This window comes from Neomonachus schauinslandi, chromosome 4, assembly GCF_002201575.2.
Source record: "Neomonachus schauinslandi chromosome 4, ASM220157v2, whole genome shotgun sequence".
Taxonomy (NCBI): Eukaryota; Metazoa; Chordata; class Mammalia; order Carnivora; family Phocidae; genus Neomonachus; species Neomonachus schauinslandi.
The window spans coordinates 47,314,066-47,458,244 of NC_058406.1; the positions used below are offsets into that span (position 1 = coordinate 47,314,066).

Genomic DNA, 144,179 nt, shown 5'->3' on the forward strand with positions numbered 1-144,179 from the left:
AATACACAGATCTTAAGCAGACAGTGTGATGAATTTTGATAAATGTGTATACCCATGTAATTACCACCCTAAACAAGACCTATGTGTGCACGTATGTGAGTAGATAGGTAGGTAGGTATATAGATATATAGATAGAAGTTAAAATTATAAATGAAGGGCAAGTTTTCACATCATGATTAATGATTAAGACTTCTCCCACTCTTTCCTCTCTCTCATCCCTTCTTGCTTCTAAGTTGACATTGTTGTCATCAATGCATGGAGGTTACACAGAATACCAGGTGCAGGTCAAAAGATGACTGTATCAAAAAGCAAAGCAAAACAAAATAAAGAACAACTAGCCGCTTCTTCATGTTTGTTGGAGGAACAAAATCACATTGCTATACTTTGTTTTTCTATGGAGGGGTCATGTGCCTCAGCCCACACATTACCATGTGAACTTGTTTTCCAGTAAATGACTCAGAGTTCGTCAAGAAGGCAGATTCATGTATTCAGAGCTATGTGTCAGCATCTCTGGAAAAAGGTGCAATGTACTGTACGGGCATATTGTACACGTGCGCACACACACACGCACACACACACACACATTTTCACCCAGGGAGTTCACACAATTAATAAGCAGCAGAAATGGGACTTGAACTCAAGCTTAGGGGACTCACTCAGGGCCAGGCTTTCTGTATTACAGGGAGGACAGGAGCATCGAGTCTGAGTGTGGGGTTAAGCAATGGCCTGGAGTCAGAACTGGACTGGAATTCTGGCTCCACTACATATTGGCTTTATGGCTTTGAGCAAATGACTTGTACTTTGTTCCCTTCCTTGATTCCAAGGTTCATATTCCTTGGATAGAGGATGATACCAACATCATAAAGTCGTGTTGAGGATTAAAAAGGTCACATACATAAAGCCATTAGGACAGTGCACAGCATAGAGTAGTAAGCACCCGGGAAATGTTGGCTTGAACCAGTAACCTAGCAATGGCCATGGGAGTTGGCTGCTAAATCAATGGACACCACGCTTTTTGAATCAGTCAAAAAATGTTCAAGCTTGCATCTTCAATACATGGACACTTGTTGATGAAAAGGCATAGTTCTGTTCTACTGTACTTGTAGATTCCATACAGTGTAAGGCAGATGAAATACAGCTTCAGTAAAATATTTCCAATTCTTACCTATTATTATACTTTCATACTAACACTATGTAGTACATCAAGGTATATTATCTATCTATGGCCAGGTGAGTTTCTAATGATTTTTAAAGTTTTTTGATGATTTCCGAATGATTTTGTATGTGCCTGTGTATCTGTCTATATCTCAGCCAGTATTCTAGATAATTTGGATTTCTTCCCAATTCTTGTCTTATCTGACCAGGTCTTCATTGCTTTTGTATTCTAATATGAAGAACTAGTACCAAGTAAAAATGTCACTATTTTCTTATTTACTTGGATCTGAACGATCACCATTACCTTTAATCCATTGACTGAATCTTTTTCAGCTGCTTGTCCATTTTGTGAAGGTTAATGTAAATGAAACTAGGTAATACCTGTAAATCCACTAGCCTGGAACGTGTAAGTGACAACATGGGCACATCGCTGGATACTGGGACCCTGGGCGATCGCCATGCTGTCATCCCCTGTGTGGTGTATAGATCCCATACTTCTTTTAAGAAACCTCACACATGGACATGTCTATCCAGTGTGTGGACCAACTGACCAATCTGGTAACGATCTGTATATTAAATGCTGGTGAAGCTTAACTAATTTCTTGAGATTAGAAATCATATAAATCACACTCTTAGTATTTTCTCCTAGAATCCTGATGGATCATCTTGTGCACTCCCTGGAGTACATGTGCTGTTTCAGAAACACTGGCTTACATGATCTTACATTGCCCTCATGATGAAAGTCCTCACCCTTTCATTCAGCGACTCAGCAAACATTAACCAAGCACCTGTGAGTACCAGGACTGTGCTAGGCTTGACACCTGCAGTAACATGGTTCTTGCCTTTGGGGAATGCACAGTATAGCTCCCACCAGGCTAGGTCCTGATCATTCTTCCCTGTAGACTGTGACTCTGGACACTGCCAAGCTTGCAGGACCCTTTGGTGCCTAGGTTTAGACTACCTGATAGCCTTTCCAAATTCTCAAGGCCATGGTTTCACTTCCCCTGGCTAGGAGAGAAGGTACCAGATACCCCATTCCTCAAATTGCCAATATTAGTGTGTCTGCCACTCATGGGATCCCTATCTTCTCCGTGGGTGTTGAAGAGCCCCTTTCTTCCCTTAACCTAATTTCCCTGGGTAACTCACCCCAGTGTAGCCTTAAAACCCTTTGCTAGCTCCCAAGCCAGGCCATAACCCATGAGAACTGAGTGTTTCCCATGCCCACGCAGGCCTGCCGATTGCTGGTGCTGCGGCCTGTGGAGTGGTGAGCAGTGTGTGCAGACTGGTATCTCAGCCTTGACCCGGCAGGGGAGGGTCAGACCCCATGAATGCAGTCTTTCATGACCATGGTACAGGGCCCCTATTTTTTCCTACAGAAACCCTTCCCTTGCTTTCAGAAGTGACAATCAAATGTGAACTTTCATGGTTTATTTATAGCGCTGCCTTATAGAGAGAAAGAAAAGAAGTGATTAAAATGCGATTTTACAAAATATTTTGTTTGTAAAAAGCTTTCATTGTATGGGCAAAAAGGAAAGAGAAAAGTCACTGTATTCATTGTGCTGTCTAGACTCTCACACAAAGAGGGTAGCGTGCTGCAAATTAAGATTGTCCGGCCCCTGCCTGCTGACAGAAAGTATGAATTTTGAGGCCAACTTCAAACAAACCCTTTTGAACAGAAATATATTGTGGGGGGTGACTATATTTAGCACGTGTCAGCATTCCCATAATAAATTCATATTGTTATGCTGTGGTAATTTCCAGATTTATTGCAGCCAGTGGGTTCCTGAGGTTTTGGCTTTGTGTTAGTGATTTGGAGAAATCAGAAAAGCCAGCAGGGCTGTGTCTGATGACAACAGTGATTCTCCAGGCATCCTCCACATTGGGCCCAGTACCCGTAATGAGCTCTGCCTCCCAGGAGACCGGAGGAACAGGAGTCGTTTTGAGTGCCTATATAAGCATAACTTTTTTTTTTTAGAAGGCAGTATTTTTTTAAATTATCCTTAAATTATCAAATCCACATATGCCACTGCAGAAAATTTAGAAAGGACAAAAAAGAGAGAAAAAAAAAATTGCCACCCACGCTCTTGAACCTGTTAATGTTCCAGTATATTTTCATCCAGTGTTTATTGTGCATATGTAACTTTTGTTGAGGACAAACACGATTCTTGAGATAGCAATGAGAAACGACTGTGTTTGTTACTCCCACCGTCCCCTGAGCAGTTGTGCAGTAGAACAAGTTTTTCTCTGCCCTGGTTAAAAATTCTGGTAGTTCCATTGCTTTCTTAGATTAAGTACAAAGTCTGTCTTAGGTAACACAAGTTTTATGGTGTCCTTAAGTTGTGAGACATGGCCCAAATTCAGAAATTAGATTATCAAGGAATATATAATAATCATCAAATGAGTTTTCATCTAAAGATGAGACCTCTCCCCACTCTCCAGCTGGGGTCTGCTGCAGGTGCGAGGACGAAGCTGTGATCAGTGTTCTCTCCTCCCCACTTACTCCCTCTCCAGCAGATTCAGTTTTTTCTTGTTCCTCTGAGGTAGTTGGAGGGTGTATGGGGAAGAGAGGTCAGGGGTTTAGAAAGTTCTTATCTGAACAGTTCCTTTCGCCTACTAGGTATTTGTAGCTAGGCTCCATCATAGATTTTTTTTTTTTTAAATCCTCTACTTTTGGAAGCCTCCCACGTATCATATCATGTCCTTGTTAATGCTACTCTAGTAGATTGTTTACTCTTCATTCCCAAGACAACAAGTAGGTCATCTCAAGCTTCTTTATGCAGACTCCCTCTGCCTCATGAGGTGGCCATATTGGACGGTATCTGAGACAATCTATGGCAGCTCTCTCATATGTGGGCCACCTAGGGTCCATGGGAACCAGCCATGCGTTTTGGAGTCTGACAGACTCTGGCAGTGCTGGCTGACCCCGGTGCGGGCTCCTTCACTTCTACACTGAAGCTGCCAGCCAGCCCTTCTCTTCCACATGGGCATCCCACTCAGTCCACTGTATCCCACAACCTCAGGGACACATATCAGGTTCCCTGTTGTTCTCAGTGAAGCCCTGCTCTCTTGACTTGTGAAGACTCCTCTCACCCCTCCCCTGGAAGTAGGCCTGATGCACAATAAACCAATAGTCCGCTCCTAAAAAAAAAAAAAACTTCTTTTTCTGTCCTTCCATGTGGATAAAAGGTTTAAGAGTTGTATTTGTAAAAAGGGTCCTCAACCACCCTTTTTACAAATTCTTCAGGGTGGTCTATTTCCAGCTCACTTTGGTATCTTATATCTGTCAACTTTAGATCTCAGCCAAAACTTCCATTTTAGCATTCTGTTACGTGTCTGACCCTTAAGTTCATTCATCCCGTAGACATTCCCAGAGTGCACATGATATACCAGATGCTGAGTTTGGCAGTGGAAATAATTATAACAGTTCCTGTCTTAAGGAGCTCACAGTCTAGTTGGGGAGGCTGGTGTGCTAACAGAAAATTGTGGTGCCATGTCATAAATGCTAGGATAGATGGTAGCTCAAGTTGCTGTGGGAGCAAATAATTCAGTCTAGGTGGGAGGCAGGCAGCAGGGATGAGTCAGAAAAAGCCTCCTCAGTAGAGTCAATACCTGAGCTAAGTTTAATGTTTAAATCTGTATTTTTTTAGGGAACAAAAGAACCGCTTTTTAAACCCTTGAAATCTCCAGTGCCGGTGTTTGTTTCCAGGTAATTTATTAAAAACAAAAAACAAAAAACAGGAGAGGTAACGTGAAGAAAGGAAGAAAGCCCTACCATCTGCCGTATGTCCACACATCTGTTTCAGTGGGAAGGGAAGGGACATTTGTGGAGCACCTTCTACAACACAAGTTTCCTGGGTCCCACCCACGAAAGCAGTCCTGGGATGTTGTCTCAGGGCTGAGGCGTAAGCTCAAACCAGAGGAGTATTTCCCGAGGGCATTTTCAGGAGTCCAAGGAGCGAGAAGAGGCAGAACCCCTCTGGAAATCCTGCAGAGTGCTACTCTGAAAGAAGCAGCAAGGATGGGACAAGAGAATGAGTGGCAGGCAGAGTGCACGCTGGGGATCGCCGAGGCCACCTCCACAAGACGTGGGGCTCACTTGAAGGGAATCAAAACTTAGTCTGTGAAGGAAAACACAGGGTGAGCAGAGCCCTTCAAATATCCTTGTGAAGTGCAATAGCAGCAACCTCAAGATGTGTTTGGCTGTTCATCCCTCCACAAAATGGCCCCAGATTGTCCTTTTTTAGTTCTTTTAACGTGGTTTCCTTTCCAGTAATTTTTCATAATTTAGAAAATCTCCTTTCTTAAGACTGCCGTTTCTTTCTGTTGTCACTGTGCTTGCTAACCTCAGCATCTCTGATTCCTAGTCAGCACTTTTAAATCTGTTGAGAGCTGGGAAACCAGAGAACTCTTTCAGAATGTTCATGCCATCCTTGGGAAAGAGTTGGTAGAATGTCCTAGCCAGAGTGGAAGTATGTGTAAGTGATTAGCAGATGAAACAGTATCAAGTTTCCTAACCCTTGAATAACTACTGAAAAGATATTTATCTGTTTCTAGCAAAGTGTTTATCACCCTCTCTTTTGATCACAGTTAATGTCTCTTCCACTCTATGGTGAGCCCCATGATGAAAGGACCCATGCAATCTTCATCTCTGTTTTTTGTTGAATGCTGCTCTTGACACATACAAGGGGCTTGGTTTATTTTATGAATATCCTAGGTGCTGAGTAAGCAGTAAGTAGACAAAGCTCCTGGCCTCAAGTAGCTTGCATTCTGGGGAGGGCAAGGAGTGAGAGGGAAGATAAGGAACGCATGCACCAGTAAATACGTGGCATACCAGAATCAGTGGTAAATAATATATGGAATATATACATGTATGTAAATATAAATAAATCTATATAAATAATATATAAATTATGTCTTCCCCAGCTACTATGTAAGTTTCCCCAAGACAAAGAGTATGCCTTATGCAAATCTAACATAATGTCTGGTACATAGTGAGTAATTAACAAACATGTTAATTTTAATTAACATATGTACAACCTCTTATTCCGTTAACATGTTTGTTAATTACTCACTAATTTAATTGTCCTTTTTTAGTTCTTTTAATGTGGAAACCACGTTAAAAGAACTAAACCACGAACTAAAAAAGGACAATTAAATTAGTGAGTAATTAACAAACATGTTAATGGAATAAGAGGTTGTACATATGTGACCCCAGGATGACTACATCCTGAACAATAAGAGCTCAATAACCATTCCTAAGGCAGGCCTGTCTGAGAAGCAGGCCATTGCCTGCCCTCTCCCTAGTCAAGTCTGTCAGACTCCAGAGTTTGGGTTCACTTCATTCCCCCTAACTTTTCCATTGCTTTACCAGCTTGGGGAGACTGCCCAAGGAAACCTAGCCCTCTCATTCCTATAACGGAGCCCACGCAAGCTGTGGTTGATCTGGATGCTGCACACATCGGCCATGGCCACGCAGACGCTGCCATTCGCTGTCTGCCCGATTGCCCCGTTGTAAAGACAAGAATGTCCTGAAGTCCACAATTCAACTAAATTAGACTCAGCCCGGAGGCCTCACATCTGTGCTCACAGTTTTAGGAAAAAGAACTTACATTGAACAGAAGAGGTCTTAAAAATGTTATCCTAAAGAGCAGGTGCAAAGTGGGTTCCATTCAGTTATAGTTATCTTGAGTTTAAGTAAACAATGCGCTTAGTGGCTGATTGTGTTGCCTTCTTAAGCCCTCAAGTCCAGGTAATGAGAAGACAAAATAAGTTCCTCCCACCCCTCCCTGCAGATGATCACAATGGTGCTTTGCTGTTGGGGTTGGTTAGGCCCTGGAGCCTTCAATACCGAATCATTTCTTAAGCCCAGGCTGTGTGGTCATAGATGTAACTTTTAATGTTCATTGGGTTTTATTCTTACTACCAAAGAGAATAAGTTGAAAAAAAAAAAATGGACTCACTGAATATCTTCAGGGGAAATGAATTCTTTTTTTTTTAAGATTTTATTTATTTATTTGACAGAGAGAGACACAGCGAGAGAGGGAACACAAGCAGGGGGAGCGGGAGAGGGAGAAGCAGGCTTCCTGCTGAGCAGGGAGCCCGATGTGGGGCTCGATCCCAGGACTGATCCCAGGACCGATCCCAGGACCCTGGGATCATGACCTGAGCCGAAGACAGACGCTTAACGACTGAGCCACCCAGTTGCCCCAAGGGGAAGTGAATTCTAATTAGAATGTTTTTGCCTGTGACAAACCTCACTTTGATCTTAGCTTTCCAACTCAGCTCTTTGTGTTCTGTTTTCCATTCAACAGGAGGCAATGGCAAGAATGAGCAAAGTTGGGAAGGTCGTGCTTCCCAGACTTGAGGATAAAAGGTAAGTTTATATTTTTTATATGTACCGTGCTGAGGAATGAGGACATACAAAGACATGTAACTGGAGAGCTAGAGTAAACCTTGGGAGCCAGGAATCCAGTTCTTTCATTTAATAGTTGATACAACCGAGTCCCAGAGGGGTGATGTCACTTTGTTACCTAAAGTCACAGAGCTAGATAGGGCCAGACCTGGGGGTCAAATACAGACTTCTGACTCCCAGACCAGGGTTCTTTCCCCTAGGTTATTAGCAGTACATCTGGTCTTCTGTTCTGAAATGGGGATCTCATATATCTTCCATCAAAGAACACAGTAGCATCTGTCTGTCTTTCTGCCCTTTGCATCACTTGGCACTGAGAACTACAACATGACCTTGATCAGTATTTTAAGCCCAATTTACAAAAGACTAATTTTTTGAGTTCCTGCTATATTCACAGCATTATGCTAATTTGCCTATAAACAGGGTTTACAGGAGAATGAGACATAATCTTATATGTGCACATAGATCATTTCAGAAGGAAAGGGTAAGTTCTACAATAGGAGTATTACCAGGTAACAAAGTAGCCCAAGGAAGAAAGGAATGTGACCATGTAGGGGTGAGAGAAAACTTTTGAGAGGAGATGAAGTCTACGCTGACTTTAATGCTTAAAAGAAATGGGGAGGGGGGCGCCTGGGTGGCTCAGTCTGTTAAACCGCTGCCTTCGGCTCAGGTCATGATCCCAGAGTCCTGGGATCGAGCCCCGCATCGGGCTCCCTGCTCTGCGGGAGGCCTGCTTCTCCCTCTCCCTCTGCCTGCCTCTCTGCCTACTTGTGCTCTCTATCTCTCTGTCAAATAAATAAATAAAAAATCTTTAAAAAAAAAAAAGAAATGGGGAGGACATCCTCAGTAGAGGGAGTAACAAACGCAAAGCTGTAAAGGTGGGTACAGCATGCCATGTTCAGATAACTGTAAACAACTCCGAATTCTGAAATGCAGGGTATGAGCTGGGGACAGGCAGGAGGTGAAACTCGGGGGAGGGCAGGTGGAAGGGGTCATCTCATAAGGAACTTTGAGGCCTTGCTGAAGACTTCAGACCTCATCCTATGGGCAGATTGGGGATACTGAACTTTAGGCAGTGGTAGGACCTGGCCAGATGCAGATTTTAGAAAGATCCCTCTCAGAGGATGGATTAGAAGGCCCACGGGTAAAAGCAGAGAGGCCACACAGAAGGCTTTTTCAATAACCTAGTGACAGATGAAAAAGACCTATATTAAGCCATTGGTAGTGAGTTTAAAAATGGAAGGATAGGGGTGCCTGGCTGACTCAGTCTAAAGAACATTTGACTTTGATCTCAGGGTCATGAGTTTGAGCCCCACACTGGGCATAGAGATTACTTAAGAAATAAAGTCTTTATAAAAAAAATTTAAAAATAAAAATGGAGAACAGTTGTGCAAGTGACTTTATAATTGTATTTGAAGTTAAGCATAAAAACAAATTCCACCTCCTATAATAGGTAAAAGTGTTGATCCCACCAAAGCATGATTGGTATTTAACAGAGTTGGAAATATCCTTGGATAAAGCAATCTAATTTCTTTTCCTTTTCTTAAAGAAGGTCTCCAAGTGGAGTTGGATTGTTAACCCTCTGCATATAAAACCCTCCCTAAATACTGGGGTCAGAGAGGCAGGCCATTATGTGGGGGGGAACTCATCAGGAACATGGAGAGGTCTGAGCTCCCAGTGGCCTTGGGACCCTAGGCTAGCAGCTTCCTTTTTTTGTAGAAACAGATTATTCTTCTCCATCTCTTTGCTGACCCTCCCAAGACATTTGAGAGAAGTCTGTTTTTAAGTTCCTTCAGTAAATCCACATGTTCTTTTGAAAAGAATGTTTAGCTCCTCAGTCACCAGGAGCCCTCCTCTGTGGAGGCAGCACACGTGGTGCTCTGGCACCATCTACAGGCAGCCCCAAGGTTTACAAGTAGAAAGATGGCATTTCCTTCTGAATGACTCTCTTCAGCATCTTGTTACCTCAAATCACATTATTATCTGTATGAGACATTTACTGAGGTCTGTGCTACACAGAAGCCACTCACTGAGTGTGGGGAGAATTTGGAAGAGAGGGGATTCGGTGGATTTTAAAATTCAGGATCACAGAGAGCATAATCTGGTGACCGTGGTTCAATATGCTTTTTAGGAAGATCCCAAATCTCATCTTATGTCTAGACCGAATTTAGCTGTGCACTCAGAGTAGTCACTGAAAAGTGCCCTGGAGAAAAATTTGTGCTCCAAAAGGCACTATCAACAGAGTAAAAAGGCAGCCTACAGAATTAGAGAAAATATTTGTTTATCATATATCTGATAAAGGATTAATACATAGGATATACAGAGTACTCTTAAGACTCAATAACAACAACAGAAACAACCCAAATCAAAAGTGGGCAAAGGTCTTGACTAGATATTTTTCTAAAGCTTATGTACAAATGGCCAATAAGCCCATGAAAAGATGTTCAACATCACTAATCATTAGGGAAATGCAAGTCAAAAACTGCAATGAAATACCACCTCACACCCATTAGGATGATTACAATAAAAAACCAGAAAATAACAAGGATCAACAAGGATGTGGAGAGATTGGATCCCTTGTCCCACTGTTGGTAGGAATGTAAAACGATACAACCACTGTGGTGGTTCCTCAAAAGTTAAAAATAGAATTACCATATGATGCAGAAATTTCACTTCTGGGTATGTACCCAAAAGAACCAAAATTAGGATCTCAAAGAGATATTTATACACACATGATCATAGCAGCATTATTCACGGTAGCTAAAACATGGAAGCAACCGAGTGGTCATTGGTGGGTGAATGGATAAAGAAAAAGTGGTGTATCCATACAATGGAAGTCATTCTGCCTTAAAAAGGAGGAACATTCTGACAAATGCCACAACATGGACAAACCTTGAGGACATGATGCGAAATGAAAAGAGCCAGTCACAAAAGGACAAATATTATATGATTCCACTCCTATGAGGTACCTAGAGTCAAATTCATAGAGAGAGAAAGTAGACCGGTGGTTGCCAGGGGCTGCGGGAAGAAGAGAAGAGTTACTGTTTACTGGGTGCAGAGTTTTAGTCTTGCAAGATGAAGGGAGTTTGCCGATGGAAGGTGGAGATGGTTGCACAACGGCGTGGATGTACTTAATGTCACTGCAGTGTACACTTAAAAATGGCTAAATTTCATGTTCTGTGTATTTTTTTGTTAAAGATTTTATTTATGGGGTGCCTGGGTGGCTCAGTCCTTAAGCGTCTGCCTTCAGGGAACACAAGCAGGGGGAGTGGGAGAGGGAGAAGCAGGCTTCCCGCCAAGCAGGGAGCCCGATGCAGGGCTCAATCCCAGGACCCTGGGATCATGACCTTAACGAAGGTCAGACGCTTAACGACTGAGCCACCCAGGCGCCCCTATGTTCTGTGTATTTTATGATAAAAAATTTTTTGAAAAAAGAAAAAAGCAGAGGGGGGAAGTGTGCCTTGGACCTCAGCTTTCCATGTGTAAACAACGATAAATGCAGTCTATCCATCTTTTGGTGTTCCAGGATTATAGAAGAATATAAAAACAACCTCAGTCCCTATTTGTGAGCACGTGACAGCTCACAAAGTATTTCGTGTCTAAAATTCAGTCACTCTATGCTGTAAGTATGGTTATCATCCCTCTTACAGCAGGGAAACTGAGACTCCCATCATCTAAAGTAGTTGCCCAAAGTCACCCAGACTTCTTGGCCTGCAAAGCCAATGCTTCTTCACTGTACAAAGAATAAGACCAGTGAACAAAGATTGCTGCAAAATTGTCAGGATTAAAATGGGAAATCTTCAAGTGTATGAGAAAGTTATTGACCCAAGCTTCCTTCAAGCAGTTTTGAGATTCCAGAGTCAGGAAATCCATCTCATATAACGTAAGAAGTATTTAATGTTAAACTGTCATAGAGTATCATTAGAAGGAGAAAATTTCTGCCTCCACAATCATTCTATGATTAATAAATGTCAAGCCCGTAGAGCAGCTTTTACTGGAAACTACTTATTGCAAGATTGATGATATTGTTGGAATATTATTTTTTTTTTTTTAAAGTAGCGACCATAACTGGCACTGATAACGTTCACTAAGATCCAGGCACTGTTCAAAGCACTTTCCATGCATTACCTCATTTAATTCACGTAACAGCTCTATTGAGCTAGGTCCTCTAATTCTCATTTATAGGTGAGGAAGTTTAGACACAGATGGATTGAGTAATATACCCAGTGTCACACAGCTAGTATTGGCCAAGCTGAGATTCAAACCCAGGCTTCAGAGTTCACCTCTTGACTCTGTATTTGTAAGAATGGTTAAGGTAGAACTCATTAATCTGTTTAGCTCTGCATGTTACAAGAAGTCCCTATGTATACCCAGGGTTGCTTTTGCAGTCTCTTTCTTCTGATTCACAAGCTTGCACCAAAACTCCTTCCTGAGGACTCCTTTCCAGAACATTCCAGAATCTACTGAGACATGCTAAACTGGCATCATCAACCCCTCGCCCCACATCAGCTCCTCCCACCCAAGGGGAGTAAGGACAAAGTTGCAAGCATTCACATATAATTTGTTCTAGCTGCTGTTATCCCTTTCAAATTCAGGCTGCTCTGCCCTCTGTCTCAGGGCCCAACTACATTCGAACAGGTGCAGGGATAACAAGTCTACCAGGACCCAGACAGAGAGTAGAGGGAGAGCAAGGTCCACTGTGGGATGCTGGACTGCAGGATACATCTACAGGGAAAACATTAGGGACATTTTCACGGGGTTTTACTTCCAGATAAAGGTGTCTGCAAAGGAAACATAGGTGTGGAATCTACAAAGGGTGATGAAAATGTTCAGTCTCATCCCTGGTCAGGCTGTGGTTTTTAAGCCAGTCATCAGACCTGGGGCTAGTCATATCTGACATATTTATTGAAGCTGGGAGTGATAAAGGGCCTGTGTTGAGCCTGGGCCCTTTTAGTATGTCACAGCAGAAGCTGTGAAGTCAGACAGACCTCAGTTTGCATTCCAGCCTTGCTGGTGTTGAGCTAGACTACTTTAGATATGCCTCTCTGAGCAAATGTCTTTACTTCTACAATGAGGATAATAACACCCCATGTAGGTTACAGATAATAGCTATGAATCATGCCGATCCATTGCTCAGGATGCTATAAGCATTCAGAAAATGGGAGATGTCTGGCCAACCATAAGAGATACATTCCTGTTCTTCTAAATATAAGGGGAAGCTGCATAACGATTTTATCTGAGATCATTCAACATATTCATTTTTCTCCCACAGATACTATGACAAGAAATATCAAGTATTCCTGAAGCTGGTTGAACACCAGAAGGAATATGCAGCAATCATGAAAGGAGACTGAAGAGAGCTTGCAGGTGCCAGTGCCAGAGGGTCCTGCATCACTGCATCAGGGACCTCTGTCCTCTCATCGTATATCCAAGATCCTTTAGGTATCACTTCATCATTTCTGTATCATCTTTTAATAAAGACAAGCGAGACATGTGCAACCAGAACTAGACTCTTCCATTTCAAAATACTACCATTATGTAGTTGGCAGGTTCTGCAGACACCACCAGAAAGACAGAAGTTTCACACAGGGTCAGAGGGTCTCCTTTACCACTAGACCTTGGGGCTCAGTCAGTCCAGGTGAAGCTCACACTTGTTGACTGAGTCAGTGGCAGCCATTAAATGAAAGACTTGTATGGCTGGAGGTAGGAAATCTAATGTTTATTTTATAGGTGGCCGAAAGCTTATTATTAACTTACTATTTGGAAATAATTTCAAACTTACAGATAAGTGGCAAGAATAGGGATAATAACCAGAAACACACCCACGCAACTACCTTTTACTGTTCACCCTGTTTGCTATATCGTTTGTACATTCTTTCCACACACATATACATATACATATATGTATATACACGTATATGTATATTCATGTATAAAAATTCATGTATATGAATTTTTGAGTTGTTTGAGAGTGAATTTCCATAGACTTAACTTTTATAGAGCACTTTAATTTTCTATTCATATTCCAATTTTGCCAATAACTCCCAAGTCCTTCAGGGCAGTTTTTCCCTTCCTGTACAGGATCCAGTCTAGAACCAGATATTGCATTTAATGACAGAATCCTCATCTTGCAATCATCATATTAAAAATAGGTACAGGTAGGAACTGTGAATGGATCCAGGAGGGAATTTTGACAAGTCACAGGATGTACGTATGGTCTTAAAATGTCTCCTCACGGATAGTTTATTAGTTACAAGAGGAGAAATGACATTAACTATACAGGGATGAAATGGGACAGCATCTTGACTGGGTGATCAAAATTAATTTCAGATGGGTAGATGGGCATCATGGGCCCACAGATGTGAGAGCCTGAGGTCACAGCATCAGCCTGGCTGGGAATGCATAGCCTGAATCTAATCATAAAAAAAAAAAAAAATCAGACAAACCAACAATGGGCAGCATTCTATTTTTTAATGGACTATATTCTTCAAAAATATCTATGTCATAAAATCAAAGAAAGGCTATGGAAAGCTTCCAGATTAAAGGAAACTAAAGAAACACAATGGCTAAAAGCTTTTGATGTAGACAAGTATTTGAAGAAAAAAAAAAACAACAACAAAGGATAGTTCCTTCATTGATACCATAACACATGCATGAACACACACAGACATACACATATGTATACACGTACTCACACGCCATCTCAGACCCAAGAGTAACCACTAATGTTGATTCTAGAGCTGTGGGAAGTCAGATGAGTTTGGAGAGAGGACATACAAACTTCAGCAAGTAGGGGGAAAAGGTCACTGTGAGTCAGTCAACAAACATCTTGAAGTACTTACTCTGTGCCAGGTATTGTGCAAAGCACTGGAGCCCAGGGGTTAAATAAAAGCAGGGCCCAGAGGTCCCCATTTAATGAGAGAGAGAGAGAGAGAGAGACAAGTGAAATCCATCAGAGGACATTGTAAGAGACCCTCCCATAAAAGAGGGTCCCTGCTGCTGCAGTGAAGAAGATCCAACACCCAGAAAAGGAGGAAGTAGCAGAGGGTTGACAGGTAGAAGGGATGGCAGCATGATGTAAGGGCTGTGAGCCCAGGCTCAGGACTCAGGGCCTGGCTTTCCCTCTTTCTGGCTGTGTGACTTGAGAAAGACCCTCAACCTTCCTAAGACTCAGCTCCCTCATTTTTAAAATGAAGATATTAATAGTTCCTACTTTACAGGATGATAGTGAGGATTCACAGAGATGATATAAGTAAGGCACTCAGCTCAGCTGCCTGGGCCACGCCTATCTTTTGCAGGGCCTGGTACCTAGACGATGCTCAGAACACTTACCATAAAAATTACTGAATAGGATGACCCCACCCAGTTGCAAAGGCCAGCTCTACAATAGTATTCTATGGTAGCCAAAGGATATCAACATCTTGGACACCGCCCAGGTTGAAGGTGGGTGTGGGTGAGCTCACTCAGCTAGACCTCAGCCAGCACTCAGGCTGGAGATGGAGAAGGACTGGGGAGTCAGACTCAGCACCTCAGAGGAAAAGTCGGGAACAGCAGGACTCAGGCACGAGGTCAGGACCACGGCCAGACAGGCTTCAACTGCTAAAGCTGATGGGCACTGACTCCGACATGGGACAGGCCTGGGCCTGCTCCGGCAAAGCAGGAGTGAACACAGTAGCTGCGTGCGCGGCAGGAGCACAGAGGTCAGGGGAATGAAGAATCGCTACCTGTTTTCCTCTGTGTTCTCTTACTACGGCGCTGAGAGGCAGGCAGCACTAACCTCACATCCCAGCTGAGAAGGTGAGGCTCTGTCCAGAGTCCCCCAGTGGTAGAGATAGTATTCAACTTCAGATTTGCCCTAATGCAGAGCTTCGGGGGTCACCCCCTTGTGGCAGCTGGAGAGGAATTCTGCCCCAGCACCTGCTCTTTAGCTCGTGTGCATGCTGTGGGTTCCCTACGCTCCAGGGCCAACTGCTGTCCCGCCCGGACCTGACCTTGGGTTCCCTCGGCTTTATAGAAAAAGGAAAACATACACAGATAGGCAAAGATTATGGGAACACTAGGAAGCCTCTAGCATCTCAAAAGTGAAGAGCAGCCTGATAGAAGGGCTGAAAGATCTTGGGCAAGATTCTTAACCTCTAGGCCCCAGTCTCCCCGTCCATCGATGGGATAATCCTGCTACCTACCTTGTAGGGTTAGTGGTAAGGAATCAGTGAGAAACCTACATGTCAGGTTCCTAGCACGGTGCCTTGCAGGTAATAGGCACTCCACAAATACCGCTTCTACAGTGTGCTCTTTGGGCCATCTGGCAGGAGGGTTAATTCCTAAGAAAATAATTCTGGTCCCTACTCCAAAGCCAGTGTGTTAGGAAAATGTAAGTGTCTATGTGGATTTCTAGAACCATGTGTAGCTTGAGAACAAAAATTTTAATGACTCCAACACTCACCTTCTTGCACTGGGAAAGGGGGCTTTATTGAATGCACACATGTGAAGGATAAGTATATTTTGCTTTTATGAATAAGAATTACAATGTGGCCAGAGTGGTTTGTGGGATTTTTGTTTTGTTTTGCTGCCTACTGAAAGCTTTTCTTTCAAGTTGAAGCCAGCGTTGCTTAACGAATCCTTCTGCCAAGGAACACATTGTATAGGTTTTTAGTTTTGACCAAAAATACTTGCCATATGTGAAGAACATAAATGTGGCTTTCAAAAGAGCCCAAGAGAACAAAAGCAGGGAAAGGGAAGCAGGGAATAAAAGACAAGAACGGCAGAATGGTCTGACATGGTGCAGAGCTGCTGTAACCCACAGACCCGACACCACAGTTTGCTGGGTCTAGGGTCAAATGAGGCATCTAGATGGGATGCCCTCCCTTAGGGAGACCCAGACTGGGCGCTGGACTTTATATTCAGAGCATCGTCCATGTGGTTGCAGTTGCCCTGGGAAGTAGAGGGATAGAGGGGTAGAAGTTCCAAAGGGAGCAGTAAAAACACGGTAGGACATCCTGGAAACTCCCAGCTGTGAGGAGGTGCCAAATCAGCAGGTGTTGGGAAGAAGCTGAAATGTTAACATGATCCACTATTTCTCCCAGGCCTGAGGATAATCAGGTTCTTTGGGTTTGTTTGTTTGTCCTTCCTGCCACTGACCTGTGAGCTCTTGTGTGGGGCACCGACTCCCTTAGGGTCTATGTCCTCTGCACCTAAACAGTGCCCAGCACACCTGGTGCTCGATAAATGAATAAATACATGAACACAAGATATTTTTTCTGCACAAAGAAGACTAGGAGAACTAGAAATATCTCACATGTACCTTACTTTGGGGCCAATCTATGATGCATTTTAATGTGCCTTCATTTAGGCAATGCCAAAGACTTGAAAATGGGCCATCATCCATTAAGGGTTAAGAAAATCATGCTTTATACCTAGCAAGTTGCTTTTAGGTTTTTACTGCACACACATACGGATAACCACACACCTTCATTCTGGATTGTAGCTCAAGCTCCGAAACGTTTTGCAAATTTTCAGTGTTGTTCCAGACCATTTCCCGTATGGTCCCTTAGGGGAAGCCAATTGCGTCCTAGTTTAGAAATACCCATTGTTGAGCAGAGCCACAGTACACATGCTTTCAAAATTCAAGGGCATAGTTACAAATAATTACCATCAAAGGATTTAAAATGAAGGACATTGTCGCCAAACAAGAAACTAATGACTGAGTGGAGCTGTGTAATGTAATTATACTTAAGATGGGCCTTCTGATGAATCACAGAGGAATCTTTGTGCTGCCTTGTGTCTCCATAAATGCACTTAACTGCTACTGACAGTAATAGGAGGGAGTCAAATATAAAAAGCTTTTTCCCCCCTTTTCCAGTTTCTAGAGGGAGAACTTAAAAAAGAAAAAGTACATTTTTAAAAAGGATGTTTTACCCAGTGCTTCTGGATATTTGACAATTGTACGAAGTCACGAAACAAAAATAACTTAAAATAAAAACAAACGTTACTGCCAATAAATTCAGGTTTCTGTATCATTAACACACCTGGGATCTTACGGTCAATTTCCATTCCTCACCGATCATCACTTAAAATTACATATTAAAATAAGTGTTTCTAAGGACCTTATTTTTATTTACTTAAGTCCTGCCCAAAGCCTCATTAGAAGTGTTTTCTTATTAAAAATCTGGGGTAAGCCTGGCTCCCTGCTGTACAACGTTAACACATCTGAAGTGGAAAATGTTTGATATTTAGACAAAGCTGGTGATGATGCATCCCACTGGAATATGTCTTTGCTGTTTTCATATCGATTGCGCCTACATTACCTCAGCTACTCCTCCTAATAAATTGGTGAAGGAGGCCTGGCAAGGAGTAGGATCCCATCTTACAACAACAAAAACCACGGCTCTGAGAGTTTAAGTGACTGGCCTAAGATTGTGTGGCTGGAACACGGAGGCAGCATGACTCCACTGCCTCTTCCTAAATAAATTCAATTAGCTTATTTGTGCAACAGGGGATGATTCATTAGTTTGCTAATTGCTCTCTCCTCCACGGTTCCCTTCTTTAGCTGATGTATAAATATCTAGGAGGCCCCTTCTGATCTCATTGGTTGATCAAAGTACTATGTTATTTCTCTTGGCAAGCAGAGTGGTAAAGTGAGCGAGCCTTGAGCCATGGAGTCACTGAGTCCTTCTTCTCAGCTTCCCTACTTAGTAATTGACATGGTATGTGAACTCACACAAGCCAGTTAACCTGTGCATCTTTGTTTCTTAGCCTATAACATAGGAGGAAAGAAAATCTGCCTCATGGCTGATGTGAGGAATAAATGGGATGATGTTTCGAAGGGCCTGGCACAGTGCCTCATATAAAACAGAAGTACAACAAATGCCAGTTTTTCTCCTCAACCAATCCATTTTTCTCATTAGCAATTTTCTAGAAGCATTGCTTCAGGTGAAGGTGGACAACTTCATATCCAGTTTCTATGAGTACATCTTCTGTGTTCCATCATCAACAACCAACCAGTTATTGAGCTTTTACAACGTCAAGAGATCTGGAACAAAGGGCGCCTGGGTGGCTCAGTTGGTTAAGCGACTGCCTTCGGCTCAGGTCATGATCCCGGAGTCCCCGGACGAGTCCCGCATCGGGCTCCCTGCTCGGCGGGGAGTCTGCTTCATCCTCTGACCCTATCCCCTCTCATGTGTTCTCTCTCTCTCATTCTCTCTCTGTCAAATAAATAAATAAAATCTTTAAAAAAAAAAAAAAAGATCTGGAACAGTCCCTGTTGATGCACAAAGGGGCCAGCATTAGGCTCAAGGGAGAGGGGACATAACACAGAAAGAGATTTCACAGAAATTTCGAGCTCAGTGCCAATGAGCAGCAGAGTTGATAGGCACTTCAAGAGGCCCAAGGATGCCAGGAACTTAGGTCTGTCTGCAAAGGCTCATCCAGAAATGATGAAAGCCCTGCATGTCCAGCCCTGCCTTTCTGAGATCTGTTCAGCTATAGGTATTGAACGTCTTCTGCTGGAAGATTCAGCTCTGCTCCATCCCTGAGGTAGCCCAGACTGAGGCAGGCCATATGTATCCAGTTCAGACCAGCCCCAACTCTTCCTGCCAGTGGGTCTGGAATTCATCTTTTTGCCATTAGCCCCTGGGCACCTGGAGCCTCACTAAATCATAGACTTCTCCCCTAAAATATAAATATATATTTGTCAAATCCAGCATGACCCCTTAAAATTGTGCCATGATCTTTGCTAGTCACAAAGCAAGAGAAATGGTGAGTCCTCTCACATGGTTCACTACATTATTCCTAAGCCACTCGTCAAAGCCCACACCTCACGTTACATTTCACGTTACACGTTATACCTGCAATCCTCCTGAGCTCATGCTTTGTTTACTTACTCTCTTATTTCTGACCTCACTACTTCCTTCAAGTTTGACTTCTGAAACTCTCCCTGGCTTTCCTTCAACCATAGGTTGGTTAAATTCTCCTTCCTGCTTTTCTGACTTAAAATCATCTCTCCCATCCTACTTGGCCCCAGAAAGGCCTGTCTCAAGTTAAATCATATGGAAGGCTTACTGCCCTGCACTCAGCAAATAGAAACCAAGGGTCAGTGTCTCATTGGCCCTCCAGTTTTCCTCCTAGGGCTAGAATCCTGCCTTGAATTTTAGGCTGCTTAGATGGAATCCTGATACATTATCTAACATTTAGCAAATGCCAAATCCAGTTCCCTATAATTCTCTAGCCGCCAACCTGGGCCTTATTTTTGCCCAGACAAACCTCCCAGAAAGAATCCAAGGTACTCAAGCATACTTTCTGACTAGAAACTTGTATAGCTATGCCAACCATTCTGATGTGAGTGATAGCAGTTGATGGTGGGTGTTCTCTGTTTCCTGTTCCTGGGCCCCTTGTGGTTAAGTGGGATCTTGTAACCAGTTCTGTTTAATGAGCTGTGGGAGATGGTGGGCGTTATTTCTGGACCAAGTCTTTGGTTGTCAGAGCGTGAATCCCCAGAGCTTTCTTTTCTGTTACGGGAACAATTAGCAATGTTCCAAATGGGGCTTCTCCCTCAGCCTGGGTTCCAGAGTGAAGATGACTCAAAGCAGAGTGCCCTGCCAGCCCACAATGAACATGTAGCTTGAGTGAGACATAAACTTCTGTTGTGGAAAACACGGAGATTTTAAGGTTGTTTCTTACCTCTGCATAATCTATTCTCTCTTGACTGATACACCCAATACAGTGTGAGCCACACTGACCCCTATGAGGCCAACTTTGCCATGATCAGAACAACAGGCTTAGTCTTGCATCAGGAAAGACTTGTAGCTAAATTAAGCCCTATGGTCTGAGCCCTGAACAACCCGTCATGTGTCCTTTCCCCACAAGCATGCACCGAATGCTCAACCTCACAGGAAATCAGCAGCATTTCTATGCCAGGATTTCCCAATAGTGGCTTATATGATATTTATTTCCTTTATAAGAAATAGAGACACAAGCCGTCATTAAGTTGACTTGTGGATTCAACCATTCCATCAGAGATCCAAGCTCTTTTATCCTTCAGTTCCCCAGCCTTTGACCTCAAGTTTGTCACTTCCTGACTGAAATATGCTGCAACCTTTAGAGGTGTGCTATTTTTCAGGTAACAGCATCCAAAGCATAATAAAAACTTCTCTCCATGCCACCACTTTTTTTTTTTTTTTTAATCTAAGTGAACTTCTCCTTAGGTCTCCCTGGCCAGACTGTGCATCACTGGCCTGTCACTAGGGACTGCCAAGGCTGGCTTAGAGACCTCATGATGCACTGGGACTGGGCATGCTGCTATTCCAATGAAATCAGGGAGCACAGGGAAGCCAACATGTTTTACCAGAATAATGATAGGTTTTCCTTGGGAAAAAAGAGCCATGGTCAACTAAGTTTGGGAAACAGTGAGTTCAATAGGCTTTGTTCTTACAGAATATCTTAGAATAGTCATGTGCATTGTGAATCTCCAAGAGAGAGGTAAGTTGTGAAGCCTATCCCAGACTTATTCCATCAAAAGTTTGTACAGAGCATCTCATTGTACTCATATAGAACCACCCCAGTAATTTGGACCCTAATTAACCAAGAGGTCATAATGTTTTGACCGGAGTTGTATGAATGTTTTCTTTCATGTTAACTGTGAATAGGAGGTTTACTCAGCAAATTAATGGCTACTAAATGAAATTTGGTTGTTTAACCTAGTTATAGAAACAAAATGCTATTCACTACTTTACTATATCAATTTATATATTCACTGCTTTATCAAATAATGTCTTACAAATGAATGTTACTAATTATCAATGTCTAAGCTAGCCATTAAAAATAGGCTCCAAGAAGACCTCAATTTGGAAATACATTGTAAGAAGTCTTTCAGTTAAATTATCCTTTAAGTTAAATTAAATCATAGCTCTAGAAGCACCATAAATCAAACCATTGGGATAGCAAGTGTCAAATACTAATAATACAATCCTGCATTTCTTTGTGATCTTTTTAAAGTTAGTATTTCCATTTATTCTAACTTTTAAATCTTCTTATCCGTTATATATTCCAGGTAGGAAACTCCCTAGCCACATATGGCAGGCTGAAGACATCTCCCTCATCCCTCTTAACCTCCCCTTCCTGCACACAGACATCACAGATCACCTTAACATAATGTTAAGCCTTTGGCTAAAGGAGTAGAAAGTTCTTTGCATGAGACTAAGCAAATACCAAAGAACAGATCTAACATTGGCTCTTTTGTGACCCATGGAGTTTTTAATACTGAATTCCATGAGTTGCATAAAAACGTGCTGGTTGAAGTCCAATATTGTAGAGAAATTTTAATATCATCCTTTTGACAATATGCTTCTAAGATTTTCAGTTTGTTATACTTTCATGATTTTAGAAGACATTTTGGCATATACTACAAGATAAAAACTTGTTACAATTTAAAAAGATTTGAAGAAACCCTGACAAGTTATGTTAATAGCAAACATGTGTTTATTTTTTGAGCAAATGTGCATTTTCCTTTTTGACATCTACATAGTAATTTTTAAAGTATGATTTCAGAAACATATGGCTTAGCTGTTCTACACAGGTGTTCTACAGTGCTGTGGGACATATTGTGCTTATAGATATTCAAGCATATGCTTCAATCCTACTCCTCTTACAACAAACACTTCATAGACTTCCTGCTATTTATGTCAGGAACATGCATTTGGCCTTGATATCACCTGCTCTTTTTAATACAGGGGCTTACCAGGAAACTTCTGGGAGCTTATAAAATCTACAGGAAATAAATACAATGTTGACTTTGTTATAAAGGTGATTGAGTTGGTAGGGAAGTGGTTAAAAAAAATCCTTTATGACTGAAAATGTAGCATAAGATAACAATGTGTGCCCCTTTTAAGCATTTCCTTATTATTTTACTCTCCCCATAACCCTTTGGCATTTGTATGAAAACTTAACTTGGTGTTTTAAACGTCATTGTTTCTCAGACTCTATTTTAATCACAGCCTTCATTTTCAAGAATATGACAGTCCATGTACCAGTAAGTATAATACTATCATAATAATAATAGTAGTTAATGTTGGATAAGTGCTATCAAAGACTATTAGATCATATTAAAATAATACTAGAACCAACATGAAGGGTTTTGTACTGGCCAAAGATAGGAAAATTTTTGCATCAAAAAAGTAATGACTATAATGGATTAATATACACATATCACAATATGTAAACATCCATGAGTGGTCCCTAAATATAGACATGACTTAATTTATACTCCACTAGATAACGCTGCAACATACTGTACATATGTTTATACAAATATATTTGGCCAAATCCTTCCACCCTGGACCTGAATCTAGGGTGATACCCAACAGTAACTACTGTTTTTAGGGAAATGGAGGTTCATGTTTCTTACCAGAGAAGAAGAATAGGTTGTTTACTCGAATTTGGAGAGCACAAAGGATCATAAGAATGTTATCTGTATTAGGGTTCTTCAGAGAAGCAGGGCCAATAGTATATATAGATGTAGATAAAGATATATTCATATATATATACACATGTATATATACATATATAAATGTATATGTGTATGTAAAGCAATGTATTGTAAGGAATTGGCTGGCATAATTATGGAGGCTGAGAAGTCCCACAATCTGCTCTCTGCAAGTTGGAAACTCAGGAAATCTGGTGGCATACTCTAGCCTGAGGACCAGGAGAGCCAATGGTATAAATCCCAGTGGGAGGGCAAGAGGAAAAATGTCCCAGCTCACTCAGTCCAGGAGAGATCAAATTCTCCTTATGCCCTTTTGTTCTATTCAGGTCCTCAAGAGATTGGATAATAGCCACCCACATTTAGGAGCACAATCTGCTTTACTCAGTCTGCAGATCTAATCTCATCCAAAAACACCCTCACAGACACACCAGGAAATAATGTTAAATCAAATGTCTGGGCATCGCATGGCCCTGTTCAGTTGACACATAAAATTAACCATCACATCATCCAAATTCAGATCCATGGTTCCTCTGGTGTAGTGATCCTCACTCCCAGCTGCATATTAGAATTACCTGCTGAGCTTGAACTCTACTTCCAGAGACTTTCACTGAATTGCTCTGGGATGTGGCCAGTCATTGTTATGTTTGAAAATGCCGAAGTAATTCTAAAGTATGGCTCCAACCTCGTGCTGTCTCTGGGAGGGGGCTCTGTGGAACAGGAATGAGAGAGAAGATCCTTCAGGAAATACGCTTAAAAACACCATCACCAAAAATAACAAGCCACTAAATGCCAGACATACCAGATCAGACAATGTTATTTATTTAATCCTCTAAAAAAACACTGTAAGGGACATACTATTATCTGTATTTTTATAGATGAATAAACTGAAGCACAAACAAGTTAAATAAATGACCAATGGTCACAGAGCCAGTACATAGGGAAGCCAAGACTCAGACCAGGTCTGCATGAATGCAAAACCCATTCTTCACAATATCACGCTTCAGATACATTTTCTTTCTGACTCTTAGCTAAAAACGGTCTGCTGTCTAAGCTGAGCAGATAACAACTCAGTATCAGCCTGTAGTGATAAAGATTTTCATTATTCTTCATCAAATAGCCACCTCTGAGGAAGGGAATAATGCCAGATCTATTTTTACAGGGGATGGAAAGAAGGCATATATGATTTGTGACTTACTTGAGACTACAGCATAAGACTACTGGTTCTTCCAAATCATTGAATGGTATAGTGTTTTAAATACACAGTACCTAATGGTAGCATTTTAAATATATATATATATTTAAGTGCAGTGATCAATATTTGATAGACATAAACTACTACTTTCTAAGATTTTTTATTTTTTTTTTCGAGAGAGGGAGAGAGAGCACGAGCTGGGGCAGGGCGGGGAGCAGGGGGAGAAGAGGGGCCGAGGGAGAAGCAGATGACCTGAGCCAAAGGCCAACACTTAACTGACTGAGCCACCCAGGCACCCAAACTACTACTTTCAAGAGAATCTAGAATTTCTATATAGAAATTTCTTAGGAACTCAATATGGTAGAAAGGAGAACCTAACAGGCTTGTCATAAAACTATTCTTGCAGATCCCTTTCCATAAGAATGAGAAAATGTCAACTGTCCAGATCAAAGAATTAAGGAGGAAAACTGGTGGAAGTTGTAGAGAAGCTAAAGCCCCCTCACCCTAAAAAAAAAAACAAAAAAACAAAAAAAACCTATTGTCGCTGCTCCTGTCCCTCAGACAGATGAGGATGTTTATATAACCATCAGATTGGGGTTAAAAGGGATGAATTAGGTACACTGTAAGCTATAGTGTGTCTTTATAATTAAATATTTTTTACTATAACTATCCTCCTTTAAAAGAAATCTCTTGGATTTCCCATGCATCTTCACCTCTTCCACTCTCAGACTCTAGGTTCTAATCATACCAAACTGCTTCTGAGCCACCTTTTTGTCTCTATCCCTCTTTCCTTTACTGAAGCCTGACTATGGCTGTCAGTCTCACCATCAGCTCTTCTGTCCTTTCATTTGGTTTCCTATTTTCAAGGGTAAAATAAAGTAAAAGGGAGACCATGGTACAGTCTTAAATGGGGTTGTAGCAGTAGAGTCCTTCATCAAAGTGCTGGATATATGAGAAGCTGGAAGACAAATGCCCAAATGATGTCCCAGAAGAGATACCAAGGTCAAGGGTAGGATAGCTGGCCAAGCCAAGTTCTTATTCCCAAGGGCTAAGTGAAAGACAGATGGAAGAGATGAGGCCAAATGAGGGGGACAGAGAGCGAGGGCTCAAGTGAAGAGTGGTCTAAATGAATACCAGAGACAAAATGCTGATGACGGTAGCATCTTTTTGTAGGAAGACCCAGCGAGAGTAAGCCAGATTTTACAGAGGCTAGAATGGTATAGATACCCTGCTCCGGCTCCAGTACTCTGACGTGTTTCTGAGCGGGAGGGGCTCCTCAACCAACATAACCCCTGAAGGACCTGTCACTGGATCTGTTGTTGTGTCTGGGATTCTGAAACTTCCTCCTCGCATCAGATTTGTTAGTTCTGTGTGGGACTGCCCAGAAGGCAGTGGTGTCTGAGTAATCCTAAACAGGCTTTCACTGGCACCTCCTTCTTCTAAACTTCACAATACCCCAAAGCCCAGGCAAGTTCAGGGCACACTGACTGTGTAATTGATACTTAGGAAGCCACAACCAGTGTCTGCCTGTGGTAGTACTGGAAAACCTTCCCCAGAGTTCTGGTCAGTCTGGAAAACAAGGAGTTCCATCATGCCTTTTGTTTCTGTCAGTCTAACCAGGAAATAGAAGCCACTTGAGCATACATAAGAGGGATTTCAAAACCAGGGATAAGTTATACAGGCGATGGACGAACTGAGAGCCAAAGAGGCAGCCCAGAGAATAATTACAGAAGGAAGGCACCAAGACCCTGGACTGGAAGGACAGAGGAAAAGGTGGTGTTACTGGCCCCTGGCCAGAAGTTAAGACCACAGTAGGTCTGTTCATGGAAGAGATGTAGCTGCTGCTGGAATTGCTGTCCAAGACAGAGAAGGAAGGAAAGAAAAACTCTGGCTTCTCCCGTTCCCCTACTCTCCAGTCTCCCACTTGTGTCTCCTATTGACCACATTCAGCCAAAACCAGCTGAATTGGGAGGCTGAGAAATGCAGCGTGCAAGGGTTAGACCCCTGCAAACACAGGGCAAAGCGGCGAAGCATGGAGAAGCCACCTGGGCAATGTACCCCAATGAGGCTAATTGCTCTTCTTGGTCAACTTTCACTACCAATCAAAACACAGGCCCTCAGACATACTTCCATATCAGTATTGCTCCTGGCTTCACCACCCCCCAATTTATCCTTATACTTCTGCCATCCTGATACCAACCCATTACTGTGCCTCATGAAGCCCCCATTCTATTCATCCTACTCTGTCCCCTGAACCTCTTCTCCAGATCCTTTTTGATGTTGATGGAATTGTGACTTGCCCTTAGCCAAAACAAAAACAAAACAGAAAAAGAAAAAAGCCTTGCACCATTCATTCTCATTCAATGTTGATATATTAAATGGGAATTGCATCAATGATAACTTGCACTGCTGTATGTTTTTTACACATAAGGCCTCCAATTCTCACAACCACTTTATATTCCTTTTTTAGATGAGAAACCAGAGATATTTCGATGGAATGCTTACAAAACTTTCTGATAGCATGGTCCACAAGTGACAGAGCCAGGAATCAAACACACAGCCTACTCTAGGCCCCAAAGTTCTATCTAGCATGCACCCCTATTCTAGAAATGGGCATACAGCACTGATCACCAGAGGATGACTCCTGCTAATGGAGTTATAGTTTAATTAGAGAAGATATTTTTAACTTTTTTAAGTTCAATTAGCCAACATATAAGTACATCCTTAGTTTTAGATTTTTAACTTTTCACTTTGCAGTCAGTTTAGAGAAGAGTTGTAAACAACACAGAAAGTTCCCCTTGTATCTCATGTTGACATCTTACACAACCATAACATACTTATCATTAATAACGATCCACATTGCTGCAATACTATTAACTGTGTTGCAATAGACAATATCATGATCACATCTCCTGAGTCTTCTGCAGCCTGTGACAGTTTCTCAGACTTCGTTTCATATGACCTTGACACCTTGGAAAATTATTGGTCAGGTATTTTGTAGGAAGTCCCTCAGTGTGGGTTTGTCTGATATTTTCTCATAAGAGACGGGAGTTATGGATTTTTTGGATGGATAATATAAGGGTGAAGAGCCTTTTTCATCACATCATGTCCAGGACGCATGCTATAAACATGATTTATCACTGGTGATGTTAACCTTAAGCATTTAGTTGAGGTATTGTATGTACCTCACTTCCTTACCGTGAAGTTACTATTTTTATGCTTTCATATTCTGTTAGTTAGAAGTGAGTGACTAAGACTAGCCCACATTCAAGGGAGAGGAATGCAGTTCTACCTCCTGGAGGGAGGGAGCGACTACATTTGCTATCTGTGATTCTTCTGTAAGTAACATCTGCCCCTCCTCCTCTGATTATTTATTCAATCATTTATATCTGTGGATTCATGGACGTTTATTTTATTCTTTAAGTTATAATCCAATACTATCATTATTTATTTTCTGGCTCCAACTATTCCAGCTTTGGTCTGTGTGAGCTCTTGCAGGTTGACTACTGTCTTTTTCACGTGTCACTATTTTTAAAGCACTTCCTTGCTTCCTGTCACTCCAAGATGCTCCAGCTCACCTTGCATTTTCTCTGCCCTAGCCCTAGAATCAACTATTTCTCTAAGGAGCCCTGGCTCCTTTTACTGGATAAAGGTATTAGAAACCCAGTTCTCAGGCTAGATGTACTTCTAGACCCTCAGTGGAAAGAGCTAGAAAATATATGTATGGATGTATACAAACCCATGTATAAACTTTAAGGAGATAAAGGTACAAATATGTTGTTATTAATGCCAGAAGTGAAGAAAAATGCCAGATACCATGTAAAAGAATTAAAGGCATGATTAAGATAAAGGGGGTGAGGTGGAAGTCAATGTGGTCTTCTCTGCAGAAGGGAAACTTAAGCCAAAATCTATTAAATGAATAGAAATTAGCCAGGTGGAAGGGCAAGGAGAAAGCACTTCAGGTAGAAGGAGCAGCACCTGAAGAAGCACTGAGTAGGAGGAGCTCAATGCATTTGAAGAACTGGTAGAGGTCCATCATGGTGTGAGCAGAGTAATCCAGGGAAAATGTGACTGCAAATGAGCAGAAGCTGGGTCATGTAGGGCCTTGAAGACCATGGTGAGAATTTGAATTTTTTTTCATAAATGCGATGGGTTGCCATCAAAGGGTTTTAAATAGGGAAGGGAGATGCATCCTATTTCACTGAGAAATGAAGAGCTTTGTGAAGTAGGAACCTCACCAACTTCCTCAGCTCGCCCACCCCACCTCCTATAAGCTTTTTTCTGCTGGCAATCATCCCCAGGAAGTTTTGCACCTGGCCACACCATAGGCTTACCTTTCTAGGTTTGGGATTTCACTAAGGTCTTATCTATAACATACACTCATATGAGGCACAATGGTTCTCTATCTTATTCAGTTGCTAAAAACTCATGACTATGTTTTGTTTTTTTAAAAAAAGATTTTATTTATTTATTTGTGGGGGAGAGAGAGAAAGAGCACAAACAGGGGAGGTGGTAGAGGGAGAGGGAGAAGCAGACTCCCCATTGAGCAGGGAGCCTGCTGTGGGGCTCGATCCCAGGACCCTAAGATCATGACTGAGCCAAAGGCAGATGCTTAACCAACTGAGCCACCCAGGCACCCCATGACTATGTTTTCTACACAGTTATATTTTCCTGACCTATGAATTCATAATAAAATACGACTCCTCTCCTTCTCCTTCACTGATTAGTTCCCTTAAGTGAATGCTGGGATTGTTGTTGTTTTTTATTATTATAAATAACTGTACTTTCATTGTAAGGAAATTGAAGACCTCTTTTGAAATTAGGACAGTTACACACTTTGTAAAAATTAACAAAGATATAAAGAGGCCCATCCTATTACTTGAAGCAAGAATTTGCTCTTTAGCACCACCACCAGCCTCATCCTGAGGATTCCAGTTACATGGAACTCCTGAGGTGGTTCTGTTTTTCTGAACAGCTCTAATTACTGCAAAGTTATTAGATGTTTATTGATTGTTATGCCAAATGAATAAACAATGGTCTGTTGTTGTTAAATAATGAGGCATTAGTTGTTTAAATATGTTTATAGTGTCTTATGTAAAATCTAAGGGTTTACTAAGTGTAAAACACATGAAGAAAATAATGTGCTTATTAAAAAGCAAAATTCAAAATTGCACGCATCAAATATAACTATAAAAATGAAAAGAGAAGGTTCTACATCATCTATAGAGTAGTGCTGTTAGAATGCAATAGAGAAAAATAATTATCCCCAGGGGAACACTATTACAGCCATTGCTTAATTATGGTTTATTTTTCCTTTCCTCTTGTGATAATTATGCATTCCTTCGGACTAAGAGATGCTGACAGTTCTCTAGCAGGATGGCTGTTTTTGTTCCACACACCCTGTGGTTTCCTCTAATTTTAGTCCTAAGACAATGTATTCAATTACTTTCAGGTCCTAAATTTGTTTTAGTGGTGCCTACATCTGTTTAGATTAATGAGTCTCTAATTTAAGAAATACACCAATTCTATTTTGATATTTAAAAAATATACTGAGCACCAGTTAACATGCTAAGGAATTCTCAGTCCTTCCCCCATACATAAATTTAAGTTTGAAAGTCAAGCCAGGAAGAGTGCTGGGACTTGGAGTCTCAAGACTTGACTTTGAATGGCAACTCCATACATACTAATTGCTACTGAACTTGGACAAATCAATCCCTGGAGGTAGCTTTTTTTTTTTCTTTTTAAGATAGAGTTGGTAAAAAAAAAAAAAAAGAGTTGGTAATCATTCCTATACCTTCTTTACTTGGTTGTTATATGGTTCAAGTGGAATAATGGCTGGAAAACTGTTTGCTTTGTACACCATAAAGTTCTTGTCAAGTATCAATCATATTATATGTATGCATTCATATCAAAAACATCGAACACACACTATGTGCCAGGCCCAATGCTCATGCCAAAAATGTGCAGATGTTTGAAAAGGAGGTTATGATTATAATGATGATGACAATGACAACAACCAAACTTGCATAGAGTTAAAAATATATGTAATAGTTCTTATATCTATGTGACAACTTCAGAATATTATTTTTTATTTTATTGTGTTTAAAATCAATTAATTAACATATACTGTATCATTAGTTTCAGAGGTAGAGTTCAGTGATTCATCAGTTGTATATAACACCCAGTGCTCATTACATCACATGCCCTCCTTAACGCCCATCGCCCAGTTACCCATCCCCCCCATACCCCTTCCCTCCAGCAACCTTCGGTTTGTTTCCTAGAGTTAAAAGTCTCTTATGGTTTGTCTCCCTCTCTGATTTCATCTTATTTTATTTTTCCCTCCCTTCCCCTATGATCCTCTGTTTTGTTTCTTACATTCCACATATGAATTAAATTCATATGATAATTGTCTTTCTCTGATTGACTTATTTCACATAACATAATACCCTCTAGTTCCATCCCGTTGCAAATGGAAGATTTCAAAATTTTTTCGATGGCTGAGTAATATTCTATTGTGTATATAGACCACATCTTCTTTACCCATTCTTCTGTCAATGGATATCTGGGCTCTTTCCATAGTTCAGCTATCATGGACCTTGCTCCTATAAACATTGTGGTGCAGGTGCCCCCTTCGGATCACTACATTTGTATCTTTGGAGTAAATACCTAGTAGTACAATTGCTGGGTCGCAGGGTAGCTCTATTTTGAACTTTTTGAGGAACCTCCAGACTGTTTTCTAGAATGGCTATATCAGCTTTCATTCCCACCAGCTGTGTAAGAGAGTTCCCCTTTTTCCACATTCTCACCAACACTGTTTGTTGCAGAGACTGTCTTTTTTCCATTGGATATTCTTTCCTGCTTTGTCGAAGATTAGTTGACCATAGAGTTGAGGGTCCATTTCTGGGTTCTCTATTCTGTTCCATTGATCTATGTGTCTGTTTTTATGCCAGTACCATACTGTCTAAATGATTATAGCTTTGTAACACAGCTTGAAGTCTGGAATTGTGATGCCTCCAGCCTTGATTTTCTTTTTCAATATTCCTTTGTCTATTCAGGGTCTTTTCTAGTTCCAGACAAATTTTAGGTTTGTTTGTTCCAGCTCTGTGAAAAATGCTGATGGTATTTTGATAGGGATTGCATTGAATGTGTAGGTTGCTTTGGGTAACATAGACATTTTAACAATATTTGCTCTTCTAATCCATGAGCATAGAATGTTTTTCCATTTCTTTGTGTCTTCCTCGATTTCTTTCATAAGTGTTCTATAGTCTATAATTAACCAGTGAGAAACTGGTTAATTGTGTATTTAACTGGTGAATTCTACCAGAGTAGAATCAGATCCTTTACCTTGTTGGTTAGGTTTATTCCTATGTATCATATGGTTTTTGGTGCAATTTTAAATGGGATCAATTCTTTAATTTCTCAGGAATCAAGAAAGCTCAAAAAAATAGAGAGCTTTTTCCCCCTTGAGGGTGATGTTCACTGTGGGTTTTTCAAAAATGGCTTTTATGATATTAAGGTATGTTCCCTCTATCCCTACATGGCAGAGAGCTTTTATCAAGAAAGGATGCTATATTTTTCTGCATCTATTGAGAGGATTATATGGTTCTTGTCCTTTCTCTTATTACTGTAATGTATATCACATTGATTGATTTGGGGATGTTAAACCACCCTTGCTGCCCAGGAATAAATCCCACTTGGTTGTGGTGATTAATCCTTCTAATATACTGTTGGATCCTATTAGCTAGTATCTTGGTGTGAATTTTTGCATCCATGTCTATCAGGGATATTGGTTTATAATTCACCTTTTTAGTGTGGTCTTTGTCTGGTTTTGGGATCGAGGTAATGCTGGCTTCATGGAATGAATTTGGGAGGGTTAGTCATTTAAAGAAATAATTTTATTCTAAATTTGTCATGGATATTATATACTGAATGTCAACAATGTAGTTGAAACTCTGGACTTGTAAACAGGATATGATTTATGATGCTATTATTTCTAGTAAAAAAGTGAGAAACTGGTTAATTGTGTATTTAACTGGTGAATTCTACGAGGTTTTATGTTGAGTTCCCAGTGATTTCTCTGATCAGCTTTTCCATTTCAGACTGACAATGGGCCCAGGCAGAGTTTCAGTACAAATTGTCATGGGGAAATACTTTTGAGTCCTTCTGTATCATCTATTTTTCAGGATTTTATTTGAGAGTCAGAAACATAAATGACAAGAAGGATTCCAGGAGCAAGAGAAATGTGAGCTGTTGCATCGGGGCAGCAAGGAACTGTAATTATTATATGGACAGCAAGAGACATCAAGATTTTATGCCGAGTTCACACATTAGTCAACAAACACTGATGGAGTATTAGCTATGCACAAAGTACTGTGCTGGTGACAGGGAATATACTAGTGAACAGAGCCTGATACCTCTTCATGGAGCTTAGAAAAATCAGGAAGAGTTAAGAAAAGTTAGGAAGAATCTTGTAGACAAAATGGCACTTGGGAAGGCCTGAGTGCAGGAAGAAGTATATTGCCTGTAAGTTACTCCTGGAGAATAGATGACATATTCTAGGTGTTCTATATATCTGTGTATCCCTCACAATGTCTGGTATTGTGTTGTACACACAGAGACACACAACAGATATTTTGGAATCAATAATAAATGATGACTACCAATGACTATGACACCATTGGATCAGTGGGCCCTCCCAGATTTCGTCTAGTTCTGAAGGCTAGAACATGAATATCCTCCCTGGTAAAGTGTGCATCATGATACCTACTACATAGGACGGTATAGAAATATATTGAGATGATATATGAAAAAACAATATTTAAAATGCAAAAACATCATCAACATGCTCATTGTTCATCTTCGAAACAGAGGAGTAGAAAAAGCATGGGAAAGAACATCAAGGAAGATTATCATTAGAAGAGGTTCAGAATCCTGAGCATTTTATTAATTTAATTCTCAAACACATAATGTATCTGAAGCAGAAATAGCCAAACTGTGACAATGTTAAAGTCTCATCAACTTGACTTGCGGGAGAAAGAGAAAATGCTCAGGCTACCAGCTTGAGTAAAGGAATAGTCATTTCTCATGGTCAAAGCTTACAAGTCACTGCACCTGAGTTTCACACAACAGCTAAAAGTTGAACAATTTGGTTAAAGAACATATTAATGATGCCAATCAGTGAATTTGGATAGATTTCCCTGCCGAATCAAACTCTTGTTTTGATTATACATTTATATACACAGAGAGAGTATATATGTGTTAAAAAGAAATTTGTTAAAGTTTTGTTTTGGGGCTATGAGATACTATATATATGAAAACACATTATCATCTACAAATACCTACAGAACTCTAAGAAACTATTACTATCAGTAGTATTTTTACTTTTTGCTCCATGCCATTATAATCTTATGGGCAAGGCTTCTTAATAATGGCCCATTCGGAGCTTTCACTAAATGATCTTGAGTGGAATCCAAGTCTTGAATTGCTTAAATGAATTCCACTCTCTCCTGAATGGTACAGAGCTGCTTCAGGGTGTTAGTTAATGGAATTGTGACCCTACAAGTTTAGCGGAGCTAACTCTATTAATAAGGCCAAATAGGCCTTTATTTAGGATGATAAAAACAAATAGAACAGCACTTTTTAAAAATAACCATTGAGATATCCTTGGAATAATGCCACAAATTTGAGTCTGGAGAAGAAAGATCAATCATTTGGAGAGGGAGTGCATTCACATATTTCTCATCCTGCCTTTTACTAAAGTATTTGAAGTATGAGAAACGGAGTATACTGATGCTCATCACATACAATGAGCCTGAGTAAAAGGCTCGCAGGATGCCTGCTATTAAACGTGGAAGCCACTCTCTCCATAGGGCATATCCATATTAAATATCTTGCGGTCTTATCAGTTAATTTACTGGTCATGTTACACTGCAAATAGGTTTAAGTTCCCCTGCCAATTCTAACTGATTGGTAGTGGCTGTTGGGGGCACTTTGTTGAATTGAACTGTGATGGTAAAATCAAACTCTAAAGCAAAGGTCATGGATGTGTATATTTGAGGGTGGAGGGGAGGGGCTGACAGTCCCTATGCAGTGAGTTATGGCTCTGGATTAAGAAAAAGGCTTAAGCGCAGGCCCATGGCTACACACTCGTTTATTCATTTTCTTATCCCTTCTTTAAAAAAATGGAAGAAAATATTTAATATAAAAAGATGAAATCAGGGAAAAGGAAAGTAAGATCAAATAACAAGATAAGGCCACTGAGAAATGCAATCCATAAAATCCTGCACCCTTAGCAAAGGGGGCTTAAACTTGACTCTGGGGGTGCCTGGTGGCTCAGCCATTGGGCATCTGCCTTCGGCTCAGGCCATGATCTCAGGGTCCTGGGATCGAGCCCCACATGGGTTCCCTGCTCAGTGGGGCATCTACTTCTCCCTACTCCCCCTGCTTGTGTTCCCTCTCTCGCTGCGTCTCTCTCTGTCAGATAAATAAATAAATAAAATCTTTAAAAAATAAATAAATAAAAATAAAACTTGACTCTGAACTTCCTAGTAGCTAAATTAAAAATGGGAGTCACAATCTAGTAGCTAAATTAAAAATGGGAGTCACAATCGTTTACAAGATCACGTTGTCAAATATATAAGGAAGTTCCTATAAGGAAAGTATAAAATAGACATGTTGGTAAAAAAAGAATAGAGTGGAACTCGAAGGCATGAATTTAAATCCTATTTACATTTAGTAGCCATGTGACTTTCAGCAAATTACTTAAACTTGACTACCTCAATGTCTTCATTTGTAAAGTTTGGATACTACCACTTCATGAATTGTTTCAAAGTTAAATTCTAAGGTGAATGTGCTCTTCATTTTTGTTCTGGTGACCTCACTTCTCTGCCCTGCTCCATGCCCTGGGAGGCTGACCCTGCTAACTGCATCCTCCAGGATCCCTTTGCCCTCTGGCTTCCAGTTTTGTTCAGCCAAGAAGAAGTAACCTCTCCCCACTGCATCAATGCTGAGAGTAATGGTAGCCACTCCCTCTATAACTACAGCTTCTGATGGGCAGCAGCCCTCCATAATGCCACCTGTCCCCAAGCTCCAAAAATACTGCTGCCTCCCCCTTGCCTAAGAGTAGTAACAACTTCTAGATGCCTGGTGCCTCTGATCACTTGTTGGTTTCCTCAACTGCATTCATACTTCTGTAATTAGTCCCTTCATTAAGTTCTCATCAGAATCCAATGTGAGCATGCATTCTGTTTCTGGCCAGGGCCCTGACTGATAACAATGAATATTTATAACAAGATGGAAGAGGAAGGGAATAGAGTCCTAGTTTTGAGCCCCTAATCCAGGCCAAGCACAGACACTGTTTATGATAGATATTCAATCAATGCTGATAAGTCTGAACAAAGGGGAATGAGACAGGATAAAAGAAACTGTGGTATCACAAGAATTTGAGACACAGGACAGAGTTCTTTCCATCAGATGGCCCCCTTTCCCCAATTTGGAATGTGAACAGAAGAAAGAAAATCAGGATTGATTTAGTCTGGACAACAATAACAACACGCTAGACTTTTTGAAGATAGAAAATGTCCTCAGTTTTAATACAATTCAAAGAGAAATGATGTGGCAAAGAGCAAGTCACGATATTTCTTTGTGCCATTTTATATACTTGCGTGTAAGGTAGAGGTGGTTGGGCATAATATAGTTAATGGAATGACTAGTATTCTCACATGCTAACCACTTTTTGGAATGATTTACAATGTTCAAATAATGTACCATCAGAAAATAAATATTTTGCCTCCTTTTCACATAAAAAAAGGGGGAGCCAACTTTCAGAATGACTTAAAACGATAGAGAAAGTAACTAGTGCCCTCAAACTGTATTGTTCACAGGGTCTAGCAGAGGTACAACAAAAAGTTTGTGGGCATCCAGCAAATTCTGTTGTTATTCCCAGAAATCACCAAAGTCAGCTCATCCCAAGTGTTTCTCCTAATAAACTATCCTACATGTGACTGTGGTCAGGAGAGGTCCTCTTCCTCAGAACCTCTCTATTAATAGAGACATGTTTTTTTCTCTTTTGATGCATTTTTTTTTACAGGAGAGCAGAGATGTCTTAGATCTTTTGTTTATAAATCATCTCCATAAACAGATCTTGTATAAAATAACCACAGTGTAGGGGAGGACTTAGGAAGAAAAAAAACTCGTAAAGTAAAACACTTTACTTTTCTTTTTGCCATTTTCATCCTGCTTTGATTTTCAACATGTGTAAATCATTCTGTTGCTATAAAACATATTAAATGAGGTAAAAGAGCAAAGACCAAAAATGTAATAATGAAGCGAAGTTTTAATCCTTTACAATTTTTTGGCACGATCAGCTTGATTATATTTGATATACACTTAAGGGTTTTGTGTTTCAGAGGGAACTTTTCTTAAAACTGTTCACGTGTCCCAGATGTGACCTAGTTTCATTCTGGGAAATGGATGCTGAGTGTTGCACTGGCAAGTCAAACAGACGCGGCTATTTTAGGAGCCATAAATGCAGTATACTTACAGGAACCAAATATGAAATCCCAGCTGGCCAGAGAAAACCTTTGTTGAGCATGTACTATGTGCTGAGCACAGAAATGCAAAAACAAAGGACAAGTCCTGATTTTAAGGAGCTCATAGACTAGTAAGAGAGACAACAAACATGTCACACTGTAAAAGAAAACAAACTTAAAAGTAAAACCAAAGCATAATATGTTCAAATATCAGAAGGTGGAAGTAGAGAAGCATTGCATAAAATGTAGCCTTTTTTTTTTTTTTCTGTTTTACGAGAGTTAAGGGGATTCTTCATAGAGGAGGTGGAATTTGAGCAAATTCTGAAGTTTTACTTCTCTTCAATGAAGTCATGACCTGTTTATGGGCAAATGTCCACTTGGATCAGTGAGATAACAGATGGAAAATGACTAGCACAAGGCAGGGCATAAAATAAGAATTATTAAATGTTTCCTCTTTCCTTCTGTATTTTTTAATTGAGATAAAATTCACCTAACATAAATTCACCCTTTTAGTCATTTTAAAGTGTACAATTTGGTGGTGCTTAGTACATTCACAATGTTTTGCAACTCTTACCACTTTCTAATTCCAGAATGCCTTCATCATTCCACAAAGAACACTATGCCCATTGGACAGTCACTGGCCATTCCCTCCTCCCTGTAGCACCTTGCAACCTCTCATCTGCTTTCTGTGTCTGCCTTTTGTGGACATTTCCTATAAATACAGTCATACAGTATGTGGCCTTTTGTGTCTGGCTTCTTTCACATAGCTTACTGTTTTCAAGGTTCATCCATGTTGTAGCATGAATCAGTACTTCCATTCCTTTTTATGGCTGATGAATATCCCATTGAGTGTGTATACTACATTTTATTTATCCGTTCAGTTGTTGATGGACACTGGGTTGTTTCCACATTTTGGCTATTGTGAATAGCGCTGCTATAAACATTTGCATACAAGTTTTTACTTAAAAATGTGCATATATAATATATTCATGTCATCTGTGACTAGAGAGAGTTTGGCCTCTTCCTTTCCAATTTGGATGCATTTTATGTTTCTGGCCTTGTTGCTCTGACTAGAACTTCCAGTACAGTGTTGAATAGAAGTGGCAGAAGTAGACATCCTTGTCTTGTTTCTGATCTTAGGGTAAGCTTTCATTCTTTCACATTGAGTGGGATTGTCATAGATGGCCTTTATCACATTGAGGAAGTTGCCTTGTTTTCCTACTTTTCTAAGTATTTTTATCATGAAAGATTACTGAATTTTATCCAATGCTTTTTTGCATCAATTGTGATGACTGTGAGTGATTTTTCTTTCCTTCTTTTAATATGCTATAATATATTGATTGTTTTTCATATGCTGGACCACGCTTGCATTCCTGGGATAAATCCTACTTGGTCATGGGATATAATGCTTTTAATATGCTGTTGGCTTGGTTTGCTGGCATTTTGTTGGGGACCTTTGCATCTAAATTCATAAGGGGTATTTTTCCTATCATTTTCTTTTTTCATGATGTCTTTGGTGTTGATATCAGGGTAATGCTGGCTTCATAGAATAATGTGTTCCCTCCTCTTCTATTTTTTGGAAGAGTATGAGGAGAATTGGTGTTATTTCTTAAAACATTTGGTAGACTCTACCAGTGAAGCCATCCAGTTCTGAGCTTTTCTTTGTTGGAGGCTTTTGATTATCGATTCAATCTCCTTACTTGTTTTAAGTCTGATCAGATTTTCTATTTCATCTTGAGTAAGTTTTGATAGTTGGTGTTTGTGTAGTTTGTGTGTTTAGAGGAATTATGTTTATTTCATCTAGGTTATCTAATTTGTTGATACACAAATGTTTGATGACTGGTGAATGAATAAAGAAGAGGTGGTATATGTATACAATGGAATATCACTCAAGAATGAAATCTTGCCATTTGCAACAACCTGGATGGTGCTAGGAAGTATTATGCTAAGCGAAAAAAGTCAGAGAAAGACAAATACCATATGATTTCACTCATCTGTGCAAGAAAACAAATAAGCAAAGGGAAAAAGAGAGAGAGGGAGAGATGTAAACCAAGAAACAGCCTTTTAACTATAGAGAACAAACTGATAGTTACCAGAGGGGAGGTAAGTGGTGAAGATGGGTAAAGTAGGTGATGGGGATTAAGGAGTGCACTTGTTGTGATGAGCACCGAGTGTTGTATCGAAGTGTTGAATCAACATATTGTACACCTTAAACTAATATTATATTGTACGTTAACTATACTGGAATATAAATAAAAACTTAAAAAAAAAAAAGAATACACATAGGGCTCTTTGCTGGCAATGGGCCAAGTGTAAAAGAGCATGGTATAACCCCACGTGGCCTGAAATGGACCATGGCTATGTGAAATCAGTACATGTAAGCTGTGTACTGCTGTGCAGCTTTTAGAAGCTGTGTGTGTTTAACAAAATAATGTAAAATATCACATTAAAAATATTCATAGTATTCCCTTATAAATTTTATTTTTATAAAGTCAACAGTAATGTCCCATTTCATTTTTTATTTTAGTAGTTTGAATCTTTCTTTCCCCCTTGATTAGCAGAGCTAAATGTTTGGTAATTTTGTTACTTTTTCAAAGAGCCAACTTTTTATTTCATTTACTCTATTATTTTTCTATTTCATTTATCTCTATTCAAATCTTTATTACTTTCTTCTGCTTGCTTTGGGTTTAGTTAGCTCTTTCTTTGCTAGTTGCTTAGGAAGGTGAGATTATTGATGTAAGATTTTTCTTTTCCTAAAATGTAGGCATTTAGAACCACAAATTTCCCTCTGAGCAATTTTACCTGCATCACATGAGTTTTGGTGTGTTGTGTTTCTTTATTCACTCATCTCACAGTATTTTCTAATTTTCTGTGACTTCCCTTTTGACCCAGTGGTTGTTTAAGAATGTGTGGTCTAATTTCCACATATTTGTGAATTTGCCAGTTCTCCTTCTGTTCTTTCTTTCTTCCTCCCTCCCTCCCTTCCTCTCTCCATTCTTTCCTTCTGAAAGGATTTGTGTGTGTGTGTGTGTGTTTATGTGTGTGTGGTAAGAACATTAAACATGAAATCTACTATCTTAAAAAACTTTAAGTGTACAATATGGTTAACTATAGGCACAATGTTGTAAAGCAGATCTCTAGAACTTATCTTACATAACTGAAACTTTGTACCCATTGAACAGCAACTCCCTATTTTCCCCTTTCTCCAGCCCTTGGCAACCACCATTCTACTCTCTGTGTCTAAGAGTCTATTTTAGATACCTCATATAAGTGGAATCAGGCAGTATTTGTTCTGTGACTGTCTTATTTTACTTACCATAATATCCTCTAGGCTATTCCATGTTGTCACATACAGCAGATTTCCTTCTTTTTAAAAGCTGGGTAATATTCTATTGTATGTATATACGACATTCATCAGTTGATGGACATTTAAGTTATTTCTATATGTTGGCTATTGAAATAATGCTGCAATGAACATGGGAAGTGCATGTATCTCACTGAAATCCTAATTTTAATTTTTTTAGATATATACTTGTTAGACCAGATGGTAGTTCTAATCTTAATTTTTTGAGGAAATCCCATAATGTTTTCCACAAAGGCTGCACCATTTTGTATTTTACATGTACCAACAATGTACAAGGGCTCCAATTTCTCCATATCCTTATGAACACTTATTAACTTATAGATAGATATATAGATAGATACAGATATATATATACAGATAGATATATATAGATATTAGACATCCTGACAGATATTAGTGATATCTCATTGTGGTTTTGATATGCATTTCTCTGATGATTAGTGATGTTGAGCATTTTTTCATATACTTGTTAGCCACTGTATGCCTTCTCTGGAGAAATGTCAACTCAAGTTCGTTGCCTATTTTTTAATTAAGTTATTTGTTTTGGCTGTTGAGCAAAAACATATATTGGATATTAATCCTTTATCCGATATATGATTTTAAAATATTTTTTCCCATTCTTAGTTTGCCTTTTCATTCTGTTGGCCACCTCCTTTGCTGTGCAGAAGATTTTTGGTTCAATTACTTTTGTAACTTTGCTTGTGTTGCTTGTGCTTTTGGAGTTATATGCAAGAAATCATTGCCAAACACAATGTCATGAGCCTTTCCTCTGTTTTTCTTCTAGGAGTTTTACAGTTACTTCTAATTTTATTCCATTGTGGTCAGAGGAAATGCACTGTATGGCTTCAGTCATTTAAAATGTACTGAGATTTACTTTATGGCCTAATGTGTGGTCTTTTCTGGAGAATGTTCTATGTGCACTTGAGAAGAATGTATATTCTGCTATTGGGTAGAGTGTTCTATATAGGTCGCTTAGATCTAGTTGTTTCATAGTGTTGTTCAAGGCTTCTATTTCCTTGTTGATCTTCTGTCTCATTGTTCTATCCATTAGTGAAGGTGGGGTATATAAGTGTCCTACTATTATTGTTGAACTATTTTATCTGTAATTGTCAGTTTTTGCTTCATATATTTTGGGCCTCGGTTTATATGTTTATAATTAGTGTATTTTTTTTGATGGGTTAATTTTTACTCATTATGTAATGTCCTTCTTTGTCCATTGTAACAATTTCTTTCTTAAACTCTATTTTGTCTGATATTAATATAGCCAATCCAGCTATCTTTTGAATAGTATGTGCATGGAATATATTTCATATCCTCTGTCAACTTAGCTTTCTTTGGATCTAAAGTGAGCCTCTTGTAGATAACATGTGGCTGAGTCATGTTTTTTACTCCATTCTCCCATTATTTGCCTTTTGTTTGGAGTCTTTGGTTATGTGTTTGTTTTTTAAGATTTTTATTTATTAGAGAGAGAGAGAGAGGACGAGTGGCAGAGGGAGAGGGAGAAGAGAAGCAGACTCCCCATTGAGCGGGGAGCCCGACGTGGGGCTCGATCCCAGGACCCCGAGATCATGACCTGAGCTGAAGTCAGACGCTTAACCGACTGAGCCACCCAGGCACCCCTTGTTTGTAGTTTTTATTCTATTTACATTTAAGTAATTACTGATAAAGAAGGACTTCTATTTGGCTATGTTTTCTATACGTCCTATATCTTTTTCTCATTTCCTCCGTAACTGCCTTCTTTTGTGTTAAATATATATTTTCTAGTATACCATGGTTTTTTTTCCTACACATTTTTAAGTTATTTTCTTAGTGGTTTGCCATCTAATTAGGGGGATTACAATTAACGATTTAATTTATAGCAATGCACTTTGAATGAGTATCAAGTTAGTTTCAATTTTATATATAAAAGTTTTCTTGTATGCAACTCCTATTTTTCCTATGTGATTTTTTAAAAAACTGCATAAGATAATAATTATAAATCTATGTTGATGAGTACACAATGTATAAAAATGTAATCTGTAGCAATAACAACATAAAGGGAAGGATGGAGTTGCAACTTAAAATACTGACATATATTTACCTATGTAGTTACCTTTACGGCTCCTCCTGTGTTTTCTTTTTTCCTTCCCTTCCCCCCTTCACTTTTCACTCATCCTTTTGTTCCTTTGTTCCTTCCTTTTTCTCTCTTTTCTTTCAAACATTGGTAGGAAAAAAGAGAAAGCTGTACTTTACTATTATCTTAAGTTGGGAAGCTTATAATGTCCTTGGTGATTAATTCTTTCTCTCCTCTTTGACATATGATTTGTTACAACTATGTCTCTGTATTATTTATTTGCCTTTTTGATGTGCGAGTCCAGCATCCTTAATTACGTGGTAAGTATAGTAAGGGTAGAAACTCTGCCTTATAATTCCCCATATTTCCAGAGTCAAAGGAAATGTTCTATTTATAGAATGCACTTAAAATGTGGTTGGTGATGTTATCCTAGATATCTTGCCTTCTTTCTTCAGGCAGGCAAGCTATTATTATCCCCATTTATAGTGAGAAACTGAGAACCAAGAAGGTTCAGGAACTTCACCAAGGTAATAAGAAGAAGGGGAGAAAAACATGTTCTTCTGGGCTCTGTACCCAACATTGTTTTCCAGGCAACTTGTCTCAGTTATCTCTTACAAGCCTGCAACAAGCTTTCCCACCACTAGCACTAACTTCTGGCAATAGGCAATACTTGTAATGAATAATCCAACTGAGACAGCATTCAATTTGAGATGCTTATCTGTTCTTTTTGAATCAACACTGAAAGCAAATGAAATAGAATTGTTTCCCACAGGCTTCCCGAGCAGTAGAGAGAAACACTTGAAGCTATTTTTTTCAACCAAAGGACAAAGTTTGTGAGGGTGGCTGTGCATGCAAGTCACAGTGAGTAACTGCAAGTGAAATAGGAAGGCAGCATGTTCACAGCTTGCGTTTCTCAAATTTAGAAGTGGGTGAACTTTTTCTTCTCAGCCCACAGACCTCCTTGCTTGGCTTGCAGAATGGCGTGGTGTCGTAGAAGGCACAGGCAAGGCTTCTCCAGTTACAAAGGGGGCACATGGGCTGCCTGCCATGTGCATTGTAACTTAACTTCCTCATTTGCAGAAATAAGGATTTACGTGAGGATTAATTTATGTCCTGCATGTGAGGTGCCTGGAAGAGAAGAAATTGACACCCGCCTTCTTTCCTCATCAGGGTCCCTCTCACTTCTCCATTGTCCCTCCCACTTTCACATTGTTCAGTGTCTTCATTCCCTTAGCTTTTTAGCCCTTATAAAATACATGACATGATAAATACTTTCACCCTAAAATGTAATAAATGACTATTAGGTTCAATACTGAATTTTTACAGGAACATTCTCATTTTAACAGGGGACTAAAATCGAATGTCCAATGAATGAAATTATCATTATACAATGGAACCATGTTTGGTTACAGAAATTCAGCCTTACTAAACATCATTCCTCACAAAATGGAGCCAGGGCTTCTTGGAGAAGTGGATGATTCCAGGATAGGGACATGAAAGCACCTGAAACATCTTGTCCCAGAAAGTACAGAAGCATTTAAAAAACAGGAGAGGTATGCAGAAAGGACACAGAGACCAACTTGAAAGGGTTCCCACTGGCTGATCTTGGGAAAATTTGATGATTAAAATGAATAGTGAGGGCGCCTGGGTGGCTCAGTTGGTTAAGCGACTGCCTTCGGCTCAGGTCATGATCCTGGAGTCCCGGGATCGAGTCCCGCATCGGGCTCCCTGCTCGGCAGGGAGTCTGCTTCTCCCTCTGACCCTCCCCCCTCTCATGCTCTATCTCATTCTCTCTCTCAAATAAATAAATAAAATCTTTAAAAAAAAATGAATAGTGACAAGAATGGATTATATCATATTGAATAAAAATACATTTATGAATCCACAATTACACTTAAAAAATTTAAAGGTGGGTATGGACAGAAGAGGAAAAACCCTTTTTTGTAAAAACAGAATAGTGGGGCACCTGGGTGGCTCAGGTTGTGATCTCCAGGTTCTGGGATCAAGCCCCACATCCAGTTCCCAGGTCACCTGGGAGTCTGCTTCTCCCTCTGCCTCTGCTTCTCCCCCTGCTTGTGCTCTCTCTCTCTCAAATGAATAAATAAAATCTTTAAAAAATGTTAAAAAAAATAAAAACAGAATAGTGCCAATTAATGGATATAAGAGGGAATAACAGAAATAGAAAATCACCATTTTATGACCACCATAGTAATAATTAATTCAGACAGTAACATGGATGCTAAAAGCTCTGTGTGATAAACTTTTGAGGAACCATATATCCACACAGTCTCAAGATTTACTAATTGCAGTGGGAAAAGTATCTTTACAATGGAGAAATCTGGTGGACACCATCCTAACTAAATGATAAAATTTAACATCTCCCATAACTGGACAATCCAATACTATGCTCCTGCCAATGTGGTGCACTGAGCTCACAATATAACCTCTGCTAAACATGATCATGAAATAAATCTGATCATGAAGAAACAATCTGACAAATCTTGCTGGACTGGACTATCAAAAATGTTGTTGTCATGAAATATCACAATACATACACACGTCCAGATAGGGAACTGACCTACATTAGAGGAGACAAAAGAGACATGGCCATAAACCCAATGATTCTTGATTCCTTGATTTTGGATTCCAGAGGGAAAAAAAAAGAGAAAAAAATTTGGGGACAATTAGGTAAATTTAAAGAAGTATTTCATATTAAATAATAATATTAAATTTAAATTTCCCAAGTTTGACAATTACATATGGTTATCTTAAGAGAGTGTCCTTATTCTTAGAAGATAGATGCTGAAGTATTTAAGGGCAAAGGATAATTATTTTTGTTACTCTTAAAATATATATATGGAAAAGAAAATGTGGTTGGTTAACTATAACCAAAAAAGAACTTTGTACAGAAAAAAATACACCGTAAAGAATAGGCCAGTTATTTAATCCAAATGGTCAGTTTAGTTATTCTTCAGAAAAATCATGTGAAGTTTATAAGGAGAATTATGTTTGAAGTAAAAGTTCAAGTTTACACTTGTGGTGAGCATAGCATAATGTAGAGAGTTGTCAAATCACGATTTTGTACACCTGAAAATAATGTAACATTTTGTGTAAACTGTACTTCAATTAAAAAAGTGTTAAAATCTCAAAATATGTTTAAATATTGGCCTTTATTTTTAAAATCTGCTTACATGGATTAGAAGGATTTTTTTTTACATAAAAAATAGGGTCACCAATAGAATGATAAGCATGGATCATCTCTTTAACAGAGTGTAAAATGATGACATGTCTTGTGATTCACTTAAACTGAAATATAAAGTATAGGATTTATAGGTTTCAGTGATACTTTAGATTGGTAACACTATCAGTACATTTTACTAAATGTCTTTTTATTACCTATTTTTAAGTTTTTGAAAACAGAGTACATATATCTTTTTATTAATTTTTTTAATCATCTGAGTTACTTTAGGACAAGATGAAATAATTATGTCCAATTTTATTTCACTTAGGACTTTGGGATGAATTTAAATATGCCTAATAAATAAGATGGTTATATTAATTTTAACTCAATAAATGGCAAACTAAACATCCCTTTCCATCAGTTTTAATACAATTTCTAGGGGCGCCTGGGTGGCTCAGTCATTTAAACATCTGACCCATCATGATTTTGGCTCAGATCATAATCTCATGGGTTGTAGTATCCAGCCCCTCGTCAGGCTCTGCACTCAGTGGGGAGTCTGCTTGACATTGTCTCTCTCCCTCTGCCCCACCCCCTCTCTCAAATAAGCAAATAAATCTTTTTAAAAATTCAATTTATAATATTACCCTGGGCTGTGATTTATCTTTTTGTAATTTCTGTTTCCCAACTACTCTAAGGTGGCATCTGTTTAGTGATTTGACACCAAGTCCCTACATGAAATTATAGCTGTGACTACAATCCCCTTCCATTTTGGAGCTTTTTCAATATAAGAGACAATGCCAACATTCTTCCTCTGTGACCATTTTAACTTTGCGGTTATACTATTGCCACCGTTAGAGATACTTTTCCATTTCTGACACCATGCTTTACCATTCTGAATGATGGCATACCACCTCCACCCGGAAGAGGTGTGATGTGATGCCCAGATCCCCAACATTTGGGAATGCTGTTGTGAATTGCCTTGGCTGGCACACCACCTTTTCAGGAGAGCTCACATCCAATGATTGATCAACATGGAGGCATAAAGACTAAGTCACTTTCATCCAAACTCAGACAACCTGGAAGGGCCACTCTAGCTTCAGAGCTCCCCAGGGGTTGGTTGAAACTTTCATTAGGTAACTGCACCACAGCCTGCTTTCTCCCTCTGTGCACGTCTGCTTCCCTTTCTTCTCCTCCACAGCCCTCAATTCCCAAGACCACTTCTTAATAAACCTCCTGCCTGCTAATTTCCATCTGAGAGTCTACTTCCTGCAATTTTTCTGCTTATAGTGTAATTTTAAAATCCCTTGTACTATATAGATGTACATGCCCCAGTAACAGAGATGCCTTCACCCTTAACTTGAATTTCTCCATCAAAATCTTAAAATAGTTTCTCTTTGGGCAGCCCACCAGGTTAGTGATAACATTGCTTGCAAGCACTGAACTGAAATGCATCAAAAGGCAGTTTCACTAAATGATATAGAAGTCTCTTGAACTTAAGTCTATAAAAGCACCAAAAGCAAAATTCTTGGTGTCACCTACAGTCTCCATGTAGCTTTAGTTTCATAACAGGACTCAGTTCCTGGCCAGTGTGAGGAATAGATAAGTATTTCCCTTTTTTTTTTTTTTTTAAAGATTTTATTTATTTATTTAATTGACAGAGAAAGAGAGAGAGAGACAGACAGCGTGAGAGGGAACACAAGCAGGGGGAGCGGGAGAGGGAGAAGCAGGCTTCCTGCTGAGCAGGGAGCCCGATGTGGGGCTCGATCCCAGGACCCTGGGATCATGACCTGAGCCGAAGGCAGTCGCTTAACCAACTGAGCCATCCAGGCGCCCCTAGATAAGTATTTCCTTTTATACAGTGAGAAGTAGTCCACATCCTTGATCCCCTTCCTCTAGTCTCTACCCAAATAGGTACCCCAGCTGGAAGTATCTGTGGAGATGAAGTCTCTCCCAACCCCATCACCTAGAAGTTCAGATCTACTGAGTATCCAAGTCAGTGCCGTCCAAGATTTTCTCTTTATTAGAAAGCCAAAGCTTACCCATGGTTAGTGCCTGGGATTGGTCTTGCTTCCCTAAACCCAGTACAGTAGTTAGTAGATCTAGGCACTAATGCCCACTGGGATCACATGCCTAAGAAGTAGAAGTTTTAAAATGTCAATTTTTGTCACCATTTCTCTTCCCTAGAACTCTGACAAGGGCTTTTAAATCTTTCTCAGAGCCTAGACACCATCATTCCAAAGTATCTCTCAGATTCTGAAAATTATCAGTCTAGAAGTATCTGCTGTTACATTTAACTGCCTGTGGACCTTGATGCTGATTGGACATAACCTGAGTCTGCTATAGTTCTTTGGATAGTGTGGACTGAAGACCAATCCTGTAGGTATCATATAGAAAACCAAGTTAACCCCTATGGTAGATCTTACATCATTCTGGCTTCTTCTCTCTGTTGCTGAGATCTAGCCTATTTTGCATTTTTTTCCCTCCTACCCTCCCTTTCTTTATCCCTTTTCCCTTTCTGTCCTTAAAACATCTGTAGGGTTTCTGGTTGAGGGACTATGCAAGGTACAGCTGCACCTAAACAATGCTGTAAGGATCTTGTATATGGGGCCCAATAGTTTGCTTCAGAAATAAGTGCTTTGCTAATGAGGTCCACCTGGAAGGTTTGCAGCTGGTATGGTCACTCTGCTAGAATGGGTGCTGTGTCTGAACATCTAGATCAGTGCCTGTCCAGGCCAGAGTTTTCCTCTACCTGAGGTCTACTCTCAGCCATTCAGGGTATCTAGATATCAGCAGGGGAAACCTTTGACGTTTCTATCTCTTCTCACCATCACTTGTATGTGCAAGGTACAGATTTCCTCTTTACAAGTAGAGCCTACTACGGTTCTATTTGAGATACCTAATCAGGGATTCTCTTTTATCATTTCTCCTTCCACTTATAGCCCAATTCAGAGTCTAAAACCTCATCCTGATCCTATCTTTCTCTAAGAAAATATTTGTTTTTATTTTTTTAATTTTAATTTAATTTTACTTATCTTTTGTTTTAATTAAAAAGGTGGTATTTGTTCACTTTGATGAAATTGGAAAATAAAAATTAATAATCACAATGAATAACCACTGCTAATATTCTAATATGTTTACTTTGTTTTAAAAAATGAGTGGAAACATAAGCATGCACACACACAGCCCAAGACATATACACAGTGTGTATAATAACGTGTACTGAGCAATGTTCTGTTAAGCATTTTATATTCATTTGATCTTCACAGGAACCATGTGAAATTATTATTTTTGTCTGCAGGCATCCATCTCCCCCACCCTCCATCAACCACCCCATAATTTCACCTTGGTACTAGTCCTGGTGGAACAGATAGTCTGGGGACATGCTCTGTTTATGGCAAAGGGCTGAACACATATCCTATACCAGGCCAATAGGATGCCCTCTCTGAAATTGAATCTTGAATAGAATGACTCAGAAAAACTTAGCAGCCACTTGATCATATTCATCTAGGTGGTGTTCTCCTGAAAAACTTCCATAGATTGTTACCTACATCTTATGAGTGGCTTTGGGACCTGCTCTTGCCCATGCTGGCTTCTTCAAATACTCCTCTGAATCTGTAAGATTTCTCATATCCTTGCAACAACATTGTTATTTATAAAGTTACCCAGGTTTGATTTCTCCCACTTACCACCAAAAAATACATAACTAATACAGAAATACGTAGTAGTAATAATAATAATACAAGTATTATTCTATTTTGCAGAGACAAACTGAAGCTTACTGAAATGAAGTGACTTGCTCAAGATCACCCAGGCAATAAGAAATCATATCAGGTCTCCGTAACACTAAAGTTTGTGCTTAATTCTAACCAACTCTCTTTTCGATCTCCTTCTGTACAGACACAGAGGTGTATGTGTGTGTGTGTGTGTATTCTTATATGTATTCTTCCACATTAAGATCTGGCCATATTAAAAATTTTAATCATTTTCAGCCTTCAATTTTTTTGTCTGATAATAAAATTGCTGAAGAAAAATTTTAAATTACTGTAAAGTACAAAGAAGGTAAAACTTACCCATTATTTCAATACCCTGATATCATCAAAATTACTATTAACATTTTGGTTTGTTTAGTCTCTCTTCTCGTTCTCTCTCTCTCTCAGTGGGTATATATATACACTCACATGCATACAAAATAGGGATCCATACATAAATTTCCATATATAGTATATATATATATAAAACAGCGAGAGTGGGAGAGAGCCATACTGTATATACAGATTCGTATCATCAATTTTTCCTTTTGATATTATTCTTTAAGCCTTTTCCTGAGCAATTAAACTTCTTTCAAAATATTTTAATAGCTACAATATATTTCATTGTATGGATATACCATAATGTATTTAATCACTCTTCTTTCAGACATTTAATGGCTGTTTCTTTTTCTACTTTGATAACTAGCACTGCAATCAACAATTTTGTTGGCATCTGATTATTTTCTTAGAATAGATTCTGGAAGTGAAACTATTGGTTTAAAGGCTTTGAGCATTTTAAAGATTCTTGATATAGACTGTCAAAAATTTTTCAAAAGATTATTCCAATTTACAACCCCACAACTAGTGTTTAAAAATCAGTTTTATTCAGTGCTCCAAATACAGATGCCAACTTTTAGAAATGAATGTCAACAGTTGGAAAATGATAGACTATATTGTATTAGGCTTTTTTTCAATATATATATTTTTCTAATTATAAAGTAATACAAACTAATTGCAGGTTGAAAACTATAGATTACAGAAAATAATCCCTTTATCCATAAATAAAAATGACAGTTTGATGAACATTCCTTTGTCTTCTTGCTGTGCACATATTAAATAAATATTTATACTGTTGAGATCATATGGCTCATACTTTTATATATGAATTTTTAATTTAATGTTATATATCATTATGAATTTATATTAAATATTCTCCAAAGCATTGTTTTTATTAGTTGCCAAATAATCTATCTTGTAAACTGGCTATAATGTAGTTAACCTTTCTTGCTTATTGTATGTGGATTGATCAGCATAAATAGAATTGCAGTACATAACATTTTGCATAACCTGACTACATTTTTGATAATTTCAATAGAATTTATGACCAGAAGTGGAATTATAGAATCATGGGTTTAAATAGCATGGCTATTTTAAAGTTTCTTGACAAACATTGACAGAAAATTAGAAAAGGTGGCTCAGTCGTTAAGCGTCTGCCTTCGGCTCAGGTCATGATCCCAGGGTCCTGGGATCGAGCCCCGCATGGGGTTCCCTGCTCAGCGGGAAGCCTGCTTCTCCCTCTCCCACTCCTCCTGCTTGTGTTCCCTCTCTCGCTGTGTCTCTCTCTGTCAAATAAATAAATAAAATCTTTTAAAAAAATAGAAAAATTATTCTAAAATGTTTGTTCCAGCTTTGTATGAAAGTGCACTTCACTCTTCTCAACATTATTTTTTTCATTGTTTTATTTCAATGATTTATGTTTTGCATTTTTCTAACCTTTTCATATTTCCTTGAATTATTTGTATTTCTTCTTTGAATTCACTGATCATGTCCTTCACATATTTTCCCATTAGACCTAGTATCATGAAGACAACAGAGCATCCTTCTCTGAGGATCTGTTCTCTGCTTCTACAGAGCTCAGAAGAATAACTCAGTTGCCCCCCAGTTACTTTTCTTAAATATTCCTGGTAATTCACCTGTGGCTCTTAGTGATAAGCATATATGATTGTAGTAACTCATATTTGTAAAGGACTATCCAATTCATAAAACTCTTCCACATCCATTATCGGTTTTGCCCCTGTGAACGAGACCGGGCAGGTTAGTGTCATATGCTAGCATCACTGTAGAAATGTGGACGTTGGATTCCACAGGAGAAAGCTGTTAACAGCCAGTGGGGATTAAAGTCAAGACTCAGACCAGGTCTTCAATTCCTAGATCTTCTCCTCTTCATTAAGTCACTTTACTGATGTTGCTAGTGTCCAGAAATATAAAACGACTCCACATGGGGTAAGAAAGTTCTGGAATAATGTTAAGAGACTTGATAGCAAATGCAAGGACTCTATTCTTAGAATGAGACTGATTTACATTTGAGAGCTTTTAATTGCAGTCATCTATCAGTTTTTAACTTTCAACGTCTAAATATAAAGACGCGGCAGTATAAACGAGCCAGCTGCATTTTTACACAGCGCATGAAGTGATGAGTTTATGAATGAGTGAAGTGATGGAAATCAACAGCAAGAGTAAGAATATCCCAACCCAGTTCAACAGCCTAAGCCATACATCAGTACCTTGGAGAGCTTCCAACTTTAAGTCAGCCCCTCCCTCACATTCTCAAAAAAGACAGGTTTTCAACCTCCAAAGGAAAATCGGAAGCATTTTACACTGATATCTTCCATGTTTTTTGAAAACTTCAAGGTGATTTCATTTTCCATTTTCCTACCTGAAAATGGTCTTCCCTTTTGCCCCATTTCAAATAAAATTGCCCGTGGCTTGTGATCTTGTGAGAGCTTATTTAATTTAAGCAGCTTTATGGTATTTTTCCCCTCTTAGCAAACACATTTCTTTGCCATGCCTGCAAATTAAAATGTCCTTTGCCATTGAGCGCCCAGGAGAAAATCAGCTCTCCCTATCGCGAGAGTTTTTTATTCTTGGGTAGGATCTGTTTCTGAAGACATGATGGCAGCAGAGCGTGGGTCTCCACAGGTGTAGCCAGGAGCTGCCCTACCTCGAGAAAGAAGGCGCGAAGATGTCTGAGCCCGCCCTACTTACGCTTGGAGCCCCGCTGCCTCTTCTGCCCTTGGGGCTGCGCGAGCTTCAGCCTCTACAATGCCCCGCCGCGCACGCGCGCTCCCCGCCCCCGTCCTCACCGCACCTGCCAGGTCACAAACCCCTTCCCACCCTCTCGCGCTCCCTCCCGGAGGCTGTCTTGTCTCACATTGATTGGTTGGAGCCAAGAGGGTGCGTCCAATCAGCAATCCCTCCTGCGCAACCTATCCCCGCTCTTCCCGCCCCCTGCCGCCCCGCACGCCCCTCTCGGGCACCTACTTTCTTTGTGACTGGTGCGCGCTCTGGTCACTCAGTGCGGCGGGGAGAGGTGTGCGGGAGTGGGCGGGAGGTGGGGGGAAGAGAGGGAGGGGCGGGGGGGCGGGGCGGGAGGGGCGGGGCTCAGGTGCTGAGCCGCGCAGTCGGGCCAGACCGAGGAGGGGGCTAACTGCGGAGGGGGGCGGAGCAGGGACGGGGGCGGGGGCGAGGAGGGGGTTACGCCGGCGACGTCGGCAGCGCGAGGCTTCGCGCGTGAGCCGCGCGGGCTGGGCCTGGCTACCGAGCTTTCCCCGCCGGCGAGTAGGTCGTCGACGCCGGCTCCTGGCGGAGCGCGGGGAGGAGGGAGGTGTCCCTGTCAGCGGCGTAGTCGACGGCGGCCCCGGCCATGGAAGAGACGCAGCCGCTTCCGCAGTCCGAGCTGCCGCTGTGCGACAGCCTTATCATCTGGGTGAGTACGAGAGGGCGAGGGGGGCCGAGGGGCGGAGGCGAGGTGCCCGGGGCCCCCTGTTCTCCGCAGGTGAGCCTGAGGAGTAAGCTGGGCCACCTGCGCCGCGGACCAGGCTCATTGCCCTCCGCGTCTCCTGTCGCCCTTGACCGCGGGAGTGCCACCTGCGGGTCGCGAGGCAGGCGTGTGTGCGTTTGAGTGTGCGTATGTTTGTGTCTGGAGACGAGGGAAGGGTAAAGGGAGCTCTGGAGGTAGGGACGGAGGAGGTTCCTCTTACTCCCCCCGATCATGCTTCTGACAGCTGTGGCTGGAGCCAAGTGTCCATCCCTTTTACTCCTTGCTGCCCTATTTTCTCCCTCTGGGCCACCGACTCTCTCGCCTTCTGTCTGCTGAACAGCCTTCTTATACGGATCTTTGTGCCACTTGGGAGCGAAGGCCCCCTCCGAAACTCCTCTCCCACCCAAACCACTTTGCTCTGCTTGGACACAGGTGGCCAAGAGGTGGTTTTGGTTCCTGGATCATGAGAGCTTCTCCAGGATCCCAGGACATCCGATTTTGTAGAAGTCATTTAAAAGGGATATTTCCACGTATTTCCTGTGTGCAGAAAAAGACATGTTGGGGGGTGGGGGGCTTGTATTCCCCTTTTCTTACGGGCCCCCCCTTCGCCCTCCATTGGACAGCATATGCTTTAAAGAAAAAACCTAAACACGCACAAAGTGCAAACGAAAATGCCACTTGGCATTTCGTTTGCACTTTGTGCGTGTTTAGGTTTTTGTTTTTGTTTTTAAAGTAGGCTCTGCGCCCAGCAGGGCCTGAACTCAGGAACCTGAGATGAAGACCCTGACGCTTAACCCACTGAGCCACCCAGGTGCCCCTGTGCATGTTTAGTATTTCTAATTAATTTGTGTTAGGTTTGGACAGGCAGAATCTGTCCCCAGTATTCCCCTCAGTAAAATGACGTCTCACCTTTTGGAGATGCTCAGCCACCAGAGAGCTGGCATTCAGGTGTAGTTTCTAATCCTTATTGGGCAAGTTTGATGCTTAATGGTCTGTCCACAAGGTGCTGTTGATGGTGCCCATCCCCAAGCTAGTTGTTTAGTTGTGTGTAGAGGGGTGTGTGCATAATGGAATGTATACAGACTGGATCAGGAGGTGATAATTGGTTGGTGAGATTCCCTAGCAATCTCCTAATTTGAGTAGTTCAAAAAAATGAGAGAAATCAGAGAAGGTTTCTGGCCACCTATGAAGTCTGCTGGAAATAACCATAATTTAAAGCAGCATTTACAGTGTAGAGGTAAATAGCTTTTGTTGTAAGTGGAATGCAAGTATATGGGGCTTCTGAGTTAAAAGCAATTAGCTAACTGTTCATCTGTATTTTCATTTAAAATAAGTATTGGGGGGCGCCTGGGTGGCTCAGTCGTTAAGCGTCTGCCTTTGGCTCGGGTCATGATCCCAGGGTCCTGGGATCGAGCCCGGCATCGGGCTCCCTGCTCCTCGGAAAGCCTGCTTCTCTCTCTCTCCCACTCCCCCTGCTTGTGTTCCCTCTCTCGCTGTGTCTCTCTCTGTCAAATAAATAAATAAAATCTTTAAAAAAAATAAATAAATAAAATAAAATAAGGATTGGGATTTAGATGCTGTATTTTAAGACTGTCATGAAATAAGGCAACATTACTTTTAATGATGTGTTTTGTTAAAACAAGTGGCTAATTAAAGGGTGTATCCTAATCTGTTACTTTATTGCTCCAAACATCTGACTTAAGTAGTAAACTTAGTCTTTATGATGTCATTGACTTATATGAGGTAGTGGTGAAGTATAGGATTTTCTTGAATTGTATTGCAGTATTTTAAAATGTTATGTGACTATATCCATTCTTTCAACCAGTCTTTATTGAGTTCCTACTTTGCTCAAGGCACTGAGAAAGACAGATATTGAGAATAATCAAAGAACTTTCCATTTTTTTGCTGGAGTGGTAGACAGAGCTGTGCATTTTTACAATGCGAGGCAATATTCCTTAAAAACTGCAAAAATGGTATAGATGACAGAAAGTAATAGGTTATTTGCCTCTCCAGTTCTAAGGCTGCTGAAATACTGCAGAGATAGTGGAATTATTGTGCAGATTGTTGCCTCTACAAATGCTGCTACAGCCAAGTCTACCTGTTCCCATAACAATGCCCAGCCATATAAAGACTAAGAACAACCACACAGTTCCCCTCACGTTTCTCTTTGCAAACTTTTATCAGTCCCTGTTTGAGCCCCTAGCTTTTCTCCCCTCAGGAGAATGACCTCCTTATCTTTGGCTCTAGTTCTAGATCCCATCCGTTCTACCTCGTCTAAAACTTTGCTCTATCATTTGTCCTCTTTCTGTATTTACAACTTCTTCCTCTCCTTTGGCTCCTTCCTCTCAACATATTATTCAGAACTTATTCAAATCTTCCCTATCTTAAAGAGAAGGAACGAAGAGCCATCACTCTCTATTAGAACCACACAGTATTTCCCCTTCCCTATGCAGTCAAATTATTTGAGTTTTTTAATACTCATCCTTTATATTTCTTGAACTTTCATTCCCTCTTCAACCCACTGCACTTGAGTTTCTTTTCTCTAAGGCCTTCACCTCCTGGATTTGGCAAACTATTATATATTATCCTTATCTTACTTGATGTTTCCTTTGTGAAATGATTTTCTGCCTTGGTTTTTAGGGTACCTATCTGTTGGCCTCTCTTTACCTCTCCAGATGATTCCCAGTGAACGTTGGTATCTTATTTTGCCTTTGCCAGCCACTGCATTGTTGATGTCACTACACTTCCCTAAGTTTCCCCAAACTCTCCTGATGCCACACTCCCCATGCCTACTGTGCTGCACTGACTTTCTATTTCTTGAGGAAGTTAAGCTGTTTTTAATACATCAGGTCTTTCTTAACTTTTCTGTCCTCTGCCTAGAATAGTCTCTTTCTAGTTCTTCTAGTGGCTGGCTTCTTTTCACCATTCAGTTCTTGGATCTGTTGTCATCTTTCAGAATCAGTAACAGTGAATGACCTACCTGCCCCCCGCCCCCCACTCCTATCCTTTGTAACCTGTTACCCACTTCCTTTGTGTCTATAACATGTAACACTTTCTGAAGTCATCCTATTTGCTCCTTGGGGTCAGAGCCCTTGTATGACCAGTTTTCTGCTCTGTCCCCAGGAACAAGAAACTGACTGGAATCTCCAGTACAACATTGAATCAAAGTGGTGATAGTCAATATCCTTGTCTTAGTCCTGACCTCAGAGACCAGTATTTCACCATTAAGTAGGTTCTTGTAGATACCAGGGATGAACTTCTAACTATTATAGAGGACTGATGGATTTCAACAAGTAGAAATCAGGGGAAATGAATTTCTAAACATAGGGAAGAACCCCTGGTGGTAATGTAAATGGTCTCCTTTGGCAGTAGATCAAAAAGAGGTAGTGGGATACACATCTTGTCATGATAGCTCTCATCTCTTAATGTGCTTCCTGCCATATTGAGTAATGTTACATGTTGAGGGGAAGTAGTAGGAGGTATAAGATTAAAAAGTTATGATGGGGTTAAATCATGGAGGTGAGAAGACGGTAGTAGACTGTGTTCTTTCAGCATGAGACAGTGTTCTGGGACAGTAGAAGCAACACTAACAGAATTTGAGAAGTCATAAAGAAAAGCTGGCTAGTAAAGAGATGCCTTTTTTGGCAGTTATTAAGTTATATTTTATAATATGGAACTTATCTTAAAATAATTCTTAGAAATGCTGTACTGCTACTTAGCAAAAAAAACTCAGGGCTGGAGGATAAATTTGGGCACCATTTACAAGGTAGAGGGAGTATTTAAGAGTTTTAAGTATTCATATGAAGATAAATTTAATTCTGCCTCTTAGTTCTGTGACATTTGGAAATTTAAAATTTTGGGGCTTCGATTTCACCAATAAAATGAGTGTTGAACCATATTTGTTTTAATGGCTTTCTTAGTTCTTGTGTTAATTTTGACTTTGACAGGCAGGTGAAGGAAAAACTCATGCCAAATATATGCCCAAATTAACAAAAAATATTAAAGGCTGAATCATTTTTATGAAAACCATGAAACTCAAAACAATAATCTTCTTTCTGAAATGAGCATTTGGAGGAGGAGAATATGAGAATAGAGCTGACCCAAAGTTGAGTTTTCATTGGCTGTTAGTTGTGAAAATCCTTGTTTTTTTCTTGATTTTGGTGACATTTACATTGAAGCAATTCAGGAACAACATTTCCACAGTTCTGATTATTTGCTTTGTTTAAAGATAAAGAAGAAACTAAGATGGTTATTTGCCAGAACACTGTGGTTACTGATAGAAGCCCTGTCTGTCCCTTTTGGGCCACTCACTAAAAGACTTTAGCTTTTCTTCACCTCTCTGAAGAATACTATGAGAGGAGACATTTTTCCTTCATCCCTCTGTTTTGGCCTCCTTACCCATACCGAGCTTTTTTAATTTATTCACTCTTCTTGGTTATAAAGCCTTTCTATTTGGCCAAATGAATTTATATTCTATGTTATCTAATTTATTTTGCAACTAGTTAAAGAACTTTCAGGAGACTCCGATTTCCGTGTCTTAGGAAGGAAAAATTGATCTTAATCTAGACATGGTGGGCAACAAGGCAACTACTACTACTTTTACATATTTCTTTACTATTTTGCTTGATATTCTGTGCTTCCGAAATCATCCTTTTTAGATAACTAATCATATCCATTTTGTAAAAAGTTAATGAAGCAAAGTGTCAGTAGGAAGGGTTGAAAAGTGGGAGCCACATTTTACCTGAAAGTATATGATTGTCTTCTTTTTAAAGATGCCCTGGGGTTTTTCTTCCGTGTACATCCACTTAATTGCAAAATCCTTATTATTTTATATTTTAAATTCCATCAATTCATTCTGTCTTCTTAGTTAGCATTACCTTAATTAGCTCTAAGCCATCCATTTTATCAACAAGACCATTGCAGGAACCTTCTAACCGACTCAGGTGTAAAATACTCTCTTCCTTTCTCTGTCACTATTGCTGCTATTCAAAATATGCTAAAGGTGTCACTCTCTTCCTTACTACTCTTCAGGGATTCATCATCACCCAGAGCGATGGTTCTAAAAAACTGATGTGCATAACAATCTCTTAGGGATTTTCTGGTTTAATATGTCTAGAGATTCTGATACTTATTGTTCTTCGACCCCAAACTTTGAGAAACCCTGAATCACAGTTAATTGCTAACAGCTGTTGAGCTTGTACCATGTGCCAGGTGCTGATCTAAATTTGCTATGTTTGCTGATTCATTTAATTCTCACAACCATCTTTTGAGGTAGAAACTATTCTACTGTTTCCTATTATAAGGATGATACCATCAAGGGTAAGTCCAGGCTTGTCATGGCCCTCCAGAGTCCTGACCCATGTCTGTTTTCTTACCCCCAACCCCCTTGGTTGTCACCACTTCTCTTTCCTCTTTGCACTGGAAATCCAGTAATACTGAACTGTATGCTGCGTAAAAATACCATTTCTTTTCATGTATTTTTGCTCTTATAATGTTTCTATTTCCTGAAGCTTCCTTGTCTTGGCCCTTTCTTTACTCAAGACCTTCTGTTCAGGAATCATCTCTAAGAATTCTTTCCTAAGTACAAGCCCTAATTAAATTAGTTAACTCCCATCTATTTCAGAATAATTTGTGCATAATTTAGTCATGAGACTGGGAATGGCATTTTCTAGAAATAATTTATGTCTTTTTCTACTCTCCTTAACTCTTGACTGAAACTGCTTGAGGGTAGAAAACTGGTGATTTTCCTTTGTAACCCCATCATATATTACAGTGCCCACATAGAGTAAGGAGCTCAGTAAAGTATCTTTGTATGTATACTTTGAAAGTAACTATGTCTAGATTTATTTGTCTGTGTCATCCTTCTATGTTGTATTAGGATAATGGAGATAGATTTGTAGAATCTCAAAATGAACAATCACTAAAAGTGAATCATGGGGAGATAATTGTATCAGATTACAATACTTAAGTGGTAAACTAAGGAATAATAATTGAATAGTAAAGGAGATGAATATGTATAGGAAAAGAGAATCATAGTGTATTTAATTTAAGATCATTATGGGTTCAGATGAGATTTCTAGGAAGTATATGAACCATTGCAGCTCTGTTGTAATTTGCTTTTCAGAAATTCTTCTGTCTTGTATTTGCTTATTAGAAAAAGATGCCACAGTTCCACTTCTCTCTCTCTCTTTTATTTATTTGCGGGGGAGGGGCAGAAGGAGAGGGAGAGAGTTAAGCAGATGCTGCGCTGATCTATTACAGCCCAGAGATCACGACCTGAACCAAAACAAGAGTCACACACCTAACCGACTGTGCCACCTAGGCACCCCCACTTCTCTTTTTAATAGGTACATGAATGTTTAACAAATAGAGATTTGAAAAGAGTAATATCTAAAGCCGAAGTAGATAGAAACAACTTGATGTGATGGTTGGGCGCTGGACCGTTCATGCCCTGAGACTAATTGTTGGATGGCAGGCTAAGACCCTGCCTTATTTCAGAGCTCACTGGTCAATTAAGTAGTTTTATTTTTTTATTTTTATTTTTTTTAAAGATTTTATTTATTTATTTGACAGAGAGAGAGAGACAGTGAGAGAGGGAACACAGCAGTGGGAGTGGGAGAGGGAGAAGCAGGCTTTCCGTGAAGCAGGGAGCCCGATGCAGGGCTGGATCCCAGGATCCTGGGATCACGACTTGAGCCAAAGGCAGACACTTAGCGACTGAATCACCCAGGTGCCCCAATTAAGTAGTTTTAGACTTGACATTTCTAGCCTTTGTTGTCCTACCACATGATGTGAATGAAGTTTTAATTTGAAATAATAGGTTTTCCTAAAGCTTTTTCTGATGTTATTCTAAAAATGAACACAATGCTATCTTTTTTAATTTTTTTTAAAGATTTTATTTATTTATTTGACAGAGAGAGACAGCGAGAGAGGGAACACAAGCAGGGGGAGTGGGAGAGGGAGAAGCAGGCTTCCCACGGAGCAGGGAGCCCGATGTGGGGCTCGATCCCAGGACCCTGGGACCATGACCTGAGCTGAAGGCAGATGCTTAACTACTGAGCCACCCAGGTGCCCCCACAATGCTGTCTATCTTAAGAGCATTATATGTGGCTTTCAGAAATTCTGAAGTACTTCATACATTATATCAGTGTATTTAACTATTTTAGGTATGATTATTCATGATTTTAAGAATTGTTAAGTGTTTACTTTTATAAAAATATTACATAGTTGTAGAAACTTATTAATATAGTTTCATTGGTTTGGCACAGTCTGAATTTAAACAAAACAGGACAATTTTTAGCTTGATGATGTTCGTTCACATACATATATGTGTGTGTGTGTGTATATATGTATATATGTATGTATGTTTGGGAGGGTTGGTAACACTACCCTGTAAGTATAAAGAGGTAGCAAAGTCATCTGCTCTATGTCATTTTAGCTGCAGACATTCAATACTGATGCACCTTGTCAGGATGTCACACAGCTGACTAATGGAGTTGCCATGGCACAAGTTCTTCATCAAATGTAAGTAGTGGTCTAGACTGATTTTGAAAGAATTGTAAACCCAGTACCAAGGAAGAAAGCTTAGACTCATTTTCTAAAGGTCACTGAAACTGTATCCTATGAAGTCCTGACAGCCATATGGTACCAAGGCACTATTGCATCTGGGGAACAAAAAAGTTTACCACTTGATTATTCCTTGCTTATTCACAGAGATAGATCTTAACTAAATGAGCAAACAGGATTCTTATCTATTTAAGAGATTTTAATTTTAAGCTTGTTCTGGTCACATTCACAAGTTAGAGTAACTGGAAAAGAAACAGTTTAAATGACTGGTATAATTGTTTATAATGTTTTTTCCCCCCCAGTTATATTACTGTCATTGGAAGGTATCAATGCATGAAGATTATTACTTTAGAGATAACTGAAATATAAATACCAGATTTGGAAAAATAATAAATTTTAAAATCTATATTTGAATTACAAGTAGAACTTCTATAACTCCACTAAACATGAAATGAGGTATAAAACAAATTTGAAGTCACAAATATTGGGGAATCTTAACTAATAATTCTGTTTGGGTTAGACCCATTAGGTATAATTATATAGTAGCAGAAGCTCCTAAATCCATTATTTCCCAGTTTTTGCCAAACATTGTGCAAGGATTATGATTATAACATCTACAATATGAACTCTACCCTTAGTAGGAACAAATGGAGCCAATTTATTAATTGATAGTCATATTGATTTTGTATTTGCTTACTTTTATAATTCTTCAATGAGACCAGAATCCTACCTCTACCACTTGTTTTATAGCCAGAAATTGTTTATTTAATTATTGCCATCATTTTGTCAAGGTTTGTTGTGATTGACATTGAAAACCCCGTAGATGGATTTGCCAAAATTCCTTCTCACCCTCAGAAAGACAACTTAAAATGTCAAAATTCTAGTTACTTGGCATCTTCAGCATGATGTAATTTGAATAGACAGATTTTATGGTTAACTCAAGATTAACACGTTAAGAGACAAACTTAACATGTTAACATTTTTTTTGGTAGTCTTCTAAAATATGCCTTCCCTCCCCTGTTTTCTTAAAAATGGTTCTTAAATGTTTTTTTATTTATACCCTGTTTAGTTTCAAAGTGATTTCATTGGTCAGAAGCAAGCATTCTTGATATTGATTTGGGAAAAGTCCTCATTGTTTTTTGTCGTTAGAATGTATGCCTTGCCTTTGCTCATTGCCATATGTTGTGGGTATTGGTGTAGATGCAGCTACATTGTGGTTGGTGTGGTTTGTAAGGCTGGTATGTGTTCATTAACTTCAACAGTGCCATCCAAAGCTCTTATTTATATGTGTTGTGGTGGCTCTGGTAGCTTTTATGCTATAACACAATGGATGAGACCTGTTTTTACCATGATGTGATACAATGGCTCTTTGACTCCCTATAGTTTAACACTGTACCTGATATTTAGAGTAGGGCCAATTCAAGTTTAGCTCAACTCTACCCTTTATCACCAACTCATTTTCCATAATCTGTTGGATTCTGCTGTCACTGCTGATCCTCTGTCTCTCTGATTTTCCTCTTCTTTTTTGTCTCTTACTGTCTTCTAATACTTTTCTGCAAGAATAATATAATAGCCCACCGATCAGAAAGCTCTCTTTCTTCATAAAACATAAGACTGACCTAAAATTGGATCGAAACCTTTTTTGCTTTGCCTGTTTTTGCATGTACTTAGCTATCTAAGCCTCCTTATCATCTAAGGATTATTTAAAATTTATTTTTCTTTTTGAATCCCTTTCTTGTTTGGTAGCTTTCCAGAGGTCTGGATTTGTTAGTGAAACTTAGAAGCATACATTTTTTCCTAGTTGGATCAGTATATCATATTCCTGCTAAAAGAGCACATTTTACCATATTTCTTTGAACACTTCAAAGCACTTTCTATATGTTACAGTCTATTATGTACTGCATTGATTGCAATTGTGACTCATATCAAATCACATCAAAGTTGTTACTGAAGATGAAAAGGGAAATTTTGCTTTCTAAGGAAGTAGTAACATTAAATGAATAATTCTTTTATTATTTACCTGAGGCAAGTATGCTAAAGAATAAGATCATAAAAATCAATGCCCGGGGCATCTGGGTGGTGCAGTTGGTTAAGTGTCTGACTCTTGGTTTCAGCTCAGGTCCTGATCTCAGGGTTGTGAGATCCAGCTCCACATTAGGCTCTGCACTCAGCATGGAGTCTGTTTAAGATTCTCTCTCCCTCTCTTTCTGCCCCTACTCCCCCCCTCACTGCCCTGTGCTTACTTACTCTCTCTAAAAAATAAATAAATAAATCTTTAAAAAATGAAAATCAATGCCCAAACCATATAACTTAGACATGGGGAGTCACAGACTTACTGTTAGGGTTCTACAAGTTCCTAATTATTATCTCTGGTCTGAATACGTAATATATATATGTATTTTTAAAATATATGTAGATATTTAAAAAACACATGGGGAAAAATTATAACTAACTGCATTGGTTTCCTAGGGTTTCCATAACAAAGTACCACAGAGTGGATGGCTTAAAACAACAAAAATTTGTTCTCATAATTCTGGAGGCTAGAAATCCTAAATCAAGTTAGAAAGTATTTCTCAGGATATTATAGACTGAATGTTTGTATCCATTCCAAATGTATATGTTGAAGCCCTAACCCCCGTGTAGCTATATTGGAGATGGGGCCTCTGAAAAATAATTAAGGTTAAATAAGGTCATAAGAGTGGGGCCCTGATCTGATAGGATTATGATCCTTAGAGACATTAGAGAGCTCACTCGAGCATACCAAGAAGAGGTCATGTGATCACACAGCGAGATGGCAGCCACCTACAAGCTTAGAGAAGAGACCTGAGAGTGAAACCTATTTTGCCAGCATCTTGATCTTGAACTTCCAGCTTCCAGAACTGTGGGATATAAATTACGGTTGTGTAAGCCACCCAGTTTGTGGTCTTTTGTTATGGAAGTTTGAGCAGACTAAGACACAGGGCTGGAGTTGATTTGGAGTAGAAAGAAAGACAAGGAGGAACAGAAGACAAAAGGAGGAAAGCTAGAAGAGGTTATGTTGAGATCCATTTTCTAGAGGTAATTAAAGAATCCTATATCAAGATATCTTTAGGGTCAGTTAGAAGACTGATTTAGTAGTCAGTGTTCTCCAGAGGAATAGAATCAATAAGACGTGGGCATATACTATTGTATATGTGTACACATACACGGTGGGGAGAGAGGTTTGTTTTTAGGAATTGGCTCACGTGATTGTGGAGGCTGGCAAGTTCAAAATTCACAGGTCAGGCCTGCAGGCCAGAGATTTAGAGAAGAGCTGATGTTGTAACTAGAGTCCATAGACGATCTGTTGGCAGAGTTCACTCTTTCTTGAGGGAGGTTGTTCTTTTTCTTCAGCTGATTGGATGAAGTCCACCCATATTATGGAGGGTAATGTGTTTTACTTAAAGTCCACTGATTTGAATGATAATATTATCTAAAAAATACTTTCATAGCCACATTCAAGCATGTTTGAGCAAAAAATGACCTAGCCAAGGTGATACATAAAAGTAACCATCACAACTGGTTTACCTATTTCACTTAATCTGATGTCAAAAGAAAGTGAATTTGCTTTGATACAGTTTGACTCATTTATGGATCAGACTTTTTAGGTAAATACTTGGTTAGAAATATACCATTTATACATTTAGCCAAATTATTTTGGTAATTGTAGCCTTAGCATCTGGGAAAGGTTGAATAAAATTAATGTTAATTTGCTCAGAAGAAAATGGCTACAGATTCCACATAGATGAATTAGAAATGGCTAAGTCTTATTGTAATTTTTTTTAAGAAATTCAAGGTCATTATCATTGTATTGTACAAATAAGCGCTTTGATTAACACAGCTATATAGTTTTTTTAATTTTTAAAAAAACCTGTGGAGACAGTGATCTTGTCTTTAAAATACGATAGTCCTTTCAGTATAATGTCTTAGATTAAAGACATTGCCTTTAGTATCTGTTGGGAAGGAAATGTCCAGACTTTTCAAATCTTCTATTGTATGTTTCCTTTTTTTGTTTACATAGGGAACAATGTTTATAGTTGTGTGTACGGTGGGGGTCTACAACAAGAAGTGTATATTTTCAAACAATTTTTTAATGGTTTAACAATTTTTGTAAATCATTTTCAGGTTTCTGCAGCTGTAGATTCTCACTGTGAATCCCTTGCTTGCTCATGCATAAGTGTATTTGCAATACCAAATATACAGGTTTAGTATTTTTGCCTGTTAGTGATTGTTTCACATGTGTAACGTTTTGGTTGAGATGTTAAATGGTGGACGAGTACTGTGGATGTGAATGTGGGAAGTAATTTTAATCATGTGTAATTGGTCACAAGGCCTAAGTTGCAGTAACTATTGCTGTTTTATTTAACAATGCCTTGTCGCTTTGTATGCATTAACCATTTGGGTATAAAGATTGTGTGTCTATCCAACAGGGAGCCACAGTATTTAAATTGACCAACCTAATGTTACAACTACTTTGAGGTGGCCAAATGTAAACTAAAAGCCTTAATTAAAGTGGTGCAATTTTGTATAACTTAGCATCAGTAGTTCAAAAAATTTGGATTGCCATGCAAGGGCTTGCATTATAATTAAAAAAAAAAAAAAAAGAAAGAAAGAAACGGCTAAGTCATTTTTGGTTACCCCAGTCAGAAGTGGTATCTTCTATATTAGAGCATCTGAGGCAGAATGATTTCTGAAAAGCTAAGCACTGTGTTCTAGTTTCAGCTTTACATTTTTAACTTCAGGCCTTGGAAAAGAATCCCTTTGATTTCTTCCCTCACTTTTTTTTTTTTAAAGATTTTATTTATTTGGCAGAGAGAGAGGAGGAGAGAGCACAAGTAGGCAGAGCAAGAGGGAGAAGGAGACTCTTCACTGAGCAAGGAGCCTAAAGACTCGATCCTAGGACCCTGGGATCCTGACCTGAGCCTAAGGCAGACGCTTAACCGACTGAGCCACCCAGGCGCCCCTCTTCCCTCACTTTTGTTGGCTTATGTGTGAAGTAAAAATTTAGATGAGACTTCGAAGACCTCCGCTAGTACTATTATTCTGTTAGTTTGTAGTGTTTGTTTAACGATTACAGCATTTCTGTCATTCTCCTTTGAGTATAGTTTTTGTGCTCTTTTCTTTCCCACTTTAATAGTTATTTCCCTGAGTCATGTAGTAAATTATTCATCTTCATATTAATCTTGCTCAATTCCTTACTCAGAGCAAGCATCCAAATATTTGTTTAGAATATGTATGATCTATTAACACAGTTCACTATAGTCAAATGTTATTCTTTGAAACCTAAAAAATTGATATAGCAATTCTTTGTCTTGGCCTTCCATATTAATATGACTTAACTTTACAAGTTTAAAACTAAATTTGTCCTTGTAGACTTCTCATTACACTCATTCTACTCAATTACAATCAAATAGATTTATTTTGGGCTTTGCCATGTACTAGTGTCACTTTGGGAAAATCACTTATCTTCTCTCATCCTCAGTTCCCTGAAGAGTAAGATTGAGGATAATCATAACCAATCCTTTGCCAATTACTATGATATTGAAATGTTGCACTATGGAAAAACAGCAAGCACAGTGCTTGATACAGAGTAGACACATTAAAATGTTAGTTTTCTTCTCTCCCCCCCCCCCTTTAGGATTGGGACTTTTACATCTTCCTGCTACCAGAGTATCTAGTATGAGATACTTAGTAAATGTTTATTAAATTGAAGATGTTAATGAATTAAGTAATTTATTATGAGAAATTACAAAAGAAATCCTTAGGAATTACTAAAAATTCAGTGGGTTCATTTAAATAATATTTACTACTCTTATTAAGGGCAGGCTTTAAGATATAAATATTGATATATTGATTTAATTTGATGCTTTCTATGTAACAAAAACATCTTAATGTTTTGCACTTGTATTTTTGTTTCAGTGATGTAGCTTGGTTCAATGAATCTTGGTTAAGCCGAATTAAAGAGGATATTGGTGACAACTGGAGAATAAAGGTATACAAGATAAGTAGTAGAAGCACTTAATCCAAACAGTGATTTTAAAATTAACACTAAACTCAATTAAATCATTTTTTAAAATTAATTTAAGGGTGCATTTTATTGTGTACAGTTTGAGTTATGTATGTTCTTATGTAACTACTGTCATAATTAGATGTGGAACATTTCCATTAACCCAAAACATGCACTTACATGCCTCTTCCCAGTTAATCCCCACTCCTCGCTTGGCCCCATGGATCTGCTTTCTGTCACTGTAGATTTTTAGAGTTCCATATAAATGGAATCAGACATTATATACTCTGTTACTCTTTGTGTCTGGCATTTTTCACTCCCTGTGATGTTTTTGAGACTCATCCATGTTGCCTGTATTAGTTCTTTCTTTCTTTTTTTTCCCTGAGTAGTATTTCATTACATTGATACATCACAATTTGCTTACCCATTCACCTGTTAATGGCTATTGGAATTGTTTCTGTGTTTACCTACTTTGGGTACAATTGCAATGACATATATCTAATTTTTCTTGGGTAAATTCCTGAGTGTAATTGTATCCCAATTTATATATTTAACCTTCTAAGAAACTACCAGACTGATTTTCCATTTCTTCTTAGGTCAGTTTTGTTGTGTCTTGTAGGGCATTTGTGTGTTTCATTTAGGTTATCCAATTTGTTGGCATACAGTTGTTCTTAACTGTTCTTAACTGGGTTTCATTTAGGTTATCCAATTTGTTGACATATAGTTGTTCTTAATTGTTTTGCTAAAAATATGTTGATGACTCTGATCTTTAGTGATGTATCCTCTTTCTCTACTGATGTTGGCAATTTGTGTCTTTTCTTTTTTTCTTGATAAGTTTGGCTTGACATTTTTCAAGTTTATTGGTTTCTTTTTAAGAACTAGCTTTTGTTTTCTATTTTATAGATTTCTTCCCTATTATTTCCTTTCCTCTACTTACATATTCTCTTCTTTTTCTTGTGTCTTAAAGTGGAAAATTAAATCATAAGTTTTAGGTCTTTTATTTTCCTAATATTAAACATTGCCTTACACATCCCACACATTTTGACATGCTGTGTTCCTATTTTCATTCAGTTCAAAATATTCATTCATTTCCCATGTGGTTTCTTTTCACCCACAGGTAGATTAGAAATAGTTATTTCAAATTGTAAATATTTGAGGATTTTTAAGGTACTTTTCTTGTATTTATTGATTTCTAATTTAATTCCATTTTTGTTTGAGAACTTAACTCTGTATTGAGAAATTCTTTTACATTTATTGAGACTTATTTTACAACCTAACATATGGTTTGTCTTGGTGAATGTTCTATGTGCACCTGAAAACAACATGTATTCTGCAGATGGATTATGTCAAATGTATTGATAGTACTATTGCATCTTTTATATCTTTACTGATTTTCTGTCTGATTATTCTATCAGTTATGGAAGAGGAGTCCTTAAATCTCTAACAGTGATTGTGGATTTGTTGATTTCTCTCAGTTCTAGTTAACTTTTAAATCATGTAATTTGAATTCTGTTATTAAGTTTATATACATCAATTTTTAAATGTCTTCTTGATGAATGAATCTGTTTATTATTATGAAAGGCCTTTTGTTATCCCCGGAAATCTTTGTTCTGCAGTCTAATTTGTCTGATATTAAAGTAACCACTCCAGTTTTATGATTATTTTTTGCTTTAGTATATCTTTTTTTTATTCTTTTAATCTGTCTTTATATTAGGTCTTTCATGTAGACACCTAACAGTTGAGTCTTCCTTTTTTTAATCTAGAGACCATTTCTTTATTTTGTGCTTTAAGAAAACACTTCTATTCTTATATTCCTGTTTTCAGTTAAATCTTTGAACAAATTGAAGCTAGCAGTTTTAACATTATTGTCTTCTTATTCTTTCATCTCTCATTTCTTGGCCCATTTCTATTGACTGAATTTTCTCCTTATTATGATCCACATTTTCCCGCTTTTCACATATGTAGTAGTTTTTTATTGGATGCTAGACAGTATGAATTTCATTGAGTGATGGATTTTTTGTTTTCCTTTAAAGAGTGTTGGACTTTGTTCTTGCAGGCAGTTAAGATACTTGTGAATCAGTTTGATCCTGTCGAAGCTTTGGAGGTTAGGAGATAGATCTAGAATTATTTTTCCTCTAGGGCTAGGTTAGACCCTTTACTAAGGTGTGACCAGGGTCTTTAGTGAGTGCTTGTCGATGCAGATAGTCTCTTCACTGTGGCTGGTGGGAGTTTGAACAATTTCTGGCCCTGTGTAAGCTCTGGGAATTGTTCAGCTTAAAGTTCCTTGGATTGTTTTTTCCTTGGAAGTTATTCTTTTTTTTTTTTTTTAAGATTTTATTTATTTATTTATTTATTTGACAGAGAGAGATCCAGCTAGAGAGGGAACAGAAGCAGGGGGAGTGGGAGAGGGAGAAGCAGGCTTCCCGCGGAGCAGGGAGCCTGATGCAGGGCTTGATCCTGGGACGCTGGGATCATGACCTGAGCCGAAGGCAGGCGCTTAACGACTGAGCCACCCAGGAGCCCCAGAAGTTATTCTTGACTGGGGAAAAAAATTAAAAAAAAAGTGAAATTATTTTTGTTTAATCTCAGTGAGTTTCACCCATGCACATGCAAATTGGTATTCAGCTAAAAGTGACAAACCACTGTGCAAATTTGGGAAACATCTTCTCGCTGTAGGGCTCACCTCTTTGTCTGCCCTGCAAATTCTAACTCCCTTGACCTTCCTGAACTTCTGATGTCTTATCTCCTCAACTCAGTGAGAACATCAGGCTTTGTTTAGTTTCTACCACTTTATTTCATGGAATGAAAATTGCCTCCAGAGAGAAATCTTGGACTAGAGTTGGGCTCATCTTGTTTTGTTTTCCTCCTCCATATTGTCCAGTGGCTAAAGCTTGGAAAACGTCGTTCCTTGTATTTTGTCCTGTTGTCTATTGTTTGTGGCAAGAGAATAAATAGAAACCCTAATACTCACTTGTGACTGGAGGTTGACATGCTCATAGTTAAATCTTTAAAGCTGGTACTTCATTGCAGCTCGCTTTAAATAGAACCAATCAGGGCACCTGGGTGGCTCAGTTGTTAAGCATCTGCTTTGGCTCAGGTCATGATCCCAGAGTCTTGGGATCGAGCCCTGCATCGGGCTCCCTGCTCTGCAGGAAGCCTGCTTCTCCCTCTCCTACTCTCCCTGCTTGTGTTCCCTCTCTTGCTGTCAAATAAATAAAATCTTTTAAAAATAAATAAATAAATAGGTAGATAGATAGAACCACTCTGGTTAATCTATGAAAGCATAAAGATACTTTTAATCAAATTCTGATTAAAGCTTTCATGTTTAAAAAATATCATATACCTGTATTTATAAAACTCTAATGTATGTTTTTTTGTTGTCATTTTTATGAGGCCAGAGTTTTTATTGTCTTTCACCTTGGCATAAATTTTCTTTCATTGCTAATTTGAAATAATTTATTGAACTCTTATTCTTTTTTTCCCCATTAGGCTAGTAATTTAAAGAAGGTACTTCAAGGAATTATGAGTTATTACAGTGAGGTATGAAAAACATCTGACATTGTTTAAATACAAAATCCTATATGATATTTATATTGACACCAAAAAATAACCTAGATTTTTGTTTATAACATCTTACTAAAATGTAATTCATAATTGGAATGTATTTTTTTTTTTTTTGCCATTTTCAGAACACTCAAATTTTGTGAACATGAACAGGCTTAAATGTAATATATTGATTTGTAAAATAATGTTGCTTCTATATTGATACTCTTGAAATTTGTTATTTTCTCCAAGAGAATTACCGTCATCTCTAAATGATTTGATTTTATGCAATGCTGTAAAGTAGACTTTATAATTAAATTGAAGTATTTCCTATGTAAAGTATTATTTTTACCTTCTCAGTGCAAACAGCAACAAAGGTATACTGTGAAATTATGCTTTTGTGCAAGTAAATTGGGGAAAAAAGCAAAGTGAAAGTAGTATTAAAGTCACTTTAGGTAGTACATTATTCAAGTAGGTTTTTTTTTTTTTCTTAGTATCATAACAAGTTCTCTAGTGGGATTATTTGATATAAGAAAGCTTATTGCTTATGTTTAAAAAACTTTCGGTTTGGTTTTGCCATTAAAAGACTTGGTTTCTATTTTTTAAAGTTGTCACATATTTATACTTGTAATTTTTTCCAGTAATTTTAAGATTGAAATTTTTCAACCTGTTAATGCCTCAAACTCATTTTTAGAGCTTCTTAATGCCAAGAAAACTTTTTAATGAGCCAAAAAAATAAAGATAAGGCCAGGAAAGATTAATCCATTAGATTTGTTAGATTTGCTGTTCATTTGCAAGTGTCATGGTTTATACTGTGGTTTACTATTAATCAGTCATGCATCAAAATATGCTTATCTTTCAGCTTAACATAAATCTGTTTATTTTTGGAAAGGCATAAGTTTTTGTCATAAAAGATCAGTCTAGGGGTTTCTTAATCCCTCAGACAGTGGGATCAAAGTTATTTGATGTAAAACCATTTTAGTTGCTATTGGTTGGTTATTCAAAATTTTGGGATGTTGCTTCAACTTTGCTAACTGGTTTCAGCCAATAATTATGGATTTATCATTTTGTTAATTTATCTGAGTCATTTCACAATCCTATTTATAGTTTGTTTTCCTTGTAATAATTAAATGTAATAAATTCTTTGTAGTCTACAGAAATGAGTGATCTAATTTATTGTCTTAATACTGCAGTTTTTGGGGCAGCAGATTTCTGAAGAACTTATCCCTGATTTAAACCAAATAATTGAATGTTCAGATTCTGTGGAGCTTGGGAGATTGCTCCAGCTTATTTTAGGCTGTGCAGTCAACTGTGAAAAGAAGCAAGGTAAGTGAATTTCAATCAGTTCAAAGTTAATTTGGGGAAGTTTACTTTCTAGAAACAACCTACATTGTTATAGAAAGTAGCATAAAAATGTACTACTACATCTTGTCACAAAGCACCTGGAAATGTAACGCAGGAGGTCTTAAGTCTAGCCCAGTTCTGCCCTTAAAAAGCTACAAATCTTAAGTATCCTATTTGTACCTGGATTCTGAGATTTATAGTCAGTGACTAAATTAAATGTATTTTAGTTTAATTAATTTAATTTGTATATTCAGTGCTTAGGACTTAGTGGATATTCAGTAAAAATTGTACTTATTCATCTGATACATTTTCTGTTTCATATGTAAGATAGAAGTTTAGATTGATTAAGATTTTTATAAATATGCAGATACTAAATTATAATCCAAGCCTCTTGAAGTGATATTCTGCTCTTTTCAGAAGAATGCCTGTCTAGTGTATCCTCCAGTTAAGCAGTCTGATGACATAAATGGAATTGGTATATTATATTGGTATATACAAACACTGTGATCCATATCCTAATGAGTACAAAAGATCATTTTTGGATGCATGTAGTGAATGAAATGATGAACTGAACAGACCAAGATTTATTTCCCTCAGGGCTTGCATCAGTCTGGGTAGTGAGATTTTTTTTTTTTTTTAAAGATTTTATTTATTTATTCATGAGAGACAGAGAGAGAGACAGAGACAGAGGGAGAGGGAGAAGCAGGCTCCCCGCGGAGCAGGGAGCCCGATGCGGGACTCGATCCCAGGACCCTGGGATCACGACCCGAGCCGAAGGCAGACGCTTAACCGACTGAGCCACCCAGGCGTCCCTGGGTAGTGAGATTTTTGATGCTGATGTTTTTTGTATGATTCATCCAAACTTGGTCTTAGTACATCACCTTTATAAGAATATGTTGGTTACTTAAGTTTGTATAGTACTTTAAACCAGGATCTTAGAAGATAAATTCAGTCTTATCTATCTAATGAAGTAAAAATATGAAACAGGTTAAATTCAATAAGAACAAATTTAGGAAGGAGAAAAATAAAATATATGAAATTAATTGCTTATTAATAAAAAAGAACAAGGATTGGGTATCAGAAAACTTTGGTATTAGTCCATCTCTATCATCAACTAGCTATTTTTTTTCTAGGGCAAGTGAGTGTTTCTCCATAGACTTTTATTTCTCACTTAGAGAAAATGTCAAAGATCTATATATTGGGTTTTTTTTCACAAAATAAGGAGAATTTGCTTATGGAAAACTTCCATAAATGTTTAATTACAAATTGACAAATAGCAATTAATTTATAAATCTAGAATTTTTCTGTTGTTATCCTTCTTATTTTTTATTCGATTAATGCTTCGTTTCTATTTCAGTTACTGGTTATTTATAATTATTTTTTATTTTTATTGAAGTATAATTGACATTCATTAGTTTCAGGCATACAACAAATTGATTTGACAATTCTGTACATTACTCAAAGCTCACCAAGATAAGTTTCATTACCATCTATCACCATACAATGTTATTGCAATATTATTTACTGTATTCCCTATGCTGTACTTTTCGTCACTGTGACTCATTTATTTTATGAGTGGGAGTTTGTACCTCTTAATCCCTTTTATCTGTTTAACTCATCCTCCCACTCACCCCTTCTCTGACAACCACCAGCTTGTTCTCTGTATTTAAGAGTCCATTTGTTTGTTTTGTTCTGTTTTATTTTGTTTTAGATTTCACATGTTAAGTGAAATCATATGGTATTTGTCTTTATCTGACTTATCTCACTTATCATTATACCTTTTAGGTCCATTCGTGTGTTGAAAATGGCAGATCTCATTCTTTTTTATGGCTGAGTAATATTCCATTGTATATATATGTGTATATATATACACACATACACTACATCTCCTCCATTCATCTATTGACAGACATTTGGGTTGCTTTCATATCTTGGCTATTATAAATAATGCTGCAGTAACATAGGGGTGCATATATCTTTTTGATTTAGTGTTTTGGTTTTCTTTGGGTAAATACCCAGTAGTGGGATTACCGGATCATATGGTATTTCTCTATGTATGTTTTTGAGAAACCTCCATACTGTCTTCTACAGTGGCTGCATCAATTTATATTCCTATCAACAGCACACGAGTGTTCCTTTTTCTCCACATCCTCGCCAACACTTGTTGTTTCTTGTGTTTTTTATTTTAGCCATTCTGACTGGTGTGAGGTGGTATCTCATTGTGGTTTTGATTGACATTTCCATGATGACTAGGGTTGTACACCTTTTCATGTATCTGATGACCATTTGTATTTATTTTCTGGAAAAATGTTCAGGCCCTCTGCTTATTCTTTAGTGAGATTGTTTGTACTTTTGGTGTTGAGGTGTAGTAGTTCTTTATATATTTTGTATATTAACCCCTTATTGGATATATCACTTGCAAATATCTTCTCTTGTTTAATAGGTTGCCTTTTGTTTTGTTGATGGTTTCCTTTGCTATGCAAATGCTTTTTATTTCTGTATAGTCCCAGTAGTTTATTTTTGCTTATGTTTCCCTTGGCTGAGGAGACGTATCCATAAATATGTTGCTAAGGCTGATGTCCAAGAGATTACTGCCTATGCTTTCTGTTAGGAATTTTATGGTTTTAGGTCTCACCTTTAGGTCTTTAGTCCATTTTGAGTTTATTTTTGTGTATGGTGTAAGAAAGGGGTCCAGTTTCATTGTTTTGCATGTAGCTGTCCAGTTTTCTCAGCACCATTTATTGAAGAAACTGTCTTTACTCCATTGTATGTTCTTGCCTCCTCTGTCACAGATTAATTGACCATGCAGGTGTGGGTTTATTTCTAGGCTCTATATCCTGTTGCATTGATCTGTGTGTCTTTTGTTAAGCCAGTACCAGACTATTTTGATTACTAAATCATTGTATTATATCTTGAAATCTGGGGTTCTGATACCTCCAGCCTTGTTCTTTCTCCGGATTGCTTTGGATATTCAGGGTTTCTTTTGGTTCCATAGAGTTTTAGGATTATTTGTTCTACTTCTATGAAAAATGCTGTTGGTATTTTTTTTTTATTTATTTATTTTTAAAGATTTTATTTATTTATTTGAGAGAGAGAATGAGAAACAGAGAGCACGAGAGGGAAGAGGGTCAGAGGGAGAAGCAGACTCCCCGCTGAGCAGGGAGCCCGATGCGGGACTTGATCCTGGGACTCCAGGATCATGACCTGAGCCGAAGGCAGTTGCCTAACCAACTGAGCCACCCAGGCGCCCTGCTGTTGGTATTTTGATAGGGATTGCAATGAATCTGTAGATGACTTTGGGTATTATGGACATTTTAACAGTATGAATTCTTTCAGTCTGTGAGTGTGGTATATCTTTCTATTTGTGTCATCTTCAATTTCTTTCATCAAATTTCTTAAAGATTTCAGAGTATAGGTCTTTCACTTCCTTGGTTAAATTTATTCCTAGGTATTTTATTTTGGTGTGGTTGCAAGTGGCATTGTTTTCTTAATATCTGTTCCTGCTACTCCATTATTAGTATAGAAACACAACAGATTTCTGTGTATTATTTTTGTATCCTGCAATTTTACTGAATTCATTTATTAGTTCTGATAGTTTTTTGGTGGAGTCATTAGTGTTTTCTATATATAGTAGCATGTCATCTGCAAATAGTAACAGTTTAACTTCTTCCTTACCACTTTGGGTGCCTTTTATTTCCTTTCTTGTCCTCTTGTTGCAGTGAGGACTTCCACTACTATGTCGAATAAAAATAGTGAGAATGGCAATCCTTATCTTGATACTGATCTTGAGGAAAAACTTTCATTTTTTTTTTTACCATTAAGCATGATGTTACCTGTGAGATTTTTAGATATGTCCTTTATTATGTTGAGATATATTCTCTCTAAATCTACTTTGTTGAGGGTTTTTATCATGAATGAATATTGTACTTTGTCAAATGCTTTTCTGCATCTGTTGAGATGATCACATGGTTTTTATCCTTCCTCTTGTTGATATGATGTATCCCATTGATTGATTTGTGAATATTGAACCACCTTTGTGTCCCTGGAATAAATCTCACTTGATCATGGTGAATGATCCTTTTAATGTGTTATTGAATATGGTTTGCTAATATTTTGTTGAGGATTTTTGCATCTGTGATCATCAGAGATATTGACCTGCAATTTTCTTTTTTAGTAGTGTCTCTGTCTGGTTTTGATATCCAAGTCATGCTGGCCTCATAGAATGAATTTGGAAGTTTTCCTGCTTCTGTTCTTTTTGGAATAGTTTGATAAGATTAGGTATTAACTATTCTTTAAATGTTTGGTAGAGGGCGCCTGGGTGGCTAAGTTGGTTAAGCAACTGCCTTCGGCTCAGGTCATGATCCTGGAGTCCCTGGATTGAGTCCCGCATCGGGCTCCCTGCTCGGCAGGGAGTCTGCTTCTCCCTCTGGCCCTCCCCCCTCTCATGTACTCTCTCTCATTTTCCCTCTCTCAAATAAATAAATAAAATCTTTAAAAAAATAAATAAATAAAATAACAATAAATGTTTGGTAGAATTTACCTGTGAAGCCAGCTGGTCCTGGATGTTTGTTTATTGGAAACTATTTTTTATTACTGATTCAATTTCATTACTTGTAATAGGTCTGTTTAGATTTTTTTATTTCTTCCTGATTCCATTTTGAAAAATTGTATGTTTTTAGGAATTTATCCATTTCTTACAGGTTGTCCAATTTGTTGGTATATAATTTTTCCCAAAATATTCTCTTATAATCCTTTGTATTTCTGTGGTTGCCAGTTACTATATCTCCTCCTTCATTTCTGATTTTATTGATTTGAGTTGACTCTGTTTTTCTTGATGAAACTGGTTAAAGGCTTATCAGTTTTATGTTTTTAAATAATCAGTTCTTGGTTTCATTGATCTTTTCTATGGTTTTTTAGTCTTTCTCATTTATTTTCACTCTAATCTTTCTTATTTCCTTTCTTCAACTAACTTTGGCCTTTGTTTTATTCTTCCTTTCCTAGTTTCTTTAGGTATATGGTTATGTTGTTTGAGATTTCTCGTTTCTTGAGGTAGGCCTGGTTCACTGTAAAATCCCCTCTTAGAACTGCTTTTGCTGCATCCCAAAGATTTTGGACCGTTGTGTTTCATTACTGTTATGTCTCCATGTTTTTTTTTTTTTTTTAATTTCCTCTGATTTCTTTGTTAACACACTGATAATATAGTAGCATGTTATTTAGCCTCTTTGTATGTGTGTTCTTTTCCAGTTTTTTTTTTTTTTTGTATTTGATTTCTAGTTTCATATTGTTGTAGTTGGAAAAGATGCTTGATATGATTTCCATCATCTTAAATTTATTGAGGCTTGTTTTGTGTCCTGACATGTGATCTGTCCTGTAGAATGTTCCATGTGCACTTGAAAAGAATGTGTACTCTGCTGTTTTGAATGGAATATTCTGTATATATGTTAGGTTCATCTGATCAAATGTGTCATTCAAAGCTACTATTTCCTTGTTGATTTTCTGTCTGGATGTTCTGTCCAATGATGTAAGTGGGTTGTTAAGTCCTCTACTGTTGCTGTATTACTATCAATTTCTCCCTTTATGGCTGTTAATATTTTCTTTATGTATTTAGGTAACTCCTGTGTTGAGTGCATATTTACAGTTGTTACATCCTCTTGTTGGAATGACCCCTTTATTATTATGCAGTGGCCTTCTTTGTGTCTTGCTACAGTCTTTGTTTTAAAGTCTGTTTTGTCTGATACAAGTATTGCTATTCTGGCTTTTCTTTTTCTTCTCCTATTTTCATGGAATAATTTTTTCCATCCCTTCACTTTTACTCTATTTGTGTCTGTAGGTCTGAAGTTAGTCTCTTGTAGGTTCATACAGGTGTAGCATATAGATGGGTCTTGTTTTTTTATCCATTACCTCACCCTGTGTCTTTTGATTGGAGCATTTAGTCCATTTGCATTTAAAGTAATTATTGATAAGTATGTACTTATTACCATTTTGTTAATTATTTTCTGGTTGTTTTTGTAGTTCTGCATTCCTTTCTTCTCTTGCTCTCTTCCCTTGTGGTTTGATGGCTTTCCTTAGGGTTATGGTTGGATTCTTTTCTGTTTATTTCTTGTGTATCTATTATAGGCTTTTGATTTTGGTTGCCACTGAGTTGATACATAACATCCTGTATAGCAATTTGTATTAAGTTGATGGTTGCTCAAGTTCTGAAAGCACTAAATAGACTTCCTTCTCTACGTTTTATGTATATGATGTCATATTTTACATCTTTTTATTTTTTTGTATCCTTTGATGGCCCCTAGAGCAACCCTCACATCTTCCCTCTCCCATGTTTGTCAGTTTTAGTAGTCTTTTTCAAAGAACCAACTTTTGGCTTTGACTCTGTTTGTACTATTTAATATCTATTCTTATCTTTTATCTCATTTCATCTATTTTCTTGTGAATTAATCAATTCTTTCTATTCCAAGTTATAATTGACATTTTAAGCTGTAATTTTCCCCTAAGTTATGATTTATTACCTTCCATGAGTTTTAGTATTATTTTCATTATTTAGTTCCAAAGCATTACTTAGCAATTTTGTCCTCAGAATTTTAAAAGGAAATTAAGTTTCCACATACATAAATAAAAATTTAGCAAGTAGTAAATATAAAAGTTTCATTGTCATTATTAAAAACACCAGTGTTTCTTAATTGGATTTATTTTTGGAGGTATGTGGGCTCTCAACTTGTAGGAGTGAGCAAATAAATGAAAGAAAAACAGAGTAAATTAATTAAAACTTAAAAAAAACACATACAAAATGTAAAACAGCTTACACACCTTTATACTTTGCAGGGAGAATTGATTTCAAAATGATTCCAAGGTATAGCAACAGTCTCAGTCTTGAAAGAATGACCTTGTTTGGTCAGTAGTACCCTGTTTATCTTGGTGGGGAAAAAAGATAGTTTTTTTGAAGGTTTCAGCAGACTCGAAACACTCCATTATCCAGAAAATCCAGTTAAAGGAAACCATTGCATAGCTTGTGCTTTCTCTGCTTAATTCTTCCCCTTTCCCACCCACTCACTACTTCTGGTGCATACCAGAATCTATCAGAGTCTTTGTCCAGTTCTTGGCTTTACAAATAAAAGAAAGATTGAGAGAACTTTCAGAAGTTTTCCAGAAGAATCATTAAAACGATAAAAGTATTTGAAAATAGTAAGGTTTTTTTTGAAATTTGGAATTTTTTGGATATTGTTTTAGCTGGAGAACATATAGTTGAAGGGGATTACGCAAATATATGAAATATGCAAAGTGAAGTATGCAAAAATATGAAACACTTTTTCTTATGGTTCCTCATTTCTTATTGGGACAGAATCAACTTACTGCCTGTGTGTTTGTGGTAAGGCATAAGTATCTCCTTGAGATGAGACTTGATGGATGTTGAGCACACGTTTACAGGAGGCTTTGTAAGTCCCTTCTTTAAAAGCCTTCCTGAAATGAACTAAGTAGGTGATAAAATGTAACTTTCTAGGCTGAAGATTTTAGGAATTCATTTAATATGTATGGATTCATCCTATAATACTGAATATCTAACAACAGGGAGGAAATTGTAATAATTGTTTTAAGATTATAATGTCTTCTCTTTCTCTTCCTTATAAGGAAATTAGAGGTTTTCTCCTTTAGGAAAAAGAAAACATTTAAAAATATAAATATTTTCAATTCTGCTTATCTGGTTTTAGTGGACATATTTCTTGTGGAAAAATACTTGCATAAAGAAGTATGTATGGTAAATGAACTTTTATGCTGTTAATTGAATGGCTAAAGTTCCATGGGTAAAGAGTAGATTTTTATCAGATCCATCTTTTTTTTTTTGAATCACAGAACATATTCAAAATATAATGACACTAGAAGAGTCTGTTCAACATGTGGTCATGACTGCTATTCAAGAGGTAAGTTTTTATTATATTCACATATATATGAAAATCCTTAACCAAATGACACAAAAATTTTCACATAAATCTTATGGATGTATATTTTTCTATTTGTATAAACTTGCCCTTTACAGCAGGTTTACTTACCTTAAGCTAGTGTGTCTTCCCTTCTTTTCTTTACCCAAAATATCTTAAAAGGACTTCAAGCTCAATTTTAGTACTTCTGTATTTTAAAAAAGATAATATTGTCAGGTTCCCTTCGATAACTTCACCTAAGCAGGATAAACAACCTCTCACCAGATAAGAATTTTTATTTCTTCTTTTTTCCCTGCCAATTAGAACAGTCTTTCCCAAAATTTTAAAGCATGTGTGGAAATATATCTTATGTTCATTTTCAGAATGTTAGTACTGTGAGCAAATATGGTGATAGGTTTGGGAGCCAGGTAGCCTGGGTTCAAGCCATTCTAGTGTGTAAAGTCAACTAGAAGAATTCAGAATTCATATGGTACATGTTGATTCTTAACATCAGCCTGAAGGGCTGAGATGATGTGGAATGCAGAGGAGGCCCGGAGGATTAGTGAGGGCAAACAGAATTTGGCAGGGGCATGATTTGGAGGGAGACCTCTCACAAGAAGTTCGTTTGTGCGCTCTGAGTTTGCATTGTGGGCTTGAATTTAAAGCATCACAACAATAAATCTGCCTTTCAGATGCAAAAAAGTTACTTTTTATAGCATCCTTTTTTTTTTTTCATATAATTGTAACTCCTACTTTTAAAATGACTTCTCAAATTAGGAATTTTACCATATCACTCATTTAAAGGCTGTATTTTAAAAGTGTTAATTTATTTTATGGAAGAATCTTTATTAATACTAGTTATTATCAGTTTTATTTAGTAGTTCATCTTTTAGAACTTGGATTGTAATTTTTCAGTATACAGGTAATTTAAATATATCTATGTATTTCAAGTACCCTTTACTTCTGATGTCCTCACTGATGTAATGGTTGAATATTGTGTTATTTAGCTTAAGCCTCTAATAAAATTTTTATTTGAATAATATTCTAAGGATCATCAAATTATGGCAAAGGAAAACTAAATATAAAGCATTTTACTCTCAAGTAAACCTATTTTTACTTCATAACATTTCTTTATTGTACTTAAGTTTACTATTTTAATTTCCTAGTTGATGAGTAAAGAAATATTGAGCTCTCCTACAAATGATGCTGTTGGAGAATTAGAGCAACAGGTGAGTATCTCAGTAATTGGGGAAAATGTTGAAAACAGTCATACAGTTCCTTGGCCAATTAGGATCATAAGGCTTTCATTAGAGAACATATACAAGAATATTTTTTCCATGAAATTTAGGTTGCTTATTCTGTAATATCTCAGCTGAATATTATTATGCATTCCTTCATGAATGCAAGTAGTGTTGGCCTCCAGAAATTTTTATGCTCATGTTCAAAGAGTTGAGTGACATTGACCTTTTCTTCTGAAACTTATAATACATATGTGGCTCATTCTAGATGGTTACACTGTTAATAGTAGACAGTATAAAAAGTCTGCTTATTTCTGATTTATCTAATAAGTTAATATAATTTTTGTCATGTTGAAGAAACCTCCAAGACCCTGTGCTCAGGCTCTTTTCCCTGATTCTATGACATGACTGTTTCATGGGGGGAAAAAGGCACTCTCCTCTGACATGTAACCTGACCTGGGTTGTAGGGGAAAGGGTACAAGGACAGGTAAATGCAATCAGTACTTTTTCTGTTATATTGTTAAACATCTGTTTATCATGAGTGTCACCAGTCATCTCACGAAATATTTCAAATTAAAACCTTTTCTATGAAATTTTTATTTGAATTTAAACATACTGTGTTTTTTCTAAATTTTTTGTAATTAAATTAAACAACATCCTCTAATACTCTGTTGTTTAAATATTTCATAAGGAGTATTCTATGAAAGGAGAGGAGGTTAGCAAGCACTTTGACAAGGATGGAAGAGGCCCTTGGGCCTGACAGCACACAACATAGTTAAGGCATTGCCACCTACTTCATGGCATCTAACCATTGTTTTATTGTTGTTATTGAATCATTATATTGTACACTTGAAACTAATATTATGTTAATGATATTTCAATTTTTAAAAAATACACATTGAACCAAAAAATGTTTTTCATAAAGATTTACATAAAATTTTATTTCTGTGGGACCATCGCCTTAAACATTAATGAGACTGTGTGAATACTATTCACAGAAAAACAACATTGAGGCTTATTTTTTAATAGATAAATTTTTTTAAAGTTTTTATTTAAATTCCAGTTAGTTAACGTACTGTGTAATATTAGTCTCAGGTGTACAGTATAGTGATTCAGCACTTCCATACATCACCTGGTGCTCATCATGACAAGTGCTCTCCTTAATCCCCATCACCTACTTCACCCTTCCGCCCACCCATTTCCCTTCTGGTAACCATCAGTTTGTTCTCTAGAGTTAACTCAAAGAACAAATAATCCAATTAAAAAATGGGCAGGAGACCTGAATAGACATTTTTCCAAAGAAGACATACAGATGGCCGGCAGACACATGAGAAGATGCTCAACATCACTGATCATAAGGGAAATGCAAATCAAAACTACAATGAGTGCTTTCTTTACTGCTACATTCATGCAGTTGAGCACTGTTAGAGAAAAGCACAGCTGTTTATTTGAATTGGGGTCATATAAATGCATGATTTCCATCCACAGTTAGGTCCTTCATCATTGTTCTGTACTAATCAACATCTTCTCCCATTACCTAAACAACTATTTCACACAACTATCCATTTGCATAAGGTCACTACCTTAAAATCTTCCCACTCACCCTGAGTAGTCAGTTATTTATTGAGTGTCCACTATGTGCCAGAGACGCTGTGCTAGTACTTTTCCTATATTGTGTAATTGGCTTGGTAACCCTAGAAAGTTTCAAAGTTTCAAAGACCCAAAGAGAGTAAGTGTATTAATAAATTTTAATAACCATTTTTAATATCTGTGTATATATGCATATACATGTATTTTTCAATTTGTGTCAAAACACGTCTTACTAAGAAACAGGACATTTTGTGTTTCAGCTTAAAAGGGCCTTGGAAGAACTTCAAGAAGCACTAGCAGAAAAAGAAGAACTGAGGCAAAGATGCCAAGAACTAGATATGCAGGTGTGGAAAAGAACCAGTCTGAGAAATATGTCCTCTTTAAGTTTACAAAGGGTTTTATTGCAAATAATTCACTGGTAAAGTGTTTTGGAGGTTGGGTTTCATTTCATGGAGGGCATATTTAAAGTATTTGTTACAGGCTTGATTTTCAAGCATGAATTTCATAATTATTTTTCTCTTCGAGTTGAAAATTGCTAACTTCTTTGAGAAAATCATTTTATTTTATTTTTATTTATTTATTTATTTTTTTTTTAAAGATTTTATTTATTTGTTTGAGAGAGAGAGAATGAGAGAGAGCAAGCACATGAGAGGGGGGAGGGTCAGAGGGAGAAGCAGACTCCCTGCCGAGCAGGGAGCCCGATGCGGGACTCGATCCCGGGACTCCAGGATCATGACCTGAGCCGAAGGCAGTCGCTTAACCAACTGAGCCACCCAGGCGCCTGAGAAAATCATTTTAATTGTAGAATTTCAAGTATTTAGATGAGCCTTTAGTTTCTTTCATAAAAAGAAGAAATTAAAGTATCTACTGCATAGAGTGTAAATATTTAAGTGAGGTCATTTATGGAAGTACTTAGAAGTGCTTGACCTCCCCCCGCACCACCCATAAATGCGAGTACCAAGTGAGTTTTGCTAACATGCATGTATCTGAACACGTGTATATAATTCTTGAGTTCATATGAGAGACAGTATAACTTGGTAGGAGAGACAGTAGTTAATGGTTAGTGAGGTAGATCGTTAAACCAGTCCACCTATATTCAGACGGAAGCCGTGTTACTAGCTGGTTGTGTCCTCTCAGGCAAATTCATTTCTTTATAGTTCAGTTTCCTCTTTTGAGAAATGATGTAATAATAGTATATGTCTCCAGAGTGATTATGAGGATTAAATGAGTTAATATATGTTAAGCACTTAGAGCAGGACCTGACACACATAAATGCTATGTGTGTTTGCATGTGTTGTTATTGTTATATGAAAATGCAAAAGTTACGCAGTAAGTCTTGAAAAATTATGCAAAAGAGTAAATGTACCATCACAGTGTGCTATATGTAAATTGCATGTTTTTGTTCAAATAATGAGTTACATAAATAATTTACTCTCTGAAAAGTATGAAGACAAGGAACAAGGGTTGTGGTAGTATTATCCTTGCTTGATGGGATAAATACCTAGAATGATAGGGCTGAGTAATATTTCTAACCCTTAAGGGCTTGCAGATAGGAAAAGAGTAGTGACTCGGGTCAGGGTGACTCAGCTACTTAAGGCAGTGAAAGCACTGGAATCCTAGTCTTTTAACCTCATCTTTAAAAAATCAGTCCTGTGCTTGAACAAAGCTAATGTTTAAGATTTTATTTATTTATTTTAGAGAGAGAGTAAAAGGCGCACGTGCATGAGTAGGGGGAGGGGCAGAGGGAGCAGGAGAGAATCTCAGACTCCTCGAGGAGGAACGTGGGGCTCGATCTCATGACCCTTATCCTTAGCCCATGCGGTGGGGGGGGGGTGAGATCCACAGAAATCTTGATGCTTTTTACTACAGTCTACCCAATCAGGAGGGAAGTCACCCTTTGCTTCTTTCACTGGACTGGGGAGGGGCAACTAAGAGCCTAGGGGGCCTGACTCCTTTTTTTTTTTTTCTTAAAGATTTTATTTATTTATTTGACACAGAGAGAGAGAGAGAGAGAGAGAGCACAAGCATGGACAGCGACAGGCAAGGGAGAGGGAGGAACGGGCTCTCCGCTGAGCAGGGAGCCCGATGCAGGGCTCGATCTCAGGACCCCAGGATCATGACCTGAACCGAAGACAGACACTTAACTGACTGAGCCACTCAGGTGCCCTTAGCCTCACTCCTTCTGTTAGAAAAAAAAGGCTGTAGAGCTACACACTGCATTGGGGGAATGGTCTGATGCCCAAAGCAATTCCTCCCTGGGAATGGGATACACTTCTCACACTCTGATTAAAGGTATTTAAACCTCAGACATGAGAGCATAACCGAGGTGTTACAAAAACATTGCCCATTGCCTCCCCTCACCCCCCTCCTTCCCTAACCCTTCACAAGGCTGTAGAATGGTGTGGAGGGAAAACAGTCCCAACCATAACTTAGAAGGGAAGACATACTGGGTCTTTGGCACAGTGGAGAGGGTGTCCAGGAAGTCTTCAGCTACATTGGAAAATATAGGGTATCTTAACTGCCAGTGAAGCATGATTTAGATGAAAAGAATAAAAGCATGACATCTGTGCAAACATTGCAGGTTAAAGAGCATGTGAAAGACTTTAGCCAAGCTTAGAAAATAACCTTTGCTTCATGTTGTATAACAATTTCATAGGAACACATCAGTAAAATAGACTAGGTGGTAGGACAACAAAGTGAGGTTTAAAAGGAAATTGTAGATCTATAGAAACAAATCAGTGAATAATTTTTAACACCAGGCTTTATCCTAGGTAAGCTATTGAACTTCAAGAATAAAGGAAAAACAAGTACTTAGTCGTTCAGATAGATAAGGCAGATCACCCGCAAAGACAAAATCAGGCTCCCCTACAACATGAATGCCAGAATATGGAAGTGTGGTATCTCCAGACTGCCTCGGCAGGGAAGCCGCCCTATACCCAGATGGAGAGCTCAGATGCAGACTCATGGGCCCTTCTTGGAGAAACTACTTGTTGACACAGTTCAGCTAGCAAACATGTTTTAATCGAAATAAAGAATGCAAAAGTGGAGATTTTGTGGTGAAAGATCGGGTGAAGCTTGAATCCTTTTAAATAAGAACTATGTTGATTCTGTGCAAATTATGGTTTTAAATATTGGGGCAAGCGAAATTCTGATTCAGGAAATCAGGAGGCAGTCCTGATAATGTGTACTTTAAAAAAAAAAGAAAAATCTCCACGTGACATTTTGATGTGAAGTTTTGAGAAACTCTGATGTAGTCTTCTAGTTCTGTTCCAGTTGGGATTATTATGGGGCCTTCAGGCAAGTTATGACATGTTTGCCAGTGGCTTTTACTCTGCCTTTCCCAGCCATTCTTCCTACCACCTGGCAGCAGTAGGAAGCAATCCTTCACTTACTGCCGGAGCAGTGGCCGGTCATTCTTGCTCACGGTATGTTAGAGAAAACATACTCCTGCCCACCGTTGTACGAGATAAGTTTTTGTCTGAGGCGGTGGTTTTCTGATTTTAATGTGATAAAGGGGGACTCCAGCTATAGAGTTTTATATTTCATTGTTTTTAGATATGCAAATGGTATACAAGAATTAAGTTAAATCTGGGTGATACGAGAAAATGAGTCTTTTTTTTTAGCTTTTAAAATTTTTCTGTCTCTTAGAAAGGGGAAGGGGGAGAGGGAAAGAGAGAGGGAGAGATAGAGGGAGAGAGAGATCGCAACAAAGGGGAGAGAAACAAAGAAATAGAGAAAAAACCAGAGAGGGATAAAGGCAGGTACATTATGAACCTAAAGAAAATATCACCGTGGGAGCTTGCTAAAGGAGATGTCTAGAACCCACTAATGGACATTCTAAGGCATAAATGAGAGGGTGTGGTACAAGGAATTTGCCTGTTTACTACCCCCTCCTTCAGTCTATGGTTAAAGGTAGCTCTGAAGCCACAGTGTAAAACATGGATAGGAACCAGGTTGGTTATACACCAGGTGTTGAAAATTAAATTTACCCTTGCTCCCCTGCCTACTTTAGAGGGTTCTGACCCATTTTGGAAGACTGGGGGTATTGTTTCTCTTCAGTTGATCTTTTTGTGACAGTCTCTTCCCTCCAGCTAGAATGAGATATTCTTTTCTTTGTGTACCACCCCCACCCTGTGGTATGCTTCCATCAAAGCACCTGGAACATTTTCTGTTGCATAATTATTTACATTTCTACCATAAGGATACTGAAGGTTCAAACTCCATTCTTTTGTGTATCTCAGTCATTTAGGATTGCACATGACAGGTAATAGACACCAAACGGCTTGCATGGCAAGGATGGATGCATGCCTTAAATTTAGGAAGAGAAATTTCTTTTTCCTGCAGTCTGCCTGGGGACAGTTTTCCGAGCCTTTGTGTTGCTCATTTGGAGGACAGTGTTTGTAACCTGCCTATACTGTATTTAAAGGCACTCACTTGACTTTCATTTCCTATTACTAGTTCACCGTGTCACTATATAGTCCTGTTCACATAACTGGGTTGATTTTATTACATCTTTTGAAAAAATAATCGTAAACCTATGTAGTAATATGTTGAAAGTCATAAGAGGTCAATGATTCATGTTTTTCAAACAAATCTTAATAAAATCATATATAAACTTCTGGTCTTATAAAAGGTTACAGCCTAGCTGTAAACTTTTAAAGATATTTTTAAAAGGGAAAGAAAAAGGCGTTGCATATATATGTAAGTAAAATAACAAGGAATCAGGTACTGATATTGATGTGGTTCTAAAATTACATATTTTTATCCATTTTAAAATGTAAACAGTCTTAATGTGCAAATAGATTCAATTCAGCTTTTTGTTATTGATTTATTAACGAAATAATGTGCTTGTCCCTGAAGGCATGATATGTAACTGATAATTTTCTACTATGAACCTAAAATAACTTTGTGCATATATGTGTGTGTATTTTAGCTTACTAGATAACAGCATCCTAATAGTAAATTTATAACTAAAAGGGGAACAAATTAATTTTTTGAAGTTTATCGGTACGTAATTTTAGAGACTTGGAAACATTTTCTTCCCAAAACTAGGACAAGCATAACATTTTTTTTTTTTGAAGATTTTATTTATTTATTTGACAGAAAGAGACACAGCGAGAGAGGGAACACAAGCAGGGGGAGTGGGAGAGGGAGAAGCAGGCTCCCGGCTGAGCAGGGAGCCCGATGCGGGGCTCTATCCCAAGACCCTGGGATCATGACCTGAGCCGAAGGCAGACGCTTAATGACTGAGCCACCCAGGCGCCCCCAAGCATAACATTTTTGAAGATACTCTCCTTATATGAATTAACTGTTTTCTCTGTATTAATTAATACATTAATTAATAAGGTATATTAACAAATTAATAAAAATAATCAAATTATTTTGATTTCTTTTGTTTGACTCAAACCTCCTAGACCCAAAATTCAAGATTTGGAAGGAGCCTTAAAAATTATCTAGTCTGACTGACCAAATTAATTTAATGGCTTAGTCACAATTATAATGTGAACTCTGGACTCTAAGCTTTTTTGCTGTTGATGCTTATGTTTGTATATTTGTTTTTCAGGTGACTGCACTTCAAGATGAAAAGAATTCATTAGTTTCTGAGAATGAGATGATGAATGAAAAACTTGACCAGTTGGATGGATCTTTTGATGATCCAAATACAATGGTTGCAAAAAAGTATTTTCATGCACAGTTACAACTAGAACAATTACAGGAAGAAAACTTCAGGTAGCATTTTTAGTAAAAATCCTTCCATAGAGTTCTGTTAAACTAAGAGCTAAAAAATCCTATCAACAACTAATTAGTAAGCATTTTATAGTATGCTGTAGCATCCTGGAGCTTTATAGCATGCTTGGGACACTGATTAAGCTCTGAAAATACCGAATGGTACAAGTGGTTCCTGCCTTCACAGGGCTTGCAATCTAATTAGGCAAGTGGGATATGTCTATAAAATCAAAACAGTTCAAAATAACTTGTGATAAGGGCCAAATGAAGGCCATGTGTAAGTCCAATAGGAGTTTAAGGGAGTGACTGCTGAGGCCTGGGGAGAATGGGGCGTTTATTATAAAGGGGAGAGAACTTGATAATAAATGGAAAAAATGGAAATTTTAAGCTAAAGAGATGCTTTCTACTTTAACTTTTATGTTTCTTCTTTGAAAAAAAAAAAAAGCTGTTATACATCTTGCCTTTAATAAACATTGTCTCTTGTGTGCTTGCTGCTGAGCCTGGAACTATAAGGCCTTGAGAGTAGGCACTCTAATTTTACTCTATGGTTTTTGTTCCTTTTTTTTTGTTTTAATATCAAACTTAAACACAAAAACAGTTGAAAGAATAGTGCAAGGAACTCCTTTATACCTTTTACTCAGATTCCACAGTTGTTTTGCAGTTTTTTCCATTTGCTTTAGCAGTCTCTATACATATTCTTACAGATTCACATATTTTTTTCTGAACCACTTGAGAGTAAGCAGGAGCCAAGCACCTTTATCCCTATATACTTTGGCATGTATTTCCTAAAACAAAAACACTCTCTTATAAACCACAGTATAGTGATTAAAATTAGGGAATTTGTCATTGATACAATATTATTATCTAATCCACAGATCATACTCAAATTCCATTAGTTGTCTCATTGTCCTTTATGTCTATTTTTTTTTTTTCCTGGTTCAGCATCCAATCCAGGATCATGCATTGCATTTAGTAATTGATTCTTATTCAATGGTCTAATTAAATCAGTAGCTATCATCTTTTATTTAATGGTGAAATTGTCCCAGATTCCACCACTGGGAAGCCTTTCAGTTGGCCTCTGTGTCCTTTCAACCTGTTACTATCCTTTGAGCACTTTCTTACTTTCTGGAACAACAAAATATTCTAGTCTCATCTCGTCTTTTCCCGACTCTGCAATCAGCCATTTCTCCAAGGATCCCTAATTCCTTTTAGTGACAATGTTATTTAGAAACAAAGATCTAGTGCTCCAGATGAGTTTTTCTGTCATTGCTTCTAGGCCCCTTTGGTGTACAGAGCTAGGAAATATACTTGCCCATATTCACACTTGCCTGTGTTCATACGCTTATATATACACATGTCTGCATTGGTTTTTATGTCTCTCACTGTGAACAATGAATTCATTTTGACATCTTTCATTTTAGTTCTGTGTTTTTGGGGTTCATTCTGATCTTCTCCATTTCCATATTGTAAACCCCTTCTCCAGTGATGAGAAACCTGGCTCCCATTTTCCTCAATATATTTACTCATATACTCAATCCCAAAACACACAGAAAGTAATTTAAGAATTGCTAACCTTACCTTTGTATTAAGCAAACTATTAATAAGACTTCAGTATGTTTACAGTTCTTTTTGCAAGGTAACATTTACATATTGTGAGATGAATAATACTAAGTACAATTTGACATGTTTTAACAGATGCATACGTCTGTGTAATTTCACACTTTTATCAAAATACAATTCATTTCAATCACTGAAGAAAGTTTCTTTATGCTTCCTTCCCAGTCAATGTCTACCTCCCAGAGGCTAATTTCTCTTCTGATTATTTTTTACCAAAAATTAGTTTTCTCTCATCTAGAATGTCACATAAATTGAATCATGCAGTATGAACTCCTTGGTGAATGGCTTCCCTTGCTCAGCATGTTTGTGAGATTCATCTATGTTTTGAATGTATCTGTAATTCGTTATTTTTTTATGGGTGAGTAGTATTCAAATACTTGGAATTATTCCACATTATGCACTTATTTATCCATTTTCCTTTAGATGATGGGCATTTGGGTTTTCAGATTTTGTAAGTAAAACTAGTCTGAACATTGTAATACAAGACTTTTTGTAGACATATTTTTTCTTATTTCTCATTGGTAAATATATAGAGCGGTATTGCTGAGTTATGCAGTAGCTCTGTGTTTAATTTAAAAGACACTGTCAAACCATTTTCCAAAGTGGTCATAACATTTTATACTTCCATGAGCAGAGTCTGCTCTCGTTGCTCTAGTTGTTCTGCCTGCATAGCATAGTTCTTACCCATCTTTTTAACTAAATAGTTCAGGAAGAGTGTACTATCTCCTTATGGCTTTAATTGGCATTTTCCTGATAACCAGCGATGTGATAAGCCCCTTTTCATGTGCTTATTGGAAATATATCTTACTTTGTGAATTGTCTCTTCATACTGTTGGCCTGTTTTTACATTGGGTTGTCATTATCAATTAGTTGTAGGAATTTTAAAAAATTTGGATGCAAATCCTTTGTCAGATATGTGCATAGTAATATTTCACTCATTCTGTAGCTTGCCTTTGCATTTTTAAATGGTGTCTTTCAGTGAGTAGAAGTTCTTAACTTAGATGCTAAAAGTCTACTTTATCAATATTTTTAATATTAGTGTTTTTGTGTACTGCCCAAGAAAACTTTGTCTACTTCCATGCCATGAAGATATTCTCTACTATTCTCTTCTAGAACCTTCACAGTGTTATCTTTTACATGTAAGTCTGTGGTCCATCTTGAATTGATTTTTTTAAAAATAGTGTATGGTCAAGCTTTATTTTTATTTTCCATATGGGTATCTACTTGTTACAGTATCATAATTTGAAAAGATTTTAGTTTTACTCTAAATTGCTTTGTACCTTTGTGAAAAAGATATAACCATAAAATTTGGGTCATTTTCTGGACTCCTTAATTCTTTTCCATTGATCACTTTATCTTTATACCTATATGGTATAGTCTTGATTACTTTAGCTCTAGAGTAAGCTTACAATCAGGTAGTGTGAGTATTCCAACTTTGTTCTTTTCTTTCAAAATTTGCTTCGGCTGTTCCAGGTCTTCTGCATTATTACTTAAAATTGAGAGTCAGCTAGTCAGTTTCTGTTTAAAAAACCTTTTGTGATCATGATTTAGGTTGTATAAAATTGATATCTTAACTATATTGAGAATTTCTATCTGCTAATATGGTATCTTCATTTATTTAAGTCTTTAATTTCTCTCAGCAATGTTGTGTTGTTTCTGGCAGAGAAGTCTTATATGTGTTTTATTAACTTTATTCCCAAGTAGATGCTGTCACAAATACGATTAAAGTTATTTTGAAAAGTCGCTGCTAATATTTACAGTTGATCTTTATATATTGAAACTGATCTTATATTTTGAAACTTACGTCTTGTAAGTTTCTTAATTCACTTATTGACTCTAGTAATTTGTTTATGTAGAAGATCTAAGGCATCTACAATCATCTAATCTATTAATAGAGCTTTACATCTTCCTTTTATTATTTCTGCCCTCTATTTATTTTTCTTGCATTGAGCAAGAACAGACATCTTACTTTGTTCCAGGTCTTAGGGGGAAAACATTCAGTTAAGTGTACCATCAAGTATGATGCTTGCTGTAGAGTTTTTTAATGTGCTTTTTATAATTTTGCAGGAGTTCCCCTTTATTTCTGGCTTGCTAAGAGTTTTTATCATTAATTGGTATTGATTTTTGACAAATGATTTTTCTACATCTTGAAAGGACAGTGTGGTTTTTTTCTTTTTCATTCTTTTATTATGATTGTTTAATTTTTTAAATATTGAGCAATCTTATATTTCAGGGTTAGACCAGTTTGGTCATCCTTATTATTCTGCATATATATGACTGGATTCAGTTTGCTAATATGTTGAAAGAATTTTTTGATTGTCTTCATATAGATATTGGCCTATAACTTTTTTCTCTTGTAATGTCTTTTTCAGGTTTTGTTGTCAGAGTTCTGCTAGTCTCATAGAATAAGTGGGAAGTATTCTCTCCTCCTCTATTTTCTGAAAGAGTTTATGTAAGAATGATATTATTTCTTCCTTAAATGTTTGATAGAATTTATCAGTAAAACAGTCTGGACCTATGGTTTTCTTTGTGAAGGGCTTTTAATGACAAATACAATTTTGTTAATGGTCAAAAGGCTTCACAGGTTTTCTGTTTAATCTCTGTCAGTTTGATAAGTTGTGCTTTTCAAGGTGTATGTTTATTTCATTTAAGTTGTTGAATTTATTGGCATACAGTTGTTCATAATATTCTTTTATTATCCTTTTAATGACTGTAGGAGCTATACTGATACTCACTTTTTCATTCCTCATATTGGTTAATTTGTGTTTTTTTCTCATTTTTCTTGATCACTCTTACTAGGTTTTTATCAATTTTATTAATATTTTCAAACACTTTATTAGCTTTCCATATTATTGGTTTTAGATCTCTGTTCTTTCTTTCCTTTTACTTTGGATTTAATTTGCTGTTCTTTTCCTGGACTCTTAAGGTTGAAACTTGGATGATTGATTTTAAGCCTTTCTTCATTTCTAATATAAGCCTTTAAAATTGTAAATTTTCCTCTAAGCACTGGCTTAGCTGGGTCCCCAAAGTTTGACTGGTTGTGTTTCTGTTGTTATTTGATCTGAAATATTTTCTAATTTCCTTTGTGATTTCTTCCTTGACTTGTGGGTTATTCAGAAATGTGTTGTTTAATTTCCAGGTATTTAAGGCTTTGCTAGACTTCTTACTGTGGCTAATTTCTAATTTAAGTCTCTTGTGGTTAGAGAGCATACTTCACGAGATTTCAGTCTTTTGATACTTATTAATACTTACTGTATTGCTCGGCCTGTTTCATTGTGATGAGTGTTCCCTGTGCACTTGCAAAGGATGTGTATTCTGTAATTTTTGACTGACATGTTCTACACATGTCAAATCAAGTTGGTTAATGGTGTTGTTCAGAGCTCTTCTGTATTTTTACTGATATTTTTGTTTCTGTCATTTATTGGAGACTGGTATTAAACAATGATTGTGGATTTATGGATTTCTGCCTTTGATTCTGTCAGTTTTTGCTTCATGTATTTTTAAACTGTTTTTAGGTATATACACGTTTATGATAAGGCTTTCTAATGAATTGACCCTTTTATAATTATGAAATATTTCTATCTCTGATAATACTCTTTTGTCTTAAAATTTATTTTGTTTGATGTTAACATAACTACCCCAATTTCTTTTGCTTACTGTTTGCATGGTGTTTTTTTGAATCTTTTTACTTTTAATCTATCTGTGCCTTTATATTTAAACCAGCTCTTGTTATTAGCATATATTTGAGCCTTGTTTTGTTATCTACTCTGATGGTCTCTGCCTTTTTAATTGGTGTGTTAGTCTTTTTGCCTTTTATGTAATTTTTGTTATGGTTGTATTAAGTCTGTCAGTTTGCTGTTTTTCATTTGTCATATCCTTTTGTTTTTCTTTTCTGCATTCCTTTGGGTAAATCAAATTTTTTTAAATATTTGACTTTATTCACTATGTTGTCTTTTTACTTTTTGTTGTTGCTGTAGAGTTTAAGTATTTATCCTTAATTTATTATAGTCTACTTAGAATTCATATTTTACCACTTTGCATGTGGTATGTATTTTTGAGTAATTTTAATACATATTTATATATTTTCTCTTCATCTTTTGAAATTAAAACTCTTACTAGAGCTAGAGATAACGAAGCACAATGTTTCAGAAGTGAAAATGAAAATTCAGAACATTAAGTTTATTCTCAGCCAGTTTCAAATCCAGGAGCTGGAAGTGTCCTGTTCCTTTAGTCTTTCTTTTGAGTGTAGAATAAAAAAAAAAAATTTAAAAGTATGTCTTGCACATGTCTCAGTAAGAAAACAAATGATGGAAATTACATTATAAGTACTTGTTTTCTTTACTCAAGGCTTGAAGCTGCAAAAGATGATTACCGTGTTCACTGTGAAGAACTTGAAAAGCAACTAATTGAATTTCAGCATAGGAATGATGAACTGACTAGTCTTGCTGAAGAAACAAGAGCCCTGAAAGATGAAATAGATGTTCTTAGGTATGGCATATCTAAATATAATTATGTCACTTCTAAGTTATTCCTTAGTCATTTTGGTATATCATATTCTAATCAGTGATTCTTAGGTTTATTCCTGTGTATTAAGTACTGATCAGTTTTTATCCGGGCTCATAGTCTTTACTTATTTTATGCTTGTTGATGGTAATTGCAGTTTAAGGAGAATATTCAAATCTTGTTACCACATTTTTTTTTTTTAAGAGAGGGAGGGTTGGGGGAGGGTAGGAGCAGAGGAAGAGGGAGAGAGAGAATCCCAAGCAGGCTCTACTCTTAGTGCAGAGCCAGACGTAGGGCCCGATCCCACAACCCTGAGAACATGACCTGATCTGAAATCAAGAGTCGGACACACCCAACCGACTGAGCCACCTGTGTTAGCACAATTTCATATTAGAATTCATAAACCCAAAATGATACCTTTTTTTTAAAACTGTGTGAGCTGAACTACTTTTAGATACATTTAGCTTGACCTCCTTGTACTCATTAGTGTATCTTGTGAACTTTTTACATAAAGGAAAGCATTCTCAATCCATATTTTGGCATTTGATATAAAATAGGTATAATTAAGTTAACATTTATTTCAGGGTTATCCCAAGGTTCTCTTATTGTCTTTGACAATGTATAAAATTTTTATTTGGCTTTTGCCTGTGAAATGTTAATCAAGAAAACAGACTATCCATATGCTCTTTATGTTTTCTGTTAAATTTTCTTAATGGGCCATTTTGTTGCACAGTTTTTATATCCATTTGAAACAAAATCTTTATACCCATTCGTTTGAACCTGTATGTGATGGAAAGTGATCTGGTTTATGTATTTACTTTTGCTCTAGCCCAGTTGGTTAGGTAAGCACAACTCTAAAGCAAAATTCTTTGTCAGACAAATTGTAAGTCGAGTCAACTTCCTAAGTATATCAAATACTTAGGACAAAACTGTACTAAATGCTATATACACAAAGCAAAATTGGCCCAAAAGCTACAGAGAAGCTTAGAATTGTTCAGTTGCATTTGCAAAACCATTCTTTTTTAAACATTGTGCCGTATGAAGTGGTTTGATAATTTAGTGTGTCAGATTTAAGGCATTTTTGTTCTGATGCCTTTACAACAAAAAGGTTCAATGCTGGATTTGAGTCTTTTTCCAAAGTTCCCACAAAGTTTATTTCTTTTGTCTGTCTTTCTCATTTCCTTCCTTCCTTCCTTCCTTTTTTTTTGTTTCAGCCAAGTGATTATCTGGTTGACTAATTTTACAGACAGAATAAAATTGTTATGTGCATTTACTAGTTCTTACCCAGTAATGTGCAGTCTTTATTATCATAGGGCTACCTCTGATAAAGCAAATAAACTAGAGTCAACAGTCGAGATATATCGTCAGAAGCTACAAGATCTGAACGACCTTCGCAAGCAGGTGAAAACTTTACAAGAAACAAACATGATGTATATGCATAATACAGTCAGCTTAGAAGAAGAATTAAAGAAGGCAAATGCAGCACGTACGCAGTTAGAAACATACAAGAGGCAGGTAAGGAAATATCTTAATTTTTTAAAATAAAATCAAAAGACTCAACTTCCTTTTGATTCCTTTTGATACTTTAAGAATGATAAGAGATGTGAAGAAACATTGCCTATAGCTGGCTGTGAACTTATGATAGAATTCTTCTACTTGTGATTTTAATTCCAGGGTTGATAACTGAATTTGAGTTATCTAGGTCTTTCCCTTTTTATTGTCTTCTGAGCTTATATATATTTTTGGGCATTTTATTGTTTATTAGCATTTCTGGTAACCAGTAATAATTGCCTAGAGAATGGAGCTATAACTGATAATATTCTGTTTTTCTATTTATCAATTTTTTTTTACTAAATTATTTTAGTAATAGAAGGCTGATTTTTTTTTTTTACTAAATTATTATTTGGGTATTTTAAAATTTATGTTAACTCTTATTTACATGCTATTTTCACAACTATTTAGGATTACGTGATTATATTCTTACTTTATAAATTTTATTTCCAATCAGTTTCTCATTTATTAAACTCTGAGAAACTATTAATATTATGTACTCTTGTTATCTACTTTTGTTTCTGACAAAAGGTTCAGGATCTTCACAATAAACTTTCCTCTGAATCCAAAAGGGCAGATACACTAGCATTTGAAATGAAGCGGCTTGAAGAAAAACATGAAGCTTTACTTAAGGAAAAAGAGGTACACATGAATATAGTAGATGAGTAATATGTCTGTCTTCTCTTTTAGTGTTTAATATTATCCTTGCTGTTCTAAGAATGGAAGTCATGTCAATCAGATCTTCTTCTGTCTGTTTCCAAATTCAAGTGTTGGTATAAAAGAAAGTAGTAGAAATTTAATGTGCAGTGTTGTTAATTGCCTTCACAAGGGAAGATGAAGTCACGGAGGCGAGGCCGTGTGTCTCATTGCACGTTTTCCCATTCTAGACCATTGACTTCTTGAGAGCAAGGACCATGGATTTTATTTTTTAATGGCATTGTTGAGATATAATTTGTACCCCATAAATGTTGCCCACTTGAAGTGTACAGTGCAGGAGTCGTTGGTGTATTCGCAGCTGTGTAGCCATCACCACAGTCGGATTTTAGAGCGCTGTCGTCAGCCCGTTAGTGTGCCTGCTGGCGGCTGCCCTGCATCCTGCTCCCCTCCCCACGGCCTTCGCAACCATTCACCCATTTTCTGTCTCTACAGATTTGCCCAGTCTGTCCACGATATGCCATCATACACTGTATCAGTTTTGTGGCTAGATTCCTTCATGTGGATTAATGCTTTCAAAGTTCATCAGTGTCATAGCATGAATCAGTACTTTGTTTTAATGTTGAATAATACTCCATTCTATAGATATACCACATTTTATTTATCCATTCATCATTTTATGGACATTTGGGCTATTAAACAAATAATGTGGCTATGAACATTTATTTAGAAGTTTTTATGTAGGCATGTGTTTTCATTTCTTGAGTACGTACCTAGGAATGGTACTACTGGGTCATATGGTAACTATGGTTAACCTTTTAAGGAGCTACCATGCTGTTTTCTAAAGTAGATGAACCATTTTTCATTCTCATCAATTTGTAAAGGTTTTCAGTTTCTCCATATCCTTGCCAACACTTAAGACTTTTAATTTTAGCTATCCTAGTGAGTATGAAGTGGTATGCTATTGTGTTTTTGACTTGCATTTCCCTAATGACTAATGATGTTGAGCATTTTTTCATGTACTTATTGGCCATTTGTATGTCTTCCCTGGAGAAATGTCTCTTCAAATCCCTTACTCATGTTTTATTTAGGTTATTTGCTTTTTTATTGAGTTGTAAGAGTTCTTTATAGATTATGGATATAAGTTCCTTCTCAAATATATGATTTGCAAATATGTTCTTTTATTCTGTGGGTTCTTCTAATTTTTTTGATGGTGCTGTTTGCAACAGAATAGTTTCTCATTTGATGAAATTAGTTACCTATTTTTTTCTTTTGTTGTTTATGCTTTTTTTGGCAGTATTTCTGTGAAATCACTGAGTACTCTGAGGTTATAAAGATTTTTGCTTATGTTTCTAATTTTACAGTTTTAGCTCTTATATTTAGTCTGTGATTAATTTTGAATTAATTTTTGTATATGGTGTAAAATAGGGGCCCAATTTCATTCTTTTGTGTGTGGATATTCAGTTGTCCTAGCACTATTTGTTGACAAGATGATTCTTTCCCTATTAATTGTCTTGATACCTTTGTTGAAAATCAATTGACCATGATATTGTAATGATGGATACATTATACATTTGTCAGAACCCATAAAAGTAAAACAGAGTGAACCCTAATGTCCTTTAGTTAATAATAGTGTATCAGTATTGGCTCATCAGTTCTTCCAAGTAACCACTAACTTTACCTCACTTGTTACTCAGGACACTTTTGCAAGGGTTATGTATCTGCACTTCCATATTGATGATGTGGATACTAAAGCCAAAGAGTCAAATAACTGACTGTAGGTGTTATAATAACTAGGAAAAAGTGAGACTGGAGTTCAAGCCATGATTTATTTGCCTCCAAAGTCCATGCTTTTTTTTTTTTTTTTAATTACTCTGCAGTTGCACATTTGTACTCCATTGCATAATTACATCAGTTTGTTTCAAAGATAAATTATCTAATGGGGAAATTATAAGATTTATGTTGTATCAAGATTATTTACGTGATTTATGTAAGAGAAAATTACCTCTTAGCACTGAAACTAAAATGTCACTTTTAATTAAGCAGCAATTATGAAATTAACTTAAGATAAATTATTATAAGCATAAATTACATTTCTGGTGGGCAAAATTAAATATTTTGCTAAACAATTCTTTTTTAGAGACTAATAGAACAACGTGATACTCTGAAAGAAACGAATGAAGAGCTTCGATGTTCACAAGTACAACAAGATCATCTAAACCAAACAGGTGAATTTTGTTGGATTTAGAAAAGTTTTTTTAATGGTAGAAATACTGAAACGTTAATCTTTTGTTGTTGTTGTTTAGATGCATCTGCTACAAAAAGTTATGAGAATCTTGCTGCTGAGATTATGCCAGTGGAATATAGGTAAATTTGTTTTTATTAATTGATAATCTATACTTAATATTAGAAATATGATTTCTTTCTAAAAAAATTATTAGCCTTTAGAGTGTTCCCTTTTATGAGTCATGGAGCTCAAAATTACTTTGTCTCATCTGCTTGAACTTCTTAGATTTTTTTTTTAAATTTTTTTTTTAAAGATTTTATTTTTTGACAGAGAGACAGCGAGAGAGGGAACACAAGCAGGGGGAGTGGGAGAGGGAGAAGCAGGCTTCCCCCTGAGCAGGGAGCCCGATGTGGGGCTCCATCCCAGGACCCTGGGATCATGACCTGAGCTGAAGGCAGCCACTTAACGACTGAGCCACCCAGACACCCCTGAACTTCTTAGATTGTTACTGCTACTACAGCAGTTTTAGAAGTTATTAGAAGTAAAATTTCACAAACTAGATGAATAAAATATTCTAGTTTTTATAATATGACTTTTATTGTGTTGAACTTCTTTTCCTACCCATAAACTCAATGGAAAAAACTTTTTTATACCTGGCATTCACATCCACACAGGTGAAACTAATAAGAGAGGAGCTATGAATAATAGCAGAAGGATTAAACAGAAGTTAAATAAAATACAAATTTTAGAGTTTCCTTTTAACCAACTTTTATCGTGTTATCTTACTGCTATGTTTGCTTCTAGGTATTTGACTAATCTGGTATCTTTTTATGGTTTTCCTTTCCTTTTTGTGGTAACAGTTTTATTTACTACTTCAGACTCTACTCTTAAGCAGATTTATTGAGATATAATTCACCCATTTAAAACTGTCTGGCTCAGTGGTGTTTAGTGTAGTCATAGAATTGTGCAGCTATCTGATTTGAGAACATTCCATTCCCCCCCAAAAAATACCCTGTGCCTCTTAGCAGTCATTCCTCAGTCCTGCCTGCCCCCAGGCTCCAGCACTAGGCAGCGGAGAATCAACTCTTTGTCGAGTTGCCTGTTAACGGAATTTAACATACGTGAGTCCTACAATAGGCAGCCTTTTGTGACTGCTTTCACTCAGCATATAGTTTGCAAATATGTTAATTTTCATTTTGTTCAATTTTTTGTTGTTAAGACAGAGCTCCTTACATGCTGGACTGGCAAGCAACTTTTTAGTTGTTAATATCCAGTGATATTAATGTCACTTTAAAAATAGCCATTTGAAAAAAAAATAGCCATATGCACTGTATTTTAAAGTCATGATGTTGCCATTCAGAAGAACACAAATTGAGATTAATTGAAATTAGTTGCTTTTAAGAAATTGCATTTAGGGGCACCTGGGTGGCTTAGTCAGTTAAGCATCTGCCTTCGGCTCAGGTCATGATCCCAGGGTCCTGGGATCGAGCCCCGCATCGGGCTCCCTGCTCAGTGGGAAGCCTGTTTCTTCTTCTACCTGCCGCTCCCCCTGCTTGTACTATCTCTCTCTCTCTCTGTCAAATAAATAAATAAAATCTTAAAAAATGCATTTAGGGAGGCAGCAGGCAGGAGAACATCACTTTTTTATTTAATATCATTCCTATCATTTGCATTTTAGAAAATGTGTATTTGTAAACTTTTAAGAAAAATTGTTTTTTGAAAACAAAAAAAACCTAGTAGTCATATGACTGTCATCATAAGAGTATATTTAAATATGAAACAAACTGATTTCTTAAATCTATTGCTTTTAATGCATATATTTTCTGAGATTATGCTATAGTGAATAGCATCTAAGTTACCAGTAAAATAACTCTTTTCTTTTGGAATTTGCATAATATTTAATGATATATAATATAATACTTACGCTCTGAAAAATTTATTACTTGTTTTTTTGAGACAGTCTTACAATGTACATAGTTTTTTCTTAAAAAATTTCAGAAACATTGGTAACATTTTTAAATGACAGCTATTGAATGAACAGGAATTTTCTAAAATTCACAATGTAAAAAAATGTAAAATGTACATTTAAAAAATTTAAAAACAAACTTTGCTTTTCAACCTCAGGGAAGTGTTTATTCGACTGCAACATGAAAATAAGATGCTCCGCTTGCAACAGGAAGGCACTGAGAACGAGCGTATTGAGGAACTTCAGGAGCAGCTGGAACAGAAGCACCGCAAGATGAATGAACTGGAAACCGAGCAAAGGTGACACACACTTTTGTAATTGACATTCATAGTGATTCCATTAGCTAGCCACGTAGTTAAAATAAGTAGAATTTAAAGAAGTTTAAATTGTTGTTTTCAGCCTCTCACTTCCATTATTTTAGCAGACTTTATTATTTTTTTATTTTTTAAAGATTTTATTTATTTATTTGAGTGAGACACAGCGAGAGAGGAAACACAAGCATGGGGGGTGGGAGAGGGAGAAGCAGGCTTCCCCCCGAGCAGGGAGCCCGGTGCGGGGCTCGATCCCAGGACCCCGGGATCATGACCTGAGCCGAAGGCAGACGCTTAACGACTGAGCCACCCACGCGCCCCTTTAGCAGACTTTATTACTGGCTGCTTTTTCTTGAATTTCATTTATATGTTTTCACAATCCACAGAAAATTTAACAAATGGTTAAATGACAGTCTGGCTTTGGGCTGCGGTCTGTACATGGATAGAACATAGACCGTGCAGTCAAATTTGAGCCCCATCTCTATTTAAATTTATTAGCTGTTCTGTCCTGGGCAAGTTAAACTCACACTTGGTGTCTTCAGCTATAAAAGCAAATGGTGTACTCATCTGATAGCAATGAGGTGCACAAGAATTAGAGTATTAAAAATATATAACAGTTGATACAGTGTTCACTATATGCCAGGCACTTTTCTAAGCACTTTTTTGGTATTCACTCAGAACTCCTCACAAAAACTCTATGAAGTGAGAATTGAAATTATCTCTTTCTTATGGATAAGGAAGCTGAGGTTGAAGGAGGCTAAGTAACTTGTCCAGAGTTACAAGCTAGTAAATTTTCAATCCCACATTTGAACTTTCTGTCAGTCTGATTCCTGAGTCCAGACTCTTAACCACTGTGCTAACTTGCCTCTTATAAATAGCATATTTTGCTATAAAACTATTTGATTTTATTTGACCAAACTTTATTAGATCTTAGAGACCACCAGGAATTTTAGATACACTTGAACCTTCTCTCTCAAACTTGTATATATTGTATTACATCAACATTTTAGCTTTCTGAAAGGACCATCAGATTTTACTATCCTATCCAGTTCAATATCAGCACTGGAGATACAAAGTTTCACCTTTTAAAGAGTTACTATAGGAAGATAGACATATGAATAATGATTATATTATGTGATACCTGCAATAGTGGAACAGTGGAGTGTTATAATAGGCAGGTGTGTTAGGTCATATATACATGAAAAGAGACTGTCAGATACTTTCTCTTGCTGGTAACCTCAGTGGAGGTAACGCTTAAGCAGGGTTTTAAAGAACAAGATTTTGCCAAGTTAGAAATGTGCCCTAGTTGCTAGTGTTAGTCTCTTTAATTTAAATAAAAAGTTATGAAGAAATGGTTGGGAAATGGTGGCCTTGGTCAATACACTGTGAAATCCGAAACAAGAAGAAGAAACCTAGTTCCCATTCTAAAGATAAAAGTATAGGAAAACTGAACTACTTTTCTGATTTTCGTACCAGTGAGGACAGTGCAGAATTGATGTGCTTTTGCAGCTGGCACACAAGTATCTGAAATTTTTAAATGTGGGCATACATACGTCCATGATAAAATGTCTTCTTTTTTAAAAAGTATTTTCTTGCAAGTAGCCTACTGTACTTACACTATATATTATACCTAGCCACAGACAATTGTTGGGCATTCATCATTGCTATTAAATGCAGACTTCATGTGTTAAATTGCACAAATGTACCTTTATAGATCCATAACTACTTTGACTTTCAATACAAATAAATACGTATGATTCATCTTAACAATAGGCTGAGCAAAGAGCGTATCCGAGAATTGCAGCAGCAGATTGAGGACCTCCAGAAATCTTTACAGGAACAAGGCTCCAGGTCTGAAGGAGAAAGTGTAAGTAACTTAAACATTGTAATAATTCTGCTGTGTGTGGACTCTCTGCCATAGGTCCTGATGCCCAAATTAGTCCTGTATTTGAAAGTGCTACCCTTATCTTTGGGGGTACCCTCGAATACCGTATATATCTGCATAACAGATGCAGTGATTTTGCCAACTTGGAGCCTATAAATTAATCGTCTGTATTGGAAGGTGATTTCTATCTGTCCTACTTCAACAGCTATACCTAAATTCATGGTAATTCCTGTTTGAGAGCATGCTACGAGTGAGGTCTTCACAGCTCTTTTCTCAGGCTTGAGAAAAGTCCTAGTAAGAGTAGTCAGCAGTCAGAATTGAGGAAATCTAACAGAGAGGAGAGAGTAAGACAATGATTTCTACCAAAGAGCGTCAAAGAAGTGGATCATACCAACCTCCAAAAGACAGAAACCTTAATGCAGTTTTGAAGACATCAGTCACCCCTTATTTCTTCCCTCCTTGCAAGCAGACTTATGGCCTCGCCGTTTCTAATGGGCTTTGATGGCAAACATTGTAGGGGACAGATAAGAGGACTCAGCAGAGCTCGAACAGCCCAAATCTGAATATACCTAGCAGTGTGTCTGTAGTTGGATCTCTGTATGCAGAGGGGAAAAGAAGTAACAGTGGAGGGAGGGAGGCATTTAACTATAACAACAACAAAAAGATAGGGCTCAATGTACATTAGATACTGGGTAGATACAATGTGAGGTGGTTGTACGATGGGGGAGAGAGCTATTAAGAGTAAGTAAAGAGATGAGAAAGAGGACTGAAAGAGTGTGTTTCCTCTCTGTCTTTTATATGCTTTATATGATTTTCTCTTTTTTCCTCGGGGGCTTGGAAAATAGAAATCGTCTCATGCATGGCGGCATCTCGTATGTGCATATATACGGTATTGTAATCTCTCTAATACAAATATTTTTTCTAAGCCACAGTAGGGAATACTTTTAAAATGGGATCTATTTGGGGGGAGTACATTTTTGGATTGCAGTATTTTTAAAGGTTTTATGTTTCTCTTTTTAAAATGTATTAGTGTCTGAGTTATATTTCACATTATATGTTTTAAACCCTTCATTTATCTATTCAGTAGATGATCTTGAACTAGTATTGCAATTTAAACTCCTGCTTTTTAAAGAGGAAGTTTTATGTCTTAAATTTCATTTTTTAACAAAATCCACTTGCTCTGTTTTGATGTTAATATTAAAGTGCTCGCATTTGTAATGATAACGCTTTATTATAAAGATAATTATTTAAGTCTATTCTTCATTTAAAGGCCTAAAATCTTAAAATTTATATTTTAAATAATGATTTTTAAATGTTTGATACTCCTCAGTATATCACATTCAGCTTGCATTTGCTATTTTTCTTCAAGTTTAAATTTTATTTTCATGGTATTCAGAAATATGAAGCATTTTTCTTTTTACTATTGTACTCATCCTTCTTTCATTTCCTAACCTCCTTTCCTTTCCCTTTGAAGTAAAAAATACCTAAAATTTTATGTTTTTACGAGTATGTTATTAGAAATACAAATTTTTGAAACATTTACAATTTTAAATAATACACTTCAAAAGGAGATAAAGAGATTTTGATGTCTGGAAAATTTATCTTTGTCACAAAAGTTATTTTACAGCAACTTTTTTTAATTTTTATAGTCCAGCAAACTAAAGCAGAAGTTGGAAGCTCATATGTAAGTAAAACTGATATTTCATTTCAAATATGCAAGGGGAAGGGTTTTAAAAACTTCTAAAGTTAGTATCCTTTTCTGATTTTGTTTATAAGAAAAATCCCCTGATGGCAGTTGAATGTTCACCACTGCCACCAAGAAGTGAAAAGAAAAATGTTCTAAAATATTCAGCCTGCCTGCCAGTGATCCCAGATCCTACATTTTTCAATCACTAATGTCATTTGAAGGGTTTACAAAGCAGACAACTGTCACAACTTGACTGTGTGGGGATGTGGGATGTTTAACCAATAAAATATTTCCTTTGACTTTCTTAGGAAGCAAGGATGGCAAGGGGAAAAAATTAACATTTTTAGCACCCATCATGTGCCAGGCAGTTTACCTTCTCACAGCAACCCCTATAATATTTGGCAGGTATTACTCCCATTTCACAGGTGAGGAGATTCAGGATCAGAAAGGGATTTGCCCACAGTCCACAAATGTTATGTGGCAGAAATCAGTTTTCATTCTTAGGTCTGTTTGTTTCCAAAACTCCATGCTCTTTCCACTACTTAGGGAAAAACTAACTGAGGTCCAGGAAGAATTACAGAAGAAACAAGAGCTCATTGAGGATCTTCAGCCAGATGTAAACCAGAATGGTAGGTATTTGTAAAAACCTGGATCAGACTACATCTAAGGACTTGCCCTTTTTAGTTGAAGAATGCAAGGACTATGTATAAGTTTCTGGACATTCCATAAATACATGCATTGCAAATAAGAACCATGGTAATTTTTTAGTGATTTAAGTAATTAATAAATGATCTAATCTTAAAGCAAAAAAAAAATCTAATAAAATGAACTGATTGATATATAGGAGTATCAAACATTGTAAAATATAGTAGAATTAATACTATGGAAATGTAAATAAAATAGTGTATAATCAAAGTAACCTTTAAACTTTGTGTAGAAGACATGCTTTATTTTCTAATGATGGTTGTGATTACATTGTAAAGTGTATTTGCTCATTGAAACACTTGAGAGAAAGGAGAAAAATAGCTGGATAAAGCAGATTTAGATATTTTTTAAGCAAGAATAATATGAAATGATCGAGGATGTATTGGTTATAGTTCAAAAGTTTTAGATAAGAATTCATTACAAAGAAGAAATAAACGTTACTCTTTTAAGTTCTCTCATCAGTCTTTAGAAAAAAATATAATAAATACAGTCCTTGTGTGAAGAGGAAGTATTTTAAATTGGTCATGTTTCATTTCCTTTTCAATAATAGCACAAAAGATCAATGAACTTGAAGCTGCTCTTCAGAAGAAAGATGAAGATATGAAAGCGATGGAGGAGAGATATAAAATGTACTTGGAGAAAGCAAGAAATGTGAGTGACTGATCTTTTGGAGCCCAACTCTTCTGACTCAGGTTCTTATTAAGCCAGTTCTGCCTGTGGGACTGTTCCTCCTCTCTCTGTGACACGTCACTTTGCTCCCTCTTCTCTGCCTTGCGGGCCAGTTTTCATGCTCTCTCACTCTCACTCATGAGCATCAGGTAAAACAAACACAGGGCTTTATTGGGACAGTTTTCAGCGGGACTGGAGTGACCTCATTAGGGGAGATGACTGTTAGGAAGTATGGAACCTTTAGCTCTTAAAGTGAACATTTGCCTTTTGTGAAAATTTAGCTCTTCAAACTTGTTTAAAATTGTTTTAGCCTTCAGTCTAGATTAGACAGTTAGGCACTATTCTGATGTTTACCAGACTAATTTTTTTTTCCTTATTTCAAACTTAAATATCTGTAAGTACTATTCTAATAAAATCTTTTATTTCCATGAATACTGCATATTTTCCTAATTAATTATAAGTATTCTCTCTTAGAGAATGTTAATATACTTTTTTCTAGTTATTGAATAAAAGGATTATATGATGAAGCTTAAAAATGCTGCTAATATGTCTGTTCTTTTTATGTTTAAGTTTTATATTTATTAAGTTGTAAATAGTACCTGCAGCAACAGATAAACCTCATGACCTCAGGGCTTAAAAGGTAGAAGTTACTTCTTGATCACAGGAAGCCCATCTTTCAATGGGGGAGGGGCTCTGTTCCATGCAATCTGCCAGAGCCCCCAGCTGACAGAGGCTTTGCCTTCTTGAACGTGGCATTCCCAAGCTCACTCGAGATAGTCCAGCCGGTAGACAAGGGAGGCCAGCCTAGACTGCACTGGAGGAGATTTGTGATGGGGCAGCCTGGGAGCCGTGAACCACTTTCACCCTCATTTCAATGGGCAACTCAGGCACGCAGCTTCTAGAGAACCCTGGTAAACAAAGGCAATCAGTCTGTGCCACAGTCCAGTTTCTCTCAACTACAAAAGTATACAAAAGTATAAATGCTCTTAGTAGAAAACATAAAACATAGAAGGGTTCTCAGAGATAACTGCTATTAACTTTTCGGTGTATTTTCTTACCAGAGCATTTTTTTCAATGTATATCGTCTCTGTGATTGCTGACCACAATACAGACCATACACACACACACACACACACACACACACACACACACACACACACACAATTTGTATGATCATAGCACATATGATTTTAAAAGTTAAAACACATTTTATTTTTTTTTTATTTTTTTTTTTAAGATTTTATTTATTTATTTGAGACAGAGAGAATGAGAGAGAGAGAGCACATGAGAGGGGGGAGGGTCAGAGGGAGAAGCAGGCTCCCTGCCGAGCAGGGAGCCTGATGCGGGACTCGATCCAGGGACTCCAGGATCATGACCTGAGCCGAAAGCAGTCGCTTAACCAACTGAGCCACCCAGGCGCCCTTAAAACACATTTTAAAAGTTAAAATAATTTCCTCATGTTATATAAATGTAATTTAATACTTATTGAGCACCTGTTATACTAAGCACTGGGAATACAGCAGTAAACAAGACAGACACTTATGGAGCAGACTTTGCAAAATAAAAGAATGGCTGTATGATACTCAGTTGAGTGGGGTATATCATAATTGACTTAGTCATCATCATCCTGTTGTTGGAAATAGTTCATTTCCATTTCTTTTTTCTTCTTGCTTCTAGAAATAAGACTGTAGGCAACATATTTATACAGAAAGCTTGCCCCTTATTTTGGTTTATTATCTTAGCCTTGTTCCTAGGTTAATGGGTCAAATGGAAGTTCTAGGTCAAAGGATAAGAAAATTTTAAGATGCTTGATACTTATTTCTAAATGATATTCTAAAAGGATTACAACTAAATAGACAAAGCACTGACAGTGAATACCATATTCTTGTCATCATTGAGCACTATCATTTAAAAAAACAATTGCTTGTATAATAAATATGATTTCATTTTTTTACCTTTATGTTATTTGGAGGGAGAGTTAATTATAGTAACATAATGTCCATGATAGAAAATTCAGAAAATAGTGAAAAGTCACAACCATACTTTTTATCACCTAGAGGTAACAAATTATGATGTGTCTTTGTAATTAAATTATGATTTAAACTCTGCTTTTATAATGTGAACTCTGTGAGGGCAGGCACCGAGTCTCCTGTATCCCCACGTGCCCCCACCAAGTGCCTGCCATATTCGGCACTCAGCAAATTGTTCTGAACGAACTGCAGGAATGTTTAGCATATTACCTTTTAGTCTTTTTCCTTTACCTCTATAAATATAGGTGAAATCTTCCTCTTTAAATAATTTTAAATCTTTGTTAATAGATTTGTAATTACATCATACAGATGATCTTATTATTGGAAATTTGTTTTTGTTCCTGACATACACCTGATATTTCTGAGTTAATTTCTTGTTATTCTGCTGGCTACATAGTTTGCTTGAGTCTCTGAACAACATTCTGATTGAATATCTTTTACCTAAATATTAGTGATTTCCATAAATGTGATTGAGCCACCCTCTGGTTTGCAGATAAAATCACCAGTTTCTATTATATTGATCTCATATATTGAATTACATTTAACTAGATAATGGTAGTAAAAAGATTGTTTCTATGAATTTTTTGTTACTTACTTTGTATAATCAGTAAGTTCCCATGTAATTATCAAATTCATTTTAATTTAAAAAAATACTCATCATATAAATATGAAGTGTTATTTCTTTTTTTTTTTTTTAAAGATTTTATTTATTTATTTGACGGAGACACAGCGAGAGAGGGAACACAAGCAGGGGGAGTGGGAGAGAGAGAGAAGCAGGCTTCCCGCGGAGGAGGGAGCCCGATGCGGGGCTCGATCCCAGGACCCTGGGATCATGACCTGAGCCGAAGGCAGACGCTTAACGACTAAGCCACCCAGGCGCCCCGAAAAGTGTTATTTCAAGACCTTAGTGCTCAAAGCTTAATAAGACTAAATTACTGTCTGAGTACCAAACCTGTAGGAAAGGAAATTTTATTTTGGGAGAGGGATCTTTCCATTTTTGTACTGAAGTTTGATACCATTGTACCTTTATAGAATGCTATTTTTGTTATTCAAATTTAATTGCCAAATAAGCCATAGTTAGTACCTGGATAATTTTACTTCCTGGATAATTTTCCACTTTATTTACAGAGATGCTATAGACAATGTTATTATATTTCAATACTTGATAAAATAAAGTAGATGTAAAATATTTTTTTTTCTTTAAACAGGTAATAAAAACTTTAGATCCCAAATTAAATCCAGCATCAGCTGAAATAATGCTACTTAGAAAGCAGTTGGCAGAAAAAGAGAGAAGAATTGAGATTCTGGAGGTAAAATTTTCATATTCACACATCTCCTTTTAATTATCCTGTGTAACCCTCGTGATTAATTGCTGTCATATATCTGCTGTAAATGATCAAGTCTCACAAGAGGTTGGTTGAGGTCAGAAGTTAGAGATGTCATGTTTTAGCACTCGGTGTTTATTACAGTCTCGCTAGCCCATGAGATTGGTCTCTGCGAGTGTATGTACTCTGCTGCTTTGTATCTCTCTTCCCCACAACAGCCAATCATGTGGATATCCCTTAGTGTCTAAAAGAGTTCTGCTATAATATTAGCTCCTTTTAAAATTATGTGGATTAGAGTTCATTCAGAAAATATGAAAGAAAAAAAGAAAGAAAGAAAGGGAAAGAAAGAAAGAGGGAAAGGAAGAAACCAAACTCACCTTTTAAAAAAGGTACTGTACTCAGTTAACCAGATTTTCTTTCTCTTCTCCTGTTCCTCACTTGAACCTAAGTAAAGCTCCTTAGTTGCAATTCCTGGGGGGAAGAAAGTGCTCACAGAATCCAGTAAGCCCTTGCACTAAAATGGCAGTATTGGTTACTAATCATGCACAGCTATGTTAGTGATGACACCTCATTAACTAGCTGAGTCTTCAAATTTTAGAAGTTATTTTTGTGCTAATGATATCATTTTTACTACTTGGGTTAATTATGTCACTCTGGAATTGTATGTTCATAGATTTTGTAATTGGACATGTTCTGGTTTCCTTTGCAAAGTGTTTTATATCATATATATTATATCGAGATGCTCATGATACAAAAAGCATACAAGATATGAGGGAGGCACATAAGCATCTTGCTGTAGGAACATTCAAATAGTTTAGTTTATAATGAGTCAACTGTATCTGGTGCTCAGTGAAATTACAAAATTTGCTATATTCGAGGAATTAAATAGATGTCGAGGGTAGTGTGCAAATATGGCCACAGGCAATCTAGTATATAGATCACCAAGAATTAAGAGAGAAAAATTTGTGTTAAGCTTTATAGAGATTTTAAAGGATTTTCTGGGATATGGTCTACTATATCCTCTTTCTCCTTAGTTTTGACTCCTCCATAGGTGCAGCTCTGTTTTGTCATCTAAGCCAGTTGTTACATTCTTCTCTAGATGTAGGGGACAGTAGCATGAGAATCACCAGTTTCATGTTTGTTGTTTTATTGAACATTTCTCAGTAAAATTTTTGAAATAAATATTTACTAGTCATGGTCTTATTCTTTCTTAAAGGCATTGTGCATGCATTCTCCATGATTCTGCTCAGATTTTGACTGCTTTATGCCACACAGTGCATTTTTTAGAATTCTCTGAGCACAGTGAAAAAATGATTCCATTTTTGGTAGTTTCAGTTTATTTCTGGGATCTTGATAGTCCTTGTATCTTTTTCCAGAGTGAATGTAAGGTAGCAAAATTCCGTGATTATGAAGAAAAACTCATTGTTTCTGCCTGGTACAATAAGGTGAGTTGACATTCAGCCAGTGATTGGATGTTGTACTTATCAAACATTCTGACCATGAACCATAGGAGGAAATACATTTTATACCACAAATCAGTACCTGTACATGTTTACATATGTAACTGAACAGAAGTTACCCTGACTGTGTGCATTGTACTCAGGTATCTCCTGTCATAGTCTCTCTCTCTCTCTCTTTTTTTTTTTTTAACTTTGGTCATACTTAAAATTGTATATTTTAATTTAATGTTTTTGGTTGATTTTGATCTTCTCAAAATAAGTAAATTGATTTTGTGACTCATCAACCTTAGTTGATACACATGAAGCACACATACAACAGTTCATAAATATTTCAAAAATTGTCTTGAGTGAAAAGACTTAATTTGAGCTTCATAGGTGTTTCTGTAGAAGTAGGAATATCTGTGCAGTGCAAAATTAAGTACTTCTAGTACTCAACATTTATTTTAACATCCCATAAAGCCTCTAAGTGTGTCTTTCACTGTTTTTTTAAAATCAGGAATATTCAGGGCGCCTGGGTGGCACAGTTGTTAAGCGCCTGCCTTTGGCTTAGGTTATAATCCCAGGGTCCTGGGTTCGAGCCCCACATCGGGCTCCCTGCTCCACGGGAGGCCTGCTTCTCCCTCTCCCACTCCCCCTGCTTGTGTTCCCTCTCTCACTGTGTCTCTCTCTGTCAAATAAATAAATAAAATCTTAAAAAAATAAAATAAAATCAGGAATACTCTTCAGTATTGTCTGTCTTAACAAGGAGAGAGTAGTATAAAATTATTTGAAGTGTAGTTTATTTTGTCATCCTTACTCAGCAAGATGTTTTCAAGCATTTCGTGATATATATGGTTCTTTGGATTATTTTAATCCACAAAGAGAGTAACACAGCCATTATCTACTTGAGCTGCTGCTTATTTAGTATGAGAGAATATCACTTTATGGACTCTGTCCATGTGTGGACCCTGTGCTTCACCACATAGAACTGGGTGCCCTGCTTCAAACATGCCTGCTCTTCTGTGTCACTGTACTTTTTTCTGTGCTCTTTCCTTCCCTTCTCTATTTGGTAAAATCTGGCTTAATTTAGCAAGGCCATGAAGGAAATTAGAAGTGAAGTGTTCCCGGAACCTTCCCTCATGAGTCAGTCATCCTAGTTAAGACTGGGAACATTATTTTCTTTGTTCCTCTGTAGCCTCTTGATACATAAATTATTAAAGATATTAGAGCCAAATAACACATTATTTATTCATTTTCTACCCGTGTCTTTTTTTTTTTAAAGGATTTGGGGTTTTTTGTTTGTTTGTTTTTGTTTTTTTCTTTAATTTTTTTTTATTATTATGTTATGTTAATCACCATACATTACATCATTAGTTTTTGATGTAGTGTTCCCTGATTCATTGTTTGCGTATAACACCCAGTGCTCCATGCAGAACGTGCCCTCCTCAATACCCACCACCAGGCTAACCCATCCTCCCACCCCCCTCCCCTCTAGAACCCTCAGTTTGTTTCTCAGAGTCCATAGTCTCTCATGGTTCATCTCCCCCTCCGATTTTCCCCCCTTCATTCTTTCCCTCCTGCCATCTTCTTCTTTTTTTTTTTCTTAACATATATTGCATTATTTGTTTCAGAGGTACAGGTCTGTGATTCAACAGTCTTACACAATTCACAGTGCTCACCATAGCACATACCCTCCCCAGTGTCTATCACCCCACCACCACATCCCTCCCACCCCACACCACCCATGTCTTTTGAGCATTTACTATATTTTATGTATTATATTAGTTACTCATGATTCTAAGCTTAGTAAAATTCTGTTATGTAGTCTAGTGAGAAAAAGTAATGATTTCTCTTACTACGAAACCCACCATCCACAACCACAGTAATTCGTCATGTATCAATCAGTATGTAGATAGACGATAGTGAATGTAAACTGTGATGCAGGCATCAGAAGACCTGTTAGAACACAAGTTGTTGGACTCGTCTGCAAAACTTCTGATTTAGTAGGTCTGGCTAGAGTCTACAAGGTAGAATTTGCATTTTTAACGAATTCCCAGTGGTGCAAATGATAATTTGGGGACCACATTTGAGAACCGTTGATCTGAGTTTTTCTCTTGTGCTATGTATGCTCATAGTGGGTAGAGTGAAGGCCCAAACACAAAGATTTACTTTGGAACCTTTTTTTATTATAATTAAGCCGAAGTTTAGAATGTTTTTAATGATTTCAAATTCGGTAGGTTAAAATAGAGAAACTGGATTTTATGCCTTTGTTTCCTCTTCCTTGCTAACATGATGGTGCACAGATTAATTCGCTTCTGAACCCTTTCCTTTTTCTATAAAATGAGGAAAACAACAGCTTTATAGAATTTGGGGGATTAAGTGACTTAATAAATGTGAAAAGCATTTTACAGACTCTAAGTAGTCTTGTTATTTGTTTGCTTATTTTTGTTCAGAGTCTGGCATTCCAGAAACTGGGGATGGAGTCTAGACTCGTGAGCGGCGGTGGCACTGGCAAAGACACTGGTGCGTGTACCCCCGCCCGGTCTTTCTTAGCGCAGCAGCGGCACATCACCAGCACCAGAAGAAATCTCTCTGTCAAAGTTCCTGCTACAACACCCGATTAAACTACAAAAGAAAACATAAACAGAAGTGCCCTTAAAATAGTTTGTATCCTTCAGTTAACTGCCAGGTTAAAAAAGAAATTTATGATGGTGGATGTCAGCTATTTAAAAATCAGTATGCATAAAATTAATTTTGTCAGCTGACTTTGGAAACAAAATACAAAATTAGCTATTTCTTGAAGGGAGCACATTTGAGTAGAAGATGTAATTAGGCACACATCTCAAACATTTGTCTTCTGAGAGTGTTATAAGTTCATATTGACTGGGTATATTTTAGTTTAATGTCTTCAGTGGTACCAGTAACTTGGTTAATTTACAATGTATGATCAGTAATAAGTAATTTAAAAATATATCTATATTTGTTTTATTGTTTCGGTCCATATAAAAATAGTCTTGAGGTAGGTGCATGGAGAACTATACAAGAGCTATATTTTTTGACTTTATATATGTATAAGGTTTTACCTCTATCGTCAAATCTGTCATCAGATGGGTCTATTCTATCATGTAATGGAAGATATAACATTTGGAAGATTGGACCATTGCAGTGACTTCTGCCATAGTAAAAGTGACTAATTGGAGATTTTGCAGATTCAGGAGACTTCATAGTTCTTCAATGAACCTCTTATAAACAAGGGCTTCTGTACAGCATGGTTGACATGCTAACGGTATGGAATGAACTGACTTTTATAAAAGGTGATTTTTCTGGTGGGAAGTAAGGCAAAAAATATAATTTGTGTGAAATGTCCATACCTGTTTTAATATGATGATTTTAATTATTGCTTTTAAGCATAAGATTATCAGGGCTTTTGCTGAAAAACATACTATAATAGTTTTTTCCTTGCACTGCAAGGAGATGGTGCAGTGAGGAAACAGTCTGGAATCCGTTTGACTTTTGTTTACGAATTAAGGAATCTGTCCGGGACTCAGTTTATGGTCTTCAGTCCACTTCTGTCCAAACCTGTTCTTTTCAGAGGTGTTATTTTATAATTTTTTTGGCCATTTTTAAGAGTCACACTTTAGAACTTTAGTTGAGTTAAATCTCTGCTGTCCAGTATTGTAGCCACAAGCCATGTGTGGCAATTTCTATAAAATTAAGATGAAAAATTCAGTTCCTTGGTCACATCCAGTCACGCATTTCCAGATGCTTGATAGCAGTGTGTGGCTGGTGGCTAGAGTACTGGAAAGTGCAGATATAAGAAAAGTCCATCATTGCAGAAAGTTCTATTGGACAGTGCTCTGCTAAACCTTTTTATAGTAACTTGGAAATACTCTTTGATATTTGACGACAAAAATAAAAAGTAGAAAAATGTTAGAACTGTTTCAGATATGAAACGGAATTGAATTGTGACATAAAGAGCAGTTTGCATTCCTTAGAGTTGAGTACCTTATGTTGTGACGTTCATTGTTAATCTTTCCAGCCGTTCAACAACTGCATCCCTCTCAGCGGATGTCTGGACCAGGGGTCAGCAAACTTTTTGTAAAGAGAGAGATGGTAAATATTTTAGTAAATATTGTAGGCTCTTTGAGCCATATGATCTGTCCCAAGTACTGGACTCTGCTATAGGTGTGAGAGCAGCAACCATAAACAATGTATATGAGCAAAATGGATGTTATTGGGTTTCAATACAGTTTTATTTACAAAAACTGACAGTAGGACAGATTTGGCCTACAGGCTGTAGACCCTGGTCTGGATATTGTCAGCCTTTCTTTGCATATATGAGTATTGTTCTATTTACAGTATTATTCATTTAAACACTTGGTTTGTAGATTCTCTACCAATACATTTTTTCTAATCATTGACAGTACAAGAATTTCCTACTGCAGTTAGGTCTCTTAAGATTTAGGGAGCAGCTACCAGGATGTGTTGTCGCATCAGGGTTACTTCTGTTGACTACCTCTTAGATTTTGATGTTTTTTTATTGGTGCAATTATATTGTTGATTTGCATTTTTGTATATTCTTAGAGTCTGCTTGCCTGCAACTTTTAGTGAAATGAAGTAGCCCTTTGAAAATATTTTAGCATGCTAATTAAAATTTTCCAGATACTATGGCATTTTGGTATATTTTGGTCAGTGTAAGACATCTGCTCCTTTGGTGTTTACTACTTGCTTATAATTGAGATTTTACAAGCTCTTCAAGCTTCCTTTTATTGGAATTTATTGTAAAACATCAATTTCAATAAATTAGTATTTTCACAGTCAATTGCTCATAAATTTTCAATTATATTTGGAATTTCTAAATAATTCATGCAATTTCTGAATTAGGACAGAAGGCTAGATTCTTTTTTTTAATAGAGAAAAAAACCAATTTTGTGATTTATCACTTTTCTAGTTGATAATTAGAATTTAAGATGCTCAATATAGAAGTATTTATACAAGAGTAATGTAAAGTTCTGTATTATTGTGATTAACCGTACAGAAATTCAGGAACTGATCAGAAGTGAGATTCTTTTTCACATCTGGTTAATGTAGTGAGATTGACACCCTGTGGGTGGTGCAGCATTATAAATATTCATCACGAACCATGATTTATACATGTCTGTGTTGTGAGGCTTGAGTGCATATGCCAGGGAAGAGAAATCCAGCATTTCTCTGTTTGATAAGGAATTGAATGTCCCAGTGATAAAAGATTAAACTACAGACCAATTTGGAAATGATCCTTAATTTTGAGCATTTGCTCTAAGGTTAATATTCCTCTTTTTAAAATAAAAAGTGTATATACAAATGACAATGATCACTTAATGTATTGAGAAATATTTGAAGTTCATTCTATTTTTTCAATGAGTAAGGCTATTGAACTGATGATTTAGTATAGATTAAGAATTAATGTCTTATCTAGAAACAAACTGAGTATCCTTCATTAAAATGTCATCATCTTTGGTAACTGGATTGCTAATTTGAATGTTAGATAATGCTTCTACATCTACACATCTTTCTGTATTTTGGCACATTTGGCTCTGTGGGGGTGACTTTTAGGCCGCAGTACTGTGTTAGGTTCTCCGTATGCATATTTAATGAGAAACATTCCTATGTAAAAAATGTGTGTGTATGGGTGTATGCATACATGCCTATTGTGAACCTGTACATTGCAAAGAAGTAGTTTGGAAATTTGTAAAGCACAACCATTAAAGAAAACAGTGTGCACTTACTAACTTGATGTATCTTAAATGTTACATTTAGTTTATAAAAGGTTCTTTCTATTTTCTATGGCAAAGACTTTGACACTTGAAAAATAGAAGCAATACTTGATTTATTTTTGTAAGTATTTAGGATATTATTTTAAATAAATGATTGTCCAATAACAATATAATAGTTGTGAAAGGTTTTAAATAAACTTCCTGATTTCTGTGTCTGACAATTACAGTGGATTTTTTAGTGGGTACGACTGCACGTTTATTTGCTGCTTTAAATAAAGGACTTCAAATATTTAGTTTGTTAAAGAAAAATAATTGCATTAATTTAATTCTTCTAATTTTGTTTTTCATTTGAATTTTTTGGTGAATAAGAAGATGTGTAAAAGTGATTTGCTGGTGTTCCCTTTTTTTTTTTTTTTTAGTATTTTTTTTATTCTTATGTTAATCCCCATACATTACATCATTAGTTTTAGATGAAGTGTTCCATGATTCATTGTTTGTGCATAACACCCAGTGCTCCATGCAGAACGTGCCCTCCTCAATACCCACCACCAGGCTAACCCATCCTCCCACCCCCCTCCCCTCTAGAATCCTCAGTTTGTTTTTCAGAGTCCATCGTCTCTCATGCTTCGTCTACCCCTCCGATTTCCCCCCCTTCATTCTTCCCCTCCCGCTACCTTCTTCTTCTTCTTTTTTTTTTTTTCTTAACATATATTGCATTATTTGTTTCAGAGGTACAGATCTGAGATTCAACAGTCTTGCACAATTCACAGCGCTTACCAGAGCACATACCCTCCCCAGTGCCTATCACCCAGTCAGCTGGTGTTCCCTTTTATGTCTCTGGTTTCATCACTGTAATCTAGACATTTTGCATTATCATGAAATCCAGAATATTTCTGGGTTTTCTTTGGCAGAGATTGCTACTTATCTCTCCACAACCATTCTCCCTTTCTTTAGTAACAGAATGCCATATTTTTAGTTTGTTACATTTGCCATCCAATGATGGAGGGGTGGGGGAGGGAGAATAACTATTTCCCAGACTCCATTGTAACTAGGTGAGGCCATTTAACTAGGTTCTGGCCAAAAAGATGTGAATAGTAGTGAGGGGCAACCCTCAAGGACAGTGGAACAACAAGGAACAAGGCACTTGGATCTCTGATGCTGCCATTGAGTCATATCAGCTGTCACTTCCAGCCCAAATTTCTCTTAAGCAATTTTTTTAAAAGCTACTTTATTTTTTTTTCCCCAGCATCCTACTTATTTCCTAATCTCTACATGTTTGTTAAAATGAGTTGTGAAATTTTTAAGAAAATGCAGGTGTTCCACATTCTTGGAACATGTCTTGGAAAGGTTTAATTCTGTTGCTGTTAAGGGTTGCTCAGTAAATACTTGTTTTATGACATGAATGAAGTTCATGTGCCAGATATGCAAAAATGGAGAAAAAAGTGAAATCCCATCTTCCTTTAGATTGATCCCGTTATCCCAAAACAACATGCTTCTATAAATCTAACTTTCTGAACTTAGCAATAAATGCTGGCCCAACATCATCACATAATTTTGTGATTAGTTCACTAAGAGCAACCAAAGATTCTTGACCTGCACTGACCAATATGATGGCTGCTAGCCACAGTGGGTATTGAAACATAAATTTTAATTAAATTTTATTCCCTCACAGCCACACATGCCTGGTGGCTACAGTATTGGACAGTGCAAGTAAGGAAATTTCAATCGTCACAGAAAATTGACTTGGACAGCTCTGTTTTAGATGCGTAGGTTGAATGTATACATTCTGCATCTCTGAAGTTTCAGGTGATTTGTGATCACAGAAATGTAGTGAAGTAAAACTTTCAGACCTCTTCCTGTACACAATGACATGCTCAGGGATAGAGCTGCAGTTGGATTCTTAAGCTGGCTATGGTTTCGATGGCGAAGCACTCCACTCCCTTGTCACCTGGGCTGCAGCAACTTGCTATCGGTAAGTAGTAAAAGCTGCAATTTAGATGTCTTGCCTCTTGCTTCAGCTCAAATATTTCCGTCTTCCATAAATCTTTCCAGGGTTCCTCAAACAAGATGAGAGCTATTGTTCTGAAAATTTCCAACTCTGTCTTTGTGACCTTAATGTGATCTACTTTTTTTTCCCCTGAAATGTCTGTCCCACTACATTGGGACATATCTGAGACCATTGGCCATATCTGGTTCATCTCTGTTTCCCCCACAGTACTTGGCACAGTATCTTCTACACAGTCAATATATATATACTAGCTGAACTAGACTTGCTGATGATGCACAGAACGTTTTCTTTGGAAGTCCAGTCTCAAGACGCTCTGAAGAGATAAGGGAAGTGCATTGAAGGAGCATCTGAATAGACAAGAAATTAAGAAATGCTCCATCCATGGACTCAGTGAATAAACTGCCACACATGGATCCATACCTCTGAGAGAAATCCAGAAAAACTGTTGTGAGAGACTTGTGCATACTAGGTGACTAAGGAAATAACCACATTGAAACAGGTAGGAAAAGCTGAAACATACTCTCACCATAAACCCTGCCCCCAGCAAACAGTTTCTCCCTGGGGAGGGAAAGGTTTGGACCATACATCCAGCATCCCAACTTTTATGGCTGCTACCTGAAGAATGAGGTTCTAACTAAACCATCTCTGGGAGCTGATGGGGCCTGGTATTTGCTAGTCTCCTAGGACTTCAAAGAACAAGGATGTGGTTTTATTATTTTTTTTTATTTTGTATTTATTTCAATTTAACCAACATATAATTCATCATTAGTTTTTGATGTAGTGTTCAGTGATTCATTAGTTGTGTGTAATACCCAGTGTTCATCACGTCATGTGTCCTCCTTAATGCCCATCACCCAGTTACCCCATCCCCCCACCCATCCCCCCTTCCACAACCCTCAGTTTGTTTCCCGGAGTCCAGAGCCCCTCATGGTTTGTCTCCCTCTCTGATATCTTCCCCTTCAGTTTTCCCTCCCTTCCCCTATGATCCTCTGTGCTATTTCTTATGTTCCACATATGAGTGATGAAACCATATAATTGTCTTTCTCTGATTGACTTATTTCACTTAGCATAATCCCCTCCAGTTACAAGGATATGGTTTTAAATGGGTGCACAAACACTTCCTGGGGCTCTTCCCCTGGCTCAGTGCTGAGTGACAGGCAATAAAACTCAGCTCTGAGTTTCTCCCTGGAGGGTCTTAACTGCACATCTAGCACTCTAACTTTCTCTGCTGCCTGAGGATTTGCCCACTAACTAGCCTGCATGTAGAAGCTGATGGGGTAGGCAATTACCAGTCCTCTGGAGCTTGAGTAGGCTTGTGAGCACTTCCTGTAGCTTCTCACCCTGGCTCACTCCAATGAAAAAACCAAGATTTCAGCTTCTTCCTGGAAGGAGTTGAACTATACATCTACTACCCTGACTTTTCCAGCTGTTGCCTGATGGTCTAATTTCTAACTTTCTTGTCTCTAGGAGTTGACAAGGGGCAGCCTTCACTAGTCCCTTTGGGTCTATAGAGAAGGCGACAGTTTTGAATGGCCCTGCAGGCTCTTGTTATGACTCCTCATCTCAGCTCATTCTGCAATAAAATCCAGCATCACTCTGGAAGGGGGACTGCATACTACTGCCCTGACTTTTCCAATTGCTGCCTGATAATTTGGCTTCTAACTTGCCTGTTTCTGGGAGCTGACTGCACAAGTAATGACTAATCTTTTGGGATTTTTGAACAGGTGTATGGGCACTTCACACAGCTCCTATATCCAGCATGATACGGCAATAAAACCAAGTCCCCAGCTTCTCCCCAGAAGGAGTTCAACTTCACACCTAACCTCCCTCTCCCCAGCCTTTTCAGCTGCTACCCAAGGGACTGGCTTCTAACCCAGCTATCTGTGAGAGCTAGCAGGACCCAGCACTTGCTAGAACCCTGGGGGCAACCGAAAACAAAACAGCCATTTCAAAGAGTGTGTGGTCTAAATGAGGGAGCAGGAATTTGCCACAACTCCACTCCCCAGCTCAGTGTAGAGCAAATGAGTGATAACCTCCTGTTCCCAGCTTCTCCCTGAGGGGAGAAGGAATTGGACCACACACCTAGTGCTCCAAACTTTTCTAGTTGCTATGTGAGGAACTGGCTTTTATCTCACCTTTCTTGAGGCACTGACAGGACTTGGCATACTCTGTTCTCTTGGGGGCCACTAAAAGCAAAGATGGCAGCTTGGACAAGCACACAGGTTTGAGAGGCATTCAGAATCTCTGGCCAAGCTGATTTGTGAGGCTCATCTCCTATATGAGGCCAGTCTGTGAAGACTGGAAGAGGTGGGTGTTTTATCTAATGTGCAGAAACCAACATAGAATGTCAAGGAAAATGAAGAAAGAGGAAAATCTGGAGGGTGGGGGGAAGATGGCGGAGGAGAAGGGGACCCTATTTCAACTGGTCCCCGGAATTGAGCTGGATATCCACCAGACCACTCTGAGCACCCACGAAACCAGCCTGAGATGTAAGAAGATCTGGATCTCTACAGAATATTGCAGGCAGTTGGTTTTGAGGTACGAAGCGGAGAGCCGTGATTCTGCGGGCAGATATCGGAGGATAAACAGCAGCGGGAGGGTGCCTGGACGTGGGGATCCTACACCGCCGGAGAGTGACAGCCTCGCGCACTGTGGATGGGCACAGACTCGCAGACCAGTAGCGTCGGGAAAGGACTTTAGGGCAGCCCCTGGGGTGGAGGACCAGACCGCCGGGGCGCACGCGAACTGCAGCCCCCTGGGACAGAAACCGGAGCGACGGTCAAGCGCACGCGAACTGCAGCCTCTGAGACGGAAACCCGGTGGGCGGGGGTTGCGCCTGTGAACTGCAACCCCCGGGGTGGAAACCCCAAGTGGCGGAGTCGCGTGCACGTGAACAGGGAGCGGCTGGTGGTTTTAGAAGCACAAAGGCACAGACGTGCCCCAACCTGGAGGCAGGACTGGGAGCGCTGCGGAGGGGCGCACAACCCAGGCTGCTGCAGTTTATAGCAGCACGGACAGAAACGGAGACAGTGTGGCCTGGAGAGCTCACTGAAGAACAGACTGCGGTCTCTCTGCTCTGAGGCAGAGGATTGGAAATGGTCTCTTCTGCTCTGACTCGCGGAAGAGGTGCAGAAAGCCGCCAGGGAAAGCCGCCAGAGAACAAAAGCCCCAAAGACTGATTCCCGCTGAGCCCATCCCCCACCACAGGGGCGCAGGGCAACTCCGCCCAAACAGGGTTGCCTGAGTAACAGTGCGGCAGACCCCTTCCGCAGACGACAGGCTGGGAAAACAAGAGTCCAGCAACCCTAAGGTCCCAAGAAAACAGGTGCATCTTGCTTGGGTTCTGGTCAATAATTTGGACTCTATACATTCCCTCAAACACCCATCAACAGAATGACTAGGAGGAGGAGCCCCCAAAACAGAAAAGACTCAGAGATTATGACTTATGCTGCAGATTTACAAATGGATGCAGACATAACCAAGATGTCAGAGATGGAATTCAGGCTAGCAATTGTGAAGACAATGGCTAGAATGGAGAAATCAATTAATGGCAACATAGTGTCTCTAAGGGCAGAAATAAAAGGTGAATTGGCAGAACTTAAAAATGCTATCAATGAGATCCAATCCAATCTAGATAATCTAACAGCTAGGAACTGAGACAGAAGAGAGAATAAGTGATCTGGAAGACAGTATAATAGATAAAAAGGGAAAAGAGGAGGCCAGGGAAAAACAACTCAGAATCCATGAAAATAGAATCAGAGAAATAAGTGACACCATGAGGCGTTCCAATGTCAGAATCATTGGAATCCCGGAGGGAGTGGAGAGAGAGAGAGGACTAGAAGATGTATTTGAGCAAATCGTAGCTGAGAACTTCCCTAATCTGGGGAATGAAAAAACATTTGCCTCCTAGAGGCAGAGAGGACCCCTCCCAAGATCAAGGAAAACAGGCCAACACCCCGGCATATAATAGTAAAACTTGCAAATCTTAGAACCAAGGAAACCATCTTAAGGGCAGTTAGGGGGAAGAGATTCCTTACGTACAGAGGGAGGAACATCAGAATAACGTCAGACCTATCCACAGAGACCTGGCAAGCCAGAAAGGCCTGGCAAGACATATTCAGGGTACTAAATGAGAAGAACATGCAGCCAAGAATACTTTATCCGGCAAGGCTTTCATTTAGAATGGATGGAGAGATGCAGAGCTTCCACGACCGGCAGAAGTGGAAAGAATATGTGACCACTAAGCCGGCCCTGCAAGAAATATTAAGGGGGGGTTCTATAAAAGGAGAAAGACCCCAAGAGTGATCTACAACAGAAATTTACAGGGACAATCTATAAAAACAACGTCTTCACAGGCAACATGATGACAATTAATTCATATCTTTCAATAATCACTCTCAACATGAATGGCCTAAACGCTCCCATAAAACGGCACAGGGTTGCAGATTGGATAAAAAGACAGGACCCATCCATATGCTGTCTACAAGAGACTCATTTTGAACCTAAAGATATATCCAGACTGAAAGTGAAGGGATGGAGACCTATCTTCCATGCCAGCGGACATCAAAAGAAAGCTGGGGTAGCAATTCTTATATCAGACAAATTAGATTTTAAACTAAAGTCTGTAATAAGAGACACAGAAGGACACTATATCATTCTTAAAGGGTCTATCCAACAAGAAGATCTAACAATTGTATATATCTATGCCCCCAACATGGGAGCAGCCATATACATAAGCCAACTGTTAACCAAAATAAAGAGTCATATTGATAACAATACGTTAATTGTAGGAGACCTCAATACTCCACTCTCAGCAATGGACAGATCATCTAAGCAGAAAATCAACAAGGAAACAAGAACTTTAAATGATACATTGGACCAGATGGACCTCATAGATATTTACAGAACATTCCACCCTAAAACAACAGAATACACATTCTTCTCGAGCGCACATGGAACTTTCTGGGTCACAAATCAGGTCTCAACCGATACCAAAAGATTGAGATTATTCCCTGCATATTCTCAGACCACAATGCTCTAAAACTGGAACTCAATCACAAAAAAAAATTTGGCAGAAATTCAAACACTTGGAAGCTAAAGACCACTCTGCTCAAGAATGTTTGGGTCAACCAAGAAATCAAAGAACTTAAACAATTCATGGAAATCAATGAGAACGAAAACACATCGGTCCAAAACCTATGGGATACTGCAAAGGCGGTCCTAAGGGGGAAATACATAGCCATCCAAGCCTCACTCAAAAAAATAGAAAAATCCCGAATTCACCATATACTCTACACCTTAAAGAACTAGAGAAAAAGCAAAAAACAACGCCTAAGCCACGCATTAGAAGAGAAATAATTAAAATTAGAGCAGAAGTCAATGAATTAGAAACCAGAAACACAGTAGATCAGATCAATGAAACTAGAAGTTGGTTCTTTGAAAGAATTAATAAGATTGATAAACCACTGGCCAGACTTATCCAAAAGAAGAGAGAAAGGACCCAAATTAATAAAATTATGAATGAAAGGGGAGAGATCACGACTAACACCAAGGAAATAGAAACAATTATTAGAAATTATTAGCAACAACTATATGCCAATAAACTGAGCAATCTGGATGAAATGGAGGCCTTCCTGGAAACCTATAAGCTGCCAAGACTGAAACAGGAAGAAATGGACAACCTGAATAGGCCAATAACCAGTAACGAGATTGAAGCAGTGATCAAAAACCTCCCAAAAAGCAAGAGTCCAGGGCCTGATGGATTCCCTGGGGAATTCTACCAAACATTCAAAGAAGAAATAATACCTATTCTACTGAAGCTGTTTCAAAAAATAGAAACAGAAGGAAAACTTCTAAACTCATTCTATGAGGCCAGCATTACCTTAATCCCCAAACCAGGTAAAGACCCCATCAAAAAGGAGAATTTCAGACCAATATCCCTGATGAATACGGATTCCAAAATCCTCAACAAAATCCTAGCTAATAGGATCCAACAATACATTAAAAGGATCATCCACCACGACCAAATGGGATTTATCCCCATGATGCAAGGGTGGTTCAACATTTGCAAATCAATCAATGTGATAGAACACATTAATAAGAGGAGGGAGAAGAACCATATGGTCCTCTCAATTGATGCAGAAAAAGCATTTGACAAAATACAACATCCTTTCCTGATTAAAACTCTTCACAGTATAGGGATAGAGGGAACGTTCCTCAAGTTCATAAAATCCATCTATGAAAAATCCACAGCAAATATCATCCTCAATGGGGAAAAGCTGAGAGCCTTTCCCTTAAGATCAGGAACACATCAAGGATGCCCACTCTCACCACTATTGTTCAACATAGTACTAGAAGTCCTAGCAACAGCAATCAGACAATAAAAAGAAATAAAAGGTATTCAAATTGGCAAAGAAGAAGTCAAACTCTCTCTTTTTGCAGATGACATGATACTTTATGTGGAAAACCCAAAAGATTCCACCCCCAAATTACTAGAACTCATACAGTAATTCAGTAATGTGGCAGGATACAAAATCAATGCACAGAAATCAGTTGCTTTCTTATACACTGTAGAAAGAGAAATTAGAGAAATGATTCCATTTACAATAGCACCAAAAACCATAAGATACCTCGGAATAAACCTAACCAAAGAGGTAAAGGATCTATACTCTAGGAACTACAAAACAGTCATGAAAGAAATTGAAGAAGACACAAAAAGATGGAAAAATATTCCATGCTCATGGATCAGAAGAATAAACATTGTTAAAATGTCTATGCTACCCAGAGCAATCTATACCTTCAATGCCATCCCTATCAAATTCCAATGACATTTTTCAAAGTGCTGGAACAAACAATCCTAAAATTTGTATGGAATCAGAAAAGACCCTGAATCGCCAAGGAAATGTTGAAAAAGAAAAACAAAGCTGGGGGCATCACGTTGCCCGATTTCAAGCTATATTACAAAGCTGTGATCACCAAGACAGCATGGTACTGGCACAAAAACAGACATATAGATCAATGGAACAGAATGGAGAACCCAGATATGGACCCTCAACTCTATGGTCAAATAATCTTTGACAAAGCAGGAAAAAACATGCAATGGAAAAAAGACAGTCTCTTCAATAAATGGTGCTGAGAAAATTGGACAGCCACATGCAGAAGAATGAAACTCGACCATTCTCTAACACCATTCACAAAGATAAACTCGAAGTGGATGAAAGACCCCAATATGAGACAGGAATCCATCAAAATCCTAGAGGAGAACATAGGCAGTAACCTCTTTGACATCGGCCACAGCAACTTCTTTCAAGATACATCTCCAAAAGCTAGTGAAACAAAAGCAAAAATGAACTTTTGGGACTTCATCAAGATAGAAAGCTTCTGCACAGCAAAGGAAACAGTCAACAAAACAAAGAGGCAAGCCACAGAATGGGAGAAGATATTTGCAAATGACACTACAGATAAAGGGCTGGTATCCAAGATCTATAAAGAACTTCTCAAACTCAACACCCAAAAAACAAATAATCAAGTCAAAAAGTGGGCAGAAGATATGAAAAGACACTTCTCTGAAGAAGACATACAAATAGCTAACAGACACATGAAAAAATGTTCATCATCATTAGCCATCAGGGAAATCCAAATCAAAACCACACAGAGATACCACCTTACACCAGTTAGAATGGCAAAAAATGGACAGAGAAAGAAACAACAAATGTTGGAGAAGTTGTGGAGAAAGGAGAACCTTCTTACACTGTCGGTGGGAAGGCAAATTGGTACAGCCACTTTGGAAAACAGTATGGAGGTTCCTCAAAAATTTAAAAATAGAGCTACCCTATGACCTAGCAATTGCACTACTGGGTATTTACCCCAAAGACACAGATGTAGTGAAAAGAAGGGCCATATGCACCCCAATGTTCATAGCAGCAATGTCTGCAATAGCCAAACTGTGGAAAGAGCCGAGATGCCCTTCAACAGATGAATGGATAAAGAAGATGTGGTCCATATATACAATGGAATATTACTCAGCCATCAGAAAGGATGAATACCCAACTTTTACATCAACATGGATGGGACTGGAGGAGATTATGCTAAGGGAAATGAGTCAAGCAGAGAAAGTCAATTATCATATGGTTTCACTTATTTGTGGAACATAAGGAATAGAATGGAGGACATTAGGAGAAGGAAGGGAAAAATGGGGGGGGAAATTGGAGGGAGAGATGAACCATGAGAGACTATGGACTCTGAGAAACAAACAGCCTTTTAGAGGGGAGGGCAGAGGGGGGATTGGTTAGCCCGGTGATGGGTATTAAGGAGGGCATGTACTGCATGGAGCACTGGGTGTTATATGAAAACAATGGATCGTGGATCACCACATCAAAAACCAATGATGTATTGTATGGTGACTAACATAACATAATAAAATTAAAAAAATAAAATAAAATAAAATACAAAAAAAAAAAAAGAAAGAAAGAGGAAAATCTGTTCTAGATAAAAGAACAAGGTAAATCTCCAGAAACTGACCCTAATGAAATGGAGATTTCTGATTTACCTAACAGAGAATTAAAAATAATGATCATAAAGATGTTCACTGAAGTCAGGAGAACAATGCATGAGCTAAGTGAGAATGTCAACAAAGAGAAAATATTAAAAAGTACCAAACAGAAATCATAGAGTTGAAGAACACAATAACTGAAATGAAAAATTCAAAAATAAGCTTTAGTGACAGACTAGATTAAGCAGAAGAAAGGATCAACAAACTAAAAGGTCACTGGAAATCATTTGGTAAAATGGGCAAAAAGAAAAAAGAATGAAAAAGAGAGCTTATGAGACTTAGAGGATACTCATTATGGGAGTCCCAGAAGGAAGAAAGAGAAATGGGCGGAAAGCTTATTAGAAGAAATAATATCTGAAAACTTTCCAAACCTGGAAGAAAAAATAGAAATCCAGATCCACGAGGCCCAAAGGATACCAAATAAGATGAAAGAGACTCACACCAAGACACATTATAATCAAATTGTCAAAAGTGAATGACAGAATTTTGAAACAGCAAGAGAAAAATGACATGTTACACACAAGGGAACTCCCTTAAGACTATGCACAGATTTTTCAGCAGAAATCTTACAGTCCAGAAGGGAATGGGATGATATATTCAGAAAGCTGAAGGAAAAACAAAAAAATCCTGCCAACCATGAATACTTATCCTGACAAACCTGTCCTTCAAAAATAAGGGGGTGGTAAAGATTGTTAGATAAACAAAAGCTGAAGGAATTCATCACCACTAGACCTGCCTGAAAAGAAATACTAAAGGGAGTTCTTCAAGTTGAAATGAAAGAATGCTAAACAGCAACAGAAGAGCATAGGAAGTATGGAAGTCATCGGCCAAGGTAAATATAATACTATATTACTTTACAGCGGTGGGTAAATGACAAAGTAGTAACAGCAACTATAAATGATATTAATGGATACACAGTATAAATAGATGTAAAATGTGACATCATTTTTTTTTAAGATTTTATTTATTTATTTTGAGAGAGAGAGAGAATGAGAGAGAGAGTGAGCATGAGAGGGGGGAGGGTCAGAGGGAGAAGCAGACTCCCTGCCGAGCAGGGAGCCCGATGCGGGACTCGATCCCGGGACTCCAGGATCATGACCTGAGCCGAAGGCAGTTGCTTAACCAACTGAGCCACCCAGGCGCCCTAAAATGTGACATCATTAACATATAATGTTGGGGGAAAAGAGGTTAAAGTGTAGAGATTTGTTAATAAGTGAGGTTACCCACTTGAAATTGTCTGTTATGATAGTTTATGTAAGCTTCATAGAAAAATACTTACAGAAGTTACATAAAATAAAATGAGGGCAAAACCAAAGCCTATCAATAGAAAAAAAAATACACAAAGGAAGACAGCAGGAGAGAAGAAGAAAAGAACTACAAAACAAATCATTTAACAAAAGGGTAATAATAAATTCTTCTGTATCAATAGTTATTTTAAATGAAAATTGATTTAGCTTTTCAATCAAAAGATACAGAGCAGCTGAATGGATTAAAAAACCTAGGACTATGTGCTATCCATAAGAAAGAATAAAGCAGGCTAGAAAGTAAAGGGCTAATAGAAATGGAAGACAGTCCTTTCCTATGGCAACCAGAAGAAATCAGGAGTATTTTTCAGCCTTTAAAAAAGAAGGAAACACTGCCGTTTGCAACAAGGGTGAACCTGGAGGACATCATGCTAAGTGAAATAAGACAGACAGTGAAAGACAAATACTGCATGATATCACTTAAATGTGAAATCTAAAATGCCTAACTCATAAAAACAGAGAGTAAAACTGGTTGCCCAGGGGCTGGAGGGTGGGGGAAATGGGGTGGTATTTGTTAAAGGTACAAAGGTTCAGTTATGTGGGATGAATAAGTTCTGGAGATCTAATGTACATCATGGTGATGACAGTTAACAATATTGCATTTCATACTTGAAATTTCTAAGAGGCTAGATCTTAACCCCCTGCCCACCCTCCCCCCCACACAAAGTTAACTATAGAGATGATGGATAAATTATGTGGCTTGATTGTAGTGATTTTTTTCACAATGCATACTTACATATAAAAAAAAGTGATACACTATAAATATATACAAAAATGTCTCATTAAAGCCTCTTAAATTGAAATAAATATTAATTAGAATTTATTAATATTTTAAAGTTGTTAAAAAATAGCTTATCCTGTTTTTTGTATCATAAATCCAATGTCTGGGTGTCCTCAGGGAATTTCTGTTGTTTTCTTTGTATCCTGTGTGTCAGCCATAGTTTGCTATTTCTTTACCTGGTTCATAATTGGTTTGTTAAAAATTTGACATTTTAAATGATATGATGTGAAAATTCTGGAAATCAGGAACCACCCAGGTCTGTTACTGTTACTGTTGTCATTTTTGTTGCTTCTTGTTTGGTGACTTTCTGGGACGAATTTTGTAAAATTTCTATTCTCCATCATGTGCAGCCACTGGATGCTCTGCTCTGTTAGTACTGCGTTCAGTCATGTTTGGACAGAGGTTTCCTTAAGTGCCTTGAACCAGTAAATGTCTCAGGGCTCTGCATATGAGTTGGGTTACATCTTGGACACACTAGCAGGTAGCTTACAACTCTGTCTTAGCTTTAATTTCCTGCTTCTGCAGAGCCTCAAGTTCAGCCAGAATGAGAGATTAGGGCCTTCTCAGGTCCTTCCTGGCCAGGCACACAATCCTTACATGTATGTGCCTGGCCTTTTAGATTCCCAGAGATATATTAGAGCTGTTTGAAGCTCCCATGGACATCTCCTTCCCCAGTTTTCCCTTTTAATCCTCTTGTGAGCACCAACTGGTATCACCACCCTGGTTACTGCAGTGTGTTGCACAATTGTTACCGATGTTTTTCAACAAATGCCTTACAGTGTGGTTCACACAGACTCAACTTTGAGTCAGGTCAAATAAAGACAAGCCCTGAGAATGGGGCTTTTCAGGGAACTGCCAGACAGGTCAAATAGTGACAGCTGTCTGGTGCTCCAAACCCATCCTACTCCCTCCAGCGGTTACTTGGTTTTCTCAGCCCCACGGCTGTGAGGTTGCTGCTTTTTAAGGAGACTGCAGAGCTGGGGAGAAGAGAATGGGAATAGGGTAAGTTAAAATGCCACAGAGCTTGCTGCTCTTACTGAGATCCAACTCTTCTATTTTTATTTTTTTTTTCCACCTTAAATGCTCAGATTGTTGCAAGACTTTGGTTACTTTTCAGAGTTCTGGAAATGTGGGTTTTGACAACTTTTGTTAGTTTTCTAGCGCTTTTATGGAGGAGTGGCTTTTTGAAGGTCCTTGCTTTGCCATTTCAGAAGATCCCTCCACAGGTCAGATTTCTGGAACTAGAAGGGACCTTAGCGTACAGTCTTTGAATGTGAAGTTAAGGCACATAGAGCTCAGAAACTTGCTACATAGCAGCAGGAAATGTCTGACACCCTGCACCTTTAGTGCCCCTGCTCTGCCTTAGTCACTCGGCTGCTCTCCCCCATCCTATAGGTCCAACAAACATTTACTGAGCATCTACTATGCACCAAAACTGTTAGGGACTGAGCCTGTGTGAGCAAGGCAAAATGCCTCCAAAAAGCTCAGTGTAACTGGGAGATTACATGGATAAAGGAAATGAAAACTTTTGAATAAAATCCTCAGAGAATGAAGGAGGGAGCAACCAACTGGCTGAGAGTCAAGAAAAGTGTCATTGAAGAGTTGACGTCTAGGCTGGGTCTGCCATGTGTCATGAGATACTTCTTACAGGAAAAAAATTGCTTATCTAAAAACATGAAGATGTCAGAGGACCTAGTCTCTCTAGGGAATTGGTAGGAGTTCACTTGTTTGGCAGAAATACTAAAAGATGTAATTGATGAAGTGAGCAAGTTTCAGATCACAAAAATTATCATACACCCAGCCAAGGAGCAGGACCACACATATGGCCGTGCACAGTCCAAATGTAGAGGGTGCCATTCTCCTAGACTACCCATGATGGCATACTGGGATTTCAGAGTGCGGCAGCCCATCAAAGGATTTATGATGATCCTGTAGTCAATAGGGAGAATATATTGTTCTGTGAACCTAGCGAGGAAAAGATCAAATTGTATAGAAAAAAGGTGTAGAAATAACTAAAGTTTTTGTCTAAAATAACTGTAACATTACAACTACAATTTAATCTATTATATGCCAAACACACTGTGACTTTGTTTAATATAACATATAATAATTATATAATATATATGGTATATTATATAAATTTATATGTTTAATATGTATTAAAGTAACATTTTATATATAGTATATATATTATATATATATATAATAGTATATATAGAGACACACACATGCATATTTGGTGTTCACAGTAACTACAAACATAAATATGGTCCTCTCAATTAAAATGCTGATGTATCAGACAGTTTAGGATAACTTATGCTGCATAATCAACAATCCCAAAGTCTTAGTGGCTCACAAAAAAATAGGTTTGTCTTATTGCATGTCCATCTTGAATCAGCTGTGACTCGGCTTTATGTCTTTGTCAACTGGTTGTAGGCTGACAGACCTTTATCTGGGACATTGCTGGTCTCACGGCAGAGAAAAAAGAAACATGTTGAATCTGTGGAACTTTTGCTCATTTTATCGAGCAACTGACATGGCCACTCTTGGATGTATCAGGGCAATTATACATAATTGTCCCACCGGGAGGAGTACCACAAAGAAAGGCGACCCAGAGGGGGATAGTGGCTCTTTTGATCAGTTTCCTAATTTACCAGAGTAGGTATCATTTAATGCTATTTTACAGATTAGGATATGAGTTCAGGAAAGTAAAGTAGCCTGTTTAATTCACAGGTGGAAGTTAATAAATGGTAAAACCTGGAACTGAATTCAGGCCTGGCTCCCAGTTCATCTGACTCTCTGTGCTACACTCCTCTACCCCCTTGAATCTTTTAATGTTGTTTTATGTACATCAGAGCCCTGTGATATTTGGACTGAGAGAGGCCTCTGTTCTGACCCTGATTGTTGCAACGGCATCATCAATGACTCCATGCCAGCCCCTGAAAGTGGCCCTTTGCATGTGACCCTTTATTCTTGCTTAATTTCTTATCTGCTTCAAAAGCAGAGGGAGAAGTTCTTAGCTTTTCAGAGCAGAACACATAGCTCATGGTGAATGCACAAAAACACAGATAGTACAAAATACCCATCCAGGGACATCAGCCTATTCTTGAGAAGTAAGCATGAGGAAAAGGAATAGGTGGCCCTATTCCAGAAAGCCACCTGGGAAATGGAACAGCCACCTGGGAAATGGAACAGTGAGGTAAGAACAAGCTTGCACTCCCACTGTGTTTCTGAAGGATTATGCAGAAGTTGGCATGAGGACTGAGAAATAGGTCATTGGAATGAGGTGACAAGGACAGAGGGGTAGTGGCAGAGATCTGATTTGGAGTAATAGGTCCAATCTAGCACCAGCCCATAATTGTTCTACCTTATTTTATTTATTAATTTGCTATTTTTTTTGAGCCCTATCATGTTCCAGGCACTGTTCTTGAATAAGATACCGTTCCTGCCCTCAAGGAATGTATTAGTTAGCAATTGCTGTGTAACAATGCATCTGAAAACATAGTGGCTTAAAACAATAACCATTTAACTCATAAATCTAAGGTTGGCAGTTTAGGCTGGGTTCAGGTGGGCAATTCTCATCTCAGCTGGGATCACTCATGCGTTTGCATTCAGCTGCTGGATATGCTTGGGTCCAGCTCATCTCAGATGGTCTTAGAACAGCTCTGGTGGTCAGCCAGATGTCAGCTAGGGTTGCAACAGCAATGACTGGGCCATGTATTTCTCATCATCCATTGGGGTTACATGGGCCTGTTTAAATGGTGGTAGCACAGTTCCAGAAGAGCAGGCAGAAGCACACAAGGTCTCTACCTTAGGAAAAAAGATCTTCCATATGGTTTAGTTCAGTTTAGCAGGTGTTTTTGTGTTTGTTTGCATTGGGGTTGGCGTCAAAACTCTGTGGACCATCAGTGTTACCTGGCCTTCAATTTTCTGGCCATTGTCTCCCCTCAGCAAGTACATGCAGAAGGATTGGGCAGGATTCTGGCATTTCTGGCTCCCTACTATAAAATATTGCACCAGGGCCCAGTTGAATTTAGGCTGGTAACACTTAACCATTCAAAATCTGACCATCTATTTGCAAGAAAAGTTCACCTCCACCCCATAGTTAAATCCAATGTGAACAGCTTGAGAAGAGATGCCTGATAGAGGAATTAAGACAAAGAGGTACCCTTAAGGACAGAACATAATTCCACATTGTTTCCCAAACCTGTTCCCCGGGTTTAGTTGGTAGTAGTCACACTCTGCTTGGTCCTGATTCCAAAGCCAAGGTAGTGTTTCCTTAGGTTAGGTAAACCACAGAAACTGCTTTCTCATAGAAACCTGAATATAAACAGGGAGTGATAGCTGCCTGGCTGACTTCCCAGAGGGCCATTCTAAGGTGGGAGCAAAATAAAGCCTGCATAGTGCCACCAAGTGTGAGAGCATTTGTGGTCAGCCTCTGGCTGCCCCAGCGTCCAAATTCTAACTCTTATCAATCATTTGGCACCACTGTGACCTGAGCCACCTCCACAGGCTAGAAGCAAAACCACCTCTAAAGAAGCAAGCAGGAAAGAGGCCGATTTCAGCTAAAATTTTTATGATAAGCTGTATGGTTTCCCAAACCACTCAAAGTCCATTATTCCCTCTGATTCTCACAGCAGCTATTCCTTTAGAGGAGGAATCATTATCTGCTTTTCATCTCTTGGATGAAAAGGTAAATCATTCACAACATAAAAGATCTGCTAGCAAGGCTGGGATTTGGATCATGCTTCCTCTGAGTCCAGTTCCTACGATCGTCCCTCAGAGTCACTTTCCATTCCATCCCCTCCTTTCTGAGCAGGCACCAGTGCCTTCAGAGGACACGGCACTTCTTGCTTTCCTTTCTCCTCTCCCTCTCAACAACTTCACGACCGAGGGACTGCACAGAGTTGGTGGTTGACTGGGGAGATGGTGAGACCCGTTCTGAACTTCAGGCTCAGCTTTTCATTGTTGGGGGGCCTGAAGGTAAATTTTTGCACAAGGGAAGTGAAGAAAATAAACAGCTCAGACTTGGCCAACTGTTCTCCAAGGCATACCCGCTTTCCTGAAAGACAAAAGCATAAGACAAGTCATCTTCCCAACTGGTGTGGGTGCCCAGCCGGGACCGACATCTTCAACTTCTTGCAAAACCTAAGCAGAAGAAGGGGCTGGTAGGCCCCATAGCTTTACATACAGAGGCTCATTTAGTCTCACAATTACCCAGGCCAAAGTGTAAGTCTGGCCTCAAAAACTCCAATGCTTTCAGGGGTCAGACAGCTGACCCCCAGGGCGAAGGTACAGGGTGTAGGACAAAAGAGGAGGGAGGCCTGGGTTGACCTCAAAAGTGGATGTATAGCTGAAAGGCTTTTCAAAATCAATCAGCAAACAACAACATTAGACAGCAAAACAAAAAACTCTGTTGATTTTTTTTCATTCCTTAAAACTGTAGAAAAATATAAGCCAATAAATGTCAGAGCAGGGTTTCTAAAATGCAAGATAGCTTTCCCTTATGTCATGTTTTCCCCCCTAATGACTGCGGGTCTCACGGCCATGGATGGCCCTCTGCATTGGAATTATCTCAGGCTCTCTGCTTGAATAGTCTTACACACAGCAGTCCTTCCCGCAGTGGGGCCCTTGCTGCATCCATTCGCCCACAGTTGGCACCATCCTAGCCAAATCCCGCTCCCTGTTATGTGAGGGAGGAACTGGAGGCAGAAGGGAGATCCAATTCGAATCCTCTCACTTTCTAGCCATGTGATTTGGGCATCATGGGAAGTGTGTGTGTGAGCGTGTGTTTAAAATGGGAACCTTGGGCGCCTGGGTGGCTCAGTCGGTTAAGCGACTGCCTTCGGCTCAGGTCATGATCCTGGAGTCCCGGGATCGAGTCCCGCATCGGGCTCCCTGCTCAGCAGGGGGCCTGCTTCTGCCTCTGACCCTCCCCCCTCTCATGTGCTCTCTCTCCCATTCTCTCTCTCAAATGAATAAATAAAATCTTAAAAATAAAAAAATAAAAAAATAAAAAATAAAAAAAATAAAATAAAATGGGAACCTTATTTTAGGGGCTCCTGGATGGCTCAGTCAGTTAAGTGTCTGACTCCTGATTTTGGCTCAGGTCATGATCGCAGGGTCATGAGATCGAGCCTGGTGTTGGGCTCTGTGCTGGGTGTGGAGTCTGCTTAAGATTCTCTCTCTCTCCCTCTGTCCCCTACTCCTTAAAAAAAAACCCTAAAAATAAAATGGGAACCTTATTTTATATATTGTGTGGGCTACACACTGAATCCAAATAGACCAAAGAATTTAATAACTTAAAGCAAAACAAAGTATTTTAACACATTACCTGAATAATAATAAACATTCTAGCTATAAAATAGCTTAGCATTAACTTCATCTAGTTAATTCTCAAAAAATGGAAGAATAAAATTTAAAAGACTACCTTTAAATAAAATGTTTTCAGTGGCAGCATTACTAAAATAGCTTTCTGTATATCACAGTTCTTCACTGTGATACTTTCCATATCATGCATTTTATTCTGAAATACTTTCAAAGTACAGAAGACTTGTAAGAATAATACATAGAACTTGTTTCTTCTGAGTTATTTATTTGAAAGTACATTGTCTACATTACCTATGAAACCTTTAGTATGTATTTCCTAAAAGCAAGGACATTCTCCAACATAACTACAATATAACCACCAATTCAGGAAAACATTGATGCATTACCATCACTTCACCCCCGAGATCCTCAATTAGGTTTTACCAGTTGTCCCAATAATGCCCTTTATTGGAAAAGGACCAGTTGAGTATCAACTGTTGCATTTGGCTGTCATGCAAGTGACTCCTCAGCTTCCATGACTGGCTTTTTTTTTTTTTCCTGAGCTTTTCATTTTAATTCCATACAGTTTTATATTAGTTTCAGATGTACAATATAGTGATTCAACAGTTCTACACATTACTCGGGGCTCATCACACAAGTGTACTCCTTAATCCCCATCAACTATTTCACTCATCCTCCCACCCCCCTCCCCTCTGGTAGCCATGAGTTTGTTCTCTTTAGTTAAGAGTCTGTTTCTTGGTTTGCTTCTCTTTTTTTCCTTTGCTCATTTGTTTCTTAAATTCCACATATGAGTGAAATCATATGGTATTTGTCTTTCTCTGACTGACTTATTTCACTTAGCATAATACTCTCTAGCTCCATCCATGCTGTTGCAAATGGCAAGATTCCATTCTTTTTTTTATGGCTGAATACTATTCCACTGTGTGTGTGTGTGTATGTGTGTGTATCCACACCAGGTCTATATGACTGGCTTTTTTGAAGATGACAAATTACTTGATAAATGCCTCTCATGTTTCCTCATGATTAGATTCAGGTTGGGAGGTCATGCATTTCTGAGAGAAATAGCACCAAAGTGAGGCTGTGCTCTCATTTCATCCTATTGGGTGGTACACAATTTTGATTTGTCCCATTTTTGGTGATGTTAACTTTGATCACTTGATTAAGGTGGTGTCTACCAAATTCTCCCCTGTAAAATGATTCTTCTTCTCTTTGTAACTAATAAATACTTTAAGACTATGTTAATAAACCATTCCCCATTGACTTTTCATCCACCAGTTTCCATTGCTATTTCTTGGCTAAATTATTTATTACTCTGATGGTTGCCAAATCGTGAGCTTTAAAATTCCATCATTCCTTCAACATCTTTTAGCTAGAATTCTACTAAAGGAAATGCTTTCTCTCATCCCCGTTTTCCCACTCATTTATTTAGATCAGTATGAGTTCAGAGATTCCTATTTTTATTCAAAGGGTTATAAATTGTTATTATTATTTGTTTTGATGCTCAAGATGTTCCAGATTTGGCCATCAGATGCCCATTCAAGCTGGTATTTCCTTAACTTTGGGGCACAACAGTGTGTTTCAGGCTCATCTTACACTTTCCCTTCCCCAACCCTAGAATCACCTGTCTTTCTAGAAGTCTAAATTCCTTTCAGTGGGTAATGATATCTAGAAACCAAGATCTGGGCATTTGACGTGCTTGTTGATATCAGGGTAGTGTTGCTCTCAGTGAATCAGTGGCTAGAGCTGCGGGATCTGTATGTATATAATGTGAGAATATATTTAAATTATATATATGCATCCATGTTTATGTCTATGTTTATTTCTATACCTACCTACCTATCAGAAATCTGAGGTCATATTGATAACCTCTGATTCCAATTCAACACCACAGAGTTCATTTTATCTTCTCTCTTTCCCTATTTGTAACTTCCTCCCATTATCGTCAGTGGGTTTGCTTATTGGATCAGTATCCCTTGTATATAACTTCTCTCTCATCACTGCCACAGCCAACCTGTGCAGACCCCACCTCATCTCACTTGTGCTCTGACATCTGCCCTAGGCTTCTGTTATTCCCTCCCTTGCAACAACCTCCCACAGTTTCACTACCACCATCTCTTTCGTGTGTGTGTTTGTGATAACTTACTTTCTCCCTAAGTAATACGTATTCACTGGCAGACAATTTTTAAAAAAATGCATGAAAAAGAAAAGCATAAAGAAGACAATAAAAAATGTAAAAGATGGTTGTAATTCCAGACAAGAGCCCTTGTTAACATTCTGACATATTTCCTCACTGTCCTTGTGGGGATTCCCCTGGACACTGTAACTGGTATAATTCTCTGTAGTTAATTCTGTGTGCTGCATGTTACTTTGTATTTTCCCTTGTAATTAAATACCCTTGAAAACTCATTAATGTATGCATGCCTCCATTTTGTCCTTTGCCTATAAGGGGCTGTTGAGGAAGTAAAGTTAGGTAACACCTGCAGAAGTGTTTAGTAAACGTGCTGCACAATTATGCTGCTATTACTTTTTGGGGGGCCTGTGTTTCCTACCAGCATGTGTCTCATTCATCTCCATTCCCTCCGTGTTTATCTCTTTACCCATCACACATAGCATGATGAGGAAATTTGTTAAAATGGTACCTAGTTGGCTGTCCCGTAAATACTAAGATTCTCCTAGAAGAATCCATGTACGATGACAAAACTGGACCCAGAGCGTCAGGAACCAGGGTTAAAGTACTGGTTCCATCAGTAACAGCTGTGGGTAGTGAACAAACTCATCTTACAGAGCTAAATTTTTCCCACCTGTCAAATCCATGAAATAATCTCTCTTCGAACTGATTCATGTGGCCGGCTGGGTAATGATACCAAGAAGATGACAAGTAGGAATTTACTATTCAAAGCATGAAAATGAGGACTACTTGTTTTCTAAGCTTCCACCTGGATCACAGGAAACTGGTATCTTCTTGGTACTCCCACCACCTGGCTATCACCATCTAACAAGGTCAATTCTTCATTGGTAAAATGAGAGAAATGACCTAGGTGTTTTGGGATAAGTTCTTCCTAACCTCATCCTCTATGACTGAATGATTTTATTTGAAAAATAAGGAACCAAACTCTTGCCTTTCATAAAGCTGCCTGCTGCTGTGTCAGGTCAACCTGGAAGGCCTTCAGTGAGGAAAAGAAAATAATAAATTTGCAATAATAGCTTCACAATACGCCCTGGCTATGCAGAAGTAGTGATTTCACACATGGTCATCTTTTCCCAAGAAAAGAGAAGGAGCCGTCCATATCTCATTCTTTCAGAGAGGCTGTCTTCAGAAGGTGCTAGACCAAGAACAAGGAAAAGCAACTGTGTGCCAAAGATGGGAGTGGGGTGGGAAAAAAACAGTGTGTTGACATTTTCTTAACTCATTGGATTTTTTAGATTTCTATTTCTTCTGTTTAACTAATCCTCATTCTGTCATACTTCCTGTGGGAATCCCCAAATTGTTTGCCTTCTTTGAATTTCATTCTTCTCAGTCACAGAGATAAGACTGACTGCAAAAACAGCTCCAATTCCCCTCTTCTCCGCGTGCCCACATCATTTGCAACGTGACTTCATACCCTTTCCCACCAAAAATTACAGTATTTTCCCCTCCCTTAATTGGGTCTGACCTTACGACTTGCACCAGCCAACAGAATGCAGTGGAAGTAACAGAATGTCAGTTTGCAGCCTGAGCCTTAAGAGACATTGTGTGTTTCCATTCTCTCTCTTGGGATCTTAACACTAACAAGTAAACAAACCAGACTAGTTTGCTAGAGGGTGAAAGAGAATGTGGAAAGCTTTGTTGTTCCAGCTGGAGTCATCCTAGATCAGCTTTTCAACCAGCTGACCTCCCAAACACATAAACAAGCCCAGCTAAGACCAGCAGAGCTACCTGTAGCTGAACTATAGACTTGTAAGCAATAATAGTGCTCTCCACCATGGAGTTTTTGGACTGACCGTTATGCATGCGTATGCTAACTGATGCCTATGGAATGAATTCTGAATCAAAGTGGAAGGGCCTTTAAGTGGGAAGATGAGTTACATTCTAGTTGTGGTAAAGAGAGCAGTAGACTAGAAGTATAAAGCCTTGAGTCTTAGGCCTTGTTCTGCCAATTCCTTGAGCGCAGGATCTCGGATAAGAAACAACTCTCTTATTCTTAGTTTCCTTATATTAAGAATGGAAATACTTATCACTTTCCTGTCTAATTATTAATAACTGGGTTGCTGCAAAGATTAAATGAGATAATGTGCTTGCAAATGAAGTCTGTAATTAAGAGGGTATGATAAAATTCTCAATAGCAAAGCACCCAGCGAGGCAAGAAAAATTATAATCCTTGAAATATATGGCTGGGACTTGGTACTGAAATACAAAACTTGAAGCTACTGTAGACAGAAGACTGGAAGGTATTCCTACGTCTCATAGCAGCTTTACTATTTGAAGGGACTTGTCCAATGTGAACAACGATGACATAGAATAAAGTGAAGGTAAAACAAAGAAGATCTAATCAGAATCAGCCCAGATACTCTCAGGGTGGTGTGCTTCTTGGGCTTCAGGTCATCAAATTCCAGTTCCTTCCCTTCTGAGCCTTAGTGTCATCAGCAAAATGATAGTGGATCAGAAAACCAATCTATATTTATTTTTAAGTTAATGATAAGCAGACGATCATGTATTCCACAGTGTGGGCTCTGTGTAGCATGTATAGCAGGGAGAAGACTAGGGGGAGGGCTAAGAGAGGGACTCAGGATTCTGACACTCCTATTAGTTAGAACTCACCTACTGAGAAAGGCAGAAAGGTTTCCTTTTTCTTAAACTGTCCATTCTCCAGGAAATGCTCCGGATTGAAAGTGTCGGGGGTGGCCCATTCTGCAGGGTCCCTGTGCAGTGCAGTCAGATTGGTCAGGATCATGGTCCCCTAGAGAAAGTAGCAAAGACTCAGGCAAGGCTTGACCCACACAACACACCTACTCAGAAGAGTAGCAGTTCCCTGACTCCTATGCCAGGGCCTGACCACACCCCACCCCAACTCACTGTCTTCTTAGCCCAATCCCCTACCCACCCACCCATGGCCCCTGCTCTTTGTGATGGGACAGCTTAAAATGATGGGCTTGCAGGGATTTGACCAGGGAAGTGTAGCTTCCGTTGACTGCAGAATGGATCTCTCCACAGGGACATGTCTACATCAAGGAGAGAATAACACAACAGCTGGCTAGTCAGCACCGTTGTACCAAAATCCACCCAGCCACTCCGCAAAGTGATAACTATGGCAGCTCTACCCAGGTAAAAGATGTCTCATGCTCTCGTTCCTCTCTTCTTCTCCCATTCTCTTCCCTCCAGTGTCTGGTATACTCCCTAGGAGGTTGAATAATAGAATCAGGTACCTCAGTGAAAGGAACCACTATCCATCCAGGTGTGTAGAAAGAAACTCAGGAGTCCCCCGTGTTGTCTCCCTTTCCCTCTTTCTGCCTTCATCCAATCCTTCAGTGAGGCTGCTCAATTTTTCTTTAAATGTCTCTTGATTCTGTCGCCTCCATTCTACGTCCACCCCTGCCTCTTAGTCCAGGCTACCAGCTGCCTTGCCTATCCTCCTGCAAGAGCTGCCCAACGGTGCCCACAGCCTCTCCCCTTTCAATCTGCTCCGCACTTCAAAAGCAGGGTGAGCTCCGAACATGATTTACTGATGCCACACCCATCCACCCACCCACACCTTGAATACTGAACTTTCAATAGCTTCCCACCACCTTTAGGGGAGAGACCCATCCCCTGAAACCCTGTCTAGACCACTCTCCTTCTACCTGCACTCACACTACAGAGGCCTGCTTTCAGCTTCTCAAAAATGCTATGTTCCCGCTCATTGCCAGGCCTTTTCACAAGCCGTTCACCTTGCCTGGAATGCCCTTCTTCTCTACTCTGTCACTGAGCTAATTCTCCATGACCCTCCAATCCTTAGCTCAAACAACACTTCCCTTTGGACGCCCTCTCTGGCCACTCCTGCTCCTCCTCCCCATTCCAGCCGGCCTGTATCTTTATGGAAACCAGCGAGTTCTCCCAGCTGAGCATTTATCATGGTTTGTAAGTATATACTTGCACGATTATTTTATTCAGGATTGTTTTCCCAGATGGGGGCATTTTAGATGCTTAATGGACATTTATTAAATTAATAAAGAAATAACTGCTATTTTGAGCACTTTCTGTACTAAACACTACATGAATGATCTCATTTTATCTCCACTTGTGAAGTAGTTTACAGATAAATAAATCAAAGCTCTGAGACATTAAGTGGCATGCCCAGGGTCACCCAGTGGGAGGAGATAGAGTAATGATTTGTACAAGGTCTAGTTCATGTCAGAACCATGGCTCCTTGCCTCTACAAGATATAGTCAATTAGATATCTCAGTCCCCAGGGTCTTTATTAAAGTTAGTACTAAAAATCAGTGGTAGAATGAGTCTGTTAAGCTAAATGAATTGCTAGAAAAATGCAAACAGCACCTGTGAAATAATTTAGAACTCAGCCTTCACCCACAAGATGTCAATCAGTAAGAAAACAGTGAATGGAAACAGCTGTAGGAATAGGTATAGAATGGGTAAGCCCCTCTGGTTCTGCCTGTTGAGAGAGACCCCAGGTAAGACCCACGCAGAGGGACCTAGACCAACGAGTTGATCCACAGAGGCTGACCAAGGCCTTGAGAAAGAAACGGAACTGTACATGTGCAATGTGCAGAGAGGACACTAGGGGGCAGAGGAGAGCTGTCTGCTGAGATCTTAAGACTGGTGGGCAGCTTGAGAACAAAATTTCCTTTGTGAGGAAACTGAATCAGTAATCAAAAATCTCCCAACAAACAAGAGTCAAGGGCCGAATGGTCTCCCAGCAGAATTCTACCAAACATTTAAAGAAGAATTAATACCTATTTTTCTGAAACTTTTTCAAAAAATAGAAATTTTTCGAACTCATTCTATGAAGCCAGGATTACCTTGATCCCCAAACCAGATAAAGACCACAATAAAAAGGAGAATTACGGACCAATATCCCTGATGAACATGGATGCAAAAATTCTCACCAAGATACTAGTAATAGAATCCAACAGTACATTAAAAGGATTATTCACCACGACCAAGTTGGATTTATTCCTGGGCTGCAAGGGTGGTTCAACATCTGCAAATCAATCAGTGTGATACACCACATTAATAAAAGAAAGAACAAGAACCATGTGATCCTCTCAATAGATGCAGAAAAAAACATTTGACAAAATACAGCATCCTTTCTTGATAAAAACTCTCTGCCATGTAGGGATAGAGGGAACATACCTTAATAGCATAAAAGCCATATACGAAAAACCCACAGCGAATATCATCCTCAAGGGGAAAAAACTGAGAGCTTTCCTCTAAGATCAGGAACACGACAAGGATGTCCACTCTCACTACTACTGTTCAACATAGTACTGGAAGTCCTACCCTCAGCAATCAGACAACAAAAAGAAATAAAAGGTGGGGCGCCTGGATGGCTCAGTCGTTAAGTGTCTGATTTTGGCTCAGGTCATGATCCCAGGGTCCTGGGATCAAGGCCCGCATCAGGCTCCCTGCTCTGCAGGAAGCCTGCTTCTCCCTCTCCCACTCCTCCTGCTTATGTTCCCTCTCTCACTGTGTCTCTCTCTGTCAAATAAATAAATAAAATCTTAAAAAAATAAAAGGCATCCAAATCGGCAAAGAAGAAGTCAAACTTTCACTCTTCACAGATGACATGATACTTTATGTAGAAAACTCAAACAACTCTACCCCAAAATTGCTAGAACTGATATAGGAATTCAGCAAAGTCATAGGATATAAAATCAATGCACAGAAGCCAGTTGCCTTTCTATACACTAACAGTGAGGCAGAAGAAAGAGAAATCAAGGAATCGATCCCATTTACAATTGCACCAAAACCCATAACTTACCTAGGAATAAACCTTACCAAAGAGGTAAAGGATCTGTACTCTGAAAACTATAGAACACTTATGAAAGAAATCGAGGAAGACACAAAGAAATGGAAAAATATTCTATGCTCATGGATTAGAAGAACAAATATTGTTAAAATGTCTATGCTACCCAAAGCAATCTACACATTCAATGCAATCCCTATCAAAATGCCATCAGCATTTTTCACAGGGCTGGAACAAACAATCCTAAAATTTGTATGGAACCAGAAAAGACCCCGAATAGCCAGAGGAATGTTGAAAAGAAAACCAAAACTGGGGGCATCACAATGCCATACTTCAAGCTCTATTACAAAGCTGTCATCATCAAGACAGTATGGTACTGGCACAAAAACAGACACAGAGATCAATGGAACAGAATAGAGAACCCAGAAATGGACCCTCAACTCCGTGGTCAACTAATCTTCGACAAAGCAGGAAAGAAGGTTCAATGGAAAAAGGACAGTCTCTTCAATAAATGTGCTGGGAAAATTGGACAGCCACATGCAGAAGAATGAACCTGGACCATTTTCTTACACCATACACAAAGATAAACTCAAAATGGATGAAAGACCTAAATGTGAGACACGAATCCATCAGAATCCTAGAGGAGAACATAGGCAGCAACCTCTTTGACCTCAGAGGCAGCAAGGCAAGGGAAACAAAAGCAAAAATGAACTATGGGGCTTTTATCAAGATAAAAACTTTGTGCAACAAAGAAACAGTCAACAAAACTAAAAGGCAACCTACAGAATGGGAGAAGATATTTGCAAATGTCTTATCAGATAAATAAAGATTTACCCCAAATCTATAAAGAACTTACCAAACTCAACAGCCAAAGAACAAATAATCCAATCAAGAGATGGGCAGAAGACATGAACAGACATTTCTCTAAAGAAGACATACAATTGGCCAACAGACACATGAAAAAATGCTTAACATCACTAAGCATCAGGGAAATACAGATCAAAACCACAATGAGATACCACCTCATACCAGTCAGAATGGCTAAAATGAACAACTCAGGAAACAA

The 144,179-nt window shown here is 38.1% G+C and overlaps 3 protein-coding genes and 1 non-coding gene across 7 annotated transcripts in view; 3 read left to right on the plus strand and 1 right to left on the minus strand.

The window, feature by feature from the left end:
* The window catches only part of FGGY (FGGY carbohydrate kinase domain containing), a 388,228-nt gene extending 375,162 nt beyond the window's left edge, over positions 1-13,066 (plus strand). For all 4 annotated transcript variants that reach the window (XM_021683954.2, XM_021683958.1, XM_044914038.1 and 1 more), the window contains 2 exons: positions 7,467-7,528; positions 12,837-13,066. In XM_021683954.2, the coding sequence (XP_021539629.1) occupies positions 7,467-7,528; positions 12,837-12,918 (144 nt within the window). In that variant the 3' untranslated portion in view covers positions 12,919-13,066. The remainder of the gene's footprint in view (positions 1-7,466; positions 7,529-12,836) is intronic.
* A 39,684-nt stretch (positions 13,067-52,750) lies between these two features.
* On the plus strand, positions 52,751-113,092 carry HOOK1 (hook microtubule tethering protein 1). Its single transcript, XM_021679990.1, has 22 exons — positions 52,751-52,874; positions 60,367-60,452; positions 66,432-66,504; positions 70,009-70,059; positions 71,256-71,388; positions 79,255-79,322; positions 80,486-80,548; positions 82,408-82,491; positions 87,711-87,877; positions 93,839-93,979; positions 95,308-95,509; positions 96,077-96,187; positions 98,340-98,427; positions 98,506-98,566; positions 100,551-100,691; positions 102,477-102,570; positions 104,238-104,272; positions 104,822-104,904; positions 105,531-105,631; positions 108,888-108,989; positions 110,381-110,449; positions 112,897-113,092. The coding sequence occupies exons 1-22, from the start codon at positions 52,812-52,814 to the stop codon at positions 113,065-113,067; spliced, it is 2,187 nt and encodes a 728-aa protein (XP_021535665.1). The 5' UTR covers positions 52,751-52,811; the 3' UTR covers positions 113,068-113,092.
* On the plus strand, positions 81,251-81,377 carry LOC123324784. The gene has a single exon (XR_006540049.1). It is a non-coding gene; the product is annotated as a U6atac minor spliceosomal RNA (small nuclear RNA).
* A 20,413-nt stretch (positions 113,093-133,505) lies between the features above and the next one.
* The window catches only part of LOC110571781 (cytochrome P450 2J2), a 34,736-nt gene continuing 24,062 nt past the window's right edge, over positions 133,506-144,179 (minus strand). Inside the window, exons 8-9 of the mRNA XM_021679941.1 lie at positions 139,972-140,110; positions 133,506-133,905 (exon numbers count right to left, since the gene is read on the minus strand). Coding sequence (XP_021535616.1) covers positions 133,727-133,905; positions 139,972-140,110 — 318 coding nt within the window. The 3' untranslated portion in view covers positions 133,506-133,726. The remainder of the gene's footprint in view (positions 133,906-139,971; positions 140,111-144,179) is intronic.

Excerpts from the sequence above, each read along its gene's own strand:
- HOOK1 (XM_021679990.1), top strand. The coding sequence starts at position 52,812 with ATGGAAGAGACGCAGCCGCTTCCGCAGTCCGAGCTGCCGCTGTGCGAC. Across the intron at positions 87,878-93,838 it reads TTACAGGAAGAAAACTTCAG|GCTTGAAGCTGCAAAAGATG; the intron begins GTAGCATTTTTA and ends TCTTTACTCAAG. Across the intron at positions 104,273-104,821 it reads CAGAAGTTGGAAGCTCATAT|GGAAAAACTAACTGAGGTCC; the intron begins GTAAGTAAAACT and ends TCCACTACTTAG.